The sequence below is a fragment of the Carassius gibelio genome, chromosome B5 (genome assembly GCF_023724105.1).
Source record: "Carassius gibelio isolate Cgi1373 ecotype wild population from Czech Republic chromosome B5, carGib1.2-hapl.c, whole genome shotgun sequence".
Taxonomy (NCBI): Eukaryota; Metazoa; Chordata; class Actinopteri; order Cypriniformes; family Cyprinidae; genus Carassius; species Carassius gibelio.
The window spans coordinates 34,363,637-34,503,502 of record NC_068400.1 but is presented as its reverse complement, the minus strand read 5'-3'; the positions used below and the strand labels follow the sequence as shown (position 1 = coordinate 34,503,502).

At 36.5% G+C, this 139,866-nt stretch overlaps 15 protein-coding genes across 27 annotated transcripts in view; 8 read left to right on the top strand and 7 right to left on the bottom strand.

Moving 5' to 3' along the window:
- The window catches only part of LOC127957374 (UDP-N-acetylhexosamine pyrophosphorylase-like protein 1), a 4,789-nt gene extending 1,839 nt beyond the window's left edge, over window positions 1-2,950 (top strand). The window contains exons 4-9 of the mRNA XM_052555880.1: window positions 125-297; window positions 411-604; window positions 1,600-1,740; window positions 1,811-1,996; window positions 2,333-2,399; window positions 2,740-2,950. Coding sequence (XP_052411840.1) covers window positions 125-297; window positions 411-604; window positions 1,600-1,740; window positions 1,811-1,996; window positions 2,333-2,399; window positions 2,740-2,829 — 851 coding nt within the window. The 3' untranslated portion in view covers window positions 2,830-2,950. The remainder of the gene's footprint in view (window positions 1-124; window positions 298-410; window positions 605-1,599; window positions 1,741-1,810; window positions 1,997-2,332; window positions 2,400-2,739) is intronic.
- A 727-nt stretch (window positions 2,951-3,677) lies between these two features.
- On the top strand, window positions 3,678-8,122 carry LOC127957386 (palmitoyltransferase ZDHHC12-B). The gene is made up of 5 exons (XM_052555910.1): window positions 3,678-4,112; window positions 5,193-5,332; window positions 5,475-5,567; window positions 5,824-5,990; window positions 6,544-8,122. Exons 1-5 carry the CDS (start codon window positions 4,016-4,018, stop codon window positions 6,857-6,859), a joined length of 813 nt encoding a protein of 270 aa, XP_052411870.1. The 5' UTR covers window positions 3,678-4,015; the 3' UTR covers window positions 6,860-8,122.
- Window positions 8,120-22,254, bottom strand: LOC127957368 (serine/threonine-protein kinase N2). 2 transcript variants are annotated; one of them, XM_052555868.1, is made up of 22 exons: window positions 21,924-22,254; window positions 20,385-20,661; window positions 19,722-19,876; window positions 17,313-17,442; window positions 16,823-16,974; window positions 15,792-16,008; window positions 14,695-14,877; window positions 14,333-14,442; window positions 12,779-12,922; window positions 12,524-12,599; window positions 12,194-12,362; window positions 11,987-12,089; window positions 11,814-11,887; window positions 11,569-11,638; window positions 11,390-11,481; window positions 10,910-11,086; window positions 10,650-10,712; window positions 10,468-10,544; window positions 10,217-10,359; window positions 9,676-9,783; window positions 9,514-9,594; window positions 8,120-9,425 (listed from the first exon to the last, which is right to left on the bottom strand). In XM_052555868.1, exons 1-22 carry the CDS (start codon window positions 21,942-21,944, stop codon window positions 9,225-9,227), a joined length of 2,823 nt encoding a protein of 940 aa, XP_052411828.1. In that variant the 5' UTR covers window positions 21,945-22,254; the 3' UTR covers window positions 8,120-9,224. The 2 variants fall into 2 exon arrangements, with proteins under 2 accessions (XP_052411828.1, XP_052411829.1); XM_052555869.1 differs by lacking the exons at window positions 19,722-19,876; window positions 20,385-20,661; window positions 21,924-22,254 and adding an exon at window positions 18,774-19,283.
- A 500-nt stretch (window positions 22,255-22,754) lies between these two features.
- LOC127957396 (iron-sulfur cluster assembly scaffold protein IscU) lies at window positions 22,755-27,290 on the top strand. The gene is made up of 5 exons (XM_052555919.1): window positions 22,755-22,906; window positions 25,227-25,340; window positions 26,044-26,154; window positions 26,291-26,369; window positions 26,528-27,290. Exons 1-5 carry the CDS (start codon window positions 22,811-22,813, stop codon window positions 26,620-26,622), a joined length of 495 nt encoding a protein of 164 aa, XP_052411879.1. The 5' UTR covers window positions 22,755-22,810; the 3' UTR covers window positions 26,623-27,290.
- A 725-nt stretch (window positions 27,291-28,015) lies between these two features.
- On the bottom strand, window positions 28,016-32,155 carry tmem119b (transmembrane protein 119b). The gene is made up of 2 exons (XM_052555909.1): window positions 31,889-32,155; window positions 28,016-29,140 (listed from the first exon to the last, which is right to left on the bottom strand). Exon 2 carries the CDS (start codon window positions 29,123-29,125, stop codon window positions 28,259-28,261), a length of 867 nt encoding a protein of 288 aa, XP_052411869.1. The 5' UTR covers window positions 29,126-29,140; window positions 31,889-32,155; the 3' UTR covers window positions 28,016-28,258.
- A 908-nt stretch (window positions 32,156-33,063) lies between these two features.
- LOC127957364 (coronin-1C-A-like) lies at window positions 33,064-43,678 on the bottom strand. 4 transcript variants are annotated; one of them, XM_052555860.1, is made up of 12 exons: window positions 42,583-43,677; window positions 40,831-42,492; window positions 37,456-37,655; window positions 37,236-37,358; window positions 37,029-37,158; window positions 36,738-36,919; window positions 36,536-36,655; window positions 36,347-36,451; window positions 35,969-36,114; window positions 35,121-35,178; window positions 34,619-34,861; window positions 33,064-34,526 (listed from the first exon to the last, which is right to left on the bottom strand). In XM_052555860.1, the coding sequence occupies exons 1-12, from the start codon at window positions 43,607-43,609 to the stop codon at window positions 34,407-34,409; spliced, it is 4,116 nt and encodes a 1,371-aa protein (XP_052411820.1). In that variant the 5' UTR covers window positions 43,610-43,677; the 3' UTR covers window positions 33,064-34,406. The 4 variants fall into 4 exon arrangements, with proteins under 4 accessions (XP_052411820.1, XP_052411821.1, XP_052411819.1 ...); XM_052555861.1 differs by having other exon boundaries at window positions 40,831-41,934; window positions 42,583-43,670; XM_052555859.1 differs by having other exon boundaries at window positions 40,831-43,678.
- Window positions 43,679-48,115: 4,437 nt separating this feature from the next.
- On the bottom strand, window positions 48,116-56,382 carry LOC127957365 (protein phosphatase Slingshot homolog 1). Of its 4 annotated transcripts, none has more exons than XM_052555863.1 (15): window positions 55,597-56,382; window positions 54,191-54,228; window positions 53,985-54,085; window positions 53,394-53,458; window positions 53,183-53,304; window positions 53,017-53,085; window positions 52,503-52,568; window positions 52,197-52,391; window positions 51,907-52,000; window positions 51,690-51,818; window positions 51,058-51,131; window positions 50,834-50,980; window positions 50,513-50,713; window positions 49,444-50,071; window positions 48,116-49,280 (listed from the first exon to the last, which is right to left on the bottom strand). In XM_052555863.1, the coding sequence occupies exons 1-15, from the start codon at window positions 55,885-55,887 to the stop codon at window positions 48,345-48,347; spliced, it is 3,156 nt and encodes a 1,051-aa protein (XP_052411823.1). In that variant the 5' UTR covers window positions 55,888-56,382; the 3' UTR covers window positions 48,116-48,344. The 4 variants fall into 4 exon arrangements, with proteins under 4 accessions (XP_052411823.1, XP_052411824.1, XP_052411826.1 ...); XM_052555864.1 differs by having other exon boundaries at window positions 51,085-51,131; window positions 55,597-56,334; XM_052555866.1 differs by having other exon boundaries at window positions 51,085-51,131; window positions 55,641-56,333.
- Window positions 56,383-56,659: 277 nt separating this feature from the next.
- On the bottom strand, window positions 56,660-70,658 carry LOC127957371 (synaptic vesicle 2-related protein-like). Its single transcript, XM_052555875.1, has 18 exons — window positions 70,504-70,658; window positions 68,272-68,366; window positions 64,231-64,457; window positions 61,763-61,908; window positions 61,031-61,116; window positions 60,833-60,931; window positions 60,584-60,655; window positions 60,357-60,481; window positions 59,339-59,402; window positions 59,076-59,201; window positions 58,820-58,948; window positions 58,632-58,705; window positions 58,454-58,530; window positions 57,751-57,855; window positions 57,506-57,617; window positions 57,281-57,362; window positions 57,101-57,190; window positions 56,660-57,006 (listed from the first exon to the last, which is right to left on the bottom strand). The coding sequence occupies exons 3-18, from the start codon at window positions 64,290-64,292 to the stop codon at window positions 56,803-56,805; spliced, it is 1,653 nt and encodes a 550-aa protein (XP_052411835.1). The 5' UTR covers window positions 64,293-64,457; window positions 68,272-68,366; window positions 70,504-70,658; the 3' UTR covers window positions 56,660-56,802.
- ungb (uracil DNA glycosylase b) lies at window positions 65,591-69,092 on the top strand. Its single transcript, XM_052555911.1, has 7 exons — window positions 65,591-65,708; window positions 65,916-66,085; window positions 66,173-66,268; window positions 66,348-66,445; window positions 66,550-66,638; window positions 68,223-68,401; window positions 68,726-69,092. The coding sequence occupies exons 2-7, from the start codon at window positions 65,936-65,938 to the stop codon at window positions 68,864-68,866; spliced, it is 753 nt and encodes a 250-aa protein (XP_052411871.1). The 5' UTR covers window positions 65,591-65,708; window positions 65,916-65,935; the 3' UTR covers window positions 68,867-69,092.
- A 6,346-nt stretch (window positions 70,659-77,004) lies between the features above and the next one.
- Window positions 77,005-88,591, top strand: myo1hb (myosin IHb). Of its 2 annotated transcripts, XM_052555867.1 has the most exons (32): window positions 77,005-77,063; window positions 77,944-78,105; window positions 78,524-78,639; window positions 78,971-79,169; window positions 79,297-79,377; window positions 79,454-79,633; window positions 79,717-79,815; window positions 79,933-80,046; window positions 80,199-80,270; window positions 80,492-80,611; window positions 80,730-80,797; window positions 81,194-81,299; window positions 81,432-81,512; window positions 81,596-81,687; window positions 82,451-82,545; window positions 82,635-82,681; window positions 82,776-82,856; window positions 83,094-83,199; window positions 83,297-83,414; window positions 83,566-83,679; window positions 83,802-83,878; window positions 83,997-84,065; window positions 84,149-84,233; window positions 84,838-85,000; window positions 85,109-85,192; window positions 85,273-85,366; window positions 85,481-85,536; window positions 85,757-85,892; window positions 86,212-86,282; window positions 86,497-86,594; window positions 86,716-86,815; window positions 87,007-88,591. In XM_052555867.1, the coding sequence occupies exons 2-32, from the start codon at window positions 77,980-77,982 to the stop codon at window positions 87,031-87,033; spliced, it is 3,075 nt and encodes a 1,024-aa protein (XP_052411827.1). In that variant the 5' UTR covers window positions 77,005-77,063; window positions 77,944-77,979; the 3' UTR covers window positions 87,034-88,591. The 2 variants fall into 2 exon arrangements, 1 of the variants encoding a protein (XP_052411827.1); XR_008153781.1 differs by lacking the exons at window positions 86,497-86,594; window positions 86,716-86,815; window positions 87,007-88,591 and having other exon boundaries at window positions 85,762-85,892.
- A 508-nt stretch (window positions 88,592-89,099) lies between these two features.
- On the top strand, window positions 89,100-95,025 carry LOC127957384 (serine/threonine-protein phosphatase 6 catalytic subunit-like). Of its 2 annotated transcripts, XM_052555908.1 has the most exons (8): window positions 89,100-89,265; window positions 89,903-89,998; window positions 90,095-90,160; window positions 90,297-90,438; window positions 90,533-90,612; window positions 91,575-91,784; window positions 94,137-94,425; window positions 94,746-95,025. In XM_052555908.1, the coding sequence occupies exons 1-7, from the start codon at window positions 89,191-89,193 to the stop codon at window positions 94,383-94,385; spliced, it is 918 nt and encodes a 305-aa protein (XP_052411868.1). In that variant the 5' UTR covers window positions 89,100-89,190; the 3' UTR covers window positions 94,386-94,425; window positions 94,746-95,025. The 2 variants fall into 2 exon arrangements, with proteins under 2 accessions (XP_052411868.1, XP_052411867.1); XM_052555907.1 differs by having other exon boundaries at window positions 94,137-95,025.
- Window positions 95,026-95,155: 130 nt separating this feature from the next.
- LOC127957369 (protein SCAI-like) lies at window positions 95,156-122,160 on the top strand. 4 transcript variants are annotated; one of them, XM_052555870.1, is made up of 19 exons: window positions 95,156-95,560; window positions 96,093-96,166; window positions 100,635-101,008; window positions 103,259-103,373; window positions 108,978-109,073; window positions 110,850-110,936; window positions 111,048-111,146; window positions 111,323-111,419; window positions 111,751-111,849; window positions 113,885-114,037; window positions 114,219-114,359; window positions 114,490-114,591; window positions 116,187-116,265; window positions 116,843-116,942; window positions 117,065-117,146; window positions 117,568-117,640; window positions 117,789-117,962; window positions 118,069-118,169; window positions 119,435-122,160. In XM_052555870.1, the coding sequence occupies exons 3-19, from the start codon at window positions 100,849-100,851 to the stop codon at window positions 119,579-119,581; spliced, it is 1,905 nt and encodes a 634-aa protein (XP_052411830.1). In that variant the 5' UTR covers window positions 95,156-95,560; window positions 96,093-96,166; window positions 100,635-100,848; the 3' UTR covers window positions 119,582-122,160. The 4 variants fall into 4 exon arrangements, with proteins under 4 accessions (XP_052411830.1, XP_052411831.1, XP_052411833.1 ...); XM_052555871.1 differs by having other exon boundaries at window positions 95,162-95,560; window positions 114,219-114,320; XM_052555873.1 differs by lacking the exon at window positions 100,635-101,008 and having other exon boundaries at window positions 95,162-95,560; window positions 103,262-103,373.
- Window positions 122,161-122,652: 492 nt separating this feature from the next.
- Window positions 122,653-127,257, bottom strand: LOC127957397 (actin-related protein 2/3 complex subunit 5-like protein). Its single transcript, XM_052555920.1, has 4 exons — window positions 126,886-127,257; window positions 123,679-123,751; window positions 123,423-123,599; window positions 122,653-123,322 (listed from the first exon to the last, which is right to left on the bottom strand). Exons 1-4 carry the CDS (start codon window positions 127,023-127,025, stop codon window positions 123,260-123,262), a joined length of 453 nt encoding a protein of 150 aa, XP_052411880.1. The 5' UTR covers window positions 127,026-127,257; the 3' UTR covers window positions 122,653-123,259.
- A 1,856-nt stretch (window positions 127,258-129,113) lies between these two features.
- zmat5 (zinc finger, matrin-type 5) lies at window positions 129,114-131,221 on the top strand. The gene is made up of 5 exons (XM_052555918.1): window positions 129,114-129,413; window positions 129,488-129,550; window positions 129,644-129,724; window positions 129,899-130,010; window positions 130,554-131,221. Exons 1-5 carry the CDS (start codon window positions 129,287-129,289, stop codon window positions 130,693-130,695), a joined length of 525 nt encoding a protein of 174 aa, XP_052411878.1. The 5' UTR covers window positions 129,114-129,286; the 3' UTR covers window positions 130,696-131,221.
- Window positions 131,222-131,765: 544 nt separating this feature from the next.
- On the bottom strand, window positions 131,766-139,095 carry LOC127957392 (calcium-binding protein 7-like). The gene is made up of 5 exons (XM_052555916.1): window positions 138,091-139,095; window positions 136,659-136,802; window positions 136,165-136,277; window positions 135,617-135,764; window positions 131,766-134,637 (listed from the first exon to the last, which is right to left on the bottom strand). Exons 1-5 carry the CDS (start codon window positions 138,197-138,199, stop codon window positions 134,510-134,512), a joined length of 642 nt encoding a protein of 213 aa, XP_052411876.1. The 5' UTR covers window positions 138,200-139,095; the 3' UTR covers window positions 131,766-134,509.
- Window positions 139,096-139,866: the final 771 nt, after the last annotated feature.

Below are 139,866 nucleotides of genomic sequence, written 5' to 3'. Positions count from 1 at the left end.
TTGTTTTATTATTATTTATATTTTCATCAGCTATAAGACAGCAGACAGACAATTATGAATTCCTTTTTTACTTCAACCACTAATACCAATTCATGTTTGCATCTCATTTCTATGTTCACTTCAGATGGAAATGGCGGCCTCTATCGTGCTTTAGTGGACAACAAGATTTTAGAGGACATGCAGAGAAGGGGTGTGGAGTATCTTCACGTGTACTGTGTGGACAACATCTTGGTGAAGATGGCAGACCCAGTCTTTATTGGCTTTTGTGTAAACAAAGGAGCAGACTGTGGTGCCAAGGTAAAAATAGACTGTGTAGGCCTGAATTAGATCCCATCCATTAGTTTTTACCATTTATTAATTTATTATTATTTATTGCTTTAATTAGTTGTGTTCACCTTTATTGTGCTCAGGTGGTGGATAAGGCGTATCCTGCAGAGCCGGTTGGAGTGGTGTGTCGCGTGGACGGCCTGTATCAGGTGATTGAGTACAGTGAGATCCAACCAGAGACCGCAGAGCTGCGAGGCCCAGGAGGAGAGCTCCTGTTCAGTGCTGGGAACATCTGCAACCACTTCTTTACCCGAGACTTCTTAAAGGACGTGGCTGAGTATGTGGTGGACATACAGTTTTAACATACAATCCAATTTTCTTTTGTGTTAACTTTTCATTGTCCATAAAGGGATTTTTTGCTACAATATATTCGAATCATGCTCCATTGTAATATAAGTAGGGCTGCAAAATGATTAATCGCGATTAATCACATTTTTAAAAAAAAGTTTGTTTACATATTATATGTGTATGTACTGTGTATATTTATGTATATATAAATACACACACACATCCATGTATATATTAAAGAAAAATGTTTTATATATATATATATATATATATATATATACATACAAATATTTAAAAATATATATTTGTGTGTATTTATTTATATATACATAATAAATATATACAGTACACACATATGTAGTATGTAAAAATAAACCTTTATTTTGCATGCAATTAACCGCGATTAATTGTTTTGCAGCCCTAAATACAATAGAATTATTACATTGCATTATAATAGCGAGGAATAGGAGCCCAGTAGGAGCCCTAATTAATAGTTGCACTGCGTCCGAATTGAATGCTTCTCTACTATATAGTATGCGGAAGACAGTATTTTGAAAGAGTAGTATGTAAATTCATAGTATATAATAATTGCTGTTAATAGTGTTCATCGTCTGGCTGACTACGTCTTGTATACATTTTTCTGAAAATTCTGTCATATGCACATAAACTGTCAGTCACCACTGATAAGCTACTACGGTACTAAATATTGTAAAAACTTAATTTTCTGTAAAGTTGCTTTGCAATGATTTATATCGTAAAAATAGCTATACAAATAAAACTTGAATTGAATGGAATAGTATAAAAAAAAAAACAGGTACCCAAACCAAGTGCAAATCCAGATGGACACTTTACTATCCCATGAGTTAGTGGGAGAGTATTTATGAATGCATTTGTTAAAGAATTAGCAAAATATTGACTCATGCTAATCTGTAAACACAGCCCGTTGTACAAACTAATTCCTATATCAATGCATTTTCCCTGCAGAAAGTTTGAGAGTCAGCTGAAGCAGCATGTGGCTATCAAGAAAGTGCCATTTGTGGATGGAGAAGGGAACCTGGTGAAACCAACCAAGCCCAATGGCATTAAAATGGAGAAATTTGTATTTGACGTCTTTCAGTTCTCAAAGTATGTTTTACTGCTACCGTTGGCTAAGTGGGGTATTGCCATCTTCCTCACCATCATCTGCTTTTTGCAGGAAATTTGTCGCCTTTGAGGTGTTGAGAGAGGAGGAATTCTCACCCCTAAAAAATGCTGATGGGGCGCCTTTGGACACACCGACTACAGCACGCCGTTCCTTGTTAGCACAACATTACCGCTGGGCTCTGGCAGCTGGTGGAATCTTCCTGGATGAGCAGGATAAACCAATCCCCCCAAAACATAGGTAGGTTAAATCAGTAGAAAAATATTAAGTCCTATCAAGTAAATAAGTATCATGTTTTACCAGAGATAGTTTGGTTAAAAGTATCTTCTTAATGTACAGTAAATGCTATATTGCAAGGTTCCTCAAGTATTATAGTTATACTACACCAGATGTAGAGCAGGATATGGTCTAGAAATGTATATTCTTGTGATGAATGCAATACCTTTTGACAGGCATGACCTGAAAGGAATATGCCTTAAAGGAATTTGTGCATTCATGCAGAAAATGAACAATTTTGAGGCACTTTCTAAGATGGTGTGTGGTTTATAATAACTTGGTCTACTCTTTCTTTTGCAGTATGTCACAGAATGAAGACCCCCCAGCAATCTGTGAAATCTCTCCACTTGTATCTTACTTTGGCGAGGTAAATATGTGACTACTTGTATGCAATTATTAAAGCTTTGCTGTAAACTGGAGTTGCTAATACTGATGAACAGTCTGGTTTTAGAGTTTTAAGTTAACATTTATCACAAAAGTTAAATATTTGAGTACAAAAAAAGGCTAGAGGCCTAGAGGGAAAAAAAGTATAACAAGCAAGTGTGACCATATGGAGCATGATGTGAAATGGAGCGAATGATGTCTGGGTAGTGTTCCTGTTCTCAGGAAAGAGTTCAAGTGACAGCTGTAACACTCCATCTCTTTATCTCCTTTTTTCATTTTCCCTCCATGACACATGGTCATATTTTAACCGCTGTGTTTTACAGGGGCTGGATAAGCTGCTGAAACTGAAGAACTTGAGGTCCCCTTTTCTACTTGATGAGAATGAAGCAGAGAATCTTATGAAAACTACATAGTGTTTTCAACTGAGGATACCATCATGTCCAGGGCCAGGCAAATATTAGAGGAATTGAAAGGGATGTATACAAAAAAAAAAAAATCCAAAATAAAGAAAGAAAGAAAAATTGGGGTCTGTAACATTTTTACTTCCCAATACTCACCAAGGCTGCATTTATCAAAAATAACAGGGAAAAAACTGTAATATTGTAAAATGATGCCTTAAAATAACTGTTTTCTATTTAAGTATATATTTTAAAATGTAACTTATTCCCATAACGGAAAATTGACTTTCCAGCAGCCTTTATTCCAGTCTTCAGTGTCACACGATTATTTAGAAATTTGGGGCTCAAAAAACAATGTTAAAAACAGTTGGCTTTTTTTTTAATGATGAATAGATTTTATGATCAATAGAAAGTCCAAATAGACAGCATTCATTTGAAATAAAAATCTTATTTGCTTTGTTATGTACTGTAATTATAAATGCCTTTACTGTCACTTAATCAGTTAAATGCATCAGTTTACTGAATAAAACTACCGGTATTCATTTCATTAAAAAAATCTTAGTGACCCCAATTATTGTTACATAATTATATATAATTCTTCAAAAGGTTAGAGCAGAATAAATTTTTTCTAAAAAATAGATGTTATATGATTGAAAAATACAATGTGATATTTGAATTAGTTTGTATTGCATAGCTTATCATTTGTATTTTACGTTACAATTGCAATAAAATCATATACCCACTTACAGCTCAGATACTGTGTTTTCCTTTCCCTCGGCTCTGCCTTTGCATCCCAGTTTGAAGCCGAGTCGTCACATGACCACAGCTGACCAATAGGAAACGTAACATCCACCAGTGGCAGTTTCACGTCTAAGCAACGGAACGACATCAACAAGCTTATTAAGAGCGAGAGAAACACAGTAACTAAATGAAATAACCCGCTTCGGTTGCGTTACGATGATATAGTTTGCTGCATTAGACGCGCAGCAGAAAAGTGTAATATTGTGGTTAAAATGGTTCTTGTTCTGGAATTTAGCGCGCGACGCGTAGGAGCTCACTTGACAGCTGGAATGTAACGTTAACTGGGTTTCTTATGAGCTGGCTAACACAGCTAGCTGATTATAGATGTCTGAGAATAACATGCATTTCTTTACGAGCACACAGCAGATGCATGCTTAGGCGTATATAGAAGTATGCTAGGATGTTCAAAAATGTGTTCGGATCGGGATTCCTGGTGAGGACCGCTCATGTCATCTTGACATGGGTTATAACGTTGATTCTCTTCCTCCACGACACCGGTAAGTGCTCCTGAGAGATGCTTATTCTACTGTCAGTATATTTGTCTCGCCTACAGACCTGTTATTATGTTATTGCTACAGTAGCTATATGATGTACATAACGCTGCTTCACACCTGTATCTGCAGACAATGTTCAGATGATCTATAACTATTCTACTCTAGCACACTCTGTTACATTCTATTCTCTTCTAGATGCTATTCTGTTCTATTGACACTTTCACTCTGCTGAAATTATGAGATAAAAGGTTAACCAAAAAATGTAATTATGGCAGAATTAAAAATATGAGTTACTAAGTTGACACTGACATCTTAAGTCATAATAAGATAAAATAAAAAATATGACAAAACATTTTTATTGCATAGTTATCTTATCTCATACTTTATCTCTCACTTAAGGCTGGAATGCACTACTGTATATGACTTTTGCCCAGGTTTGTGCCACAATTCACTGTCTGATCAAGACAGTCTGCAGAATTTGGTAAGCTGGAGTTGAATATATGATAACCTTTCTGAGGGTATCAAACATTGTAGAACACACAAGATTTTAGAACACGTTGTTTTTATTTGTCTTCCTAGCGAGTCGTGTTGTGAAAGTCTGGTAGTGTATGATGCCTATTTTGTGGGGAAGTCGTGGCCTAGTGGTTAGAGAGTTTGACTCCTAACCCTAAGGTTGTGGGTTTGAGTCTCGGGCTGGCAATACCATGACTGAGGTGGACCGAACCCCCCAGTTGCTCCCTGGGCGCCGCAGCATAAATGGCTGCCCACTGGTGTGTGTGTGTGCACTTTGGATGCAGAGCATGAATTCTGAATATGGGTAACCATACTTGGCTGTTGGCACATCACCCCCACCCCCACCCTACTGTTTACAAATATGATGCCTAATGTTTTAAAATCTGGCCAGACTTCATATAGTCTATTCCAGCCTTTATTGGGCATCCACAGTTCTGCACTATTCCACTCCACTATGTTTTATTTTTTTTACTCTAATATATTAGAGTTTCTAATATTGTTCTTCTCTTGTATACTCACATTTCTGCGCCACTGTATTCCACTCTACTACACTATTGTGCTTCCACGTAGACCTCCGCAGACAGGAGGAGAAGGGGGAGCTCACACTGCCAGTTCTCTTTGTGCTGCTGGTCCTGGTGTCCGTGTTGCTGTACTTTGCAGTTTCGCTCATGGATCCTGGTTTTGTCCTGTCTGATGACTGTGACTTGCAGGTAAATTCATAACGTGGATTCCCAAGTGTTTTTGTCAGCCAAACCCCTGTATGTATGTATGTATGGATATCACAAACCCCCCGCAGTTTGCATGTTTAACGCTGGTTTTACAGCAAACATGCATCATTTGACTGTATTTCAGTTCACCCTTGGTATCGCAGAGGAAACACAGGATATGATTCCAAAAACCACCAAGTCCATACGGCTCCGGCACTGTGGACACTGTTTGGTACAGGTGCGTTGTCACATATTAAAGATGGACCATATGCATAAATCTAGAGGTTTAAATCATTTACTTTTCTAAAATGAAATCTACAATAAATTTAATTTCAATAATGTTTTTAAAGTAAAAAAAAAATTGTTTAAATAAAACAATGGATTTATTTTTTGTCTTTTTTAATTTTAATTTACAATAACCTATATTTATGCAAAGGCAAGACCGCTTTCTAATAATGAATCCCTTCTAAAAATGAATCCATGCTTTGACGTAGCAACCCATGAGATCCAAACACTGCCAGACGTGTCAGCATTGTGTGCGGCGCTATGATCACCACTGCCCCTGGATAGAGAACTGCGTCGGGGAGAGAAACCACCGCTGGTTTGTGCTTTATCTGGCTGTCCAGCTTGTTGTCTTACTGTGGGGACTGTACATGGCCTGGTGAGTAGAACTTCTATATCATGACCTGGGATGGCCAGCAGTGCCATTGGACATAATAAGTCCTCCTAAATGTATTAGTTTCCACGCTTTTTAACTCTAAAAGGTGATCCCAAACCATCTCATCAAGATTAAAGGAACAGTTTACCCAAAAATGAAAAATCTGTCAATACTTACTCACCCTTATGTTGTTCCAAACCCGTAAGACCATTGTTCATCTTCAGAAGACAAAATAAGTAATTTTTGATGAAATAAACAAGCAACACAACTAACACATTCAAGGCCTAGAAATGAAATAAGGACATCGTTAAAGTAGTCAGGACATAAAATCATCCATGTGACTATTGCAACGATATCTTTACTACGTCTCTGGGCCTTGAACGTGTTCATCTCCGCTTGTGTTCTGAAGATGAACAAAGGTCTCACGGGTTTGAAATGACATGAGGGTGAGTAATTAATGACTGAATTATCATTTGTGGGTTGACTAGCCCTTTAAAGCATCCAGAAACAATCATCTTTAATCTGGACTGAAGAACATCCCACAAATCTCGTACAGGTCAGGCTTCAGTCACGCTCCCACCTGGCAGCTGTGGTTGAGGACCAACGGTGTGCTCCTGGGAGCAGCGGCGGTGGTGGCCGTCCTGTCCCTGACCGTGCTTCTCCTCCTGGGCTCTCACCTGTACCTGGTGTCGCTGAATACCACCACATGGGAGTTCATGTCTCGACACAGAATCTCTTACCTCAAGCACTGCGGTGTGGACGAAAACCCCTTTGACCGCGGAACCCTGCGAAATCTCTGGGGCTTCTTCTGTGTTTGGGAACCAGTGGTTTGGGAGCAGGTGTATTTCAAGGAAGGCAGCAATCCTATTTAATTCCCTTGGAGTCACGACTGCTGTGACAAATAACCCATTAGTCGAACGTTAATGTTTTGGTGGAAATCGCTCCAGACTGCATCTGCAGAACATCTAGTCTACTTTTTCCTTGTGAATGACCTATTCCGTTTTGAAAGTAATTCTTAAATGCATGAACTTTGTAGTTGAAATGATGTTTGATCAGGTCTTACCAAATAGGTTGGAATGAGCATTTTTAAAAAGGTGTTTTGTGAATATTTTGCCCAAGTAGAACTTTGACAATTCGTCTGTGCTGATTTTGCACATTTTAATAGCAAACGCAGAACAAAAAGCACAAAATCACTATAGCGTTTCGGATGTGAATTGTGGTTTCCCATTTATGCAATACATAGAGATATTAAAATGATATAAGCTAATTATTTATTATCTTTGCTCTGCTCAGATAATCTCTATTTCATTGTACTAAAAAGCTGTTGTTCAAAAGTAATTAAACTAGACAGTGTCATCTTATTTTAGAGCAGCAGCAGATGATGTACTGTTACAGTACATCAGAAATTATTTTGTGCAATAATTGAACTTGAGGAATATATTCAGTTGTATATACATATTTTCAAGAAAATTGACATCCCCTTTTAAGATCAATTTCAGACAGGGTAACAAAAAATTCTTGTTTATAATAGAAATAATTTCCTGTAGCACTTTATAAATCAGTGGTGAAACTTCAATATGCTTGTTATGTGACTTTATAATATTAAATGTACCTCAATTTATCTCAACATAACACAATCAATACATGAAACAAGATAAATTAACATGAAAAGACTGAGTTTAGAATACAAACATAATCAGTATTGTAATGTTTAACATTACAGACATTTGTTTTTAAGCAAAACTTTATATTTTTATATAAACAGGGCCTTTCCTATGACACATCAGCATCTTAAAGAGAGAAAGATGTAAGTGCATGTGACACTCCTTTGACTGTTAGATCTCTGTTCATTTTGTGCAATGCAGTACAATGAAGTCCACATAGTGTGACTTTAACAAACAGTAGTTAGAATATTCTTAATAATAGTCATGAAAAGCAATAATTGTTTTTGCTTTTACTTTATTTCAGTTTCTTTATATCGCTTCCTTAACTTTTGCACTTGAGTGTTTTTAAAGTATCGAATATTAATGCAGAGATTTTCTTGAATGATTTGCGCCATTTTGATCAAAGTTATGCAATTGTTTTCTCGGTGTAATATTTTGAAACCTCAGTATTCAATAAACTGAACAACATGGTCACATTGTATTTTATTTCTGAAAATACATTCATCCCGATCAGTTACATATACATCTATATTTAATTACCCTTCATGGGGCTCACAGAAATGGCAAGTTTCATTTAAATATTTTAGTGTCATTTTGTTCACAGTGTTACTTATCAGTAGTAAACCACATTTACAATGATGCAATGGTAGCCTAATGTAGTCAAAAGTAAAATACAAACAATGTAATGAGCAAAAACAGTTGGAACGGTTTAAATTTCAGATTAGTGGGTTAAAGTGCTAACCGTATCATGCTAAAATGTCTAGTAGAATATGCTCGGTCTAATTCAGCAGTCTTAGATTTGTCCAGAGGAGGACTATCAAGAGAAAGGCAGGACTGAGCAACCGAAAGTCACAAGACTTTTGCAAGTACAGTAGAGAGCTCGGTTTGGAAAGTTGAGAACTGGTCCAAAATCAACAAGCAACATTTATCTGGGGCACCAATCCTAAATCAAATCCAGATTAGGGACAACCAGAGATCAAAATGTGAAGGTTTAACATGTACATGCATCACATAGAGTAAACATAGAGGAATTTGCATGATCTAACACTGAGAACACACTCTGATAGTTACAGTCTGCACTGCATCAGAAATCCTTAAAAACAGCACAACATTTCATCCTTCCATCTCAATCTGACCAGCATTATCTGTTCAGCAACAGTGCAAGTATATTTTGGCATAGTATTTTAGTGTAACAGGAACACTTCTCTTTTTTTTTTTCTTTTTTTTTTACAGTATAACCCAACCCAAGAACTAATGTCCATTAATAAATGCATGTTTGAATATCAGGAATGGGCAGTTAAAAGCTGAGCAGATCTGAGCTTACTCTGGTCAGGGGTGATCGTATGGTTTTAAAGTCCATCAGGACTGTCTTTGGAGCTGAAGCACACATTTGCAGCCAGCTTCACGAAAAGCGTACAGCAGCTCTTAAAGGGTGACATGAGGCCGGCTTCACTCGATTCCACCTCATGACTCAAGGGAGGATGAGAGACAATAATTGGATGAAGAAGACAGTTAGAAAAGAAAGAAGGGATTTGATATGTCACAACTCCTTCTGAGGGTAATCGAGTGGAAGTCAGTGTAGGGCAGAGAAGTCAAAGTCTGCAAAGAACTCCTGCTGCTCGGCGGTGAGGAAGATCGGGGTCTGTGGAGGGGTCAGGACAGGCTTCAGGCGCGTGAACTCCTCGTCAAAGTTACTGACGTCTGCTGGGGCTTTAACTGACGGAAGGAAAGGAGGTTTGACTCTTTTGGCCAACAGGGCTTCCCAGTGTATGCCCTGCGCAAAAATAAATGGGGATTTTAAAAAGAGAATTAATTTTTTTTTTAAAAAGGTAGTCAAAAATTCTTCAGTTAGTGACGGTCACCTGGAAGAACCTGTGTCTCTTCACTTCATTGGCGTCTTGCTCTCCTGCTCCCAGTCGTTTTCCAGGGTTCTTCTGCAACAACTAACATTAAAGAGACGGAGTCAGAGACTGAGTGTCAACTGGATTTCAATTAGTTTTTCTCCAAGAGGGATAAGTTGTTACCTTTTGAATTATAGAGACTGACTCGGGGGACAAAAACCTGGGGTAGCGCACTTCATCGTTCACTATGCTGTCAAACACCTCCTCCTCATCATCACCGGGGAATGGAGACTGGCAGCCACAAGAGAACACATTACACTACTGTTCAAACCATATGCTCACCAAGACTGCATTTATTTGACCAGAAATATACATTGTGAAATGTTATTACAATTTATATTTATTGATTTCTATATTAAAATGTAATTTATTCCTGAGACATCAAAGCTGAATTTTCAGCAGTCATTACTCCAGTCTTAAAGGTATTCCTTTAGAATTCATTAATATGCTGATTTGGATGCAAGATGCATTTCTTATCTTTTTTTCATGATTCTTCAATGAATAAAAACATTTGTTTGAAATTCAAATCTTTTGTAACATTAGAAATGTCTTTCAATTGAATTCATCCTTGCTGAATTCTTTAAAAAAAAGTCTTAAATAGTATTAAAAAAAATATTACAGTATATGGCAACAATTTAGTGAAGCTGTATTGACCAGGACTGACCTCTCCCACTAGCATCTCATAGATGAGCACACCCAAACCCCACCAGTCCACTGCACGGGTGTAGGTGCTGTCTGTCAAAACCTCCGGGGCCAGGAACTCTGGGGTGCCACAAAAGGTTGACGTACGATCGCCATGTCCCATACCTGATTGGTGGCAAGACTTGGTTCATTCTCTGCTCAAATATTGACATTTGAGATGAAAAAAAGGAAAGAAAAAAATCTATGATAGACATGGTATTTTGAGAAATATACCTTCTTTGCAAAGTCCAAAATCTGCAATTCTCACAAAGCCATCTGAATCCATTAACAGATTGTCCAGCTTTAGGTCCCTACAAAGAGAAATCCCACATTAGATCACATGTATTATTTAATACATGTATGTAATATTGAATTCAGTAATAGTTAAGTAATATAATAAATTATAGTGTAATTACCTATATACGATCCGGTTTTGATGCAGAAACTCCAGGCCTAGTAATACACATGCAGAATAAAACCTGCCAGAAAAACCCTTGGTTAACAGTCACAGCCAGAGGAAAGTGTCAAAGCTAAAAATATTCAGCATTTGCGTCTGAGAACACGTGAGCCAGTGTAGCACTTATGTAAATGCTCTGTAATTAAACGGCCTGTTTGTGTGTGTGTGTATGTGTGTGTGTGTGTGTGTGTGTGTGTGTGTGTGTGTGTGTGTGTGTACCTAGCCTGTTGTTCAGAGAAGACGTTGTTGTGGATGTGGGTCATCAGGTCTCCTCCAGGTGAATATTCCATCACAAAGCACACATGGTCGGATGTCTGGAAGCACCCATACAGGTTCACCAAGAAAGGATGATGGGACACATTGACGGTCTCAAAAATTCTCTTTTCACACAGTAAACTATAAAAGAAACAAATTAATTCACAATAAAATACAATCCAAAAACAGTTGGAAGTTTTCACTAATGTCAGTTCCAGTTTCACAATTTCTCAATTCCAAGGACCCACAAACATTACAATACCCTTACAAGCAGACCCTTGCTAAAAATATAACATGCAGCTACGGTTTATATTTTTTGTTATTACATTTTTTCATACAGACCCATTTAGACTGTTTAGACTGCTATAACAGACAACAAATTATCCAGAACCCATTCATGGTTTCAATGCAAGACATTTCCGATAAAGAGATACAGAACATCACCTGTCCACTTCATCCCGGGTCACAACATCCCCTTTCTTCAGGGCTTTGATGGCATACAGTTTCCCAGTCCTCCTGAATTCAGCCAGCAGGACCTTTAATGAGAGTTGACAATGACATTGATCCAACGGCACCATCCAGAGTTATCTGACTACAGTACAGAAGGACAGCTGCAGTTTTACCTTTCCAAAGTGCCCTCTTCCTAAAACAGAAATGCAGTTGAAGTCCTCCATCTGCATCCCTGCTTTCCTCCTGTGAAACAGAATATATACACCACACAGTGAGACATTTACAAGGAAGAGAATCCCAGATTCATTACACTATCATAAGATGTGCAACATATTACAGGTTAAAATTTAAGACCTAAGGATTTAGATTTGAGCAATAATAATAATAATAATAGCACTAATAAATAACATTGACTTACTGAGAAGTAGGTTGGGACACAGGCCTGCCTTTGAGAACTTGGTTATCCTCAGAGGAATTCACTCTGGCAGGAGTCTGGGAAATGGGTCCCAAAACACATAATTACAACTCTAACTTGACCAGAGCAATACAGAACTACAATTTAAAAAGCAAGTGTTTGTCTATAAGCCGTACCCCAGAAAGTGATGCATCAGTTGTTGGGTTCTGTACCAACTGGGGGCGCGGGGGCCCGGCAGGACGCTCCTCACTGAAATTCAGTTTAACAACTGCTGAGTCTCTGTGAAAAACAGCCACAAAGCAGAAAGAGAATCACTTTTTTATAAAGATTTAATGAATATATTTTCCTCAACCCAACCCCAGGAACACCTGCGTATGTCTCACCCAGAGGGAGGAGGCGTGGACACAGTTGGAGGGGACATGGGCTCAGAGCCGTGCAGAGGGGGGCTCAAGGCAGTGACCGTGCTGTTGCAGGGGGGCAGCACGCTCATCATTAAACGCCCCCAAGTGGCAAAGTTCATATTCATCTGTGCTGCCCGCAGAAAATTTTTCCCTGAGAGTAACATATGCAAACAATGATGCATTAGTCAGAAACATCTTTTGAAAACATTGAACCTGACAGCACAGCATAATGTCACACTTGAGTTTTGAAAACAATCAAGAGAATATGAGGGAATCACTTATGAGTAACTGAAAATGTGAGGTCAAGCACACCTTTTTCTTTTGGGAAAATCCGTTTCTGTCGTTGTAGTTTAGGATGTCGCTCAATGACAGGATTGTTGAATCTCACCTGAAACAAACCACACAATGAATAGCTTATTATAATCATTGTGTGTATTAAAGCATCAACCTCTGCAGAACATATTAAATGAATGAAATGCACAGCAGTTTTAAACTGAAACCTCACTCGGCATCTGTGCTGTGGTCTGATTTGGGCACTAGGATGAAGGTAACGAGAGGTTCTCTCACCTCTGTGAACAGTGTGCCCTGTGGCTCTAGATAAAGACACATGCCATGCCGCTGGTTGTCCAAAAAATCTTCTAAACGCAGGAACTTCACGGCACACAGGGACCTCCAGTCTCGCCAGTACACTGCAATCTCCAGCTCCCGAGACTACAGGGGTCAAAGGTCATGTGAGGAGCAGAAAAAACAAACACACTCTCAGATATCAACTGTAGTTCTAGCTCTTGCCCCTTTACAACTCATAATGGTCCTTACATCACCATGTGAAATGTCTGGGGTTGGGAATATTTTTTTTATTGTTTTTTGAAAGAAATCTCTTATGATCACCAAAGCTTCCTTTATTTCATTGTGAAATATTATTACAACATTTTTTTTTAAATCATGTAAACAACATATATAAGTTTAATATAACTTAAAATAGTAATTTATTCAGGTAATATCAAAGCTGACTTTTCAGCATCATTATTTCAGTCTTCAGTTTTGCACGATCCTTCAGAAATCTTTTTAATATGCTGATTAAGTGCTCAAGTAACATTTCTTTTTATCAATGATGAAGAGAGCTGTGCTGCTTAATATTTTTGTAGAAACTGAAATACATTTTTTCAAGCTTCCTGAAAAAAAAAAAACATTCAAAAGAATAGCAATTATTTGTGAAAGAATTATGATTCCCAATAATCTATAATATTATAAATGTCACTTTTGAGCATTTCAATACATAAAAGTATTAAATGAAATTTTATTTTGTATCTTTTAAACAATACAGTAAATGTAATGTATCTAGTAGTGTACAGTAAAAACAGTAAATGAATAAAATATGGCTATTATAATTTGATTAAAACTGAAACGTGCCTTTTAAGGATTGTACTATTAAACAAAGCAGTTGAAGCGGTTATAATTCTTACTGTGTATAACACTTCCATAATGATTATATTCCAGATCATGAATCAGAATCCTGGATTCCTGAGGTATGATTTGCATAACTGATTATTACGGATAGACTTCCTGTTAAAACTATTTCTTGGTACATTTCTTGAGATACATCGTGTCCACTTAGTTGGAAGTCAGAAAACATAACTTGGTGTCAAAAACGATCAAAACCTCCAAGAAAAATACAGCCTAATGCTTCCCCGTTCATCAAACAAATGTGAAGCACAGCCTTTGAGGGAAAATTTGCTTCAGTAATCTAGAAATAATGAAATAAGAGAGCTGTGGGCTGACTTGGCCAGTATTCAAGCTGAGTGTCTATGTCCAAGGGGTGCGCAAAAGATTACAGTTATGTTGAGGGATTAGTTTGGATTACACTGGAGGCGGCTGATTGCACTCTGGGAGTAAAGCTGTGTTAATGAAGGTGAGGAAAAGCCTTTAGCCAATGGCCTCTACAGGCACTTTCCATAAAACAGATGCAGCAAGTGTTTCCTGAGATAACTGACAGTTATGCTGTAAAAGTAAACATCAAGGAGTCTGAGATTATGGTGTGCATTCACCTGATCTGAATTCAAAACTAGATATGTTATTTACGATATGTCTATGAAGTATGCAGTAGAATTTTTTGGCACTGACCCGCTCGAGATCGATGCTAAAGCTCTGATTCCAGGACTCCTTACTCAGCGGCCGCCAATGTGTGCGACCAACTATCTTGTTATCCACCTTCAAGACAGCACTGATCTCCACTGAGAGAAAACACATTAAAAGGACAAAGATTAAAGAAGCATTTTGTTTTATAATTACTGGCTCAAAAGAATTAAGCTGTTTGATTTCTAAGGATCTTCAATTAAAGTCAATCAAGTCTATTTCTTTTCTCTATTTTAAAATCCCTTGTTTGGACATGGTAGAAAAATACAGATACAGGTTTTCCTCTGTCACTGTCTGAAGTCTATTGTGAAATCCCTTGTATTTCATATTGCTTTCCCTGAGAAACTCACATGAGAGCTCGTCAGTCTTGGTGGTCTTGCCGTTCGTGCTGCGGGTGGAGAGGCCGGTTTTCATCCTAAGTGATTTGGACTCAGAGGGACTTCCAGGGGCAGAGGACATGTTGCTTACCCGACAGCGGCCTGGAACTGACTCCAGCAGGTCCTGACAACCCATCAGCCTGACATCCAGTCGCCCTGAAAACACACACACACACACACACACACACACAAGAGATTAACAAGACCAATTTACATTTTACAACCATAAAGCAGATTAGATTAAACTTTAATTTCCTCAATACTCGCACTTTGCATAATGATACTAATCATCAGTGCAAATATGAATAAAAATGTGAATAAAAACATTATAAGTTTAATATCAGACTGAGCAAAGTAACAAGTAAACTTCAACAACACAAGACAACACTTATACATTCTTGTTCAAAACTTTGGGGTCAGTATGATTTTGTATTTATTTTATTAAAATACAGTAGTAATATTTATTTTCTATTGTGATGTATTTTAAAATGTTATTTATACCTGTGATGGCAAACTTGAATTTTTCAGGGGTTTAGGTAGGGGTGTGCAATATTGACAAATATAATCTCTCTATATTTTCTGGGATTTTATAGCTAACGATAAGATTACATTTGTAATCATGGAAATTTTTTGGAGGAAAAAACTTCACTCTTTGTGTAATATTGATTAACTATATGAAATTATATAAATATATAAATATTCTGTCCCCACATCTTAAATAACGTTATCGTAAATGCATTTTCTTAGACTCATTCATGCAGTAAAAGAACACAATCTAAATGCGCACTCGCAATAGTCTAGACTTATGTAGTCTTAATGCATGCATGCACTCTGTAGGGGTGTTTTTTTTATGGTTTTTGCAGAATACTTGAAAATGTCAAATTGTTTTTTAATATGCTTTTGAAGTTTTTCAACAGCAATTTAACAGGGTCTTCAGTCTCTCCAGGAAGTTAAGACTAACACTAATGTACAAAATGTGGCATCAGAACTATATTTAACTGAGGTGACAAGGAGTCAAATTGACACCTTAACACCGAAACCTTCCAGCCAACTTTCAGCTGTGTCAATACCTGTCAGGCTAGCTGGTTTGAAAAGCGAAGAGGATGCGGATGATGAAGAGCGTAGCCGATCTCTCTGCCACCCAACAACAGGGGATGATCCCACTGTAAGCTCCTCCTTAATAGCAGCTCGTTTGGGATGGTCGTGTGGAAGCTCTCCAAGCCGCTGCTCCAGAGACAAACGTAACAGATCCAGTTTCTGAGAGGACTCCTGCAAACGGGCCTGAGCCTGGACACAGAAAAACATGGTAAAAAATACAAAAGAGGATCAACAAATACATATCTGAATCATACATATCTGAATGGCAGTATATATTACAGTAGATATATATGTGTTATATTTTATGTTTCTTATATATAAAATGTGAAACTCTAAAATTGGCATACTGATGTCATGACCGGTCGGAGAAGGATCTTCAAAAAACAATCAAAACGATCTAGAAGAGATACTGAGGCCCCTATTGCTTCTGGTCTTTTAAATGCCAAGTGTAAATCGAAAAAAGGTTATCTTTGAGCAGCATTAAGCAAAATTTTCTCATTTTATCACTCGCAGTGGACTCTGTTTCATCGGTCTTTGTCTGACAAAGCATGTGCTGGGTTTGCTGCTTCAAGGTCAAACAAGCATGGCTGAGCAACACTGCACGTACATGCTCACAATTCTCAGGAGTAAATCAAAACACTTCCAAAAACCACTTCAAGGCTTGTCACATTGTTACTCATATACATGCAAAGACATTATCAAATACATCTCATTTATTTAATGTACTTGCTTTTTTGTCCATACAATGAAAGCCAATGGACTCCAATGGTGTTTGGGTCCCAAATTTCTTCACAATTTCTATTTATGTTCCACAGAAGAAAAAGTCAGACATTTTTGGAACCACACAAGAGTGAGAAAATTACAATTTTCATTTTTGGGTGGACAACTCCTTTCACAGTAGCGCAGTCTGTTGTTTCCAGACAGTCAATCCATTCAGAATGCGTCATCCAAGGCTGTTTGTTTCTGAAAAGCCTTTACATCAAAGAGCAATACATGCATGTACCTCAGCTAGAGCACGTCGGTCCTGCACTTTGCGTACGCCAAGCTGCTTGACCACATTTTTGGCACCTTCTGCCACAGCTGCCTCAATCTTCAGATGATGCCTGAGCTCTTCCACCCGCAGCTCAAGTGGACTAATTGTTTCAGAGGGGCGACCTGCACAAAAACCTGCATTTAGACAAAAAAAAACACCAACCCATCTGTCTTTTACCTGGTGATTACAAAACTAGCGGCTTCCAGAACAAAAAGAAATAAATATCCAGGCAGCAATTTGTTTCATGAGTAAAAAGTAGATTCATAGTACGTACTTTTAAGAGTAATTTAATATATTTCACAAAATAAATGTTTATTGTTTATTAAATATTTAATCACTTGATTTGAAAGGAGATTAACAATTGTCCATGTAGGCTAAAAAAAAAATCAACAACAACAAAAATCTGTAATTGTTTTGCTGTAATGTTTTCTTTACTAATTAAAATAGTTTGTTTGTTTACCCTCTGGCTGGGTGGTCTCCCGCTCTCCCTCTCTGGCCTGGGTGACTTTGACAATCTGCATGCGGAGCAGCTCAATTTTCGTCTTGCTATCCTGCAGCATCTGCTGGGCTGAGGACAACATCTTCCGATCCTGGGGAGTGACAACAAGAGATGGAGAGATACTGAGATTGAACAATTTGCATATGCATTAGAACAAACAGTGAAGACACTGTCAGAGAAAAGAATAAAGAGTCAGGGACTACAAAGAAAAGTGGGAAATTTTTTTAAACAGTGATGGGATTTTTGTTTTTATGAAGTGATATATATTTTTTTTTTCTAAAGTGCTGCTTGATGATATTCACATATATTTTGACCAGTTAAAAATGATAGATTTCTGGGGCAAATTTCCTATTTCTGTCAAGAACTAATTCCAAGAATTAATAAATTGGTTACACTTTAGTATAGGGACCAATTCAAACTATTAACTAGTAGCTTATTAGCATACCAATTATTAACACATTGGCCAAATTCTACATTCCCAATTCCTAAACGTAATAACTACCTTACTAACTATTAATAAACAGCAAATTAGGAGTTTGAGGCAAAAGTTGTGGTTAATGGTTTATTAATAGTGAAAACTGAAACTTAAAATATAGGTAACCCATAATTTAAACTTTTAAATTAACAATATTATTGAAAAACATTAATATACTAATATTTCAAACACAGTATAGCCCAGGGTTCCTCAAATCTTGCCCTGGAGCTCCAACCCTGATCAAAGTCACCTGCCTGTGATTTTCTAATGATCCCAAAGACATTGATTAGCATGCTCAGGTGTGTTTGATTAGTGTTAGAGCTAAACTCTGCAGGAATTTCTAAGGAATGTGTTTTCTATGACCATTGAAACCCTGTAATATAGAGAGACAACTACAGTATAAGACATTCATTTCCTAAAGAAAAAGGCAAACACTGCGGTGCTATCAAAACCCTGTTCCTGTTAGTTCGAACATCCAAACCAGCCTGATTAAAAAACAAAAGGAGAGCGTTTTAAAAATTATTTTATGCCATTATTAGCCCAGAAAATCATACACTACAGCTTTAAGCTAAGCTGAGTCAAGATGAGAAATTCCCACATAGACCAACAGGTCAAAAGTGCAGCGGTCTTCATTAAACTCCTCTCTTCCTCTTTATGAGAAGCAGTCAGGTGTACACCACACCCAAACAAACTCAAACATCAAACACTGACTGTGCAATTTTCTCCCCAGAGCTTTATGAGCTGTGACGTTAGAGTCACAGTACAGCAAGAGAGCTATATATCCTGAAACACAGCAACTACATTTAACAAATGAAAGAGACCTACTAAAATGATTGCAATGTCCCGTGGAGCCCCAGTGTAAACAATGCTGCAACAAGAAACGTGACCTTTTCTGAAACCTGCATAAAAGACACATTCAGGAAGTAAAGGAAAAGGGGAAACTATACCGTCCATAGTGCTCTCCCCCTCTCAATGCAGCTCAAGAGGTCATCCGTCATGTTTAGTGAACTTTCAGATGGCTGAATGACACGCCTTTGCTCCTCCTTGACCCCCATCAGATGTTCCCTCTTGTATTTATCTCTCCGTCTTCAAAACTGTTCATGTCAGTTTATGTCGTACAGCAGACACAGAGACCAGCATCCAAGAAGCATCTCATTCTTTCTTCTTATTGTTCTACTGTCCTTGCGTCCCAATCGCTTGCTCGTTCACTACTCCCCTCCCCTTTCCACATTTGTTCTTTTTGCCTCTTTCTCTCTCACGCCATTTACAGATCTCCTTCCAAAGGAGTCAGCCACCTCTAACTGCTGCTGCTGCCGTGCCCTGCCTGGCTGGCCCAAACCCGAATGCTTCGGCATTGGTTGGAGCGAAGTCACATGGGCTGCTGCTGTCGCCAGGCCCAATACAGGAGAAACCGAATCAGTACCAGCAAACTCTTCCTCTTCAGACTCAAAGGGATGATGTTTTAGAGCACGTCTGTGAGTGTCTAAGTGTGTGTGTGTGTGTGTGTGTGAGATCAAGGCTCGGTACTCAAGCTGTCTGAATCCAGCACAGACATAAATCACAGAGCTGCCAGCGCACGTTGTTCTCAGGCAGACGCTGCAGCATTGCTGCAAGTTTGCAACCCTGTCTGATAGAAACACATGGGCTCAAATATACTCTCGGTTAGCTAGAGGTCATGGGATCATCACTCTAAAAGACAAGAGTTATAAAAGATGGAAGGGCAGAGGGGGAGGGATCTCGTTTGTGTGCGTGTTATCACATTTCATAGCCTTTTGGCTGCGACCCAAACCGATTTAAATAGAGTAGCGGAAGATGAGTTAATCATGTATTAATCATCAAGATGTACATAAAAAATAAAAATGAAATAATAATAAAAAGAGGAGGACTATCCTCACCTTGACAGAACTGTTGGCGTAAGTCTGAATGATGTTCTCGGCTCCTTGTTTCACTTTAAGCTCCATGGTAAGTTGTTTTTTTAGAGTATGGACTCGGCTGCCCAAGGGTGATGTGATCTCTTCCCAATGGCACGGATCTGGAGAGGTGGCATCGTCTGAGAAAACAATTATAAAGAATATGTATAAAGAAATGTGAAGCGGTTCTTTTAGCCTTTTCTGATATTTCAGAAATTTCTTCAAAGGGGTTTACAGACTTGAGACCTCAGTTTTAAGAAACTCTGTCTACACTACTATTCGGAAGTTTGGGGTCAGACGTTTTTGTTTTTGAAAGAAATCATTAAAATAAAATAATAATAATAATAATAATAATAATACTTTTGTTAAGTAAGAACACATTCGATCAAACACATTCTGTACAACTCCTGTACAAAATGTAAAACAAGATTAGATAAAGAAAATATGACTAAAACTTTAATAAGTGATTTCAGTCAGTATACAAATAAAAATGAAATTACTCTTTAATATAAATTATAAAAATGTATATATTATATCAATATCAATTATCAAAACTCATTAGATTAGGAGTGAAAGAGTGGGAGGGGACGCTCTCCCTCCTCAGACTGAATGATAGGTCCTTGAATGATCACACCCTCCTGCTCTCACCTGTAATAGTATCTTTCTGTGAGGCCATAGCATGTGCATTCAGCTCCTGGAGCTCCCAGTGGAGCTGCTCCAGCTTTCGGCTGGAGGCTCTAAGCTGATCGTCCACATCAGCAGCATTCTTGCGGTTGGTCACCGCCCGTCGCAGCCGCTCAGCCGCCTCTTTGATCTTCAGTTCCCGCTGGATCTCCTGCCGGAGAAGGGCGATCGCATCCTCTACACGCTGCTGGAACTCAGGGTCCATGAGGTCACCTTCAGCCAGACCCCGCAGACAGCTGCTCTGTTGTGTTCAAGTGACATCGAAAAACATGCTTCAAGTTTTTGTTCGTTAACTGCAGGCTTTTTGTTAAAACACTGACATCAGCAGTTCAAGTAAGGTAAGGAATCTGTATACATTTCTTTTTTCTGTTGAATGTCGTATTAAAATTTTTTTATACATTTTTGGAACAACTTCAGGGTGAGTAAATGATGACAATGTCCATTTTCTTGTAAGCTATTCTTTAAATAAAAAAAGATCATTTCATTATACTATCAAAAAATCCATTATGTGTGACAACTTATACTGAAAGTGGACTTTAAATGAGCAGGGTGAAAATAGGGTCACTTATATAAGCTAAAGGTGCATAGCAAGAAACTGGAGCAGTTACATCATAAACACATATGTACAATACATACCTCAGAAATGAGCTTTAAATACTTGCACAATGAAAGGAAGTAAAGCCCTATATAAAGCTATTTTCTGAATAAGCAATTCATAATTTGCTACATAGAGGGCAGTGTTTCACACATTCTGACTTCTTATGACACCATTAAGAAAAGATAAGAAACTAAAATCAATATAATCAATTTACATATACATAAATGTTGTAGTTCCCATCATTCAGATTAATATTATCAGTATTTAACGAGTGGCCAGCTAGTGTTGAAAGAATAAATTCATCATTGGGACGTAACAGCAGTAAAGCAGGAAAGATTTAATTCGAAAATAGACGATCATTAACCACGGTCATAACATGACTCGTCCGACTACTTTAAATCACAAAAGACTTTAGTTACTCTTTTTTTTTCATACACATAACTTCAGTTACATTTAAGCCTCAGGTGAGGGACAGATGAGAAACTCCTGTCAAACCCGTTCAACCTGAAAATGCTTGGGGATATTTAATTGTTTGAACAAAGCTCGAAAACTGAATATAAACAACATAAGGATGCAGGTGTAATGCGAAAAAAACACCTCATTTGTCTAATTGTTTTATATACATTACATTTTTATTTTAGAAAAGTTTCGCTATCACTAAAGAAAATTGCTTGAGGGTGTCTTGCGATTGATTCGTTTCAAACAGAATGAAAAACTGTGAGGTAGTTACACAGGACTCACCCAAAGTGAGACGTAACTTAAACATTAGCGTTTGAATGTTAACGATCTGAATGCTTTATTTTATGACTTCTTTAATCTCCAAACAGCACTTTTCCGCGTTTTCCATTACTCCATTACTAACTATTTCAGTAAGGCGGTGTTAAAATATCGTATTCATTTCTTACCTGAAGTGTCACACCCGACATTGTGAAATAATGTACGATACACACAGACAGTGATGCTCGGACTAACGTTAACCGAATCTTCTCTCGAGCTCACGGCTCTGGCTCACGCGGCGCCTGATTGAGAGACACTAGAAACCATTTCCAGACTTCCAACTGAATCTGAGAGTTCAGACAAAAAGACATTCAAAGGGAATAAATAGTTTTGTGTTGTTGGGTGCTGGAAGAAGATACAGGTGGCAGACTGTCAGCTGGGAGGCTAGACTACTCTCGAATAACCGGTAGTTTTTTTTTATGGAAGTTGCTTTGCCTTTCCCATTTCCTGAGGTTTGAAAAATCCTCGCCGCCTCCCTTATCAACGATTGGCTGACAGCGCTGTCAGTCACAGTCGCTGCCATGACGTCATTTTGCGTAGCACTATTAAAAATTATCGATAGACATTTAGCATTATATACATAATAAACCCACAAGGTAAGCTGCAAAGTGGATTTCGTTTCAACAGTCAGAAAAGGCATAGGATAAAAGTGAAACAAAACAACAATCATCTATTCTACAAAACAAGAATTTTTGAGTTAATCATTTTCTAATATAAAATCATTTAAATGGTCTATGTCATTTTTATTCATTAAACTTTGTAGCTTAATGCTTTTTTTAAATGAAAAAAGTATCAACTGTTCAACTTATAATTTTCAACAATATACGTAGGATATACAATAATAATAACAACAAATGTATATAAAGTATAGATAAATAATAAAGGTATAAAACTAATTTGTACATCAAATTTGCTCTTCACTTGTCTCACATCTCGCGATGGTCGATGAAATCTGCGAGACTAATCGGCGTATAAATCCGCTATTTGAGTTTTCAAGTGCGTCATTTCAGATATCATGGCGTCTTCGCTTGCGAAGAAATGCGCGTCACCGGCAATTCTCAAAACACTTTCAGCTCCTCAATTGAGGATGCAATGTGGGTATCACAAAAAGGTAAGCTAGAATGACTCGTGCAATTTGCTAGTAAAGGTTTTTGCTTTGACCTTATTAATTTGAGGTGGTTTCCTGCATGTTTTGCCATCTCGTGATGCATAATGACATTGCACTGTACTAATATGGAGCCAGAAGAGTCTCAATAAAGATAAATGCACACACTACATTCACATATGCACACACAGGATTCATAGATGCACACACATGATTCATAAATACACACACAAGATGCACAAATGCACACAAAATTCACAAATGCACACACAAAATTTAAAAAGCACAGAAGATTCACAAATGCATACAAAATTCAGAAATGCACACAAAAATCAGAAATAGACACACAATTCAGAAATGCAAACAACATTTACAAATGCACTCAAGATTCACAAATGCACAGGACAAGATTCACAAATGCACAGGACAAGATTCAGAAATGTATTTCTGATGCACACACACATATATCTTGATTCACAAACTGCTTGCGGTCTGTGAACTTCACTGCATTTGTGTGTGAATTTTGAGACTCCCCTGACTTGGCTCGACACACAAATGCTTTTTTTTAAACAGGGAATGATCAGCAACCAATCAGATATCTCCCTTGTTTGAGCCAATCACAAGAATGCACCCCATGTGGGGGGATTGTTTACTTATAAGCCAATCACATGAACGTGTTCACACAGCAATTGTATTAAATTGTATGAAAATACAGATGTTTAGATTACAATTCAGGTTTATTTTTTATTATTTTTTACTAAATATAAATTTAAAAATGTCTCAATACATATAGCCCAGTGACTGCAGAAAAAAAGTTAACCATGGATTCATAAATTTGCAATAGGCAATTATTTCATTTTATTGAAATATTTTAATGAAAGTAAAAAAAAAAAAAAAAATGTTTAAACCTTTTTGAATATTTAAATATATCTAAATATTCTTTTGGATGCAATATAGAAGTCACTTTAATTACAATATTCAGTCCCTACATGAAGAGAGAGTCAGTGGTCCGCTGCGAGGGGAAAGTGTCTCTCTGGCTGCGAAAAGTGGGTCTCCGGCTGTCGTTCGCTTAGGAAAGTGAGTTGATCGCTGCGTGAGGAAAGTGAATCGTTCGCTCAACTTCGCTGCTTGAGGAAAGTGAATCGTTCGCTGAGGGAAGTGAGTCGTTCGCTGCGTGACTCGTGAGGAAAGTGAATCGTTGGCTGAGGAAAGTGAGTCGCTCGCTGGGTGAGGAAAGTGAGTCGTTCGCTGCGTGACTCGTGAGGAAAGTGAATCGTTCGCTGCGTGACTCGTGAGGAAAGTGAGTCGCTCGCTGGGTGAGGAAAGTGAGTCGTTCGCTGCGCAAAGTGGGTCGCTGGCTGCGCAAAGTGAGTCGCCGGCTGTGTGAGGTAAGTGAGTCGTTCGCTGAGGAAAGTGAGTCGTTCGCTGCGTGAGGAAAGTGAGTCGTTCGCTGATTGGCTTATAAGTAAACAATCCCCCACGTGGGGTGCATTCTTGTGATTGGCTAAAACAAGGGAGATATCTGATTGGTTGCAGATCATTCCCTGTTTAAAAAAAGGCATTTGTGTGTCGAGCCGAGTCAAGGGAGTCTCAAAATTCACACACAAATGCAGTGAAGTTCACAGACCGCAAGCAGTTTGTAAATCAAGATATATGTGTGTGTGCATCAGAAATACATTTCTGAATCTTGTCCTGTGCATTTGTGAATCTTGAGTGCATTTGTAAATGTTGTTTGCATTTATAAATTGTGTGTGTATTTCTGAATTTTGTGTGCATTTCTGAATTTTGTATGCATTTGTGAATCTTCTGTGCTTTTTAAATTTTGTGTGTGCATTTGTGAATTTTGTGTGCATTTGTGTATCCTGTGTGTGTATTTATGAATTATGTGTGTGCATGTATGAATCCTATGTGTGCATATGTGACTGTAGTGTGTGCATTTATCTTTATTGAGACTCTTCTGGCTCCATATACTAATACTACTAACATGTGACACAGCATTTTTTTTAGTTCTCATTCATATTTAATTCAAGTTTATATCTTTTGAGATCACATTCAGGACAAGCTGAAGAATTAAGAATTAAATAAATTGTCTTTGTATGAGTCCATGTTTTATATATTAGACAACATTTTGAAATGTACATTTTTAGTCATTTGTATTATGGCAAGTTGAATACACATCTAACTAGGTCAAAATGAGGGCGATTGGAGCCCAGCATAGTCGTTCATTTGTCTTATATAACAATAAAATGAACTGACACATGATCCTTACTTTGTGAGCCAAATAACTCAACTGGCCCCTCCCTTCAACCTTGTTTTTATTTTAAAGGTTGTGGATCACTATGAGAACCCAAGAAATGTGGGGTCATTGGATAAAAATGCCAAGAATGTGGGCACAGGGTTGGTTGGTGCCCCTGCTTGTGGAGATGTGATGAAACTGCAGGTAATCCTCTCTTACATAACAATAGGTTTAATGACTGCTTGACTGTTCTTCCTAAGTAGTCATTTTTTTCCGAATGGGTGCAGTATGTTCACTACTGTAGTTTTTTTAACTGTCATTTTATAGCTCAGGTACTGTATCTGATGACAAGCATGTATCCTTTTGTGACAAGCAAAAAGACAAAATAGACCTTTATTGCGCCTTTCTATGATGACGGGTTGAGTGCTTACACAAGATTAGTCGGCATATTTTAGATTATTCTGTTTGTTTATTTGACAGGGACATTACAGAATATAATATTTGTAGCACTTGTCCCTGGTTAGTATTTTACTGTGGACCCCAAAATATAATAACCTACAAACAGTATGTAATTTATACCTTAGTAATTCAGTAAATTATAAAAACACCAATCGGTTAACCCCTAAAACAATAATGATCACCAGACTAATTCTGTTTAAATTTTGAAATTTCTTCATAGCTGTATTGTATTTTTTCATATAAACTCTTTATCTAAAAAAAATTGAACAATCATTTGATCTCTATACTGTATAGCAAATGATAAATGCAGAGTTTTTGTTTGTAGTATATTCATTCTAGCCACAATCTGTGTTTGAGTAACAGTGCTGAAGATGGAAGCTATCACCACTCTTGACGCAGTTCTCATATATTTGATGAACCGAAGTGTATGCTTGTTTTTTACACTTAGATCGAGGTGGATGAGGCTGGGAAGATTGTAGATGCCAAGTTTAAGACCTTTGGCTGTGGCTCTGCTATTGCTTCAAGTTCCTTAGCCACTGAGTGGGTGAAAGGCAAATCTGTAAGCAAAAATGGTCACTTTTGCTTGTTCTAAGGCTTTGGTGCAGATGTTTGTCCTCAGTTTTATTATTATTTTTTTTCTGCAATGTGACAAAGTTTGATTTTAACTATTCAACCTTAAAATTCTCAATGTACAGATTGATGAAGCCCTCAAGATAAAAAACACTGAGATTGCTAAGGAGCTTAGCCTTCCACCAGTCAAACTGCACTGCTCAAGTAAGTGTCTTTATAATTTGATTTATCTGTGTTTGTGTAATATTTACTTGCATTATATTTGCTGCTCCGGTTGATGAAAGTAACATTTATATGCATAATAAAAATGTAACTTATGATGTTCCTGTTCTGTAACTGACCTTGTTCTCTGTGCTTTGCAGTGCTGGCTGAGGATGCCATTAAAGCAGCTTTGGCAGACTACGGTCTGAAACAGGAAGTTGAACCGGATGAGAAGACCGCCATGGCCCTCAACTAGGAGGCGCACTTGATCCTCTAAATCAGTGGTTCTCAACTGGTGCTTCATGACCAAAGGGTTTTCAGGTCTTTTCTGATTAGGATGTGGGGAGCAGGGAAATGAAAAGTATTAAAATCCAGCTAACCATATAAGCATGCAAAGTTAGAATAAGGAAAAAAAACAGTCTTATTGTCTTGAAATAGAATGCAATTATTTTCTTCCACTGTGCAATGTTATTGATTTTGCAATTTGCATACTGTCGAGCCTGCACACTTCACGGTAATTGTAATGAATCTCAGCGTTAGAGGTTGGAAAACCATTTGATATCCAATATAAAATCGGGGTCTTGAAACAAAACTAGTTGAGAATCAATGCTCTTTATCCTCCCATTTAAAATGTTTAGACCAAAGCTCTCCAGCTCTTGCACTGTAGCCAGTCTTTTAAACGCACAATGTAAAAGTACTGACCATCGATGTTACAGTCTGTCATATTTGTTTAGATCTGTTGATGTAATGAAAAAGAGTGTTACTGGTTTCACTTGCTAGCTGAACACGCGCACAAATTATCTTATTCTATTATTTTAGCTTGAAAGAATGAAGATGTGATTATGATGGTGATTTATGCTGCTGGGCTTTCATTTGATGGCTTTTCAAACATGAATACTTCAAATAAAGCATGTGTAAACCTCAGTCATGTGGGAACTGGAATTAATATTGCATACCCGTGGAATCTATAAACATGATGCTACTTTACAGTGATGAACTGATTTTGCATTGTACCTGGTTTCAGCATGGCTAGTATATGATTTTCATTTGAAAATGTGATCATACATCTCAATTTGAGGTTTGTTTCAGTAACTGTGATGTTAAAGGTGACATACCAACAGATCTGAAGCAAACTATAAGTGGAGTTAACAAAATGGCCAGCCTTTTTTTTCTTTTTTTAGAAATTCTAGATGGCAGATTGTCTTGAACACAAATAATGAAGTATAAAATGTGGTCAAATCTTGTAGTTTAAGTTTATTAAGAATATTGTGTTCTTCATAAAGTAAGTGTTGCGACTTACTGATCTTCATCTAAACCGTTTGAAAGGTGGCATGGGACTTGTGGATGAATACCTCTCGACCTTGAAAGGAAATACTTTGAGCCAGAATGTGTAAACAATAAGCTGACTCACAGCAAAGCTTTTCTACACTTAGACTTGTCTCCTTAATTGGAGTAGTGAGTGTGTCTGTTTTATTTTGTGGATGCGTGTGTTTATAGTGCACGCAATCTACTTCCCCCGACCCTAACCTTTCCAGTCTTTATGGATGTCATCGCTAATAATAAAGAGTAAAGCAAACAAGAATAAAGATCATTTCTGATTTGGGGTTAAAGAGTCATGTCAAATGAAAAGAAATTCATGACAACCATCATTTAAAAAGCAGTTTTTATGTCTTGCCCAGTAGGCGTCCGTTCATATCATTTACTCTTAAGTAACAGATTATTACATATATATTTGGAAAATCGACACGTTACAAACAATATTAAAGCCATGTCTTTTATATCTCAATGAAACTTCATACAAATTTGTTTTAGTTTTACAACGTGTGCAAGAAATACACTTTGGTCTGTATTCACATCTAAGTTTTTCCTTTAAGGCTTTAAAAATGTCCAAGCTAAAATGCGGTTTTCTCTTCACTGATAAATGGTGAGCCTGAAGTAGCAACATCCTGTTTGTTCGTGTCCTCTTGGATCTCAGATTTCTCTGGCCCAGATGAATGTTTGCTCTCTTCAGGGGGCCCGGAGTCCAAGGGGTCAGTCTTTTCCATGTCACAAGTGGTGATACTGTCCTGGGACCTGCTGGGGCAGCTCTTTTCCACAGTATCCTTAACAGCTGACTGATTAGTGGTCTTGTCCTCTAGTGAGCCACGGCTCTCCTCTTGACTCTTATCGCACTCATCTTCGGCATGTTTTTGGTCTTCCACCACTTCATTCTTCTCTTTCCATGGGGTCTTGATTGGCGTTCGGAGGTTCTTGGTGGCCAGCATGATGTCCTCTTGGAGCTTCCTGGCTGAATTCACTGGCTCCTCACTGGAGCTGGTGTTGGCTTTCTCTGGGACTTCGCTGAAGAAGCGTGCTCCTCCGGTCTTGTCTTGCTCGTCCACGTACATCTTGGGAGGGAAAGCGCAAGGATAGTAGGTGCTGACTTTACGTCGGCGACTCAAGATGGCAGCTGAGCAGAGGATGGTGATGATAAGAAAAAGTAATGTGGTAATGACGATTATGGGAAGGTGGTTCTCTTGTAAGAATTCCACCAGCTGATCCAAGAATGATTTGCTATGCTTTTCTCCATCTATGGAGGTGGACTTCACTGATTCATTGAAGGAAATGGTGGGTATGGGGGTCAGGTCTGTGCTCCCAGAGTCCAATTGTCCACTGCCCTCCAAAGAGTCATTCAAAATGAATGGGGTGGCATAAGTGGGGAGCCTGGTTAGCAGAATAATGGAGAGGCCAATGAGGTGGTGGAGAGCTGAGTGGTCCATCCTGTGACTGAATACCTGAGGGGGGTAGAAAAATAGTACTATCAAACCATCCAAAATAAGTTTTCATTTACATAATATATGTGTACTATGTGTATATTTAAATACAAATGCATGCATGTATATCTTTAAGAAAAATATGTAATGTTTATGTATTAAATATATTTATATATAATATAAAATATAAGAATATAAATCTATATGAAAGCAAATATTTTCAAAATATATACTGTATGTGTATGTATACATAATAAATATACACAGAACACATATCGAGGGGTTAGAACCAGAAAGGCGTAAGTGACATTTCACTAACTTTACAGGAGGGCCAAAACATAAATTTATCTAGTTTGATCTGAAAATGTGTACACACATGGATGACAGGATACTTATTGAATACTATTTTAACATTTATTCAGAAAACAAAAACAAAAATTGTGTATAAAAACATGGGTCCATCTCCTGACAATATGAAAACAAAAAACATTTAATTAGTGAGTTAATAAAATAAGAATCCATTGTGATGAAAAAAAAAATCACATAAAAAGCCCTTAGATCAGAATTATGTGAGTAAGTAGACACAAAAAAAAGAACATGAACATGTTAATAAAAACATGTTAATAGATTTGAAGTAGTATGAATGTGTGTCATAAAGATGGAATTGTACATGAAGTAGTAGCTTACTCTGACTGGCTGACTTGTAAAGCTTGGTAGAAGTCCACATAAGACTGGAGGATACTGCCAAGTAAGTAATTCTTGGTGGACATCTGTATAACGTTTTACTCATAGCATTTCTTGCATTATTTCCTCTGTCATCTCCTTTGTCTATGTCTGTCTGTAACCTTCTCTCTTGTGGCTAAGCAGTAATTGAGTATGATAACACCCATAGTAAAAAAATAAATAATAATATTTAAAATACATTTATTTCCATAAGTATAATACAAATCTAATAAATGACATATTGCTCAAGACTTACTGATACAAAAATGATAATTACATTTTATTTGGACTACTACTTGTGCACATTTCTCAATATTAAGCCTAAAATGTGTTTGAATGTCACTATTAATGAGCACTGTATGATCTTTGAATAATATTGGTCTTCAATTGCAATATATTTAAAGTGTACCTGAAGCATACTAGCAATAGCTCCACTTCACACAATCAAATATACTTCAGTCAGTATATACCTTCAGTTGAACTTCAGCAATACTTTCTTACAATTAATGTGCATTAAGCCTAAAATTTAAAATTAGATAGTTCCAATTTAGCAGACTTTAAGTGTACCACTTTAGTATACTAAAAGTACAATTGCAAGGTATTTGAATTACTTGACTTTACATGTTTTTAACCAGTTTTTAACAGTTAAGCTAACTGGGAATTTTCTTAGAACTTTGGCTAATGTTCTGGCAAGTTTCTTGAGGTTATGTTCTTAACACTAATAGAATGTTTTTTCAAAGTTATCTCGAATAAAATAATAACATTAAGAATATTTTGAGTTTGTATAATGAAAAAAAAAAAAAAAAAAAAATATATATATATATAAACATTTAAAAATTGGTGAACATTTAGAAATAGCATACATTTTTATAACTTGTTATTGACTTGGACCCAGCAACTTAAACTTAGACTTTGCTATGTTCTTACTTCATGAAACTCACTGCAGTTGTCTTATGTCTTTCCGTGGTGCAATCAAAATTCAAAGCACCACATGGAAACCTCACTGGATTCTGAACCAGATGCATTATGTTCTGAGCAACTGCAGCTGAACATGTGCACTCATTCTTGAGGTTTCATGAGCATTAAAGTTTCAGTTTCTGTAGCATCAAAACAAGCTGAATATAAACATACTCAACTCAACAAGTTCCAGTTTACTGTAACATAAAATTACTTTTGATAAAGGAAAAAAATGGAAAAACTTTATAATGAGGTTCAGTTCATTACCATTAGTAAATTTTCCTATAATGAAATAAAAATAAAAAAACAATTTATTATTAATTATTAATGATTTATACTGATTATCAAAATGTGTTAATGCATATTACATAAAATGTTGTATAAGTAAATGTAGAAATTATTATAAAAATATTTAATGTTAAATTGTTTTAGATAAATGTATAAAACGTTATATAAACAGACAAACAAAGTGAATATTACTGTAAAGTGTGACAAAAGTGTAAAAAAAAAAAAGGGTTCAGATAAATATAGTATAGTTTTACAAAAGACAGCTGGTGAACCAGCATAAATTATGATGGTTTGTTTCTTTAAGCAAAGATATTTCATCTGGGGTCTCTCCACTCTGTGCCATCTGTGCTCAAGCTGACAACCATAATCATCACTGGGCATTTGGTGTACAATGGAAATAGTATCAAGCTCATGTGGCGCCTCACACACACACACACACACATGCAGCATTAAGTGTTTTTAGGCTGGCTTCAAAGAATTTCCAAACATCACAAAGTTCTGTCTTTGCACATGAACTCGCTTTTATGTAATTCTCTATTGCTTAAAAAAAAAAGAAAAAAAAAGAAGGGTCATCTGGCCAAAATCAACCGTGAGAGTCCATTCTAGATGTATTTTTGTTTCATCTTTTTAACTGTTAGAGAACAGTTTTAAACGTAGGTAGCCACATCTGGACATGAACCTTTTAAAGCTGTGCATTCCTGTAAGGTAAGTCATCTGTCTCTCATTACATGGACAGGAACAATATTACTAAAATAGAAAACAGACAAAAGTGATGTCGAAACGAAAGAGTTCTTTACTTACTTTCAAGTGCTGTTATTCTAGAACATGCCGAGTGAAGAGGATCTAACATGGAGAAGAAAGCGTCTGCTGTTTCCTTCTCTCGAGCTGGATGTCTGTTGTTACAGATAGCGCGTTGAGGAACAGTTGGATTGGTGAGGGGGGAAGAAACTCCTGTTCTCCCCTCCTCCTTCTTCTCCTCCAGCTTCTACTCCGTCCAGAAAGACAGACTGGGCCATTTCCAGACACACTGTTCTCGTTAAGGCTGTTTGGGGGAGAGCCCAGATTTCCCCCCTGCCTGTGCACTGGAGAACTTCAAGCCACCAGATGTAGCACAGTTTTTTTTAAACTCTAGATCCATTTCTTCAAACTAAAAACAAAAGTGCCTTTAACACTAAACATTAAATCTAAATACAGTACAGACAGTGATGGTCCCTTGTAAAACACTTTGGATTTGTTTCTGGCCTTCAAGCTATTAGTTCCCTGAGGAAGAGCTTTATGTTTCCTGTGTTCACATGGTCCACGGGGGAGAGAGAGAGGGCACACGTGCTTTGAGCCACTGCTGGAACAATGGACAGGGTGTTGAGACCTGAGATATATATGGCTGCAGCTACAAGTCTCAAACCCAAAATATAGCAATATAATGAACTGAATACATGAGACTGAAAGGTACCATCTCAATATTCAAAAAACATATTTTGAGGCTTGTCTGTAGGAGCCTTTCCCATAGGCTCCGCAGAATTAGTTTTCACCATGCCAGTCCTTTGAGGCATGTCTCTTGCACATACAAGATTGTTAAAACATCTGCTTTCTGATCACCCAAGCTATTTTTGAGAGAGTTGAGGCTGAAGGATGTTTTATGTCTTTTTTCATTTCATTCTTTCTTTACTGCAGTATAATAAACCTTGCTGTGAACAGGCATAGCAAATAAATGTCTTTAAATGCTTCTGAAATAACTGTAAATAAAGAGAAATGTCTTTTACTAGGGGTCTTGGGATGATGTGGGCGTAAAATACAGATTCGAGTTGGAGTGGCGATGATGATGGGGAATATTAGGAAATATCTGACCAATAAATTACATGATTAACTAATCATAATCAAGTTTTCAAGCCAACCATATAGTAACAACTTTTTATATTAGTACTCATGACCCCATTGTAAATCGTCCAACAAACCAGAAACTGACAGCAGACTTCATGAAGAATTATGAATGAAAAGGTTTATTGTAGAGGCAACCTTTTTTTATTTTAGGTGAAGTTTGGAATGCATGCACAAGACTGTTTGGGACACAGATAAGTGCTCGTTTTTATGGATGTTGTCCTCCAGCAGTGGTCAACTGAGGAGGTCTGTCTAAAACCAGAAACACAAATAGAGGCACCAATACATTTACAGTACATGTACATCAGAAGAGCTCGCAGGTAGCCACTGCCTCTTAAAGCCAAGTTCACTTATCAGAGCATGTGTCAGTCCAATATTCTGTAAGATGAGAATAATTCTAAAGTGGGGGCAAACTGGAGAACATGGATAATGAAAGCAAAAAAAAAAAAGGCAATTTCCTACTATTTCTGTGGGGAAAAAACTCATGCAACTGGCAAGTATTGAGCATCCAATGTTTCTGACTTCAGAGGGAATATTTCCTGAGGTGCAACAGTAATTTCATAATTACTATCGAGTTACAACAGTAGGTTTTTGATTCATGAAGAATATGCATGAGGAATTCATTTTCAACGATACTTGCCAAAGTCTAATAGGTTTAGGTTTACGTTCACATTCACTCTGCAACATGAAGTTATTGCTTTTGGATATACAGTAATTGACTGTGTTATATTTTTGAAAAACCCTGTTGTTGGATGCGTCATAATCAATGATGATGATCTCAAAGCAGCCAATGGAGGAAATGCTTTAATACTCCAGTCATCATGATCATCACAAGGGACATCATTTGGACTGAATTTCCAATTAAATCCTGATGATTCCTTAATGTTGAATTTGAATGGTTATGAACATTTCACTAAAAACACATCCTTATCATCTATGATAAGTTGCCTTTACAATCATATCCACACAGTTCTGCCTTTTCTGCTGATGTCTTGTTTTTCATTAAGCCACTACAACTGGGAAAAACATATAAAAGTAGAAATAAAAGGAGAGGTGACAGATCCACCTCAAATTTGGCAGCACAACAAAAAAGTACTGATGTGTATATATACATTTATCACTCTGTAACATACCGGTTAATACCAGAAAACTCATGGAAACAATGTTACAATAACAAAAGAAGTAAGAAAACTGTTAACAAAATGTAAAACATCAGTTAAAACCAGTGACCACTCAGTGCCACAACTTTGCTTCTGCTGTGCGAATGCTTGGGGGAGACTTGACAAAAAGTAAATGTCCATCTTGGAATGTTGCTTGAAGATGTCCTTGTGAGAAACATGGAGATTGAGTCAAATTGAGATATTTTGGCAGTGACTGCCCCCCCTCTCCCATTGAATCTCTCTTTCTCTATACTGACGCTATGGCTCAGACCACCACCAGTGTCTTAGATTCCCACATTAGCCACTCGCTCTTCCAGTTTGGTGATTCTCCTGTCCTGCAGTGTGACCAGATCTCTAATGGACTTAACTTCTCGCAGCAGCTCCTCTAACTTCACCTCATTCTTCTGCAAAACAGAATAAAGAAATAGGAAAATGTGTTTTAGTGACAATTATTAGTGGGCAAAATAAGAAAGAGTCAATGAAGCATCATCCTTACTCTGGTTAGCTGAGGAGAGGCAGGTTTCTGGGGAGTTGCTGTCTCTTCCACCTTCTTGGGTGCCTTGTTATCCAGCACATTCTTCTTGACTACTTTGAGGTCGCGGTTCTTGCCCGGAACATAACCGTGTTTGAGGGAGATCAGGATCGGTTCACCATTCTTGCCTTCAAACCACTCCTCAGCCTCTAGCGCCGGGTCTGGACCTGCTGTGTCCGGATAGAGGTCGTCCTGAAAGAGGTCCGACTGCCAAAAACCGAAGAGACAGGAAATACCGTAATGAGTATTTTGGATTCATGCTGTTTGTTTTCTCTGAAAACATCTGCTGCTTTAATGTTGAGTGAAACCAAATGCCTTCCCTTTTTTCTTCATCAATTAATGAGAATTAAATTGCACTTTGAGCTTTGCTCGTAAAGCTAAACACAAAACAAATAAAAACGTATCAACTAAACATTACTATTAACAATCATTGTTTTAATGTACAGTGAAATACAGTGAAAAGTACCTTTCTAGGAACGGTCATGATAATTGGCTCACACTTTCTCTCATGAAGTTTATAAAACCTGTGAGAAACAACAGACATGTTATTGGTGTTATGGTAATAAGCAAAATCTTAATCTAAAAAACATTTACGATGTTTTAACTTTTTCAATTTACTTTTATTTTTTCAAATAAATGCTGTACTTTTGAACTTTATAGTCATCAAAGGATCCCCAAAAAATTATGATAATAATAATAAGCAGCACAACATTTTTGTATACATTTATATGTAAATATATGCTCAAAATCAGCATATTAGAATGATTTCTAAAGGATCATGTGACATTGAAGACTGGAATAATTATACTGAAAATTCAGCTTTGGCATCACATGAATATAATATAAATAAAATGGACAACAATTATATATATATATATATATATATATATATATATATATATATATATATATATATATATATATATATATATAATAAAAATATTATAGATATATCAATTTCCAGCAAAGATTAAACACAGAAAGTACACCCTTATGACAAAATAAATCAGAAAATTAATGATCTTTACAGAGATCATTAGTAGTCAAATAATGTTTCATTGACCTTTAGGAGGCACAGCATGAAACCAAATCTACATTGCCATCACGTTAGATTTTATAGTCAATGACAGACTAATGACTCCCCCTACTGGAGAAATAAAATCAACCTTTCTGAGAGCCATAATCAGAACGATGCTAGCCCCTCAAATACTTCAAATAATCTGAATGAATCTAAGGCCACAAACACTTGCTGAAAAAGGTTTTCTCATTTCAAAAATAACACTTAAAAGAAATACCTGTGCAAATCTTGCATACCTGGCTATCTCACACTTGTTGACATCTAGGCCTCTTTTAGGCATGTAGCCCATGCCTCTTTGGGGCTCCTTGCTGGAAAACGTGTTGAGGTAGTGCACATACGGTGCCTCGTCTGTGATCTCGAAATAACGGATACTGCTGTCACCCTTAAACCAAAAACAAGATTACAGTTGTATTCAAATATACATACTATATATAGTATGACATCACACTATTGAGGCAAAGCCAGTGGTTCTCAATTTCTAGGGGGCCCCCAAATTATACAAATTTTGTTACATAAACATAACCTTAATTAAAATGCTAAAAAACACAAAAATGAAGATGTACAGCATTAATTATTAATATAAAATTGCTGAACTCTCATAAAAACGTGCTCACCTTTCCACAGAGGTAGACCACATTAGTGTCAGGGTCATAGAACGGAAGCAACACTCCATTGCTGGTGTCCATTTCATGCACTGATATCGGATCCTCCATGTTTTTCTTAAAGAGAGGAACATCATAATATTTAATGAAAGTGCGTAAAAAACTTTTCAAAAGCATGAAAATATATTTATTTTGCCTTACTGGATTCCATAAGGCTAGCTGCCGCTCACTCATACGACTGAAACCGGTGGTGAAGATGTTTCCGTCAGCCAGAAAGATGGCTCTCATGGGCCGTGCCCCCTCATGGGCCTTATCCTTCTCCTGTGATCATCAATGCCAATGAGACACAAAGAACTGTGGATATAAAAAGTCTTCAATGTAATTACGAGATGTTTGCACTTACCGCAATGATCTTTCCCTTGCGTGGATCGATAACGCGCACTTTCTTGTCCTTGCATGCCGTGCAAATGAGGCTCCCGTTACGACTCCAGCAGACGCTGAAGATCACATCAGGATGCATGTCCTCCAGGTTGATCAGAGCTTCTCCTGTGGCCACGTTCCAAATGATAACGAGATTATCGCATCCTGACAGAGGACGAAAGACAAAATTGGTTTTTGATCACGCAACAAAACATGTTTATGATGATAAAAGTTAGGGTTTTCATGTAGTGCATTTGCTTTTGAAATCTCTTACCTGCACTTAGCAGAACATTTCGGGCTGTTGGATGCCACGTCACGATGCCCACCCTCTTGGAGTGACCCTCTAACACCACGACTGGCTCAGAAAGAGGTTCGGCGAGGCCATTCTCAGGGATCTGCCACACCTGTGCAAAGAAATGCAAATGTTTTTATAATAATCAATCAAAGCAGAATCTTTATTAGAGGATGTAGCCGAACGTACCATTACTGTACAATCTTCAGAGCCGCTGGCGATGACGTGATCATTGTGTGGGCACCAGTCGATGTCCAGCACAGGGCCCGTGTGCCCACAAACAGTGGGGTAGGCCTTGTCAATACGACCCGTCTGCAAACAGGAAACAGATAGCATGGATTTATGTCTCATCTTGCATAATTCTGACCAGCTACGCTTATTCAAATTACTAACTGCATAAATGCCTTACCTTTTGCAGAGGCAGAACGAGGAAAGCTCCACCCCCACTAGCCTCCACAATAATAGCAACAAATTTGGGATTTACTGCACAAAAGGCACTGTCCCAGGTAACCCGCGAAACCCTAATATCATCATAGCACTGGTCATTCTTCACCGCCTGACCAAACACATGACGGAATTTACTCTGTCGTACCACTCGTCTGATCATTTCTGAAAACACAAGAGAAGCGAAATGTTGTGGTCTTGCTGGTTGTAATGATTTTGCACTTTCTTTATTTAATATTTAAATACCCAACAGTTATATTTTGCAGTATAATACATTCTTAATGACAGATGTTCAATGTTTTTCTTTTGCTTTCAGACTTAATATTGACAGTGTATCTTATTAGGGTAAGATGAGCGGTCAGCTAGAGAGCACTGGGAATCGGTTTTCCATTTCACCCTGTGTATGCATTTCTCCATAAAAGACAAGGGGTGGGTTCGAATGCAGTTTTTTAAATTTCATTAAGCCACTGTGCAGAAACATGAATCTTCATATGAGAAAACCATTCTCTAATGACTGAATATTTAAGTTACTAAATAAGTAATAAGTAATTAATTACAGTAATAAGTAATTAATGTGACTTATATTTGAAATCCTTTATTTGATTAAAAAACTATTTTGTTTTATTAGTTCATACTATAAAAAGTATTTTTGTTGAAGCACATACTGTATGTGACCCTGGACCACAAAACATAAGTCATAAGGGTCAATTTTTTGAGATTGAGATATATACATCATCTGAAAACTGAATTTTAAAAAAATTAAAATAAAAAATACTTAGAAAATCGCCTTTAAAGTTGTCCAAATGAAGTTCTTAGCAACGCATATATATATAGATATATTTATGGTAGAATTTAAAAAATATATATCTTGATGGAACCTGATCTTTACTTAATATCCTAATGATTTTTGACATACAAGAAAAATCAATAATTTTGACCCATACAATGTATTGTTGGCTAATATTTTGTGGTTTTGTGGTCCAGGGTCACATATTTTAGCACAAATTTCATGTATCACATGTAGCCTTAAAAGTAAACATTCTCTTTCTTGAACAGATTTACATTTTTATTGTTTATTTATTAACCTGGATAAAAGAAAGAAAGAATTCATATAGTAAATTCCTAAAAGATCAAAACGGAATGCTCTGCCAAAAAGACAGCAGAATTCTTAATAAGCAACAAACACCAAAGATGCCCCAAAAATTATGCAAACATCAACAATATAATGCCAAAAAAAAAAATGCTATCTAGATTTTGAGACACAGCCAGCGTACTTATTCCTAACCAGTGTTATAAAGGGTATAATACACTGAAAAACTAATTGATATCCATTATTATACATTAATAATCACAGGTTATATTTGAGCCGCCTTTATATTAAGTGCATTATCTAAAGCATTGGTTGAGATGTTGGACTGTTAGGGCCCTGATTCATGGCGGTGTCTTCATAAATAACAGCTACCACCATTAATAACACTAACATTAATAATAAACAAAAACGATTCCAAACAGCTGTGCTTGTGAGAATAAAACGTAGTCAGCACAATAAAATCATGGATGTGCTTTTGGAAATAGGTCAGATGTATGGCGGTGTGTGTGTGTAGTGTTTGCTTTCTAATGGCCGAGCTGCGTTATTGATGATGATGATGATGATCATCATCTTCCCGGCGAAGAAAAACCCACTTATCACTAATAATCTACTAAAAGATCAATTAAGATATAGAGTAAAGATGGAGAGAAAGATATTGGCACATAGTGCAAAAGTGAGAATGAAAATCCATGACTTGATAGATGGGCAGGCTTCTGCTGGTGTGAGAAAACGAGCTAACCGCTAACCGAACAAATGAATGAAAACAGCAGAAAAAGCATCTGTTATGCGGCTTGTTTTGAGCCGTGCGTGTTTTTCTTTGCATGCGCTAACGAAATGCAACGTGCCGCTTTGAAGTGGAGGTGTGCTATCTACCCGGCACAGGTCCTGATGGTCAACTATCAATTAATATCTAACTAGTTCTGCTTATCTCGCCTTATGCATGAAAATCAAAGGCTAGATTCCGTCTCACATGCCGCTAAATGATCCCTTAACGCCTGCAAGTCCACATGCACCAGCGCAAGTGGTTGTTTTTTTCCGGTTATGTCCTAGCTGTTTCCAGAGCTTGTTTTAAATCAGTGATGCTGGCTAAAATCGAGCTAGCATTCCAGTAGAGGCTATTGCACCACTGACCTGTCTTGCATCAATATGACCAAACGCAAAACGCTTACCTTTATCAGTACCACGTCTCTCACAGCGTCAAATTCAATGCATTAATTTATTTTCTCACAGATTCAGTTGTGCTGGTGACTGTCTCAGTGAATTGCGGCTAGCCACAATAGCTTCCCTCCTCTCCTTTATTCTGAATGAACGGGAGAAAACGCCCTTGTTCTCCTCTCCCCTCCCCTCCTCTTCATGTCCTCCTACATGGACATCAGTTGTGTGTGTGTGTGAATAAGAAGTAATGGTACAAATTGTACCGTACTGACTGACAGGTCACTGTGGTTTAACTGGTAAGGTCATTTTATAAATGGAAAGAAAGACCCCTGAGCATCTCTCCATTGCAAAAACTACTTTGATACCAAGCAGATTTTCCATCTTTTGCATATAAACAAGTTGTGCTTTTCCTTCAGTGGAGCTGATAATTTTACAGGACTCTGGGAGAGTAAAAAGGATGAAGTCATGGTCATGTTGGATTATGTTACAAAGTGCCATGTGCTCTTAAATCAATTATGGAGTCTTTATTTTTGTATTTTAGTGTGGTGTAGGGACTTTCAAACTTTGTGATATCAACAACCCCAGGTATTATGATCTGAGGCACCTCCTTTGTAAAATATAAGGACAGCTATAGGCTTGTATTTTATAGTGGTTTTCAATTTAAATATGCTAGCTATACTATTCCAAAGTAGCATCGGTGAATAAAAGTGAGCGAGCTAAAAGTAACAGTGTTAAATTGAATGTCCACATAAAGATGAAAATATTAACATTTATATTTCATAAAACAGTGTTGTTTTTAACATTTTATTTTAAATAATATGGCTGCCAATATCATAAAATAATTATGACTTATCTTATGATTTCTTACCCATATTTAAAAAAGATAATCAAACTGAATGAGGTCAATTGTTGCGGTAAGCATGTTTAAGTAATGTCATAACACTATTATTAACTCCATTAGTGTTCTGATATTAAGTAAAACCTTACTGTATATTAATATATTTGTGATTTTTACATACTGAACCCCACTGTGTCTCATTCTTCAAGATTCTTTAATTGTATACTGTAAGAAATCAGCTTGAAAACCTGTCTTACCGTACTTTGGCGAGGATCTTCTTTCCATTTTATGGGAAGATGTTTGTACTTCAATGGCTGTGTTCATCTGCGATACTTTTAGACTCTGGCTTCCCACAGTCACATCTGGCCTGGCTTTCTTTATGTTTGTCTTGCTGTGATGTATCACTTTCTCCTGGATTTTGTTGCTGTCTCTGATGAGTTCAGAGACAGGCCTGTATCTGGACAGTTGGTTTTCCTCTGAAGCAGAAGAATCACTGCTTGGAATTCGACAGGCGGTGTAAGGATATCTAGTTGGTACTGCGGTGGGTTTAGAGTCTTCTTCATCCTCCATGTCCATCATATAGCATTCAGAGTCATGTCTTCTACCATATTTCAAAGGCTGTTCTACATTTTCCAGAGCAGAGTCTTTGCTTGCTTGGTTCTTCTCAGTGTCTGTTTTAGCAAATGGATTTTGTGGCTTCTTCGGCACAGGTGGTGGTGGGCCCTTCATTTTTGCTCTTTTTTTTAACAACCGTCTCATCTGGGACATATCCATTTCTTTTAGCTCTTTATTGTCGACAGTTTCTATCAAGTTATCGCAGTCAGGTGCAACAGTTTCATCATACGGGACTAAACAATATCTTGAAATATCAGCAGCCTCAGGCTTTAAGGACATGTAAAATGGGGAGTCGATATAATAAGGTGACATATCAAGACATGATGCGTTTATTTTAATATCCTCAACGGACTGCAGTGCTTCTTGCCTTCTGCCCATTTTAATATTTCTGAGCAGTAGGTCTGAATATTTGCTTGGCTCCTCTGTGGAATGAGAAGCAGATTCCTTGTGGCCAACGGTTTTCTTAAAGGGATTCTTTGGTTTCTTTGGAACAGGTGGTGGTGCTCCTTTGATTTTGGGCTTTTTCTCTGTCAGAGCATCTGTGGGTAGGATGTCAGGGTTCATGCTCTGTTTTTCAGCATGAGGAACGTACAAATGAGAGATGTCAGATGACTTCTTCGCCTCCTGATCAGGAAACGTATGAATCTGAAGTGGTGACGTGATCACAGCTGTGAAATAGAGAGGCTCTTTTTCCTGTTGTAAAGAAGCTGTCTGTGCGACTCCTTTGGCATCACCTGCATCAAAATCTGAGTGAGAAAAGGAATGGAAATGGTTTAGGATCATTTGATCTAAAGATTTAGCACTGGAAGAATTCTCTTTGGCCTCTGTGTTTGTGTTCATGTCATCCAGCTTGTCGATCTTTGGATTACAGACTCTTTTGCCCTGAATTTGACCATTTCCCCCTGGTAATTCAAGTAAAGAAGAATTATGCCTTCCATTAAGATGACCATCACATTCTTCCCTGCTTTTTGTGGATCTCGACCGAACAGCTTTTTGATAAACAGATTCAGTGTCTCTTTTCACACATGGTGCCTCTGCTCCACACACTCCCTTTTTGGCTGGGTGAGGCGCATTGCTAACAGGGACGATTTTAGCACTGGATTCAGTTAAACTCTCAGATGACATGACTGTTGAGTGTTTTTCCATGAGAGTGAATGCCCCTTTGTCATCATTTTGCTTCTCACTGTGAAACAAAGTACTGCTTTGGCTTAAATCTGGACAAAATGTGCTTAATACCTTTTGTTCAAAGTCCTCCTCAATCCTTAATGGGACTAGATCTGTGTCTGGATATGGGGGTTCAGTAACTGTGTCACAGTCCAAAGAGTCAGATGTTGTCACTCTAGATTTTATTAAACAAGGTTTATCAAAGGGAGTATGCAAGATTTTGCCCTTACCTTCAGTTTCACCCCATTCGGTCTCTTCTTTTCCCAGCAATGGTGGACGGAAAGTTGGGTTTCTTTGGTTGTTTCTGAAGTTTGTTGCTTTGGGTGTCTGTGAGGCTTCATTGGATTCTTGTAAAACATTTCTTCTTGACAAACCTCTACTGATATTTTTGTCTCCCTGTAAACTATCCTGCTTATTGGCACTCTGAAGCCATGGACGACTTGAATTCGAGTGGAGCCCGGTGAATAATGGACGTGTAGTCCATAAAGAATCGGCTCTGTCCAAATACTCAAATCTGTCCTTATCAGGACTTTCTTTGTGTCGAACAGTTCCAGCACTTTCTTTGCAAACTTTGTCACAACATCTCCTAATTTTGTCACTACTTAGGGTTTGCATTTCATGTTTATCTTTGTCCAGGAATGACGGGCTTTCAAGTAAATCAACATTGTTTGCTTCCAAAGAAAATGTCCTCGTTATTTTGACATCACCACTCATTTTTGTCATCCCGTTGTGTCTGTCAGAGAGCGTCCGTGTCTCATTCTTTTCAATGCTCACACCATCATCTACTGAGTCCACTTGACAGGAACCTTCTAACATGTTTGGAGTATCCTTGAAGTGAGTTTTGTTAGTCATTCCTTCTGTTTTGTCAGGTCGTTGCTGGTCCACAGCAGTAAATACGTCTGTGGTGGTTGCGTCGCTTGTGACTGTTTTGAATTCTAAGGCACATGGACCTCCTGCCAGGCTCAGCTGAGGATTTGGTGTCCTGCCATTCTGCAAAACATCCGTGTCATAACCATGTCTGATCTTTTTTTCTCCCTGGTTGAAAGAGGACTCAGTGGTTTTGTCATTAGGTTTTGTTGGTTCTTGATCAGGACAAGGCTCTAGTATGGAGGTGTCCAAGTGAACAAAATTCTGGTCTATTTCTTCTGGCTTGTTGGAATATGCTTCCTCCTCGCTTTGGTTTAAGATCTCATAGTCACTAACGACACCGGTCGGGACGTCTACTTTTCCTAGCTCCTTGTCCTGTTTCTGTCCCATCACCCCTGTGAAGAACACATCTCCCCACCCATGAGTTTATGAACAGACCGTATATCTTTATCTATAATGAGCCACCTCCCATTTCAAGCTCTCTCTTGTTCCTCTCACATCACTTCGTACTGGAATGTTGCATGGCCTAAAATTAAATGACTCTCAATGTGGCTACTGAGTCACAGGACCCAAATGGGAACCGGACAACTGGCAGAGTAGCTCAGTTACCAGGTGCGAAGGTCACATTAGACATGAAAGGGGAAAACCCACAGACTCCAAACATATCCTCTTGACAACAGCACTCTAGATCTCTCGGCCTCTGGGGCTATGTTTCCATCCAAGCTGCAAATGTAGTTCATCATTTATTTTAGTACATTAAAATGAATAAAACTGAAAATGAATAAGTTAATATAAAAAAATATAAAAAAATTATTAATAATATATAAAAATACCTATATATATATATATATATATATATATATATATATATATATATATATATATATATATATATACTAAAAATAAATCAGAAGATTTAAACGCCTTAAAATAAGTCTTGTGCTGCTGGTGTGATGCCTTTATATATAAAGGCATCACACCAGCAGCACAAGACTTATTTTAAGGCGTTTAAATCTTCTGATTTATTTTTAGTAACAATTAATTCTTTATTAACGATTTTTAATCATTAATGACTCATTTATTTAATTCCTTAGTTATTTTGACTCGGATATGCTAAAAGCAAAACCTTTTTTTCTGAAAGTGACCAGTTGCCGTGAAATAGACACATCTACCGCTCCGTTTCCATCGCAGTGTCATATGAACTCGGTGACCTCTAGGGTCATGGCTTTATCAGTGACCTTCTAAATCTTCCATTGCGCAGTGGTTTGAAAGTAAGCAGCAAACCATACTGATCAGCTGACTTTAGTGTCACAATGTGTCTCGTGGGAAGAATAGTCTAAAATAGCCTCCCAAATATAAACATATGATAAGTGTGAGCATGTCCTCTGTCCTCTGCTGCTGTCTAAACTGAAAAAGCACAATGTTTTACGTAGACATAAAAAGTCAAATAATGAGGATGAATTCATGCCTTCAAGAAGGCCTATATGAAGTCGACTAGTCATTAGCGTATTTTAAGGTACACGACACAGCTTGTGAATGTGGGTCTGTCTGTGTTAACATGAATGAAAATGGCTCTACATTATCAGTAAATGTCATCTCATTTGTGCCTCTCAGCATGATGGGATATTTTAAGGGTCCAGTGCGCTGTGTTGACACTTTACTCTGTCTGAGAATGTCAGCTGTAGAGTTAAACCCAACTGGTTGGGCTGTTGGATGAATGGCGAGCTTATATTATGCTTATGTCATTGCACAGGCCCTGTGCAGTAAATCTAATAGGTTATTTTGAGGTCGATGGCCTCAGCTTGCAGCGGAGAAGGGCCATCCATAAAACCAGATTCTCTATGTTCAGCTCCTCCATTGCCCTACCCAAAAGAGTTTGTGAATGAATTTACAGGTTGAGCACAAAGTTGAATGCTCAAATTAACAATGCAAACCATTTCAATATTTGTTTCTCGTGACTTTTGAAAGCAGATGAAAAACTATGTTAAACTGAATGCAGTCTAACATGTTTTAAAGTTTAGTGATGAGTTTAACTAGCATTTCACAATTATTATTTTTTTCTCTGTAAAAATAAAAAAGGTGTAAATATGTTTTTCAAGATAACTTATAAAATAAATCTCCTCCGGGCAACTAATTCACCAATACATTTAGCAGATGCTTTCTACCCGGAAAGGTACAACATAAATCACATTATGGCAAATAACATTGGTGTTCATGTATTCCTACAGAATAAGAAAAATCCTCACCTGGGATGCTGAGTCGTTTTTAGATTGGACTAAAAACACTTCTTTTAGTCTCTTTAGCTGACTCCAGCTCCTGTGTCTGGTCTTGTGATGTCAGAATCACATTTACCTAATTCAGTAAGAGCTCCTTCTGTGTGGCACTTCTTCATTTACATATTACTTACTCTACTCTCATTTTGTAGAAAATGTATTCATACTAAGAAGTGAATTATTATGTGTGGTGCATTTATTTAATAATCATCACCAGTTCTCTCTCAATCTCCGTGCCCCTCATAGCTATACAAATTCAATACTGGTCCATTTCTGATGCATACAATAAACAATTTATTATTTTTTAAAATTAAATGTACATTACATTATAAAACAAAGTGCAGCGCAACTTAAAATGGTCAAAATGAAGTAGAGCGTATATATGATGTATGTTCCAAGTCACTTTTAAGAGCTGTTTAGTTAGGGCTGAAGGCAGTCTTCCAGTTTTATTGTTAGCTTAGTTTGTTCAAACATGCCAAAACATGACAATAAATAAATGACTTTGGTCTCCTCTATTCAAAAATGAAATGTAATATCAAAATAAAAAGACAAACAGACTTGAGTAAGCCTCAAAATATGCTTTTTTTTTTCCAAAATAAACTTTGCTCTATAAAGAACGCAAACAGTTGGAGACAAAAAAAAGAGCATTTCTTTTTTTCTTTTTACCAAAGAACCATTAGACAACTGATTGCAAATGGCAACAGGTAAGGCACTTGCATGTCCGAAGAAACAAAATGTCTAGTACTCAAATCAGCAGCAGCTGGGAGAAGGTATGCAAAACTACAAATGTGATCTCTTTGGGAGGCCATCTTCTTTTGGCAATCATTTGGCAAATCATTTTACCCCCCAAAACTATAAATGGGAACATTCTCATTATATGCATTTTTTTTTTAAATGGGAAAAATAAATGAATAAATAAAAAGCTGATTTTAAGTTCAGAAAGTGACAGGAAAAGCAATATGAAATACATATCACAACTTCAAAATGAAAATGAGAACATAATAGTTTCATACAGCAGTGACTGAACCCAAGTGGCTCATATGGAAAAAAACAACAATCTTTCATTCAAATCTCACTCAAGGTGCGTTTCTCTCAGATTTTCATTCTTCTTAATGAAAGAGAGTTACTTTTCACATTATTGTATAAATAAAGACGATTCTCTTCAAATTCTTGCTTACACTTATTGCACAGGCCACTTTGCATATTGTTAAAAAAAAATGAAAAAAATGAAAAAAGCTTAGTAGTCAACACAAAGACCAATAACATTAATTATTAAATTACACACATATATATGACAAAATAATTCAGGTCAAGTTTAACCAATACTTGCAAACTTGTTATCTAGTAGCACTGATCAAACTTTGTGTTCTTTCACAAATATCATACACCCTCATGGTATTAAATTGAGAAGCTCAAGCAAGTCCCTATTCCCACAACATTATAACAAACTGTGCATACCTGTTAAAACCTAACATACATGACTGTTGTTATCAGATGCCATGATGTCGTTTCAAATAGGAGACACTTTAAAAGGACCTTTTAAAGGACAATAGTGAACATCCTATGATCAACTTGAAGACTGTATTGTACTAATATGTTGCTGCTAAAGCCTTTTGCACATCACAGGCTACAATTTGTACAATAAACAGCTTAAGCTAAATTACATAACAGGAGCTACTCTAGTAGCACATTTCAGATGTAGTTGATCTGATAAACACCAGCTGAAAAGCAAATTAGTGTTGTAAGACAAATAGGCAACCACATTCATGTTGAATTTTTCTCTGGAAACAGACAATAATTATGCGGTTTTGTTGATGTCATTCAAGTAACTATCAGGTTGGAATAACACGGTGATTAAAAAAACAAAAGACATACCGTAATCGTACATTTCAGGCTAAACTTTAGTCTTAAAGTACTTTTGTGGTGCAACATTTTGATAAAAATGTCCACACAGGTTTGTGGAACTATATGGCTTTTGAAGGCAAGTCAACCAAAAAAGTTGCCAATTAAATATTCAGGACTACAGCATTTAATTTTAGTAGCCAATTAGTGATGGATTTCTGTTTTTTAAAGCTTATGGTTTGGGCTCAGATTTTGATCATGTTTTAATAAAGCCATAGCTCAAATGTTATCATGGAAATGTATTAATGTCTACATATAAATCTGATTCAGTTTTTAAATAACTAATAAATACTCGCCTACCACCTTATTTGGTCCAACCATTTCTATGGTTTGAAAATTTATATTATTAGTAGTACATAAGTGTTCTGATTAGTTATTCCATAGCACCCTTTTAGTTTTCACATTTATGTGCACCTTTAAGGTTTTCAATTATCTAAATCAGATAAAGTGTCTCTTTATGCTATCAAATCATCGCAACTGCATGATTGGTTCATTTGCAGCAGCACCTAAATTTGCTGGTGAACAAACCAGGAGGCAAAATATCATGGATGTTGTTAGGAGATCCACAAAATTTGGTTTCAATTATGGAGATTAAAAAAAAATATTTTGAGCAAAATCATTACTGATTTAAAAAGGTCTGATTATGCGACCTATCGATTTTAAAACCTTAACTGGTAGGGCTTCCTTTAGCAAGACAAGAAAAGCCGTATGAACAAAGCCGTTAATGAAGGTCCAAGCCAGAGCATGCTTTAATATATATCTTCGTTAAAGCACAGACAGACAAATGAAGAATGCAGTGCAGTTATGTAAAGGGCTGCTGGAAGGACGTCCAAGCCTGGCCTGATTGTTCTCACGAGATGTCTTGCAGCATCAGCCTCCATGGTCGCTCCCGATGGCTGTAGGACTGGATCGGTCCCATTCACTGAGAAAGCAGTTCTGACATCTTGGAGTCAGCTTTTCAAACTCTGCAACACGGTTGGAGTTAAAGAGAGCTTGGGGGAGCAAGAGGATTGCACGCAAAGAGCAGGCTCTTGGTCATCGTAGTCAATGGAGAGTGGGGTGGACAACATCAGGTCCTCTCTGGAGATGGCCAAGTCACCTAGCTTGGCAAGTGAATTAGACCTTTTGAGTTGGGAGGACATGGTCAGTCCGGCGTGCCGCACACGGGTCTCGATCTCTCGAGCTCGCTGACATACCAAGCCTGGCTGGCCTCTACAAATTCTCGGCAGACTGTCGCTGCTAGAGCTGCGTTTCAGGGCCGAGTCCGGTGTGAGTGTTTGCTGGAGTCCACTGGAGCCAGGGTGCGAGCTGGGGATGTTTCCCTCGTCCACTTCCATGTCCTCTATGGCAGAGTCCTCTATGCTCAAGTCCATCTGTTCCAACTGAGGATCGGACATTTGCACCAGCTGTGTTTCCAGTTGGGCCCCCTGACTGAGCTCCGCCGTAGGCCTCTCACCACCCAGACTGAGCTTCAGGAGAGTAAGCTCTGTCACGGGACTGCTGGAGCTTTCCTTGCTCCCCTCGTCCTCCCCTTCCATTCTGTCCTCAGTCTCCAAGGAATAACGCAAATCCTGAGGAAGGTCTTCGCAGCTCGGTTGCTTGTGGCAAGTGTCTGAGTTGTCTCGACCGAAGCAACGAAGGCTCTGGCAGTGCCCGCTGCTCATTTGATGCAGAGTGGCAGGAGGAGGCACCTTATTGGCGGAGACAGGACTGAATTTGTGTCCTCTGGGGGCCTGGATGGACATACTGGGCAGGCCAGTGTGACGTGACAGGTTAAGGCGATGGGTGCGACGTTCGCAGCGGCGGCCGCTGGGCAGGCGCAGGCAGTCTCGGCACGACTGATATGAGGGCTTCACTTTGTAGGGCTTTCCAATGCTAGCACTGTCCTAAACCGATGAATACACACAGGCAGGGAGAATGCATGGTTAGGTTTTTTAAAGGTGTAAGAGTACGGGATGCTTTAGAGAATGTAAAGTGTTTAGCTCTTTGAGCTATAAGCTTGCATACAAGCCAGGAGAGCTGCCGCTACAGCTAAGACGTCATACTCACGTCAAAGCCAGAAGGGCAGCTGCGTTTCCCGGCCAGCCTGTTGCTGTTGTTGGCGTTCTCGTTGTTAAAGCGGTTCGAGTTAGCCAGGCTCTCGTCTTCCCTCGGCGTCTCCTCTCCACGAGCTAAGGCGGCCATCTCTGCCTCCTCCTTTTGTGCTTCTTCCTCGTCCTCCTCCTCCACCGTGCTAAACTCCAGCCTCAAACGCATGTCCTCTATAGGCTCCAGTCGGCCACAGGTCTGGGCCGCTGTACCCTCCCCAGGAAGGGCCAAGTGAACCATGGGGAAGCCTTCATCATCCAACAACGCATCCCTCTCTACATCCTCAATCTCAATAAAGACTCGTTCCATGCCTAAAAGCGGAGGACCTCGAACTGGCGTGGAGGGTTCACTGTCCAGAGCGGTGTCTGAGAGTCGCCGGAAGTAGTAGTTGTAATTGAGATAGTCTGTTGGATCTTCTCCGCAGCAGGGGGAAGCACTTGCTCCACCGTGGCCCCAAGCGGTCTCCTCTTGATCGGGATGCAGTGACGAAAATTGAGGAGTCTGGTCACCACTGGCAGCTGAAGCCTGAAGGCCCTCCAGGGAATACTCATCACCGTCTGGTTGCCAGAGTTTATTGTGTCTCTGCTTGCTACAATGACAGGAAACAAAGGTAGCAGTCACCTCTTGATTGTGTAAAAAAAAAAAAAAGAAAGAAAATACAATACAAGAAAACTGACAAGTCAAAAAGAAGCTAGGTTTAGTCCCTTTAGTCCATGTTTTAAAAACTATGTGGTCACCAGTAACAGTCAACTTTTGGATGCTTGTGTCCCCAAAAGGCTGTCTAACTAATTCATATTTCACTTGAAAGAACTTGCTGTGACCTGTTTCACTAGCACCAAACCAGCATAAACCACCCTGGACCAAAACTGCTCTTTTCACATTATTCAAATCCACATTCACAACAATTAAAAAAATGTGCAAAATAACAAGTGCACATATTAAAATGGAATTAAATGGGTATGCATAAATTTAAATGTGTTTTATTTAAATTTAAATCTATATTAAAAAATATATATTGGCTTTTTCCCACCTGGCATCTAAAATCCCCTCGTACTCAGCAAGTTGTTTCATAAAAGCTGGATTGGGTTGTGCTATATTCCTCTTCTGTTTGACAAAAGTGTATGCCTTTTCATGTGACCATCCGTACTCCTTCATAGCATAAGCAATGACGGTGGATGCGGAGCGACTCACTCCCATCTTGCAATGTACAAGGCATTTAGAGTTGTTTTTCCTATATGAAAGACATACAGGGCACCCATGTCAAAAATGCTTTTTTTGGTACAATACTTTATTCACAGTATATTGACAATAGCACATTTCTGATATTTTTCTAATCATGACAATAACTCACTTGGCTTTAACTATGAAGTTGTAGGTTTCGTTCCAGTGTGCCAGCAGATCTGTAGTCTCATCATCGTAAACACGGATATTACAATAACAAAAGGTACCTGGGAAAAAGTTGTCGATCTCTCGTGTGACATTCAAGATATACCCAACCCTGCATAAAAAATAACCTGACGTTAGATTGTTTACTGCTGATTTGTGTTAAATACTCATTATTTTAACTCAACGCACTGTCGGTCGATGTGTATCAGCACTAACCCAGAGTCTTGAAGTTCCTCCAAGTTGGATGCATTCCATTCTGAGCCCTGAAATTAATGAGATGTACAACAACCATAGTTTTACTTGTTTCAGAGTCTTAAAGCTCCTGTCGATAACCCTGTAATTATGTTGTAAACTTAAAGGTGACTAAGATTGATCAAGTTTTGACCATGTATACTACAATTACGATTTAGGTGTAAATAAATTGCATTAAAATGTTTTCAATAAAATAATCAAATAAGTAGAATATTATAAAAACGTATTATCCAGCCATTTAAATCTTGACAGTTAATCATATCTGCAGTCTCCTGTGTATGCTTGTTTACATAGTGTAAATGCTGCAGACTGGCCCTTCTTACCATTTGTGAACTTATCTGTAATGTTTTGGTGTTTTCAATAACCAGTAGGATTTTTTTTTTCTGCGGATTAATCCAGAATTGTCTGAGAAAGCAGGGCAATGCATTAGTGCATGCATGCAGATTTGTTTTTTTCCTCCCAGCCCTATCAGTGAACTCGCACTATGTGCTTTGCTTTTTAGGGAAGCACACATCTTGGCAAACAAGAATCAAACATGGATGGCAGAGAAATCTTGGAGGAAGCTTTACCAGGTACAGATGGTCAAATATGAGTGTAGCCTTGTCCATCTGGCCCAGGATAAGCAGCATCTCATTGTCAATAAACTCTTTATACTCCCTCAGGTTGCAGCTCATATGTTGTTCCAGTTCATTTCGGATCTACAGAAGTGAAAGGATTCAGTTTAAATCTCCTTCCATGGCTGATGCATTCATGTAAACCATGGCACAAAAGCCTTATTACATATACCTCCTTAGAAGTAATATTTTCCAGGTCCTGAAACATCATTATGTTTCGGAGTTTGGTTTTGATCATGCACTCTGTTCTCTCTCTCTCGGTTGGCCTGTGCATGACATGAAAAACAATGTTAATAATAAGCTAAATCATTGAGGGTTTTAGTCCCATAATAAGCTCCCCCCAAAAAAAAAGTTTGTATCATATAAGAATATTCAAACTTATTTTACCACAATCAGTTTAGCAGTCTGCTGTAGCATGGAAGATTCATCCTACTTTTTACTCTCCACTGAAATATAACTCACTGATCAGAAAACTTGACTGGCGAATCAGGCCGTGTGGTCTCCAGATCTGTCATAGCATTCCACTCATTGATACAGCTCTGCTCTGAGGAGATGCAGCTCTCATAAAAGCCAACCCATGTAAGGGCCATCCCTCCTGGAAAATAGTTGTATCTGCGGGACACCTCACATGCTTTGTGCAGCACCTGGAGGGCAGACCTGCAATAATCACACATACAGAGAAACATAAACACTTTATCAAGTATGTGAGAACGCACTATAAAAAATAAAAAAAACACACTAAAAGAGGATACGTAATAGTAAACGTACCACATGGCCTGGACTGACACAGGCTTAAAAACATGTAGTCTTCCTGCTGTGCTCACACTGAAACCTCTGGGGGATGAGATGAGAGGAATTTAGGCATGTAAAATACAAGCTATGACATAATTTGTGATTATACAGAAATGCATATCCAGGCAGCAGGACCACGCTGCTTTTCGGGGTTGGTCAGTGGAACAATTTTACACCACAAACCAGTGGAAAATTCTCTCTACTGTACATAATGCGTCTGCCAATAACCTTTAGGTCACATGCACAGAGAATATAAACATGTTATTCCCTACTGAAACCAAACGAGTCATTTTCTGCACGCACATATAAAGTGATTTTAAATGTGACCAAAGATAGATGGTGCATTTTTATGTGTTTGTAAAGTACCTGAGATTAAAAAAACAAAAACATTTATTGAAACCAAATAAAAATGAGTTAATTAAGGATATTTTTTTTTAACCTAGAAGTAGGATTTAACCTTTGCCTAGAGGAATTGAATTAAGATATTTACCCATCTCCATCCAAGTGAATCTTGGTATCACTCCAAAGTGGAAGAGTCATCCCAATAGAGCAACTTTTACTACGACAAACAAACAACAATTTGTGTCTACCAATAAGTGTAGCATGCACTGAATAAGAATGCATTCGGATCATGACTGGAGTGAGCGGATACATACCTGTCCTTATCTGTAAAATCCATCCCAAGCAGTATGTTTTCTTCAGTATCCTGACGCCCGTTTGTGTAGACAACCACCATGTACCGCACATGGTCCGCCCAACCGCTTTCTAACCTAACAACCTGTTGATGGAGATGGTGCACGCTGGTGTATGCACATTTTGAGGAGTAGCCATTCCTACATTGTACTGGACACAAGGTACGTCACTTACTAATTTAATTCTGTCCTCGGCACGGAGGGTGTTTATCATTACTTGTAGATGCTGTGGTAGATCCCCTTTAACAACAACAGCAAGATGAGCAATTAAAAACAAAAATCTGAGTTTTATAGACAACAAACCACTATTTTCATCAACAATAACATAATATGGCAGAAGCTGATAGTTGTGGACCACCATACTCTCTCCCAATAATAAGAAATGGCCAAACTGCTCACACCAATATTTGATCATCTTGATGCTGTTCTGCTGCACTGCATTAGGCACTGATATATTTGTTATTATAATGATAAAAACTTTTCAAAGTTTTGCCTCATCAACATCTAAATGACTGAGATGGCCAATCAAATTAAAAAAAATAAGGCTTTACTTTTCACAGAAACCAAAAACTTCACTTTTAACTGTGACATAGCACGAGGTAAGACATTTGACAACTGTTTTATGATAGAAATGTTAAACAAATAACCGTAATATCCAGTGATGCAAAATACTTTCCATTTATTCCCATAAATCCTTAATTATTTACGTTTTCAAATTCTTCACACACATTAAATTGATCATGGTTATGACCTTGTTGTGGTTTACCTGCATTTTTATGATGGGTGGGTGTTCTGGGCCCTTGTGCACTGCTGCCTTGCTGCAAAAACAGAGCTGCCCCTTTTACCATGAAGAAACTTTCACTCAGGCTGAAATAGGCCACACATACAATTATGAAGACACTCCAGAATTAAGATTGTCATAGTTAAAGAAGGATGAATGGATTAAATAAGATGAATAAAAATATCACCGACCTTAGGTTTGCCTTTCGATCCTCATCACTGCCTAAATCCTGACAAATAAAACAGCAGAAGTTGAATTACGAAGGGCCCTATACTGTATGAAATTACTTTGCATATATCAATCAATTCTGAATGCCTCTATTTATGGTTCAGATATACAAGGACATTTGATAAGATGGGTACAGAAATGTCTTAAACGGAATTCTTTTAATAGTAGGCCTACGCAGAAACGTTTTATGTTTAGGCAAAACAAAACCGTTTGGATAGATTTAGGGCACATTATAAAAAAATTAAAGCCTCAGGGATGGACATAAATGTGGGCTCATGCTATAGTAGGCTAGCTCATTAGTGGGCTGTCTCTAAAAAGAAGCCTGAACAGCAAAATCATGACAATATTCTGGGTCCCATGATTGGTCAGTCACCAGGCAGAGCATCTATTCAATGACATCACTGCAGCGAGTGTGCTGAGAGTAGTGAGGGGAAGAATCGGTTCTTTCGAGCAGTTCGTCTCAAAGAACAGGTTAAAAAAATAAAAATGGTCATGGGATAATTTAGTCTGGTCTTATTTATCTTTAATCTGCCCGTTAAGTCAAGTGAAATAACTAAATATAACTTAAATTCATATTTAACTGTATCAAACATAAATTTACCTTTCTTCTCTGATTAAGTATATACATGAGCTTAACAATCTTAGTTTTTGCTATATAATTCATATTTAAAATACACTTAATATTACATAACCTTAAACTTATTATCAATAGCACATAGAATTATCGGTTAAACGAGGCGTTTAACTCAATTGAAAACTTAATTTCATAGAGGTTTTATGAATCCGTTCAACCGATTCTTTGAAAAGATTCGACTCAATGATCAAATCATAATGATGTTCGTTCATAGTGAGAACTGCCAAACGCTCAATTGGTCACAAGTATCATATTACTAAGAAACTGGTATAAATCGTATTTGTGGTACGGCTGAATTAAAACTGCGTTCAGTATAGAAGGCAGCCGATTTATTATCCCCAACACACCCAAATATGGTAATGTTATTGAATGTAGGGTAGGATAAACAGTGAAATAACAACTGCACAACGCATACAGTCACTAAAGGAAAATTATAATACATTTCAACCGCATACACAAATATATTTCACAATTTCAACAAGAGAAGCAAAATTCAGCACTGCCATGCTTTGCTTTGTTTTGTTTGGGCAAGTCAAGTGGATCCCCATCGTCATCCACACTGCCTAAAAACAACCTCCTCCTCCTCGCTAATGTGAAAACTTCAGCATGCGCTCGTCTACAGGGCAGGTTGAACTCGTTGACTTCTTGTAGTATCACATTTGCACAACATTAGAAACGAGAAATGACCCCCGAGCAACAGGCCCGGCTAATATTAGCAGTTTAGGCGCTATTTACACATGCATCCCCGGCATTTCCTCCGCCGGTCAGCCTCCACTCACCTCCCCCGCGTTGGTGCTGGCTGAGGATGCGGCGCTGGGTGTAGGGGAGCGCTGCAGAGTCACCAGAGCCATTGCTGTTCTGTAGAGCGTTCAGGGAAACCTCACAGGCGCCCCGGTCCGAGATAACCGGATCTGGACCCGCCGGTGACGGGGTTAATGCATTCAGAGGCGCATTAATTCTATTTAGCGGAACGATAAACCCATCATCGGCTTTGTCATCCAACTCGGAGATTCTGCTAATTCTCATTCACGCCAACGATGCCAATAAACACCTGTTTGTGCTATATCTTCCCGGCTGGAGCGTTGATTTAGTGGCCAGACATAATGGACCTTGTTTCGGAACCGCCGTCCGTGGTTGGTGTAGTTCTGTGATCGTCTCCGTTAGATATGGGCTTCCGGGCCAACCGCGTGAAGGTGACTTGCACTTCTCCCTGACAACAGTGCATCCTATGCAGACTCAACACCCAATCACCCACATACTATTCGAGCCCTTATGATGTCGACTCTCTCGAAACTAACGTAATGCTTGATGGCCAGATTTTTCCTCCCTATGACGACGAGAAATTTGTATGGCTCAGCAACCAAAAAAATGGAGCTGAGTGTGTTTTGTCATGAAAACCGAATACTCCAAAATACCTCATGAAAAAAAAAATTGTGTAACCCAAGTCCATCTGCATTAGTTAGCTCTCCACTGAAATGTTGACACTTTTTTAAATTTAGCAGACATATACATTTTAAATTATATAGTATGCAGATTTTTACTCTTCTTAGAAAAATCTAAATAAAAAATACTGAAAATATTGATGACTCATCTTGCACCACACAAATATTTGCCCAATCAAATTCTCTCTAGAACAAAAATGTCCCACCTCCTGCAGTCAATCAGCAAGTAGCAAAACATGGCTGCTGTATCACAACTAAAGTCTGTTGGTGTATGGAAATTGTGAGAAAATAAAGCACAGAATTAAATCTTAAGGAGTGCCACACAACAGATTTCAGATTTTTTTTAGCATAATATATACGTAGAAATGAATTAACATTTATTTAAAAATCTTGAATTTATAATGAATTTACATAACATTTAATCCATGGCAAAATTATACATTATGGTCTTTTCCACTATTAATCCTTAGGTTTCACATATTCAGTTTTCCATATGCTGTTAAGGACAAGTATTGCTGGAAGACTCGGTTGTTTCAGAGCCATGCGGCCTCTCTATGTTTTTTTGTTCCATGGTGCTTTGCGTTGATTCCTGAAGGCTCCGCCCTGTTGTTTCCATGGGCAAAAACCAGGATGCCACTGTGCCAAGCAAGCAACATATTAAATACACAGACAGAGTCAGGTAAACGGATGACTTCAAAAGGACCTGAAGGGGGACAGCCACAAACGCACATACAGGAAAGCATCAGAACATGTTCATTACACCTTCATCTTCTTATGAAACCAGAGGAATGCTTTACCTGAGCAAAAAATGGTGTGATGAGAGCTCCAACACGAGCCATCCCACTGCCTGTACCAATACCAATAGCTCTGGTTGCTGTGGGGAAAACCTGAGGAGGCCAAGACAAGAAATAAAGGAAATAGCATTCTAAATCAAAATTCTACTAAGCATAATTATGCACTTTACAATGAAGCCTCACCTCAGGTGTATAAACATATGCAACCTGCCAGCCCCCTGTTATACAGGCTCGAGCAATGAAAATAAAGACTATGAGAAGTGTCCTGGAAATAGTAAAGTAAAACATGTCATTTACAGTGGCTTAAAAATATTTAGGCCCTTCTTTTTATTACTTTTGCAATTACAAAGTTTATTTTTGCATCCTAATTAGAATCTATACAAATTTTTCATGACTTTATCAATGTACCTTTGTGTGCAGGCATACAGTGGCAAAATCGACACAGAGAACATTAAAAAACAAACTGCCATGCTTTTTCTCCTGCCAATTCGATCAATCATCCACACGGTCAACAGAATACCTATTCTGACATCAAGACACAGATTGCAAAGTTGACTATTATTAGTTTATTTGTAGATTATATAACAATGTTTGCATTTAAGTTGATTAACTAAAAACATGAGAGGAGAGAATGAGTTAAGGTGTCACGTGACCTGGAAATTCTGCGAAGGTGGTCCACAAAAGGTCCACATAATCTTGAAATGTCAGATAACTGCACTCCAAACTGCACAGAGGTTCCATATTTGATTTGTCGGTGGCTAGAATTATGGAAATGTACAACACATTGTGCTTAACGTGTTTAAATTGTATGAGACATTTATTAAAGAAATGACGGTCATTACTATTCAAAACCTGTTGCATGTGCTAGCTATACTAAAAAGATATAACTTTCTATGATGACCACAGAAAATGTTACACTAATCTTCAAAAGTTTGGGGTCATTAGTCCAAAGTGACAGTAAAGGATTTGTTTCATCAACAGAATCTTGAAAAAAAATTAAATTATATATATATATATATATATATATATATAAATTTGCTGGAAATAGCTTTGACATCACCGGAATAAATTACACTTTAAAGTATATTAAAATAGAAAAGTGTTATTTTAAATTAAATAATAAATTTCACAATATTACTGTTTTCACTATATTTTTTCAACAAATAAATTCAGCCTCGGTAAGTATAAGAGACTTCTTTCAAAAACATGCAAAATCTTACCGACCCCAAACTTTTGAACAGTTGTATAGTTACAATTTGTTGTTGTAGTATAAGTTAAATACAAAAGTGTGTCAAAATCTAGTTTGTGCACATTTTATGATGATCTTGGTCAAAAAAATACTTGCAAACCACTCACCACTACATGCAGATCCTGCTTGGAACAGCTCAGTGGTCAGCAGCACAAGACCATAATATGAAAAAGCATTACAAAACCTGTGTGTGTGTAAAACAAACAAAGTAGGTGAGTTTTTAGTTTTATGTTTTTTATTTTATTTTACATGGAAGGATTTGACCATTCTGAACAATCTGCATACCAGATAAACCAGACTAAGAGTGTTGTTTTTCGGTATTCTGGAATAAAAAGATCTCTAATCCTCCCACGTTCAGTCTAGAACACATAAACACAATCATTCACTTCTCTAGTTAATGAGAAATTCTTCAGTAATGTGTGAGGGGGAGATTTTGAGAAAAGGTTTAGTACTGGTAGCCCCACATACAGTACCTGTGTGTTGGCTATAAGTCTTCCAGTAGGCACAGAGCTCCCATTAGCTGCTGCTATACATTTCAAAGTGTCCAGGGCCTTGTCTTCTCTGCCTCTCAGTACATCAAATCTAGCACTCTCGGGTAACCACTGCAGACAAATGCCCACAATTCACAATCAGACAGTAGAATTAATATGGATTCTATCTGAATTTAAGGTGCCTAATCATGAGCCTTGTGTCTAGAAACAGTTTAAATATTGTTACAGCCATACATACACAGCAGGAGGCAGCAAAGACAACTAGAGGAAGGGTGGAGAAAGCTAGCAGCCATTTCCAGCCTAATGTGGGCATGACCACCATAGCCAGTAACACTTCAAATACAGCACCCAAGCCCCAAAACACCTATAAAGAACAGAATATTTCATTTTTTATTTTAAATTAATTATCATCAAGGCATGTTTATGTTATATTTAACATAATATACTTTGCTTCAGTCAATTACGAAATCAACTATCTCTGTAAAATTGCATCTGAATTACCCCTAAAAGGATTACGGATTTCCCTCTGGATTTCACTGGGAGGAATTCAGTATATAATGTCACTCTGTAAGGGAAGAAATTCAAATATATTAAAAATATATAAAATATAAAATAAATCATAAAATATTATATACAGTACAAATAGTATGAAAATAAGTATGGGGGTTGTTGCAATGTTTTCAAAGAGGTCTCTTTTGCTCCCCAAAGCTACATTTATTTGATCAAAATACATTAAATATATAAAATACATACAATTTAGAATAAACATTTTTCGATTTTAATATAATTTACTTTAATTCATTCTTGTGATGGCAAAGCAGAATTTTCAGCACCCATTACTCCAGTCTTCAGTGTCACTTGACCCTTCAGAAATCATTCATATATTCTTATTTGCCCATCAAGAAACATTTCGTATTATAATTAACGTTGAAAAAAGTTATACAGCTTTATATTTTTGTGGAAACCGGGATACGTGTGGCTTAAAAAACAGCAATTATTTGAAATATACATTTTGTAACATTAATTCATCTAAACTGTGACTTTTTCAAACATCTTACTGACCCCAAACTTTTGAACTCTAGTATATAGGCTACAGATACAAATAATTGTATGTTTGATAAATTAGATTATAGTTCCTAGCCATATCAGACTTTACTTTTTATTTTCCGTCAGTCTTGTGTAACTACAGAAGAGGAAAAATTTAGAAACTCTTTGGTCATTTTTGAGCGAGATGCTAACGGTCTAATCAGATTCAATGATCTATGCTAAGCTAAGCTAAGCTAAAAGTGCTACCGCCAGACCCGGAGATTGGCTGAATTGATTCGAAAATGATAAAACTCAACTGTTTAACTCTAGGGGAGTTGGAAAATTTGCTTTTTTTTTTTTAAAGTGGAGTGTTCCTTTAATATCTAGAACATGAAATAAGTACCACAAGAAAGTACTGAATGTCCCTCACTTAATGTGACCTTTGAGTTTGTTATAAAACCAAAAGTCACACTTCACTGATGGTAAAACTCACGACTGAGGGGCTCCTCCTAGGCCAAATCCCACAAGGCCTCGCAAGATTAAAATCCAGCTGTAAGTAGGTGCGAAAGCACTGAGAAACCCATAGTGCAATGACCACAGCATGCACAGTATTAAACACTAAAAGATGGAGGCAACAATGACTACTTTAAGTCCTTAGTTACATAAAAATGCTTTCATTGACATTATTCATTTGCTCGTTTCAGTTTAAACCAAACATACCACTTTCCGGCCGTACTTGTCTGAAATGTTCCCCCAAAGCGAGGAGCTGATCATCATTCCAATGAACACCATCTAACAAGGAACAAAATTACAATAATCCATTTAAGAGTCAAAAGATTAAATATTATGAAAGTCTTAACAACACAGAGTGTGAAAAATCAACATTCTACCATATTTCAGCAAGCTATGTCCAAATGTAACCCCAGGAGTTCTTTAACCATGTTAGTGTTTAACAGTGAATATACTGACCGTTGTTATGAATGCCACTTTCCAGCTGGAGAGCCTCCACTCACAGCGCAGTTGAGGGGTTGCAATACTAAGGAGCATCATTTCCATAGCATCGGCCATCTTTGCACGCAAATATGAAACATAAGAGTTTGAGTTTTCATGAAACAAGTTTTTAAGTAAAGTGAATGGACCAAACAAATTGAAGAATGAATTTCTTACCCATGCAACTCCTGTTAGCATAGACAGCTTCCACTGAAACTTTCCAAAACCAATAGCCTCAACTGCTTCTTCCACAGTGAAGGTTTCTGATGAAATGCATATATAACGAATGATGAGAAGATATTGTATACAGCCATGCACAAATCACCAAATAGACCTTAAAGTTATCTCCTCAAGACTGAGCCATGCAGGAAGGAATTGTGGTTTGAATTAAACTAAGCATGACGTCAAGCCTGTGAGGAATTTAATTCTGTTGACAAAGTGATAACCTGATATCTATTTTCTGAAAGCATATGACAAACAGATTTCAGTAATTTAAAAAAAAAAATGCAACAATGATACCATGTAAAAAAAAGTCCCACAATCTATTATTCTTCATGTCTTATGTCTTTATGTCATATTTGTGCCTTATTATATAGAAGGCTAATTTTTATGAGCATCAATACATACTTTTTGTAATGCTCTATAGACAAAAAAGGCAGATTTTTACTTTAATGATATCCAGTACATAATTTCATTTCTTGAACAATATTATTTTTTTATTTTTAAGCATCCTAAACTGACTTCACAACCAAAGAACATAAATAAATTGCACTGATGGCATACGTACAATACACCACAGACATTAATTACCCTTTTTTATACATAAAGATTCAACTCTATACTAGAACAAAGAGAAAATGTTTAAATTGCACATTCATACAAAAGTAGATGTTGGATATAGATGCCTACCTGAGGTTCCAGATCTTCTGTTCTTGCTCTCCCCCAAATCTTGCTCCAGAATAGTGCAAACTCCTTCATTGCTAGGCTCATTTTTCCCAGGCTGCTCTTCATGAACAGTAGTTATGCTTTTATCATCTGTCTGTGAAGTCACAAAACTAAACAAAAATTAAAATATTAGCTTTTGTGCAAATCTGACACTTATTAATATTTAAACTCAATTGAAAGTATTGTAGTCGGATTTTCATTTCACAAACTAAACAGAATTTAAAACGTTGTCCTTTGTCTAGACCAGTGGTTTTCAACCTGTGGTCCGTGGTATTGCAGGTGGGCCGCCAATTATTTTCTGTTCATTTCCAGTCCATTATTAGGGCTGTGCGATTAAAAGAAAACGTCCTAAAATCACGATTTGAGCGTGCGCGATTTCTAAATCGCTTTATACCACAATTTTCCGCGGCCCTGACCTCCCGTATCCGATCCCATCAGAATGCATTGCGCCTAGCGCGAGAACAGAGACTGGGCATATGCCTAACTCCAGGTTCACACACTGTCTGTGATGCACCTTTTTTCTGAGCCAATGTTGACGGATCAGAGCGTTCTCACTGCGGTAAAAGGCTAGAAATAAAAACGTGCGATAATTCATGTCTAACACATGAGCATAGAGTGAATTTGTTAGTGAACAGGATGCAGTTTAAGTGAGAGGAGACACGTTTTAAGTGTGCACACTCTCTCCTCGCAAAGCAGTGTGTATCTGAGCAAGCACGACTGGTTTTGTGACAGAGCAAAGGAAATCTGCTGCGAACAGATAGATTCGCACTCGTGCATTATTTTAATGTGCTTTCACGTTATATTTATGCGCTCTCACTGCTGACCGCATACACTGCAAACACCTGAGGCACCGCTACAATTAATGAGCTCTATGAACAATGCATGGCAAAAAAGAAAAAAAAGTCCCTGTATACAGGATTTTTTTTTTTTTTTTTGCCACAAGTCTATACATTTTTTTACATCTTCACTATAGTGATAATTTTGACTTATGTCTGTTCTAGAGATGACTTTTGGATAAAGCTCTGATTGGTTTTCTTTTGGAAATATGTTTCAAATTAATCCTGAATGCATTTATGACTGTAAAAGCATATCGATGTGTGTCACAATTGCAAAATTGATAAAAAAAATCGCGATAGTTTTTTTTTTTTTTTGTTTGTCCATATCGCACAGCCCTAGTTTATTCAATAAATACAGTTTAAAATCTAGCTTCGGAGTACTAAGTTATTAACCCAACAATAGCGGGGTCAGTTAATTTTTTTGAAGTGGGCCGCGCAAACACATGTGTTTGGTTGTGTGGGCCGCGAGTTGAAAAAGGTTGGGAACCACTGGTCTAGACTATGGTTTTCAGTTTTCACTTCATTAAAAGTTCTAAGACACCAGCACAGGTGTGCACTGCCATTCAAAATTGTGTTATCAGTTAAAATTTGTAATGTTTAATTTTTTTTTGTATGCAGTCTCTTATCAAGGCTGTATTTATTTGATCAAAAATACAGAAAAAAACAGTAATATTGTGAAACATTATTGTGATTTCTAATATTGGTATTTTATTTTAGTATACATTAACATATAATTTATTTCTGTGATGCAGGGCATACTTTTTAATTACTTCAGTCTTCAGAGTCACATGATCCTACAGAAATCATTCTAATTCTGATTTATAATCAGTGTTGAAACTGTTGTGCTGTTTAATATATATATATATATATATATATATATATATATATATATATATATATATATATATATATATATATATATATATATATATATATATATATATTTTTTTTTTTTTTTTTTTTTTTTTTTTTGGAACCTATGATACTGTTCTTTGATGAATGAAAAAGTTAAAAAGAACAGCATTTATTCAAAATGGAAATCTTTTCTAACAATATAAGTCTTTACTATCACTTTTTATCCATTCAACACATCCTTGCTGAATAAAAGTATTAATTTATTTTTTTAAAAAGAAACCCCAAACTTTTGAATAGTAGTGTTTATTGTAAAACATAATTTCTATTTTGAATAAACATTGTTCTTTTTAACTTTCTATTTATCAATGAATCCTGAAAAAATTATCACCGGCCCCAAATAATGTTTCCAGCAATGATTATAAATCAGCATATTACATTGATTTCTGAAGGATCATGTGACACTGAAGACTGGACTTTGCAGACTAAAACTTTGCTTCACAGGAATAAATTATATTTTAAAGTATATTAAAAAAGAAAATTGCAATAATATTTCAGTAAATTACATATTTTTATGTATTTTTTTAGCAAATAGATACAGCCTTGATGAGCATAAGAAACCTCTTTAAAAACATAAAAAATCTTACTGATCCCAAACTTTTGACCGGTAGTGGAAATGGTACCTACCAGCCACAACATTTTTAAACACATTTTAAAATGTAACACCAAACACACATATCTTACCTTATATTTGTGTCTTTCCAGCGTTTGTAAGGCACTTGCTTCGATCTTTTCAGTGCGCTCATTTCACTGGGCTATAATGGAACGCTAAACGACAACAGTGTACTGGGCTACAGAACGAGTTAGACCGGCGTTTGTCTCTGATTACATCAACATAACCTCAGGGGTGGTAAGAGTGGGTTGGCCTCACACAGTCCTCCAGAGTGCAATCCACACGCCATCTGTTGTCCCTAAACAAAAAAAAACAAAAAAAAAAAAAACACTAAAATCTAGGTCAAGGAAATGTGTGGGATTCATTCATAAAATCATATTTATCACCATTCGAAAATTTGTATTAGGGATGTTAAGAAAAGGGGAAACTATCAGATTTCATTAGCTAGACATTTATTTTCCCACTACATCCTCTTTTGAATTAATAAATAAATACTCTTTTTTTGTGTTCTGTTTCTCTTGGTGGCAGTATATATCAGATTTTTAAACATGTTTATTCATACAGAAATGTTATTCAGATGTATAAACACTTCACACTAGTTATTCTATGTCCAAACAGCAAAGATAACTGAAGTGATATGAAACAACTAGGGCTGTAATTCTCATCCAGGGAGCCGAGGAAGCCTTATAAGGAAACAGCAGGATGACTTAAAAGTATTAAAATTAATTTTTTCAAATAACTAAACAATAACGCAAATCTAGATTAGATATGGTAAAAAAAAAACAAATAAAATAAACCTTACCTTCAATAGCAATATAACTGAAAATATATATTTTTTGTAATTTCCCTCAACAACTATTCTTTTTTATCAATGAACACACTGTTCTGTAGGGGAGCTCTGAAGCGCAATATGAAAACAAACAGTTAAAGGTGTCTGAAAAAAATGATATCTTTGAATTCTATTCCTCTATGAATTCCATATATATATATATATATATATATATGGCCTTTTAACATTATCATGCAGTACCAACCTTGGCCACCAGGTGCCATGTTTATGGTTCATGTGTCATTCTTGGAAGGGGCCCTAAAGGAACATTGTCCTGGACAATGAGGGGCTTCAAGTCAAACAGGATAAACTAGGATCAGGTGAATTAAATGTATTTTTCTGTACCAAGCAATACCTTGCCCTTGTAATGTTAATGTAAGTTAGAAATGTTAATGCTTTTAAATAATGTTTTTTAAAACCCTTTTTACATAATAGCTGTATCTAAAAAGATTCACAAAGGAAATACTACCAGATTACAAATTTAGTCATATTTAATCAACATATAATCATGTTATGTATCTGGTTAACGGTTACAGTCATGGTTAAGGAAACATGGTTTAGAGTTGAAGTTTCGCTTTCAGTTTTGCAAATTATTGAGTGAAATAGTATTTGCATGACATGGCAGAGTAACGGTGATGCAGCAGTATTTGTGAAGGGGTCCGAGAAACAACAACACTGACTTACTTTACACAACTTGTATTACTTCGGACATCTCAAAAGGTAGGTTAAGAGTCTGAATAAATTCAACAATCTGACTATTTTAGCTAATTATTGTAAAAAATAATATATTCAAACTTTTCCTGCATTTCCTGTTCATTCATTGTGTGCCATACCTACTGTAATACAGTCATTTCATAAATACTCCTGTATCTAAGTGTATGCTATTCCTATAATTTATTTGCTTAAATGACAATGCATGCTGGAAAGAGCAAGTTAGTGTTGAGAGCATGCAGCTCAGTGAGGAGCAGCTGCATCAGATAGAGCGGAACAGACGCGCCGCACTGGAACGACTGGCCAGCAGAAATGTACCTGTACCCATTGGTGAAAGCTGGCGAAGACAAATCGGGACTGAATTTACAAAACCTTATTTTACAAAAGTAAGTGAGATTAGTATGAGACATCACCAAAATTACAATGTAAAGATGTAAAGAAGAAAAACCTGTTCCTGTATTGTTGTATTTCAGCTCATGTCTTTTGTTTCAATGGAGAGGAAAAACTTTACTGTTTATCCAAGCCCTGAGCAGGTGTTTTATTGCACAACTTTGTGTGCAATTGAAGATGTAAGTTCCTGAATAGAGAGTATAAAAAGGAAAAGGCCATAGCGTTTAAATAGACTACAGGTTGTATTTGTGTTGACAGGTAAAAGTGGTCATTCTTGGGCAAGACCCCTATCACCATCCAGGTCAGGCTCATGGTTTGGCCTTCAGTGTGCTGAGGCCTAAACCTCCTCCTCCTAGGTACCACAGTGTACTGAACTCTGAAAATAACTCTCTCCACAGTGATATCTTACAGTACATCTCTAATGACTACTCTGTATGTTGACCTGCTTCACTTATTTCAGTTTGGAAAACATATTCGCGGAGTTGAAGGAAGATATTGTTGGCTTCGGGCATCCAGGTCATGGAGACCTCACAGAATGGGCTAAACAGGGTAGTTTAAATGTATTTATTATTTATTTTGAAAGAAATGAATACATTTTTAAAGACATTTATAATTTTACAATAAATAACCTTTCAAATAAATGTTGTTCTTTTGAATTTTCAAGAATCTTGAAAAAGAGCTGTCAAACTATGGCTAAAGTGTTTTTAACATTGTTTTTAAATCAGCATATTTGAATGATTTGCGAAGGATTACACGGCACTGAAAACTGGAATAATGGCTGCTGAAAATGTTAACATTTGTAATTTTAAAATATATAAAAAATAATTATTTTAAACTTTAATAATATTGCACAGTATATCCATTTATTGTACTTTTGATTAAATAAATGCACACAGTGCGAAAACTACTGCATGCAACTATGAAAAAATATTTAGGAGCAACAGTGCTACTGTCCCGATTAGCATATTTGTGTTTGCACTGAATGATTCAGTAATAAAATCAGTAACTTGCCGCCACCTATTGGCAGTTTTAGTTTAATCATTTCAACAAATTAATAAATCATGTGCACAATTTTTTTTTTTTTCTTGAAAGTCATGTGTGGGGCTCCTTAGTTTGATGCCACTCAGTGGGTGTTGCACTGCCTCAGTCCAAGAGAAGTTTAATAAAAAGCACATCCATTAAAAAAAACAAAAACAAAAATGTCTCAAACGGCTCAGGGGGGTGAACAAAGACAGTCTGTTGTGAATCGATGCATTTTTGCAGAAAAATATCCATATTCAAAATGTATTTATCACTTTAATGTAGCTTGTGCAAACAGTTATACACAGAAGCAGTTCTAGGGTGGATGACGTATAAGATCAGCGCTGCGCATGCGCCTGTGAGTCTCGTGAAAACCAACGTTTTTTAACAGGACAAAAGGAAGCAAAGTCTCCTGCTTTCCTGCTCTCCTGGAACTGATTTGTTTACAAATGTGAGCGCAAGCTAGATTCAAGTGATTATTAAATTTTGAATATGGATATTTTTCTTACAAAAATTTAAAGATTCGCTACAGAAAGCTGTTGTTTGCCCCATGAAAATTTTTTTATGGATGCGTTATTTATTAAACTTATTTTTAAATAACTCTGACTGGTTTCGTCTGAAAGAAGAAAGTCATATACACCTAGGATGACTAAAGGGGAAGTAATTTATGGCCAAATTTTCATTTTGGGGTGAAATAACCCTTTAAATCTACTGCTGTATTGCAAATTAATTTTGTTAATATTGATTTTATTTGATCTGTAACGTATTCTTCTTATTCTATTGTTTTAATTCGAAATTTGAAAAACCTTATACATTTTTGAACTTGACAAAATAAAGATGACAAAATTCCCTTGCAAAAATGAATGGCGAAGTAAAATGCCCAAGTAAATCACTTTAAGGAGTCAAATATCACCTCATATTATTAATCAGAAGGTGATCCTGAATTTTTGACTGTGCTCCTAATAAAAAAAAAAAACAAGCATAGAGCACTGCTTTGAGTATAAAGGACTTCTTTTGACCCTAAACTTTTGACCTGTTGTGCATGTGCCTGTATATGAGTAACCCAACAAGGTGCTACAAGTTAAAATTTGTCAATGTTCTTTCCATTGTCAGGTGTTCTGCTGCTGAATTCTGTGTTGACAGTGAGGGCTCATCAACCCACCTCTCATGAGGGTCAAGGCTGGGAGATCTTCACAGATGCTGTGGTCCTGTGGCTCAGCAGGAATCTCAATGGCTTGGTCTTTCTGCTTTGGGGTTCTTACGCTCAGAGGAAAGGCAGAGTGATCGACAGAGTAAGTTAATGGAGACAGAATTATGAAATGTCAATAAATTTACCAGGAATAAAAGTGCACTTTTTTTAAACAACGTTTACACATAAAGAGATGAACGAAACTTTTTAAAAAGTTTGTAAAAAAATTATGTACACTCATGAGACATTAAAGTGGTTTTATTTTACATGGAGTAGTTGTCTCATGAAGGCCATTGAGTTTTTGGTCACCAGAATGTCACTGTTACCAGACACTTTTGCTAGTTTTATGACTAAATTGCACCTTTAAAACACATTATGATACAATATAACGAAATGTATGAATGGCTGTTTTTTCTTTCTTTTCCAGAAACGTCATCATGTCCTAGAGACTTCACATCCATCACCGTACTCAGCACATTTTGGCTTCTTTGGATGTAGGCACTTCTCTAAAACTAACGTTTTGCTTAAAGCATCAGGAAAGAAGCCAGTTGATTGGAAAGCTCTCTGAAGTAACATTATGCCATTTATTCCTGAATTTTTTTTTTCTAAAGCAGAGAGGAAAATTAAACATTATACTTTACAATTGAATATTTTTGCATTGTATAGTACATTTATATTGCAAATGGATCACAGCTGTCCTTTTATGAGGTTGACCTTGTAATAATCATCTACATTTTGTTATATTGCAAATAATTACATTATCTGGTCAATAAATGAATACAATTAATTCATTAATGTATTTCATCAATCATATTGGAAAAAAGATTGTGATTTTATAGACTTACCAAGGTTTAAAAACAAAAAAAGGGTTGTTTGATCATTTTATAGCTATAGGTTAAAAACTCACAACATTAATACCTTTAAAAAGGTTAATACTACTGTTAGATATTAAACACAGCAAAAATGAGAATTAATATATTATTAAGTACAACCATCAAGTATTGCCCAAAATGTACAGTTAGTAATTCTGATGTACATTAATATTATCTTGACATTAACAGGTTCTATAAATAGGTTTAAAATGACACCGCAATAATGATTTTGAGTTACTTCATTCGACTTTTACAAACATAAATAAATACGATTACATTTAAAAACAAATCACACTATATATTAAGATCACAATCCTGTGTAGTCTGCCTTGAGCATTTGGGAATGAGGCCAATCGCAAACTAAAAAAAAAGAAAGAAAAAAGAAAAGAAAAATAGGACACTACGACAACCCATGTAGAGCATGTTTCATATAGTGGGATGTCCATAAATCCAGGTGATGCAGCCATAATAAGCTGTGTCCCACTTCAACTCTTCTTGGACCTTTTATTTTCTAACGCTGGACACCATCGCACATACAGTGCGCTACACCTCTCTGCACCACTGGCACTGCCCCATTCTCTCTCGGGACTTTCAATTCAAACAAACCAAACAGGACGCAAATTTTGTCTTGCTCTCATCAAAATATGTACTGCCTGAACTCTAAGGTAAGATGCACCAACTGTGTATAGCAGCGCTTTTGCTCTGGAGAGAGTTTGATGCTTATTTCTTGACACTGGACTGTTGACCTTAACCTATATTAGATGAGTCATACATAATTATTTGTTAGGTAATGGATAATCAAAATTGTATTAGTCTATCTATCTATCTATCTATCTATCTATCTATCCTGACAAACTAATATACTTTTTTATAATTGCTGAACACAGCATGGCATACATGTTTACAATTTTCACTTGAAAATTACAAATGTAAAATACAAACGTACAGTTGGAGGCAATATCATTATTGGCAACTAAATAATTTCTTCCAATGTTTATATGATGGTCTAATAAAACATAACAACAACATGTTATCTTTGAGGGTCTACCCCATCACGGTCAGTTTAGTTCCTTTTTTATCTGAAGTGTGTTGTGTTTAGTTACAAGAGAGCATCTGTTTCACCACTGTATCGCCTTGCACCACTAACGTATAAATTAGGTCAAAGGTGTAGTCGGGGACACTAATTAGGGCTATGAATATTAACATGGCCATTTTGTGCTGCTGCGGAATTTCCGATCTCGAGCTGTGCGAATCATTTTACAGTTACACCATGTGCATTTCAGAATTTATTTTTATAGCCATGTGTAGGACACGATTGTGGGAGTTAGTTTACCTTTGGAATCCTGTCTCCGGCGAAGATTTTGGATTAGTCTTTCATAAAACGCCGAACAAAATAGTTTTAAAATAGCAAACTGTGGTACCACTTCTTCCAAATACAGCAACGTTTCACATACAACAAACTAAGTTCAACCAATGATGTGAGTTTTGAGGCGGGACTATCTGTTGGTCTACCCAATGTTTGATGACTAGAAAACATTTTTTGAAACAGCAGGTAATGTTAGGTGTGTTCGGAGGTGCTATATTGCCAAAAAAAAAAAAAAAAAACGAAATAAAATAATAATAATAATAATCATAATCATAATAATAATAATAATAATAAATAAAAAAATAACCCAAATAGGGCTCTATTTATTTATTTTACTTATTTCTATCTTTTTTTGCTAAACATAGCTACTGTAAACTATATTTTGAAAGAATATGAAAAACCAAACAGTATTTTCCCCTTACTATCAAATTCAGTGTGGACCAGCAACTGTTTGGTTATCTAGATTCTTCCAAATATCTTCTTTTGTGTGCAGCACAAGAAAGAAATTAATATAGTTTTGGGACAAAATGTAAGTGAATAAACAATGACAGAAATTTAATTTTAGGGTGAACTATCCCTTCAATTACAGTCAGAAGCATGTAGCGTACTATCCCTTTAAAGGGTTACTCCACCCCTAAATGAAAATTTTGTCATTAATCACTTACCCACATATCATTCCAAACCTGTAAAAGCTCAGTTAATCTCCTTTCATTCCTCCATTCGGAATTGTTGAATAAATTTGTTATTTTTGTTTTCTTCATGTACAAAAAGTATTCTAAGTAAAGGGTGGCCTTGAACTCAGGTCACTTGTGTCAAAATCTTTCATCACATCTTTTACACACTCCGCTACTGATATTAGAAATAAATGGACATCTTTTCCAGTGCTGTTTATCGCAGCCTGGCATTGGTGGGCGGAGTTAATGTAACTAGTCTCTTCCAACAAATTATGTTATTTATTTATATAATATTGTAATATTTTTATTATTCATTATCTTTGAAATAAACTGTACTGTATAAAGCACTATAGAGATAAAGGTGAATTAATTTGACTTGATCGGAAACGTTCTGTAGAGATTAAAGTACAATTTATGTCCTACTTGCGACATTGTTTTTAGATAGTGATAGTTTGCAGTTTACATGTATATGTATATAAATACAAATACAAGTCTTACATCTGAGATTACTATTCCCCGCCTCCAGTTCACTCACGCGTTTGACGATGAAACTTCACACGGAGCACGTTGCGTTTTGGAAAACAGTATCCCATGCAGTGTCTTCAGATACATACATCAATTCTCGGCCAGTGTATCAGGCAATCTGGGCATTCCATGCATACAGAACATTCACTTACTATTCACAGTATACACGCAGAGTACTGCAATGTAGTAGGAGTTGTATGGTACGTAGTATGCCATTCCAAACACAGCTTCTGTCTTGATTTCAGTGTACTTGAGTTATATTGAGCAGATTCTGGCAAATATAGTAGGTCATCCAGGTATTCCATGCATACAGAAAATAGACACACTATACACAGCATATACTGGAGACTGCAGAACTAGTAAGAGTAGTATAATAGTATGGTATTTTGAACACAACAATACTCTTGTAGCAGTGCACCCAGAAGGGTTGCCAGATTTTCACAGCAAAACTCATATAATTGATACTCTAAATCTATCCTCTAAAGTCACGGAAACAGTTTTAAAGTTGTACTTGGTACTTGGTTCGAACAGTTGAGTAAATTTTTTCAGGATTCTTTGATGAAAGATCCAATCAGCATTTATCTGAAATAAAAAGCTTCACAAGTTTATTATTATTATTATAGAAATTATTACTTTCATTTAACAAGGATGCTTTAAATAGACTTGACAACACTGGTACTTGGTTCAAGCTGTTTAAACGATTCAGTCCGATCCAGTTCGGGTTTCAGAGCCGGATTATGCATAAGGGCACTTGGGCCAGTGCCCAGGGGCACCAACCATTCACAACAACTAGGGGGGCACCACATGACACAAGCTTTAAAAATATTTTTTCTAAAATTGTTTTATTATTAACTTGAAATTCTTGAAAGACCATACATAACTCGTTTATGAACACTAACGTAACAATAATAATAATAAATTATAAATAAATAAAGATTACATGACCACTATCAGCCCCCCCTTCCATCCTCAATCTGTCAGAGTTGAGTTGGTCCACAACAAGTACGCGCAAATGTGTAATTTTTTTAACAGCTACAGAAAATGAATCAAAATGGACAGACTTCAATTGAGTGGTTTTGCAAAAAGAAAGTTAAAGACAGACAAGGACGCTAGACATTTAGCTAAAATTCAAAATGTTCCAGGGATCGAAAGTTTTTTTAAAAACGAGTGAAGAATGAGCTCAGGAGGACAATGACACAGAAGCGATCCCTGTTTACCATTTAAAACATGATCATCTCCAGCCGCGAGAGGGCGCTCTATGCTGCTCAGTGCTCCTGTAGTCTACCACTGAACACATAGAGCGCCCTCTCGCGGCTGTAGACGGTAATGTTTTCTCTTGGTTCTAAATAAATGCGACTTATAGTCCGAAAATACGGTAGTTGGAAAAGTTAATAAATTACATTTGAGAAATCACCTTAATTATGTCTGAATACCACACTGTCTTAATACGGCCCTGCATGTTGTTGATGTCGTGTGAAGACATCTCTACAATATTATGAAAAATGCCACTTTATTTGAAGGATATACTTGGAGAAAACGGTAAGATTTTCATGTTTTTAAAATAATTTGTAAATGACGCGCACTACAATAAACATAGGCCTATATTTTTCCACAAAATAGCTTAAAGATGTTCATCTTATCAGCAAAATGGCATTAACTTAATTTAATTCGAATTTTTTACAACAGTTGAAATATTATTGGGCCAGTGGAAATGAATGAGATCAACTCTAAATTATTATTCTGATGACTATTTTAAACATTTTTATGGTTATTTTAATATATTTATTATAAAACAAGTATACCAGATGATTTTTAGCAATAAAAATTAATGTGTATGGCACAAATGGCATTTATAGTCCATATATCATCTGTCCTTACTACCTTCGACAGTGTTAAACAAGGTGTCATGTAGATGGGAATATGCATAGAAATAATGTGCAGATGAGGTTATGCATAATAAAACTAGGTGTTGTAAGCTCCATATATGGTAATTTTGCACTATATCCTCTAAGTAATTTTTGTGCAGGTATGCATGGTTTTATAAATCTGAAAACTTTTGACAGTACTCAAAATCTAGCTTGTGTGCCTATGTACACTTTTAGGATGAAATCTAAGGAGAGTTTTATAAATGAGACCCCAGCTAATAGTGTTTACACAGTGACATTGACCATTACCTGATTTCATTTAGAGTCAGCTGATGAATGAAAATGTATTTTGAAATTTGAAACTAATTACATGAGTGATGAGTGGGGCATCTGAACCTAAACATAAGGAAGGCTAGTACTTACACACCTTTACAGTAATGAGGTTCCATCAGAGCCTCAACTGACCGTCCCAGCAGTCAGAGTGATTACACATCCATCAGTTTGTAAAAATGAAATAGAGGCAATTTTACACCAAATGGGCTATGAGCCATGGGCCTTGTGTTGGTGAGTGGGTAGTAATTAGCAGAAAACAGATCCATCTAATCAAAGATCAGTAACTAGACTCCAACAATGTAATTTTGTGCAGAAGAAGACAGGTAGGAGGGGAGGAAGCAGGGTTTTAGCTCAGGTTTCCACAGCCTTGTGTTACACATGGTGGGGCAGTGGCCTCTAAGGAGAGGCGCTGAATGAGATCCTCTCTTGCCGCCCCTCCATGAATCATTCAGCATCTTGGAGCAGACCGTGAGCTGAGTTTAGTAGGGGTGCTTAAACAGAAATAAATTCATGAGAACAAGAGATGGAAGGATGTGTGATAGAGAAGAAGGGTGAGAAAGAAAAAGCAAGTTGATCAGAACCGAATGTGAAGTGGATCAGTCTAGATGTGTCTTTTGCTGGCCTGAGTTTCCATCATGCTGTGGCAAACTGGGCACTAAAGGCCCTTTAAACTCCTGAGCTAAACTTCATCTCTTTTGGAAAAAGCAATGGATGCTGAGGTAATTCAGGAATATTTCATATACTTTTGTCTGTGGAGAAAGCTGCTGAAGTAATGTATTAAAATTTAAATACTCATGAGCTGTGTTCATTTTTTTGTTTTATTTAGCCTGGTGTGTGGATATATATATATATATATATATATATATATATATATATATATATATATATATATATAAAATTATATAATTTATTATTATTATTATTATGTAAGTTCCTCTTCTTAAAAAAATGTGATTTATTATATTTTATGAAATTAATATTGTAAATATATAAATTAATAATATATATATAAAAGTTACTACAAAATGACTGGGAGATTTTACTGTATTCTTTTATTATTTCCATTTTGGAAAAAAGTAAAAAACATTGTTTTAAGGAAAAATTGAGTTGTCATTAATAGCCTTCCAAAAAAGAAAAAAATGTTAAAATTCAGATTTAGACTTTAAGCAGCAAAATGTTTCATGTTTTTGTGTAGTGGTTGTTATAGAAGAATGTGGGCCAGTGACCAATGATGAGCTCTAGCTCTTTCCGAAGTCTCAAGCCATACTGTGAGCTGAGCACTGGGATCCAGTGACATACTGGAGTTTTGGGACAATAGAATGGCCTCTCAGATGATGGTCAGTTAGCCAGATAGGCTTTCCTTCTCCATTAAAATCAGCTTTAATGTCTCAGTGACTCACTTGGAAATACAGCATGATGTATCTAATAACAGTGACACCGAAGTGGAAATCTAAGTCATCCTGTAAATTAACTTTTCATTTTTTCCAATTCAGACCTGATCAGTTTTAAATATATATATATATATATATATATATATATATATATATATATATATATATATATATATATATAAATCTTATCATTCTTAACTACACACAATGGTAGCAAGAATAGTATATATAATATTTATGTGTATATATTATTATATTCATTATTTTATATATTATGTTATATTGTAATTTTATAGTTTTTGCAGTTTTATATAAATATTCAGATGCAGATTGCAATCAAGTAATGGTAAAGTTAAAAAAGCTAAGTTTAAAGTTAAGATCATGATTGTCTTTTAAAGGGATGCACTACATGACATGCTGTGTGTAATGAGAGAAGAACATTGACAGACTGCCAGAGGCATGGCTTCCCCTCTTGGTTCTGGTTTAAGTGATAGACAGGACTCAAGTGTGATGCCAGCTTTATCTTTCAGAGCATTTCCGCTTTTGTGGTACACAACTGACTGCAAGCTAACTTAGTGCCTTTTATTTTAGTAATGTTAACTGTTTAACCATCTGAAGCCTGACTTATGAAATAATCATAAAAATATATTTGTTATTTTTCTTACTAAAAAGTTTGGTGAACACTTACAAAATATTAAATAAATGAAAGTTGTGGTTTTATTTAAAATTATATTTGATTCATTTGTACATATATGATGCATGAATCATATATGATGTAGGATAACATCCTCTGTTTTAATCATAGACCCAGACTGAGCAAAAATGTGACATTTGGTACATTTGCTGATATCTATATGGCCAAAAAGTAAAATGAAATTTTGGTAACTAAATTGTAATATGATTGTAAATAAATGAGATCTTTAAAACAGTCTAGCAGACTACTTCAAGTGCATGTAAATAAGTTGTCACTCTATATCTCCCATTAATATGTCTCAAAGTGATATTTAAAGTTTTAAGTAGCCTGTTTTATGATCAAAGCTCTGTTTCTTATTGTGAAGGGAAAAACATATAATGCAAAACAGTACAATGGAGATTTAGAAATGTTTCTATAATATGAAACAGTATGGCTTTACAAGTAATCACAACTGGAAAATTCCGAAAAGGATGTCTTTTCTAATGAATTGTGAATTTACTGTACTCATGTGGTTTCAGATGGTGTGCCTTTTGAAATAAGATTTTATTAATCATGTTTGTGTGTGTGAGGAAGAAAGAGAGAAGGAGTGTGTGTTTCATCTGTTCTTGGAGGTAAATCAAACATCGGTAGCAGCAGACAGGAATAGTTCCTTTTTGTATGAGAGTTTTCGCATGACCTTGCCCCAAATACCATCCCATGACAGGAACGGAACCGTGTAATCTCGGATAGAAATAGATCTGCCCTCAGGTTTAAGGCAACCAAGATAGGACAAACCTACGCTGAGCTGAGCTTTTCAGGATGCTAGACAATAAATCCAGAATGATTTCTGTTTCAGACAGATGTTTCTTGACACACACATACACACAGACCCCCGCTTCCTTCGCAAACTTTTTATTAATGACTTCCCATGGTGGACGTGGTGAGTGTGATATGACAGCGTTTCCTGTTGTACTTGAAATAATCACAGATGCTCTTTACAAAACTGGATAAGATCACACACACAGTTCCCACATCAGTACTCAGAGAAACACTCACTGCGTCGAAGGTAAGGGCTCCCAAATTTTCATATGAATGTTTTAGATCAAATGTTAAAATATATAACTAATGGTGTAATACAGCTCACTGTGCTGTGTCTCTTAGCAAATCAACTGCGTAACTGTGCCTCAGCTTTTTATAAAAATGTTTAGTAGTACAATGACTCAGGAATAATATGTTAAACTGAGATTCACAGTGTTTCTGCAACTTAGCTTTTTTTTAACAAAACCTTCTCTTTGGTAAAAAAAAAGAGAAGAATAAGTAAACCAATTTAGCCTTAATATATTTGTGTACATATTTATGCAATGTAAAAGCATACTTATTTACTGTAAATCTTTCACCAAATGTGGTGGAAGGTACAGTAAGCTAACCACAATTATGTCTTCCTTTAAAAATTACAAACTTTTTTTTTTTACAGTGATATTTAGGGCCGTGTACTTCTTTCAAAACACAACTTCAGAGGACATATGATTTTATCAATGCATGAAAACAATATCCTTCCGGTTTGTCAGGAGCGGGGTGGATCCTGCCATTCTCAGTGTTGATTGATGAACGTCCCTTTGACAGATTGTGCAGAAAAACATTTTAGATTAGATAGAGGCTGTGCTCAGACGATTCATGACATGTTGTTGACAGGATTTGTTCAAGGCCACATCTGAAATGATATATTATTAGATGTAAGGTGATGTAAAAACACCAGAGTGAAAGAAAGTCGGTAATTTCTGTTCATTTGTAGCAATTAATGTTCAACATATACAATTGCAAGATTTTATGCAGTAATTATCCTGAAGAATATAAATAATCGAAGTAAAACAATTAGGTGTATATTTTCAAGCAACTTCTAATGCTGATCAACTTCTTTCTTTCTTTTGTGTGTCTGTGATTAACAGAGTTTAGAGGAGCGCTGCCAGCGGATCCTGCAGGGTATGGAGGGGTCTTTAACAGCTCGGGATCGGGTGGGCATTCAGGACTTTGTTCTCCTGGACGCCTACACCAGTGAGACAGCATTTATGGACAACCTCAGAAAACGTTTTAATGAGAACCTCATATATGTGAGTCCTGCATCCACTCATATGACCTCTTAGATTAGACTGCAGGCAATGCAATATCCAGTATCACAGTTACTTTCATTGTTGAGACGGGGAGAGAATAATGTGGACTCTCATGCTGAACACAGGTCAATGCACACAGCTAGTCTACTAAGTGAAAGTGTTCTCTATACATCTAATTTGCTTTATTGCAGCGACTGGAAACTCACTTAACTGATGATTCAGCACAGAGGTATTTTCTATTTAAGGTCATCAAGGGCAACGTACAAGGATAAACAACCTCCTAAATGAAACTGCTGAGACAGTTGTATTTTCTTATGATCCTTCTTTTAGACCAGATTGTTCATATTTGTAACTCAGTACTTTGTTGAGGCTAAATACTGGCTTTTAACTTTTTCTGAAATCTTTGTTATTCTATTAGACCTACATTGGGACCCTCTTGGTGTCAGTTAATCCATATAAGGAGTTGAGTATCTATACCAAGAAACAAATGGACATTTATATGGGGGTCAACTTTTTTGAGCTGCCTCCTCATATGTAAGTCTGCATACAATCTTCATGGTAAAAAGCGCTTTATAAATAATGGTGACTGTACATGGCTTGCCTATACACAGGTTCAAATGTCTGGGGTCAGTATTATAATATTTCAGAATATTACAGTTTTTTTTTTATTTTTCTAATAAATTCAGACTTTTTAAGCATTAAAAATATTTCAAAAACATTAAAAAATGGTACTGACCCAAAACCTTTGAAGATCACTGTATACATACTTTATACATATATTTATTTTTTAAAGAACATTGATGTTGATAAAACGTTTTTTTTTTTAAAAACATGTAGTTTAAGAGTTATTTTTCTGACCTCTCAGCTTTGCACTTGCTGACAATGTTTACCGGACAATGATTAGTGAAACCAACAACCACTTCATCCTCATTTCTGGTGAAAGTGGCGCAGGCAAGACGGAGGCCTCTAAGAAAGTCCTGCAGTTTTATGCAGTGTGCTGTCCCAGCACTAGACTCTTGGACAATGTGAGAGATCGGCTACTTCTTTCCAATCCGGTGCTGGAGGTCAGAATACAAGCTTTTTGTCTGAAATGATCCATTGAAAACGTTGCTATATTCTGAATGCATATGCTCAAACTGTTGCAAAGTATCATGTAAAATAATATTGATGCTGAGTGTTTTATATCTCCAGGCTTTTGGAAATGCCAAAACCCTGAAAAATGACAACTCGAGTCGATTTGGAAAGTACATGGACATACAGTTTGACCATCAGGTAAAGTCCAGTTTAAACAGAAGTAGAAGAATGGGCAACATTGATTACGAATGTAAACAAATGCTTTTTCTTCCAGGGCGCAGCAGTTGGTGGCCACATCTTAAGCTACTTACTGGAGAAGTCAAGGGTGGTCCACCAAAATCATGGAGAAAGGAACTTCCACATCTTCTATCAGTTAGTTGAGGGAGGGGAGGATGAGCTTCTCCGCTGGCTTGGCCTGGAGCGAAACTGTCAGAAATACCGCTATCTTATTCAGGTGAGAAGCGCAGATAGATGCATAGACATGTCAGAGCCATAAAGCATATTCATTTTATTGTTCAAAATTGATTTTCTGGACAGGGAGAATGTGCCAAAGTGAGCTCCATCAATGACAAGAGTGATTGGAAAACCGTACAGAAAGCTCTTACTATCATTGAGTTTAGTGAAAAGGATATAGAGGTAAGAGGTTATCAATCTCAGATTGATTGGAGTTAGGGCATGTTAATTGGAGTTTTTGTCCAGAATGCTGCTTTTTAGAAAGAGAAGTCACTGTTTAATATGTTTGGTCTTTTTTAGCATCTGTTTGCAATTATTGCCAGTGTCCTTCATCTCGGCAATGTTCATTTTGAGGCCAGTGCCCATGGTTATGCCACATTAAACAGCAGTGCAGAAGTACACTGGCTGTCAAAGGTACTTTCCACCAACACTTTTATCAGGTTTTCATTATGCATTAGAAGTTTTACGGTCTAAACTGTAGTGCCAATTTTGACCTCTTAGTTTTTTTTTTTTTTTTTGCAAACCATTTATCTCTCTTTCCTTTCTTTATGATTTATTTTTGTCAGTTATTGGGCATCCCCTCAAACATGTTACAGCAGGGTTTAACTCACAGAAAGATTGAAGCCAAAGGAGAAGAGGTGAGACTTTTAAGACACATGAATTGTTGCACAACAAAAAGCATGTTTTACATTCACGTTGCTATACAGAGTTATTATTAAATTATAAATGAATGTAAATGCAAAATGATTTTAAACTGTTGTTTTAGAGATGGAATATTAAGGAAGGTTTTTTTATTTATTTATTTGTACATTTCCTGTACTTAAGAAATCCATGATTATGTAGTATTGATCCTTTTCAGGTTCTAAGCCCTTTCACCGCGGATCATGCAAAGTATGCCAGAGATGCACTAGCCAAAGCCATCTATGGACGCACATTCTCATGGCTTGTTAATAAGATCAATGAATCGTTGGCAAATAAGGTATGCATGATTACATGCAATTGACAAATTCTGCTGGTTTTTATAATGGTTTATAAAATACAGGAATTAGTTGACGAATCATTAAGTTATCCGTCTATTTATAATATGTATGATGCAGGATTCAACCAGAAAGACGGTGATTGGACTGCTTGACATCTACGGATTTGAAGTGTTTGACGTGAACAGGTGACCAGTCATACACACTCACTGTATACATTTATTGTAATAGTTTCCTTCAAGAAAACTCTTAAAAGGGGTTAATGTGTTAACAAAACCAATTTGTAACCTTTTTATCAATATAGTGTCAGAACAAGCCCTCTAGTCACAAATAAATGGGCCATCTATCATTTAAAAGGGGTCAGTAAGGTTTAACAAGGATGCATTAATTTGATCGTAAATTAACAGTAAAGACATGATGTTCCAGAAAATGTCTGTTTGAAATACCACTTTCTATTCATCAATAAGTACATCACAGTTTCCACAAAAATATAAAGCAGCACAACTGTTATCAACATTGATAATAGATAGATATATTTTTGATGGATTGATATTTACCACGTGCGTGATTACTTTTCTCCTCAGTTTTGAACAGTTCTGCATAAACTTCTGCAATGAAAAGCTTCAGCAGCTTTTCATCCAGCTCACCCTCAAATCAGAGCAGGAGGAGTATGAGATGGAGGGAATCGAGGTGAATATTTTCAATACATACAGCATTTGTTACAATTACAGAAAGTAGTTTATGTAAATGCTTTGGGACACAGATTTGCCTCACCTTGTGTTTTAGCGTATTTGCATATTTTCCCATATTGACATTTTTCAGTGGGAGCCAGTGCCATACTTTAACAACAAGATCATCTGTGACCTGGTGGAAGAGAAACATAGGGGCATCATATCAATACTGGTACGTGGAACTGATTCAAGCTGACGTGCACATTAAGACGTGATTATGTCACAGTCTTTGTGTCTTGTGTGCCGCAATTAAAGGATGAGGAATGTTTGCGTCCTGGAGAAGCCACAGATTTTACATTCCTGGAGAAGCTAGAGAAGAAGATGTGCGGTCACCCTCATTTTGTCACGTGGGTAGCTTTTCACTTCAAACTGACTTAATTCTGGTATTTCAATGCTATCATATCACTAGATGATTTTATTCATTTTATGACTCTTTTATGGGCATTGTAGACTTTTGTGGACTGTCCAATCCTGTTCCTGAAGGACCACCTTCCAGCAGAGTTTATCTAAAGTACTAATTAAACTGTCTAATTCAAGGTTTTCAGAATCACTAAAAACTTCCAAGCTGGTGTGTTGGAGCCAAACTCTGCAGGAAGGCGACCCTCCCGGAGCAGGAAAATCCCTAAGAATATTAAGAGCTATTTTTTATAGATACTGAATGCATGTTGCTTCCATTAATACTGATATTAAAATCCTAGTCCTCAGCTAAAACCTGCAAGGTTTTAAATCCAGACATGACTAAGTTGTGAATATACTAGCTAGACAGACTCATGGGCATCTATTGAAATGAAAAGAACCACCAAAATGTCAATATCTGTGGCACTAATGTGTCTGTAAAACATGTTTTTGGTCTGCTCAATTTATAATGTCACGAGACAATGATTTTTATCAGGCTTTTTTAAGGCTTTTTTAAGCTTTTTTAAATTATTGAGTTATTTTATCCAATGTTTATATTTATTATATTGTTTGTTATTCTGCGTCTGCCATAAAATAGCCTGTAAAGATGTTATGGCAATGCATTTAATTACCCAACAACAGCTAAAACCTTCAAATGCAAACTAGACTTGAAGTGCTGCGAAGCATTGTATTCACTTATTTTCTAAATTTCAGGCACAAATTGGCTGACCAGAAAACACGCAAGACGCTTGAACGAGGGGATTTTCGACTTCTACACTATGCCGGAGAAGTTACATACTCAGTTGTTGGTAAATTTCATTTAATGCAAACAGTCTAAAGACAATTAAAATGTTTAAAACAGTTCCTTATCTTGATCTCTGTGGTTTCCTCATGCCAGGATTTCTTGACAAAAATAATGATCTTCTGTACAGAAACATTAAAGAGGTAAGACGTTTTGCCACAGCATGCATTCTCTCTTGGCCTGACATAACTGAAACAATAAAAGACATAAATGGAAAATTTTTTGTTTTCCTTAAAGGTCATGCGACAGTCTAAGAACAGTATTATACAGCATTGCTTCCATACCATTGAACCTGACGGCAAGAAAAGACCTGAGACGGTACAGTGAAAGATGTTTAAATAGACACTTCTCTCGCTCTCTTTCTCTCTATAATGTATTCCTAATGTAAATGTTCAGGCTATGAGAAAACTAATTTGCAGACTGTTTGAGTATAGTTTTAGTTAAGTGTCATTATAGATGATAACCTATGAGCAAAACCTATATTTAAGTTATGACAGCACTTTATTCATGTACAGGAATCAAAAATACATTTTTGACCAGGTCTTTTTTTAACAGGTAGCCACCCAGTTTAAGAGCAGCCTTGCAGGCCTCACTGAGATCCTCATGACAAAGGATCCATGGTATGTGCGGTGTCTGAAACCCAACCACAGTAAGCAGCCAGGTGAGCCTTTCACTTCACACCTCTGGTTAGTGGTTTTGTCTGCTGGATGTTTTACAAGTGACCTCCAGTGACCTCTCTCTCACTCGCCTAACCTCAGACCGCTTTGATGATGTCATGGTGAGACATCAAGTCAAGTACCTGGGGTTAATGGAGCACCTGAGAGTCAGGCGTGCTGGATTTGCTTATAGGAGAAGATACGAGGTCTTCCTGAAAAGGTGCATTTGCATTGTGTGTTTTCATTATGACTTTAAATGTCTTTCATGCCTTTGCATGTGCATTCAGTTAATGTTGCTTTGAACTTATCTTCTCACTACTTTACACCTGCAAACATGTGAGAAACCTCGATGCTTATCTTATATCTATCAGATATAAGGCTCTATGTCCTGACACATGGCCACACTGGAAGGGGACACCAGCAGAGGGAGTTCAGCGACTCATCAAACACCTTGGCTACAAACAAGACGAGTACAAGATGGGAAGGTACAAACTATACAGGCTACTGCTACTGTATGATACTGTGTTGTTCTTCTAGGAACAGAAAAATATATGTTTTCTGTTTCCTGAAATACTTTTTTTTTTCAACTTTTTCTAATTTTTCTAAGGACAAAAATCTTCATTCGCCATCCCAGGACTCTTTTTGCCACTGAAGATGCGTTTGAGATCTGCAAGCATGAATTAGGTAAGGCCCCAGTAACATCTGACAAGAGAAGACCGGCATTCCCTGAAGGCTTCGTGATGATCCTTGCAATGTCAGCTTTGACCTGATTGGTTGGTGCCACCAATCTCTTTTGTTACAGCCACAAGAATCCAGGCCAAATACAAAGGCTATAGGGTGAAAGCAGAATACCAAAGGCAGAGGGAAGCAGGTATTGCTCTTTTTTGGTTTAAAATTCTACAGATACTTATGAAAACCATACATAAAACATCACTCTTAATTCATTTTTAACAGCTACCAAGATTGAGACATGTTGGCGGGGCCTTCAGGCCAGAAAAGAAAGGGAAAGGAGAGCCTGGGCTGTCAAAGTCATCAAGAAGTGATCTATCTATCTATCTGTCTATCTATCTGTCTGTCTATATTAATGTATTCATGTGATTGAGTGACAGTAAAGATTTATAATGTTACAAATGGTTTCCATTTCAATTTTATTTATTTATTTACTTTCGCTTCATAAAATAATTTTAATGAAAAACAAAAAGTATTACAGTTTCCATTTAAAAATAAGGAATAGTTCACCCAAAAATAAAATTTGTTTTATTTTTTACTTACCCACAAAGTGGTTGCCCACATTCTTCAAAATATATTATTTTGTGTTCAACTGAAGAAAGATATTCAAACAGTTATGGAAAAACTTCAGGGTGAGTAAATGACAACAGAATTTTAGTTTTTTGGTGAGCTATTCCTGTAAGTTTTTTTTTTTTTTTGAGCATGTTCAAAATTCAGCTGAGATCACATGAATAAATAACATAAAATAGAAATTTATTAAAAAAGGAAAATTATTTTCAATTGTATATATATATATATATATATATATATATATATATATATATATATATTTTACAATATTACAAATTTTACTTTATTTTTTGTCGCATATAAATGCAAAATATTTTATGACATCTTTTTTCAACATCCTGCAGGTTTATTAAGGGCTTCATGAACAGGAATCAACCTGTCAGCATGGACAACTCTGAGTATCTGGCCTTTGTCAGACAGAGCTACCTCACTCGACTCAAAGACAATCTGCCAAAATCAGTATTGGACAAAACCAGCTGGCTAACTCCTCCACCCATAATGCAAGAGGTATTCCATATATTATATCCATGCAAAGTTTTCTTTTCCCTTTTCTTCTAGCTGAAAGTGATTTTTTCACTGTAATGAAAATATATATTGTAATAAATGCATTTATAGGCCTCAGTGCTCTTGCGTAAGTTGCACACACGTCTCCTCGTTCGGAAGTATGTTCGAGGGATCAATGCACAGAAGAAGGTGCAGGTAAAAAAAAAAAATGTCTGAATGTTTATTTTCACACTTTATTCACTGGCTGGAATTTACAGTTACAAATTTATTTTCAGCTGCAAATTAAAGCACTGACCAGTGACATCTTCAAAGGCAGAAAAGAGAACTACCCTCAGAGCGTATGCCAACCCTTCGCTGACACTAGGATAAGTATGTTTAATTAATGCCGCCGTTCCCATAAACATTTCAATGTGTAAATGCAAAGACCAGGTTATACCTTATGAATAAACATTATAGCAATTTGTTCATAATTTGTCTATTCAGGTGAAAAAGACATAAACTTCAAAGTCTTGCAGCTGATTTGTCCTGAGGGCATTAAGGTACATGAAACTAAAAGCGATTTACATAGGTATATACACATACATATGCATATACAGTGCCTTGTGAACATTTTCAATTTAAATTACTTTATTTCCCCCCACATTAGTCTACACTCCATAGACCATAATGCCAAAGCAAATAACTATAATAGTTTTATTTATCAGACAGATGTTTATATCATTGGCATGGGAAACTGATGTGATATCTCACTCTACACAGTACAGTGTTCCAGTGATTAAGTATGACAGGAATGGCTTTCAGCCACGTTTCAGACAACTGATCTTCACCCAGGCCGCTGCGTATCTGGTGGAAGAGGCCAAAATCAAACAGAGGGTGAATTACAGTTCATTAAAAGGTGACATCTCAATGCCCAATAAGTAAACATCTATGATTGTGTGAAATTTGTCATCAATTTAGATTTCCACAGGCATTTTACTTAAATATATCTACTAGAAATGATCCTATTTCATTAAAAACAGTTGGCAAAGGTGTAAACATGCCACTTCATATAGTACTCTGTTTAGTTTGGACTAGGTATTTTTTTAGTAGTCTTACATTTATGTTTTACCTTTTTTTAACCTCTTGTAACATATCATTACTAAAATAGTCAAGTTGACTCCAGTTCCATATAATACTATACAAATGTTTACATGAGCAATATTTATTTTGTACAGGGGTGTCTGTCAGCGATTTAAGTGACAACTTCCTGATTCTCCATGTCACCTGTGATGACACAAAGCAAAAAGTAGGTGGTGAACAAATCTTTGTCAGGGAGTATCTGTATGAAATTACTGTCACATGGTAAATTGGAAAAACTTTTGTTTACATGCCTCAGAACAAAAAACAAAAACAAAACATGTGTTCAACACGTATTATGTATATGTTTAAATATATTTGAACAACGACCTGTCATTGAAATATACAGTATACATACATGATTGTTAAATATTCTGTTTTAGGGGGACCTGGTCTTGCAGTGCAGCTATCTATTTGAGACATTGACAAAAATCTGCATAGTGACAAAAAACCACAAGCTCATCAAAATTGTTCAAGGGAGGTGAGACATGCACATTATTTCTATCTGAATTGCCTTGGATACTTAGTCCTGCTCAGAAAGGTAGTATTTATTGTATTTAACAAGAATGCATTACATACACTGAATTGTTGTCATTTTGTAGTGTGAGGTTTGACATCCAGCCTGGCAAAGAGGGCTTTGTTGATTTTAAGAGCAGCAGTGAATCAATGGTCTACAGAGCCAAAAATGGACACTTGATGGTGGTGAGTCCACATAATTTAATGCATACAACATAATCAATACACTAGAAGCATAAAATATATTTCAATTGTAAACTTTTTATGTGACCATTAGTAATATGCAAATAATTGTATAACACTGTTATATCTATTAAAATGATATTGATATAACTTGCATTTATTATTTTGAAGCCATTTACATTTTTATTTTGCAGGAATCTGCACGGACAAAATCTCGATGATGAAATTTTAACTCACAAACCTTCTCCACAATGGCCCGATTAATGCATTTCAGTTGAGTTTATTATATGCTTTAACTTGCCCTAAAAGAACCTATACAATGGTGTTTTCCAACGGCACCAAGACATGAAAGTAGTTTTTAAGATTACGGAGACAAAATTTTTATTTTCGGGGAACTCCAGGACCAGGGTTGGGAAATACTGCTCTATGTTATTAATGTGTGTATTCAAAGGACAAATCATGAAATATCACTGTCATTTATTTAGAAAGAGAAAAGGAAAACAAACAAAACTGGTGTATTAAAGTAGTTTGAATTTGATTTGTTTTGTTTATATAATATTACATTTAAATTCTCTTATTTTAGTCATTTAATATTTTCATTATAAATATCATGTCATGATCAGTGTCATGAAAATGAGTGTTGAATTGTGTACTATTTTTTTTGTTGTTGTTATATTTAACAAAAGAAGTACTTGTTAATCCATGAAAATCTTAAAATGTAACTGTTTAGCAAAAACTTATGCATATGCATCTGTTACTCTGTCAAACAAATGTAAATGTTGTTGGTGCATTTTATTATGTTTCCAATACTGCCAAAACCTTACAACATACTGCATGCCATCTTTTGCTTTGCACTGACAAACATAACTAAAATGGTGATATGCCGAGAACACATGAGCTGCTGGCCTAATCGGAGCCCTAAGCAGAAATGTATTGTTGTGCCCCTTCCTCAAAATATTACAGAATTCATTAAAAGAAGAAGAAGAAAAATACTATAGGGTCAAAATATAACTTTAGTTAAACATAAAGTTAATAAATTGTAATTAAATTGTATTATTTACAAATTACAATTGTAGCTCTACAGCACAAAAAAAAAATCTAAATAACTAAAATTACACGCATTAAACAAATATTTGAAAAGATTACATATTATCCAAACAAACAATAATAAATTGAATCAAAAATCAACAGCAGCAGCTATTTGCAAATATAAGTGTAAATAGTATATAGAGGCTATATATACACTAAGGGCAAATAGCAATGGATTACTATTTATACTATGATAAAAAGCAGGATTTTCTGCTATTTATACTACTTATTTCAAATCATGGCAAGTAACTGCACCTCAATATTGTAGTAAATTATAAAACAGTATGCAATAATAACATATTGAGTGTAAAATGTATAGCAACTGCGATGGCGTCCCCCTTGGAGTTGGTGCCCTACGCAAACTGCATACTCTGCATAGAGGGAGCAGAGGTACTGCACATGAGCAAAACAGTGTTTGAATGTAGACAGACACAACATTCGTGTGTACTTTCAAACGTAAAATACCATGTGATGTAAGACACAGAAATGGTCATACATTGAAAATCTGTATATGGCTTTAATCATCATCATCATCATTTCTCCACATTCAATTTTGGCCCTATATAAAATGTGTGTAGCTGCTGTGGTGTTACAATACAGCAAACATGGCATCTGTATAATGTTCAACTTCATGTTATCAAGATAATAATTATGTAGCTTGCATTAAAAAACAAAAAAAAAAAAAAAAAACCTAAATATATATATATATATATATATATATATATATATATATATATATATATATATATATATCCTGCAAATTCAGTTCAGCTATTGTATAAACTGTATCTTGACTGCAGTGGTAATAAGAAGGAAATAAAATTATTCATTGTAGTATTTTGTGGACATTTACTGTAATAGGATTACCAGCTTGTTATAAAAGCTTAAAAATAAAATAAACGAATATATGATGATTCATATGTATTTACAGTTTTTCGGAGCCTGTGTCATGAACTTAGTTTGAATTTGATTAAAAGTCCACTTTATGTTGCCACCTCGTAGTAAATGAATGGAGAATGCTTTTAATAAAGGACTTGGATTTTGACGCATTAATTCCCTAGTTTTATTTTATTTAGTTTTTTCTCCTCACCCGCAAGCCTCTATTTATTGCTCACGGTGTTTTTCAAGTTTATTTCGAGAGCGTGAGATGATGACCACCGAAACGACTGACCCTGCCCTGGCGCTCAGGATCAAAGTACTGATTGGCCGAACCCTGTGCCAATCATTAACGCCCATCATGACGTAGAAAGACTTCCTCTTTGCTTCTTCTATCGACTGTTGTTCCTAAAATGGCGCCGTTGGACCTAGATAAGTATGTTGAAATTGCAAGACAGTGCAAATACCTCCCAGAGAACGACTTAAAGGTGACTATTTTCAGCAATTCTATTTTTCTCTCAAATTATTAAACATAATAGCTGTTGATATAATTCTGAAGCCATATGGGTCGCGATAAAGGCTGGTAAAAATAGCAGTGTGTCAGTGCAGTGCAGTCGTTAGCGCTGCGTATGAACCCAGTCAGTGTGTTCCGGGATTTATTTTATAACGTTACATGGTATCTAAAAAGCGGTTACCCCTTATAAAGGTGTGTTACTGATTATTTCTTGTAAATACATTGGGTCGCTATCTTATGCTGTTGCTATCAAGCGCACTAATTTGAAACGCCCATCTTATATATTTTTCATCGTCAGGCTTTTAGGTTAGCTCATTTTATGATATTTGCTTATTAGCAGTTTGCGGTCTTGACTGAATCATCCTCCGTTTTCTTGTCTGTAAATAGAGCTCCTGTACGTAAACAACTAACGTATAATGCAGCAATGCAGTTCAATAAAGCATCATCCAAGCCACTAATTTGTGATATTGAAAAATGTGAATTAAATTAATTCTTTATGTATTAATATGACTTGAAATGCAGTGATCTGATCTGCTGCTGTCATATTTAATGATGTTATTTCCTTTGTAAACTTGATCAACCTGCTGTTTTCTCTTCTATTGCTTTGCCAGAGATTGTGTGACTATGTATGTGACCTGCTACTAGAAGAATCAAATGTACAGCCAGTATCCACTCCAGTCACTGTATGTGGGGATATTCACGGACAGGTGCGAGGAAGCCCTATGAACGCATCCCTGTTGTGATGATGTCCTTTTTTTATATAACAACATGTATATTGATCTAAACCTTTTCTTTATCTCTAGTTTTATGACTTATGTGAACTCTTCAGAACTGGGGGCCAAGTACCAGACACGAATTACATTTTTATGGTATTGTGTCCATAAGGATAATTATACATAATTTTGCTTTTGTTTTGAGTTCATATTTGGTGACTCAATGGCAACAATGTTCAAACCCCCCCCAAGTGTATACTGAATATACATTGGTGTGTTATCTTTACTCTAGGGTGACTTTGTTGACCGAGGATACTACAGCTTAGAAACGTTCACATATTTGCTAGCACTTAAAGCAAAGTGGCCTGACCGCATCACACTGTTGCGTGGCAATCACGAGAGCAGGCAGATCACACAAGTCTATGGCTTTTATGGTGAGATGGCAGAAATCTAATGCACACCTGTCGTAACATACTTGCATTGCAGTGTTTTTATATTTTCATTTACATTCTCTCCTTCCATTTACAGATGAATGCCAAACAAAATATGGAAATGCTAATGCCTGGCGATACTGCACTAAAGTATTTGACATGCTGACTGTTGCGGCTGTAAGTATTGTCTTTATAATACAATCTCTCTCTTTCTCTCTCTCTCTCTCTCTCTCTCTCCATGTATATGTGTATTTTATATATGCATATATTATATATATGTATATCATGTTTTTTTTATTGTTATTAATTTATATAAATTATACTATACTAAATATATTAATCCATTGTGTCTATAATATAATATTGTACTTTACTTCAGGGCCCATATAAATGAAGAATTTTCTTACCACTGAGAGTTCTCCTAAATAGCAGTAAAAGTTTTTTAAGATTTTAGATTTTAAAATCCAGGCTATGTGTCACTAATTAAACAAGAATATGTTCAGCTAATTGTCAGCATTTACACGTGTGCTTCTCATAATTAGTGAATATGCATTTATATTAAGCCTTTTAATTAAGAGAGTAGAATAATCATGGCTAATACATGCAAAAAAAACTGGAACAGCTGTTACTTTTTGCCCAGCTGGTTAATGAAAACAAGGATATAATCAAATTAAAATTTGGAGTTGGGATAACCTCTAAAACCAAAGGTGATACCTTTTTTAAAAGTTCAGTATCTTCAAATGTTTCTAAAATGTTTGTTCTGAGGCAGATTGCCGACATCAGCCATTTTAGTATTTGTGGCTCGGTCTTAGTGACTTAGGACTCCTCTTCACTACTCCTAATGCTTCACAGATTTAGGAGCTAGTTTTAGTGTTAAAATGCTTTGTGAAATACTCTTAGAGTAAAAATGTAGGTGTCCTAAATTTAGGATCGACACAATTTTTATTTTATTTATGTCGTATGATTTATGAGCTACATTTAGCCTTAAGATGTTATGTGAATCCGGGCCCAGATGTTTATTGTAACATTTTATATTAATAGGTCTACTTTCAACACCGTTTTATAACCGTCTGAAATACTGTTTCAGGTTACATTTTCCTCCTGCTGTACTTACCATGACGTTTTGATTTCTCCTGCAGTTGATAGATGAGCAGATCCTTTGTGTACATGGTGGCCTTTCACCTGACATCAAAACTCTGGACCAGATACGCACCATTGAACGCAATCAGGAAATACCTCACAAGGGAGCATTTTGTGATCTTGTCTGGTCCGATCCAGAGGATGTGGACACCTGGGCTATCAGCCCAAGGGGTGCTGGCTGGCTGTTTGGTGCTAAGGTTACCAATGAGGTAAGAGCATTCTTTCAATGTACAGCCAGTTCTGTGTTGGTAGTGAGTTTGAAAATCTGCATATTGTAAGTCGCTGCTTGAGTTGAAACTAGGGATGTCAACGATTAATCGATGATCGATTAATTGTCGATAAGAGATGCAATCGATTAAGGCTATCGATGGTCGGTTAACCGATTCAATGTTGGGCTGCGTGCGGCTCATGCGCACTCAACACGTGCGAGCGGCTGTGAGTGACGGTGACGATATATAAAAGCATCATCATTCATTCACAATGTACAAATTAAGCTTTTAATGTGATTTAATCTTTAAAGTACATTCAAATAGAAACAACATAAAAGTTCTTCAACATTAAATGCAATAGAAATGTAGTTACTAATCATTTCATCAGATAACTGTTTTATATCGTGCGCTTTGCAGGGCTGCGGGACACAGTGACAGGACAGGTAGTCTATTCATTCCTACAACTTGTTAATTCATTCCTACGAATTATTAATGTGGCAATTGTCCATGTTTCATTAATTTTGTTCCCTAAATAACCCATGATTTAAGTGAAATAAGGGAACAAATTAATAAATCGAACGAATTCTTAATTCATGAAATCTTTAATTTCCCTTCCCATGTTTACCACAGTAAGAGATGCGAAAACAGTTATTAAAAGCGAAAGATAATAAAATAAACATGGGAAATTAGAGGGTTAGACTATGAAGATTTAGGAAAAGAAACAATGCCTAAATATATACCAACCGGCAAACCAGAACAAAGCCGCGTAAATGAAGACTATGGGGTCCAAAAGCATGGTCGCGATCTAACATTTTCCAGTTAACCTATTATTCCTATAATAAACAAAGCTTTTATACCACACTTGTCATAATCAGATCTTATAATTTCTAAATAAATAATTGCTGGATTCAAAACAGCGATTAATAGGCGCTGTGACCGACACATTCCTGGAGCATTCACTGCTGTCACTAAACGGTGACGCCGAGCATCGTTCACAAGTTTCTGCATGGACCTGACTAGGGCACAGGTTCTAAGCCCTGGGACAAAATGGGATGCTTTAAGGAAAATTTATAGCCTACTAAGTAATAGGCCCAACATAAAAATAACAATTTTTTTTTTTTTTTTTTTAAATAGGCTATGCGAAATATATCCGACTTAAATAATTAAGATTAACGGATTTAAAACCGGTCCACTCTGCTGTTATGCCAAGGACGTTTTTGCTCATATGAAGAGGATCATCTTTTCCGTCTATATGCGAATGCGTGTTAAGTACAAGCCTAGTTTACATTATAAATAATAGTTTAACATTCAAATACATTGCGAATATGGAAACATTTCGATTTGTGCCGAATGAGACATGAGCAATAACCTCCAAATAAATCTAGCCAAAGCCGCGCTCGCTCATCCTCGTCTGCACGCATGCACTGTCACGATCTAATGCGCTGTATGCCGGATTTTTAAAAATCTGCATTTTCTAGGACAGAATCCAGCAGGATCAAATTAATGTGAGCAACAGTGTGTTTTGGTGCAGCAGTGCCGATGTAGTTCACTTAATGTGCAGCGCAGTCACACGCGCTCCACATTTCGGATAATTTTATTTTAAATACAATAATGTCAGTTGAAAACATTGCAATTGTGCTTTAAAATACAACAACGAGCACCACAAAACCATTTAAAGAGGCGCGTTCAGCGTTCTCCGTGCGGGATTGGAAACTGTCAACAAAGTAAAATGACCTCAAAAGTATGGCGCGCTCTCTTCATTTTATCAAATGATCATAATTGCATCTATTCATTTTATAATCCTGCTATTAGCATTTTATTCAGACTAAAACCTCTTTAATTCAAGTGAGAAAGCGTTTTGTGTGTGTGTGTGGCTTTTGCACATCCTGTCATACCGCTGACTGCGTGCCTGCAATAGACGCATTTTGCAGTATTATGGTTAACGATTAATCGATTAATTGATCGTTAATTTAAACGACGATCGATCATGGAAATAATCGAAATTTGACATCCCTAGTTGAAACGGAGGTGGTGTAGTTGTCATACTCGGGTACTTTACTAGCAAAAGTTTTTAACGAAAATATCTCCCAAGTAAATCGAGAACTAGAATGTAATTGTATTTAGCTTTGTGGTCTCTGGATTTTCTTGGATGAATTGAATTTTGATTAACAAGCTTTTTTTTTTGCTTTGAGCCAAATATTAGTCTGGCAATGAAATAAATATATTTGTAAATAATCAAAATGTTTAATTCAACTCATTGGCTGTTTGATAAAAGTGTGACATTAGTAAACAAAAACTTTTAGTAAATGCTTCAAAACCTGAATTGTTTCCCCCCTCTCTTTCCATTTAAAGTTTGTTCACATCAACAACTTGAAGTTGATTTGCCGTGCACATCAGTTGGTTCACGAGGGCTATAAATTCATGTTTGATGAGAAGCTGGTGACCGTCTGGTCTGCCCCCAACTACTGCTACCGCTGCGGTAACATTGCCTCCATCATGGTCTTCAAAGACGTGAGCACAAGGGAGCCCAAGTTATTCCGGGCCGTTCCTGATTCGGAAAGGGTCATACCACCTAGAACGACAACACCCTACTTCCTCTGAAGTCTTCATTGTCGCCTGCGTCCAGCCCTCACCTTTCATTGTTCGTTGTTATGGTCTTTAATTTCTCTGATTGATTTTTTTTTTTTTTAAACAATTATTTTTGTAAAGATCGAACTGCTCTCCAGAATAACAACAGTAAACTATGGGCAGGTTTAATGAACTCTTTTGACTGTTTAAGTTGGTCATTATTTGGTCAGTACAATCTTATTAATGTGAGCATGTGACCGTAAATAAGTGGACATCCTCATGCTCTTCTTACAGGGCTTTAAATGTAGATCTAACAGCCATTGACCATTTAATGATAAAAGTTCATGGTGTAACAACTCACCTGATCAGAGCAATGTGGTATTTGTTTTTCAGAGAACAGATCAGAGAGAAAAACCAAGTGCTGGTCAAGTCTTCTCCACATTTTTCCAAAACAGTGACACTGTTCTTTTTCGTGGCTCTTAAAGTGTAGAAAAAGGGTTGAGACAATGACCAAACAACAGGACAAAGGAGGCTGTGATTATTTTGTACATTAATATAATTGTATTGCTTGAATCTTCTTTTTTTTCAGATTTGTTGTATTTTATTATTGTAGAAAAACGGCAGCCCATTTAACAATTAAATATTGAAAATAAACTCCTTTATTATTAAGTTACTTTTCTGCTGTTGTATCCTAATCGATGGAAGCATGAAAATATCACTTATTCCTTGCACACATGGCCATATTAAAAGCACTACATTAAGACACCGCAGAGCGGCGCACGTCCCTTTTAATTCAAACAGACAGCATAGCCTGACAGTACTACGCTAGTCCCGCCTCTGTGAGTAAGTTGTAGCTTTGGTTGTAGCCTGACTGACAGCGCAGCCAACCAATGGAATGCATCGAATGTCAATCACAGCCCGGCGGAGATCTGACAAGCACGTTAGTTTGAGCGAGTTGCCACAACAGTCAATGAAAATTCGACTGGCCACACTGAACCTTCGACCGCAGTAGATGCCGAATGGCAGATACTCCCTGCTCTTCCCTGGGAGGGTGATTTGAATGAGCTGGATGTAAATGACGGTGCGCCGCCGCACTGGAAGTCTAGATTTGTGTCGAGATTCACAGGCGCGCTCTAACGTTAACTGGAAACGCTGTTCTTGGGGAGCAGAAACGGAAGATAGCTGCACTAAACTACACCAGTGCTCAGGTTGGGTTTTAAATCAGTGACTTTTTGACATATAATGCACGGCGATGTACGCGTTAGGCAAAAGAGAAACACGACTTAAAGTTAACACGTCTTGGTGGACTAAGATAGTCAATCATCAGTCAGACAAACCATCACTAAAATATGATTTTTATTTCGTAGCTTTCAGTCAACGCGCAATGTATAACTTATAAATATGCACGTTACACACATTAAATGATATACGTACACCTATACATATATATATATATATATGTGTGTGTGTGTGTGTGTGTGTGTGTGTGTGTATATGTGTATATGTGTATATGTATGTGTGTGTAACGTGCATGTTTATATATGTGTGTAAAATAAGCCTAACAGAACACATCAAATCCATTCAGCCTCAGCATCTGCTAAAGCCACAGTTTTGTCAACTCTGATGGTCATTTTGAGGTTTAAGAATGCTTCTGCTCTCTGAACGCACTAAAATCATATTAACAGTTCTGTCGTCTCTATTACCGTTACACGGTCCAACCTACAGTTTCATGTTTGACAGAGTCCCACAGAGTGGTCGTGTGTTACCGCATCCTGATCTGAGAAAGAGAAAGACAGCAGTCGTGTGAGAGCGAGGTAAGTCATTATAGATGAGACACAGGCTTGATGCTCTTGAATAAATGCATTTAGAAGTGCTGGATGTCTTCATGGTGTGATGTGTCACAGAAATGAGCGTTGTTGGTCTTCACACTGGTAACTGATGTAGAACAACAGCGATCAGTCAATCAGTCCGCGTTCCTGGTCAATGAACGGAACGAGCGCTATTACGCAGAGATGCTCGCTGCCAAACGCTTTACGTTTAGTTTTGATTCTCACCCTTTGTCTATTGTTTCTTTTAGTCCACCCAGATATTCGAGTCTGGTGTGATTATTGTGAATGGAACCTGAGCCAATAAGCATCTCTGTATTATTATTGAATGAAGACGGTTGAAAAATCATTGGCTGTAGCAAGAATTACTGTATGTTCAAACTGGGTTGATTCTGTCCTGCAACAGCACGGGATTGAATTTTGCAGAGCGCTCGCTGTCTGATCTTTTTATTGTTCTCGATCAGGCTGCATCGGCCGTCCGTGCACAATCTAACTGTTTGTGCGAGTTGTATAATATTGTATAAGGAGCTTCTAACGGCAGTGTTATGAACATGCATTCAACTTCAGATGAGGTCCCATGATAATTGTGCGGGAATAACTGACATCAGATGGCTGGAACCGAGAACAAAAAGAGAGATTTGTTGCAGACAAGCATGTTTTCTCAGCATCAGCTCTCACACACATCATCTGTGAAAAGAGCCACCAGGTTGCTTAGCTGAAATGACGTCATGTAGACTGGCTTGTTATGGAAGAATGAGCGTGGAAGAAAAATATTTTTTGTTTCTATTGATACAAGTAAATCAGTATTTTCTTATTTAGCTATTGACAATAATGGCTGTAATTCATCTCAAAATATTCATTTTATTTGAACTTCATTGTCAACCGATTTTAGTTGCCTGCACCCTATTTTACACTCAATATCAACACGGCTGTTATTCAAGTATCTTAGTTTGTGCTAACATTGAGTACAACATTGTTAGTCTAATATTTCTTGAAGTCCACATTAAATCAAAATTGACCCTATTTACTTTAAACAACATCCTCAACCACTCCCCACCAGCTATCATCTGATGCCAAGGAGGTGTGATAAAATCAAGCCCCTCCCTCTATTTTTCTGATCCAAAAATCTGTTTCACTTAGGAATACATAAATACTGAGGGCGTTTTGTTTCAACTGGTCTGGAACAGCATATGAGAGTGGAGCAGAGAGATGATGATTTTCCCTCCCGTGCTAAAAACTTTGTTAGTTTACCACTTCCCACTCGAACCCGACGCTCTGATTGAGCACCTTGTTAACCCCCCACCTCCCCCCCATTGTGGTACTACCTAGAGGGAGAAAAACAGTAATAGACGAGGAGATAGGGAGGTGGAGGTGTGCTGGAAGAATTGATGCTTGGATGATGCACTGAGAGCTGCTTATATATGCTCATAAGCTTTTTCTAAGCACTGTCCTTCAGGGAATCCAGTCGCCATAAAAACAAAAAACAAAAAAGAAAACACACATTCCACTATATCAGGTGAACGATGCAAGTTTATATACTGAACAAAATTATGAATGCAACACTTTGGTTTTTGCCCCATTTTTCATGAGCTGAACTCAAAGATCTAAGACTTTTTCTATGTACCCAAAAGGCCTATTTCTCTCAAATATTGTTCACAAATCACGGATTCTATTCCGTGTTAGTGCTGGTCCGAAAACCAGTCAGTATCTGGTGTGACCACTAGAAAGTGTCACTCAGTCTAGTAGTGAGAGAAACCCTGCTTAGAGCAGTCATATAAAGTGAGAGGAAATGCTAATGCTGTCAGCCAATCAAATATGTGTTGCATAAAGTACCATGAAAGTTTTTTTTCTTTTATTTTTTTTTTAGCTAGGGAAAAATTGCAAGCTAGTTTATAAGCATAGCAAAGGCTTTCCCTCCCTTTGTTTGTGTCCTGTGTTATATAGGACACCTGTCCTATTTTCCTCTGCATTTACTTCTTACCACATTCCTGTGTGGTTCTGAATACTGGTAACTGTAACCATGTTTTCATCCCTACCTCATTTTCCCTCTCTTTTGAGTGCTGATGTTTCACAGTGACGGTTTTCCATTACCATGAGCAGTCATGTAGGCCTTTGCGCTAAGGTTAGTTGCATTAGTCAGCATATGTGTTTGTGTAACCTCTTTCTGGATTGCGGCTTTAATAATTATTACTTTTATTAATAATTTTATGTAATGACTGATCTTTTGTAGCATTATTTGTTTTTATTTGGAGTCTGTATATCCAAGTAGACTGGTCTTAGATTGGTTCATAGTTACGGTCTACTCTTAACATATATTTGGTATATGCCTCGATGTCAGTGAAAGTCATTTACAGTACTATTAATAGAATGTGTTCAGTGATGCAATGACTGCAAAAAATGATGTATTATAGGATATTGATTTTGGCATAGGTTTTCATTTGCATGTGTAGGTTACATACAGGGGCGTACATACACATACTGCCTCATCCCGCAGTTATTTTGCTGCAGATGCATAGCTCATGCATTTTTATGGAAGGAAAAGATATGTGGGTCAAGAGCACATCTCTGTGCAGAAGCCTTTTACCACTGCTGGCTTTATACAAAGAGCATGCATGCGTTACCTTCATGAGACAAGCAGATCTTTCTTATACATGCTTCGTTTCCACATCCTCTTATCATTAATTCTCTAAAGCCCATCTTCCATTCATTCCTAGATTGCATAAATAGGGTCTTAGTGGACCGGTTGTTTGTTTCAGCATAAGATCTCACATCCTCTGGTCCATCTATTTCGTTCGTAGCTCTGTGTTTATGTTCATCCTGATCTTTTCTGTTACCACTTGCTACAACCAGAAAATAGAGCTCATTCAAGCATTGTGTCAATATTGATCTGTGTAGTGATCAACAATAGTTATTGTAATATACTTGCTTGTTCTCAATGGGTGCCAATTGTCGTTTGTGTGTTATATGAATGTTGTGTGGCTATTGAGCATCACCTGACCAAGCTGAAGGTATACAAAATTAAGCTTTTAGAATACCTTTGTTAAATGGATACTTGGATTTTCAAAATGAACACTAGATATCCATGTAATAGTACGGCTAATAAATAATCAATAGAATACTTACAGAATAAATTTTGCAATTGTTTTCTGTAATGTAATATATTTCTGTGATGGCAAAGCAGAATGTTCAGCACCCATTACAGTGTCATATGATCCTTCAGAAATCATTCTAATATGCTGATTTGTGCTCAAGAAACATTTTTTATAATTGTGAAAACATTTATTTTTCTTAAAGGAAAACATTACACTAATTTTAATCTACTCAAATCAAGTTAATTTAGACCTAACTAGGTTGTATTGATTTATAAAAACACATAAAGATCAACCTTATTGTTAAAAATATTTAATTTAGCCCAACTACAAATCAAGTTAAAAATGTAATACATTGTATCAATACAGTTTTCATATTTTCATAATTCTCATAACTTATAAGAACTTCCATAAGCTTATTAATTTTAATATTAAACCGGAATAAAACGGGATTGTCTTGTATTTTCTTGTTCTCCAGGCACATGGCAACTGTAGTATCTGTCTGATGCTGAAAAAAAGAGGATGCATTCAATTGAATCACTACAGACTTGAATGAATGGCAGCCTCTTGTTAAAAAAAAAAATGTGTACAACAGACAGCTTTTCCATTCAACAAATTTCTATTTGGTATGCAGAGACTGTGAAGCAGCAAACAACCACTGTGAAACACTGAATGTGCTTCCTTAATACAAGCATGTTCAGAAGACATGATGTTAGGTGAATAATACATTCTTGTAACATCTGTGTGCACAATGTGTTCTTTTATTGATCACATTCCTGTGATCGATTATGCGTGTATGTGACACTAAATGTTTTTCTTAGTTATTTTATTTTTTTGTATCAATTAATTGTTGATAATTTACTGTTACATTATTTGAACTGTGGTGGAGTCAAGTAGGATTATAATACCTTTAGAAAACTACGGAAAGCTTAGGAGCCCTGAAAGTATCCTAATAGATCTACAGAATTTAGTAAATAATAGATGGCATATAGTATGCATACAAAAGAAACATTATTTTGTCAAAGTACACTGCTGATTTTTAAAGGCCACTGTGTTTTTTTTAGAACCAGATTGTGTTGTTACCAGCATAAGGTAACGGGGCTTTGGTAACAAGCTAAACCTTGACCATTTGAGTAGAGTCACCCCCCCCCCCCATTTCAACATGGGTGCTTTAAAAATTTGAGCTACCTTCCATTGCAATGTTGTTGTTGTTTTTTGATAGAGTTTGTACTGTATTGTCCAACCTTAGATAAATAACGTGTTTTTACGGTGCTAATAAATTAATTATTAATGGTTTAATATGGGACATTATTCTTTTGGTGAAATATCCCCAGAAATTCTCTGAATCTGTTGACCGCATTTTTAAGGTGGGCTGAAATGGACCATACGTGGACCATGGTGAGCCATCTGGAGGCTGAGCAGGGGTGATGGACATGCTCAGGTCTTTTCCATTCAGGCCACCTTGGACTGACAGCTGAATGTTTGTCTTACTACCCACTGGGTCTGACCACATGTATGCACACACACACACACACGCACACACACGCACAAGCTGACATTGTACACTGTTTCAGGCAATAAATGATGTTTCTCCCTGCAGTGGCTTCCAATGTCAGTCCAATTCATCATGCATTACTTGCTCCTATTGGGGAGAATATGCCTTCAACATACACATTTTCAATTTACTCTCACAGATGTGGAGTTAGAGCTTTCATCCATGATGCTTCATTCAAAATCATTGGTAAAGTTGAATTCTTGACTACATTGAGTCAAGGCTATTTAAGTTTCTTAACAGTTTAGATTCTATTTTTTATTTTTTTCACAAAGCTTACTTAAATTCATGCCTTGCATATGTGTTATGGATATTTATTAACATTCATCCTCTTGTGTGGATTTCTCACCCATTACCCATTCAGTAAGCACTGCACATTCAGCCTTAGGTGTGTGTTTGTCACGCTCCTGCTTTCTTACTTTTCTCTGTGCCTTTGACGTCCCTTCTTCCCTTTTCCCCCAAACCATGGACACACACACACACACACACACACACACACACACACACACAGTGCCCAGTTCCTCTTGGTGTAGCCAGAAGAGGTGCACATGTCCTCCCTATGACACTTCTGCACCACACGATTTTATCTCCTGTCACCACAGAAGGGGACATGTGGGGTGTTTGCTTTGTATTGACACCATATAGTCTTAGACAAACACATAGGCTAAGCCATATTCACAAAATAATGTATGAGTAAATACACAAATGGAAAGAGAAGTTATTATTTTTCTTGTTGGTTAATGTGAAAACATGCTAATTAATTGGCCCCCTGTAAGAGCCAACCTTTTTCATTCTGCACAGAGCAGACTTTATACTGTCTTTATAGTCCATTTAAACTTTGAGCTTGCTTCTGAAAAGGAAAGGCCTTTGAGATTACCTATTCTTCAGCCAGAAAAGATCAGTGGGTGATGGCATATGTATCAGGCAGTTGGCAGGACCTGTACCTCCTCTGTCCTTTAGCGGTTTATTTATTTATAGTGGAAGGTAAACAATTTGAAGACTTAAAGTCAGCATGAAATCAAAATTGACTTTACTTTTTTATAAGTTTTTGGTTTTCTGATCATTTTAAATGCTATAAGGCAATTGATGTATTGTAAGAAAAATGGCTATTCATTTTAAGGTTTAAGATTACATTTAACTGTGCTATAAAATTATTATTAGCATTTAAAGATTAACTTAACACCATATTCTAGCCAGACACAGTGTGATAAGATTCCAGCAACCAAATTGCATCCTTTACACACCAGATGCATTTACAACTAAAAGAATCAATCACAAATCACAGCCAATCAGGAGAATGTGTGGACAGATTCTTTCTGCAATTTAAATCATTGAATTAAATGATTTTAACATTATTTAAAATACACACTCAGTGGCTGTTGCAGTGTTTCATATTTGGAATATCCCAGTTTAAAAGCTATTATATATATATATATTTTTTTTAAAGCTAAGGTTAATTATAAGTTGTTGCTTTCATTGTGACATTTAAAGTCATGCACAATGATATAGAAACTCAAATTAAATGATTTATTACATGATTTGAATATTATTCAAAATGCCATCAGTATCTGAGCTGTCAGCTGTGATGTTGCAGAAATAGAAATCATTGAAAAAATCCCTTGGAAGATAGTTTTTTTTTTTAATGGCATCTTGCAACATCACTGGTTTATGGGCACATTGTTAAGTGAGTGTAAGATAAAAGCAAATGTAATCTTAATAGAGAAAATGAGTGTGTACAATTACATATCCAGTATCAACCGATACATATAAATTGAAAAATATCTAATAGCGTTCAATAGTACTGATATATTGTGTATCCCCATTGTAAATTTGAAGATGTAAACCGTATTTCTTGTAGCTGAATGTTATGGTTGTGTGTTTTAGAATAATTATTTAGAATAATTCTCCAGTGATATCCAAGATAATCAACTAACACAGTGGTTCTTAATCCTGGTCTTGGGGAACCCCCAACACTGCAGTCTTATCTGACACGCATTAAAGGTTTTGGAGTCTACTGATGAGCTGTTGAGCATTGGGCAGTGTTAACATAAAAATGACTTCCAGCTTAATATATTTTGGTTTATTCATATCCATGAAGTCCATAGATTGATAAATGGATAATTTCAAAGGCTTAAGTGAAACTTTTGTTTTAACTCTGGTGCAAATTCGTCAGACCATGTCAGTTGGTTTGGAGGTGGAATTAGTCAGTTTTTGTCAAAGCTGATTCAAACATCTGCCCACGTCACTGATTCAGATTCTTATACCCACAATACTGTATGTCAGTTCAGACTTCTCTGGTGCTCTTTTAACTGTGATTCATAAAACTTGCACTGATGCCTGCTTCAACGGCGTGCTTGTGCTAAAGACTTGCTTTTGCTTAACTCTGCCGACAGTCTGTTGTAAATTGCTTTTTTAGTTGTTGTATTGTTTTGTTTGCAGCAGCTGCCATGACAGGGGTGGGGGCAGAGGATGACATCCCTCTCTGTGAGAGGAAAACTGTCACTGACTTCTGCTATCTCCTGGACAAGTCCAAACAGCTTTTCAATGGCTTGAGGTCAGTCTCTTCTCAGTGTCTGAGCATTTTGCTGTTTATTTGTGGTCTTGTTTGCCTTCCAGATTTCTGTCTGGGTCCAATCCTACAGTGACCTGATGTACACTTATTCTCAGCTCAATCTCTTTCTTGCTTGCTTGCTATCATTTTATTTTTTTATTCTTGCTTTTTGTTTTAATTTTCTTTGTAGGTTTTTTTTTGTTCATTCGTTGTTTTTGTTTTCATTCTTGCTTTTTCTTTAATTTTCTTTTTTTGTTTATTCTTTTGTTAATTTGTTTTTTGTGTGTTTGTTTAGATTTTTTTCTTTCTCTCACTTGTTTGTCCCATGTTTTATTGTATTTCTGTATTTTTCATTTTCATTCTTGCGTTTGTTTCCTTTTCTTTTTTTGCTTGTGCATTATTTGTTTAGTTTTTTCTCATTCTGTCTTGTTTTCGTTTGTCTTTTTCTTTGTTCATTTATTCATTTGTGTTTGCGTTTGACCCATGAGGAGTTCATTTGAATACCAAAGTCAAGTTTTCTATTCTTGCAATACCCATAAATCATGCCTTTAACCACATAGTGACAGTGACTAATGTTATTATCAAATATGGTGACTTGCGTAACTCTGAAATGTCTTATCACAGTTGAGGCAACATTATTTAATAAGCAAGTCTAGTCGAGGCGGCCAAATCTTAATTAACCGACAGCAGCTTCAAATGCTTTTTAAATTTATGACTGCACTGAGCACAACGCTTGGGCTGCTTTCAGACCACGAAGCTAATGGGAGTACCAGCGACAGAATCTAAAACCTTTGGCTGACATAAAGCTCATATTGCCATCACTGTGAGTTACTGGAATCTCATATGAACAAAAGTGAGTGATGCTCGATTTTAAGACATGAAAGAGGATGTCCCCAACCCAGTTCACACAGTACAGGTCTACAGAATTCAGTCTCAAAATGTAGGTGAGTCGAGAAAATATAAAGAGGTAATTTACCCAAAAAAGAAAATTTTGTCATTTAGTCACCCTCATGTTGTTCCAAACTTGCATTACTTATTACTTGCAATGTGAAGCTAATGTCTTTTTGTCCATGCACTGAAAGTCTTTGGGCTTCAGTGTTGTTTGGACCTTACTGACTTTGAACATGAGGGTGAGTGTGTATATATAGACAACATATTGATTTTGGGTGAACTGTTCCCTTTAAAAATACTTGATCTATAAATGAGCAGGTTCTAATGTCTCATCTGTGCTGTGCTTTATGTATGTGTTGATGTTTGCCTGTTCATCCGTAGGGAGCTGAGAGCCCTTTATATTTTCCAGTGTCTGGGTGAAGTGAGCTCAGTTTTACATCTGAATGAATCTTCCAGAGGAACGCTCCTCTTCCACCCCCTCATATCTGCCAGCATTTGTCTCTGCATTACACACACTCTTAAAAAATGAATCACGTCACTCCGTGTTTATCACCATTTCTCAGTGGCCAGTAGGCTGTGTTTCAGTTAATCAGTCATTTTTAGCTAAGACTATTTATAGGACAAGTATGTCAGTAGCTGTGGGCTTTTTAGCCTTCTCTCTTTCTTCTCCCATTCTTGTTTCTCTCTTTTCTTCTTGTCTTCACAATCTGTATTCCTTCCCTCCTCTCTTATCTTAACTGTTTCCATGTCCTGTCCTCATGTACAGGGTGTGTGTTTGTTACATTTGTATTGCATAAGCAACTGAGACTGCTACAGTCCAGGAAGTTGTTTCAAAGATGAACCCACATTCATACATTCATGCAGTAGGTTATTTGCGCATTAAGGACATTTGTTTCTTAACCTCATCAGTAGCAAAACAGGAACAAACAAAAATTGGCAAAAGATGAGGTAAATCAGGAAAACAAACAGCACTCTTGCTTCTATTATATTGTTAAACTATATAATCTGATATAAATCTAGGACAAATACCCATGCTCATCATATCTTGAATATAAGGGAAATAAAACTTCATTCATAAGCAGCTACATCACGTCAAGTCGTTGTTCTGCATCATGTATGTCAGCACCTGCATGCAGTGTAAGACGGTGGACAGTTCTAGGCAGGGCAGAGTGCACTGAAATTAGTTAATTTGGATACATTATTTTTTTCATAATTAATCACACCAAATTAACACAAATCAACAGCACAGAAAAAGATCACCATTTCTTTGCCTTAAGGCTTTTAAATTTTATCTGAATTCTCTCAGAAATTGCTAAGCAATATACACATCTCTCCAACATTTGGGTATCACATTGCTAAGCAGAATCAACTAATACTAAGATAAAGCCTTATGCTTCTACTAACATTTTTCAGAATTAGTATTGTAGCATTAGTCCAAGCATTATGATGCATTTAGACCTCATTATTAATGCATGAAGGATTTCATATGATGCTCTGTACATATATAAATATGCATGAATATGCATTTATATGTTTTATACCTTAATGATAGCTTGTTTCTACACAAATACAGGACTAGATGCTTGTTATGAGGCCACGCCCCAATGCCCTGTTTCTCCATGCTAATTAGGCTGTCTAACCAGTAGCAGCCTACTTCTGCTTAAGTTCAGTAATGAAACGGCTATTATTAATTGGTCCCATTTCCTTACCTAATAGTTCTACTCGATAGCGCTCACTGTCTTTTACCTCATTGATATCTCTTTAGTATTCAAGCTTGATTCAATAAAGACATTTATAGTGGCTTTTATTCTGACATTTTCATTTTCATCTTCACATTAATATTCTTTATTAGCATATAACAGAGTTTTTTTTAAAATGCAGACACATATACAAACACGTACACCACAGTTAAAATGTTTAGAGTCAATAAGAAATTCTTTAAAAAATATATATTTTATTCAGCAAGAACATCAGCAACATTTCATGTCAACTATATATTCATCTAAGAATCCTGACAAAATGTATCCATTTCCACAAAATATTAAGCAGCACAGTTGTCTTCAACACTGATAATAATAAAAATATTTCTTGAGGGTCAAATTATTATATAAGAATGATTTCTGAAGCATCGTGTGACAGTGAATACTGGAGGAACGGCTGCTGAAAAATTAGCTTTGTATCACAGGACTATACAGTATTAAATTTTTCAAAATATATTACAATACAATTTATTTTAAACTGTAATAATATTTCACAATATTGCTGTTTTTACTCATGAACCTGGACTTTATAGTTATGCTCAATATTTTTTTTTTAATAGAAAGTCAATGTATATTTATACATACAAAGAATAAGTATATAAGAAAATGTATAAAAAATATATTAAAATATTTTAAAAAACGAATAAATTGTTTTTTTTTTAAAAATATCAATAGAATTACTTACTGACAATTTAGTGTTAGTAGACTTTTCTAAACTAACTTTTTTGTAATGTCAGTTCTAGAGTAGTGCAATTAGCAAAACATTGGAGTATAAACTGCCTCAGCAATACAGCATGCAGGTATAATATTGCCATGTTACTCGACTACATCACATCTGACCCCATCTGCACACACCCCATCCTGGCTCCCTCCTTTCCTGCCTTCACTAATTTACAGGTCTGTCCCTGGCTGTGCTCTGCCAGTGAATCTGTCTTGTGAGCATTAATACTGTCAGAGAGGATGGAAAATTAATGGTGCATGTAGTGAAATTAAAGCCCTGCCTAATGACTGCACCTATCTCCTTCCTGACCTTGTCTATCACAGTCCACAAGGGCACCGGGGTGAACCGTAAATCTCACAAAACAAAACATCTCTATAACCTTACAATTTGTGTGTGAATGCATATTATCAATGAAAGCAGCGGAAATAAAATGTGCATGTTCACGCTACAGCTGATTCTTCATGAATGAAAGGAGGTGTGTCTGTACGTGGGTGTGTGTGTGTGTGCATGCATTTTGTGTGTTGGCTAACTCAAGGTTATGCCTGGACATGATTTTTTTTTTTGACGTTAATTTATGCCCCCACTCTTTTCCCTGAATGGCCTGTTACAGGTTCATAAAAGATGCATCATCTACTGTAATGTGTGTGAGCGTGTGTAAATAAGGGCTTTTGCATTTTACCTCCTGTATTCCTTCCCCAGTCCCTGCTTCTGTTGTCATAGCAACCCTCTGATAACAATAGGGCCTAGAGGTGTTTTGGGAGGGTTCAGGGGGAAACGGATGGGAATGAAATAAAGAGTGAGTAGAGGCGGAGGAGGCAAAGGAGCTACTTCTCCAGCTGATTGCCATAGCTCATCAAATTCCTTCATATCATCGGCACTATGACTCACCACAGCCCTGCCCAAACACTCTCACCCACTCGCATTTTTCTGACTCTCTGTGATTGCTCTGTTTTTGCTCTCTTCCACCACCAATGTCTTCAAACCATCGCTATGACGATGCTAATTAAGTGCATGACAGCCACGACCACTTGTATATTTGAAAGGATCATCTGCCGTTGTCCACATGACGTCCTGCGGTAGGAGAGTCAAGACAGAAGGGCAGAAATGGCTTATGTAATGATATGCGGGTATCAAGGTATCAAGGGACTGGTTTGAACAAACCTAATATTGTAGCTAATAAAACAAACCGGTGATTAAAGCAGTGAGTCACAGGACCTTGATCATATTCACAAGGGAAATTCATTTGCATAGAAGTCTGGTAATATAGGGAAAATAACATTTACCTCATATAGGCTCATTTGCAATGCAGTTATAAATGAATAAAAATTAATGATAACCTTTCAATGGATAGTTTATCCAAAAATGAAAAATGTGTCGTCATTTATGCACCCTCATGTTCTTCCAAACCTGTATGACTTTCTTTTTTCTGTGGAACATAAAATGAGGCATTTTGAGAAATGTAAGTATCAGTGATTGTTTATTTATTTTTATTTTATGTCTATATAGTGGAAGTTATAGGTCAACAAAACTGTTTGGTTACCAGAATTCTTCAAAATATCTTTATTGTTTCTATTGTAGAAGTCTCTATTTGATTGTTTACTACATACATTTATATTGGATTAATAGTGTTAAGATTTAGTTTAGTTTACCCAAAAATGGAAAATCTGTCATTAATTACTCCTCCTCATGTTGTTCCAAACCCGTAAGACCTTCGATCATCTTCAGAACACAAATTAAGGTATTTTTGATGACATTGTATAGACAACAAGGGAACAACCACTTTCAAGGCCCAGAAGTAAGGACATCATTAAAATAGTTTGGGGTCTTGTTTTCAGTTATTCATTCAAATTGTCCTTGTTTGAGACACTCCTTTAAAGTCCGCTTGAAATTACATTTCACCACATCTATTTTTTAAATGCATGTTATTATTAATCTCCAATCAGTAAGTCAGTAAGTATGCTTAAACCTCAACCCTTTCTTACAATCAGCTCATAATTCGGGACATAATTCCTCAAATCCATTGTGACTTTTTGTCATATGAACAGGATATTTCCGGAGTCACACCTATTTGTAAATCCATTTTCAACCCCATATACTGATTGTACGAAAACATAATTTAATGGCTTTGATTCCTAAACTGATAAATTGATGCTTCGGTTCCAATGAATTTGGAGAATGCATTATTGAACTGAATTTGGCTGTGTGTCTGTTGTTTGTTCTCTCGCACTCCTGCAGGGATCTGCCTCAATATGGACACAAGCAGTGGCAGTCCTATTTTGGCCGAACATTTGATGTATACACCAAGCTGTGGAAGTTTCAGCAGCAGCACAGGTCAGCCCTCTAGATGGATCTATTTTTGAAACAGAAAGGTCTGTTTTTACCAAAAGCAGAAAAATAAAGCAGGTTGTTTGGCTTAGAACTACATAAGACTGAAGTTTTAACATGCTTGATCCAGTGGCGAGGCCAGTGAGTGGACCTTGGTGAAATAGGGTGGACCTCAGTGCCTTTGGCCTTTTGGATGAAAAAGAAAAAGGCCACACATGAGCTGAAAATATATGCCTAAATGGAAAATAAAACTATGACTAGAAAATGTGATGTTAAGCATATTATATAACAGATAGACTGGAGATATATTTGGTTGAAAAGGTCTTAACTAGCAGAATACAAGCATAATTGTTTCAGGACATCAAACAATACCAAGTACATGTGAACAGTATAGGTTATGAATGTGAAATTTGGGTTGTGTTTTGGTTTGCAGCTTCACCAAATATTAGCAAACAATAGAAGATTGACAGCTCTTGCATTTACCATTTGTCATAGAATAGCCTAGAAGCACACAACTGGAAGATCGACACTCATGCACCGGGATCTTATTAATTCTTTACTAGGGTTGTGCAGTATTGACTATGATATCTCAGTATTTTCTGGGATGTTATCCGTAACGCAAATTAAACAGTTATTTTGCTGAGTGCGTTATTGTGCGGGTATCCAAAGAACTACCGTGGACAGCTGACTCCTACATTTTTGTTATTCTTCATAATCTGTGTGGGGATCAGTTAACAGCAGTGATAGAAATGAATCTTTTCCAATAAGTTGAAATTCATTTTTACCTTTTGTGGGCATTTTTTACCTTTTATACAGCCATTTTTTTTCTTCTAAAAGTGTGCATCACTTTTTGAGTCAAACTTTTACATTTAATCAGTCATTTAGAATAGTAAGACATTTTGGCTGTTAGCAAGCAAATTAAATCAGTATTGACAAACTTTATCTTTGCAATGCAGAGAAAACAGAAGCTGCATTAGAAGTGGCATTTAGGTGTATTTACACACTGTTTTATGCATGCAGCTCAGAGGGATATGGAATACCTGCAGTTACAAAAGCATAAATAATGTTTTGATATTTTAAACATAAAACATAAAAAAAAAATATTCTTGAAATTATTTTAAAAATGAAAAGATATATTAATACCACCAGTAGGTGGCAGTAAGTCACTAAGTGAGTCATTGCGATTGAACCGAATCATTTAAACGGTTGATTCATTCAGGAACGAAACACCGTCATGTTGCTCAGAGACGCAAAACAGTGCTGTAGCTGTGTTTGCAATTATTTTTGTTGTCGAAATAGAGCATTAATTAACTTCTTGTTTATTTGAACTGTTGTAAAAATCTATATCGTATTTGCAATCATGCTGATTTTTGGAGAAAAAACTGCACTCTTTTGATTTATTTATGAAATTATACATTTTCCGCCCCCATATATTGAATTCTGTGGTCATTCTAAATGCATTTTAATAGACTGAATCATGCAGTGAAAGAACATACTCGAAATTCATACACTCATTTGTGTTTTGTTAGTTTTTTTGCAATATACTCGATAATGTCAAATCACACAAAGTTAAAACAATAATTAAGATATACATCACACATCCCTTTTCTTTACAAAAAATATAGCTGTCAATCTGAGTGGCCCAGAGCCACCTTGGCCCTTATGTAGCCTCGCCACTGGCTTAATCAAACTTCCCTCTGATGGCTCCTTTGGGCCAATGATGTCAACATTAATGCCAGATGATTTCTTATTTGGTTTTTCATTTCATTTACTGGAAAACAGACAAGTCCTGGACAACCGGTATGGTCTCAAGAGGTGGCAGATAGGTGAAGTGGCTTCAAAAATTGGCCAGCTGTACTACCATTACTAGTAAGGACCTTTTTTAACACAACTCTTTATTCAACTTGTTTGAAACCATGTATTTTAGATATATATTTATATTTTTTACACATTTTTTTTTTATATATATATCTTCTTTAGCCTCCGCACTTCAGAAACAAGCTACCTTAATGAAGCCTTTTCCTTTTATTCGGCCATTCGCCAACGATCATATTACCACCAAGTCAACAAAGAAGACAGGTGAAAAGAAGATGCAGTGCAATGAACTGTGATGGGCAAAGTTTATACTTTTTTATTGTCATTTAATATGTTCTTGAAAGTTCTTTGAATATACTTATGAGCAAAAATTAAGATCTCACAATTTATGTATGATGTGGTCTTCAGTTCATTAATTTTGCCTTTTGTCCTTTGCACAGGCCAGAGCTGGTTGTAAAAAAGCTGAGGTATTATGCTCGCTATATCGTTGTTTGTCTGTTGCTCAACAAGATGGACCTGGTTAAAGTGTTGGTCAAGGTAAGTCACGGACAGCAGACCAAACAGACCAGTTACACATTTTTAATTCATGGCTCACTATAGATATTCAGCTGAACAGAGTTTCTTGCCAGAAGATCAGTCAGCAGAGACAGTCTGTTGGACACTTTTGCAGTTGGAATTAATACAAGATTCATGCCTCATCATTTTTGGCACCATTTAAGAAAATTACCCTTATACATTTTGTATTTTTTTAACGTTATGTTTAGTTTTACAAATGACTTATCCCTATATGCACTGTTTATGAGAATAAAAACACAGTAGGGTAATATATGGGTGTGTCTGAGACCATCTGTGGTGTCTTTTTCTGCAGGAGCTGTCTGAAGAGATTGAGGACTACACCACACGCTTCAACACAGAGGACCAGTTAGAGTGGAACCTGGTGCTGCAGGAAGTAGCTGCTTTTGTGGAGGTGAGATTGTAATTTTTTAAAGGCTCTTGCAGTGCATAAAAATGCTTAGTATTGTACAATTAAACTCACAGTGAAACACCATTGACAGCTCATATTACTTCCATAAATTGATCACTTGCCAACTGAAAAAAATAAAAATAGGATGTTGTATAATTGTATAAAGAGTATTGTTAAACCTAATAATATATAAAGTATATAATATATAAAACATTTTAGCGGATACAGACCTTGGTTAAAAACACTGTTCTTCATGACAGGTGGTTGGGGGGAGGGGCTGAAGCACATGAGGTGAAAATTAGATTTTTTCCCCATTGTAATAATATACACCAATAAATTACACTACTTTTCAAAAGCTTGAGGTCTGTGTGTTTTTTATTATGTTTTTGAAAGAAGTCTCTTATGCTCACAGCGGCTGCATTTATTTGTTCAAAAATATAGCTACAACAGTAAGTTACATATTACTAATATTTAAAATTGTGATCAATATTGACAGCATTGTGCTGCTTTTCAGGATTCTTTGATGAAAAGAAAGTTCAAAAGAACATAATTTACGTGAAATAGGAAATTTATGTGACAAATGTCTTTACTGTTACACTTTAGTATAGGGACCAATTCTAACTATTAAAGGGATACTCCATCCCAAAATGAAAATTTTGTCATTATTCACTTACCCCCATGTCGTCCCAAACTCGTAAAAACTTCGTTCGTCTTCAGAATACAATTTAAGATAAATAAGTGAGCGGAATATTAACGGAGCGCTTGCTTGGGCGGTTGAGCGACTGAGTGGAGCGCACGTCCATAGAGCGGAAAATCAGCGTCACACCACTCCGCTTCACTCACATGCTCTGTCCCATTGACTGCCAAATAAATAACAGTGTCAAGGTCCAGGAAAGTATGAAAAGCATCATCAGAATAGTCCATCTGCCATCAGTGATTCAACCGTAACATTATGAAGTGACGAGAATACTTTTTGTACACAAAGAAAACAAAAATAAAGAATTTATTCAACAATTCCTCTCCTCTGTGTCTCTCCAAATCAGCATAGCGCCATTTTGGCAAATCTGAGCTGTACGCAGATGGCATAGGCTCCGTGCTCCACGCTGTGCCGATGCGTTGTTTGCTTTCAGACCAAAGCGTAAATACACGTAAAAAACTCATCCTTGTGGTGTGACTGATACAGAAGAGCATACGCCATCTGCGTACAGCTCAGATTTGCCAAAATGGTGCTGCGCTGATTTGGAGGGACACAACAGAGGAGGGGAATTGTTGAATAAAGTCATTATTTTTGTTTGCTTTGTGTACAAAAGAAGAAAGTCCTGGCAGATGGACTATTCTGACGAACCTTTTCATATTTTCCTGGGGCATGACACTGTTATTTATTTGGCAGTCTATGGGACAGTCTCAAGCCTACCGGTTTTCATTCAAAATATCTTAAATTGTGTTCCGAAGATGAAAAAAGCTTTTATGGGTTTGGAACGACATGGGGGTAAGTGAATAAAGACAACATTTAAATTTTTGGGTGGAGTAACTCATTAACTAGTTCCTTATTAGCATGCCTATTATTAGCATATTGGCTGTTTATTAGTACTTAATCACATATTGTGCATGACCGTATTGTACAGGTATATTCCTAATCCTAACTGATACCTAAACTAGCTTACTAACTATTAATAAGCAGCAAATTAGGAGTTTATTGGGACAAAAGTTTTACTTACTGGTTTCTTAATGGCAAGAATTGGACCTTAAAATAAAGTGTTACCCTTCTGATCAATCCTTGCTGAATAAAAGTTAAATTACTGAATGATAGTGTATTGTAAATCAGGTTCATCTTATTGCTACCGGAGAAGTGAGTCAAATGTGCACACTCAAAAGCACAATATCTCAGATGTTATATATTGGTCTTTCTACACAACCTTTATAGTTACGTAAAGTACAGATTTAGTACGCTCTAAGATTTCTGACACTGTTAATGACAGATATTCATATTTTCTTGACATTTGTGTCTTTCTTTTGTACTGTTTCTCTATCTACACAGGCGGATCCTCTTATGATCCTAAATGATGACAATGTCGTGGTGGTCATATCCAATCGCTTGCAGGAGGGAGGCGTGCCCCCTCTTGAACAGGGCATGGTGGTTGGCCAGCTCACCTTGGCAGATGCGCTCATCGTTGGCAACTGTAACAATCAGGTGGGAGTACAGTACAGCAAAACACCTAGCAGGCTGAACAAGTTACATAATATGTCAGATTCAAGTGGTGCTTTCTTATGTAAATGATCAGGCACTTCAAACTTGCCATGTAGGTTATAATAACAAAAGAGTTTTATTGTAGTCCAGGTTTTGTAATGGCTGAATTTGATCTGTTTTATAGGTGAAGTTTAGCGAGCTGACCATCGATATGTTTCGTATGCTGCAAGCGCTTGAGAGGGAACCGGTGAACCTTGCTACACAAAGCTCCAAGCCAGGGACACTTGTAAGAGAAGACTCTTACACTCTCCCTGTCACTCTCTATGTTGAGTGTTTCTGAGTATTTCCACCCCTACTCCCTCGCTATTTCAGTACTCTCTCACTGTTGTTTCTTACTCTGCCTGCTCTCAGTGTATCTCTATTCCTCTCTCACTCATTTATCTCTCACATTATAGGAGCCCAATGAAAAGCCGGCCAAGAGAGAGAACCCTCATAAATATCTCCTCTACAAACCAACCTTCAGCCAGCTCTACACTTTCCTGTCTGCCTCCTTCAAGGTTTGGCTGATGTCATAGCAGTTTTTAGCCCCTCTCAATTTATTGTCAACCCATCCTGATTTGACTGATCTGATTTGGTGATTAAGCTTAAAACAAATGTGCCATATATTCTGAGCTAATGTACTCCTAAATGACAAATTTTACTTTAAGCAAATATTGACTACAGTTCAAAAATGTTTTTTTTTTTTTAAGAACATTCATATTCCATCGGGTGTGGCAAAATGGCTCAATAGCGCCACCTATATGCATTCAACGGAGTGCGCCTCGAGCCACGTATATATTCATCATAAATGCATTCAATTGATCAGCAAATACTGTTTGTTTATTTATTTATTGACTGTTCTTTTGAACTTGTCTCAAATTTGTTTCCACAAAAAGCAGCATTATTGTTTTTAACATTGATGATAAGAAATCTTTCTTCAGTTCCAAATTAGCATATTTGATATCTAAAAGATCATGTGACACTGAAGACTTGAGTAGCAACTGCTGAAAGCATCACAGGAATAAATTACATTTGAAAATGTATAGAAATAGAAGATCGTTATTTCACATGCTAATCATATTTTATAATATTGTTTTTTTTTTGTGTGTATATTTTTGATCAAATAATGCTTTGGTAAGCCTAACAGGATTCTTTCAGAATTATTTTAAAATCTTTCCGACCTGAACTTTTGAACAACAATGTACCTAATTAAAATGTATGGTCTTTCTCTTGAGCAAAAACACACCAAAGATAGCTTGTACTACACAGATTTATCTCAAAGTAAATGATCACAAGAATGAGAATGTTCGTACCTCTTAAATGTAAAACTTACAGCTAGACTAAATCCTTTTGGCTATTTAAAAAAGGGAGGAGCCTTTCCATATTAATTTCCCAAACAGTAGGAAAACACAGTTTTCTTAGCACAGCTCATCAAATGATTTTATGGGGCTCTTAAAGCCTGAGGATCTTATTATAATTCAAGAGTGAAGGGCAAAGATAAATAAAACCACTGTTTTTCCCTCCAGTTATTGCATTCTGGTTGTCTATCCTGTGTGCTAGTTTGGGTTCTGTTGTGTCGAGTGACATCTTATGTGTGAGGGTGCGTGTAGCAGCATGGCAAGCTAACAGGGTGTTAGCGTGTTACTATTTGCACCTCAAGAGTGCGAGGAAAAACCCACACGCACACATGACTCAAGATACTTGTGTTCTTTTGCTTTGTAGCAGTTCATTTTTAACTCTGACACCCCTATTATTAGGCTGTTTTCCATCTTGCTTCATGTTTTGTTTAGATAAATAATGACAAGTAATTGCCACAGGCAATTGCATGTGCTTTTTTTTTTTTTTATACCATTTCCTGTCAGTAGCTGGTCTGTGTGCTTCTCTGTTTGCAAAGGTGAATACTTCCTCTAGTTGCCGTGTAGCATTTGGCGTGCCACTGAACTTAATAATTAGCTTTCTGTGACACTGCTTTCTTTACCATTTATGTCATTGTGAATGTTCTGATTAAATTAGCTAATTTAATGGATTCATTTGTCTGTTTTAGTCATTTTAAAACCGAAAACGGTTTCATTTAGAAACTTTTCTTTTCTTTCACTGATTCTTTTATTGCTAGGAACTGCCAGCCAATAGTGTCCTGCTGGTGTATCTCTCTGCCACTGGAGTGTTTCCTGCTGGACGCTCAGAGTGTGAAGGTACGCTGAGGTGTTTCAGAACAGTTGATCTGAAACCAGATGATCTTGAATATTGTTCTCTTCATATTTACATAAATATCTACTAATTACCAGCACTATTGAAAGCTGCTCAGCTAATCAAATTAGGGGATTCAAAAATGTGTGTAATATCATTTATTATGTTTCCAAAAAACCTGCATGTTCAAAATCTAATGCTGTCAAATTGATCGATCGCGATTAATACACACACACACACACACATATATATATATAAATATATTATGAAAACACAAACCTTTATGTTGGATGTGAGTAATCGCGATTAATCGATTTGACAGCACTAGATTGTGAACACAAGTATTTTTTGATGAATAGAAGAACATTTTTGTTTAATGCATAAAGTATATATAAATCTCCTTAAAAATCTTTCTGACCCCAAATTTTTTTAAACGTAGTGTTGTAAACGAGTAAACAGAAGTTGATTCATCTAGAAAGTTTTAGGCTTCCATGATGCTTCATTTTGATGAGTGATCCAAACAGGAAGGAGTCAAAACTGTCCCATCGATATTATTTAACATCAGCACTTCTTTATGTACAGGACCTTATGATTTTGGAGGTGTCCTGACCAATACTAACCGAGATGTGGTAAACGGTGAGATGGTGCAGAAGAGAAACCAGGCACAAAAAGAGATGCACTGGTGAGCCTTCATTGATATATATTCTGTGCTAGTCTGCTAGAAACTAAAACCTGCTTACTACATGCTTGAGACACCGAGGTGTTATTTTAACACGCATGTACGTGCAAATGTGTGTTTTTCAGTCTCCACCCAGGAGACCTTTTCCCCTTCACCAGGAAACCTCTGTTTATCATTGTTGACTCATCCAACAGCACAGCTTATAAGGTGAGACATCAGCTCCTGTCTCCCTTTCCTTGTCACTCTCACATTTCTTCCATCATTGCAGCATTCTTTGACATCATGAGGCCATTTATTATTCATGAGCAGCCATGTGGTTGTTCTATAAATAAGACTATCTGACTTATTAACTAGAATAAACATGATAATATTTAGCAGAAATAGACCTTGTAGTAAGGATACAGTTGTAGGTTTTTTTTTTTTTTTTTTTTACTCATAGATGGATCACCCTTTGTTTTTGTCCCTCCTCAGCTGTTTTTCTATATTTGGCTGCATAGTTAAGTAATGGAGCGCCCCCTTGTGTTCATTTTGTAAATCATTCACATTTTGTACTAGTAGAGCAAATTTACTGTCAAAAAAGATTTCTCATGTGACTCTAGTTTGCTGACTTCTTCCTGTCTTTCTACAGAATTTCTCCAATCTGTTTGGCCAGCCACTTGTTTGCCTGCTTTCTCCAACAGTGTATCCGAAGAGCATGCAAGGTCTGCTTTTTTGTTTTTAGGAGACAGGAAACATTTTTTATATTTGCTTGACATTTTTTTGTTCTTCTCTTTGAAGTAGAAAAGTCTGTTATTTCTATACTGAGCATCTATTGTATTTTTAAACTGTTGTTTTCTTCATTACTCACAGACCAGTGTCAGCGTGGGAGTCTGTTTACTCTTTTCCTTTACAACCCCCTCATGGGCTTCCTGTCTGTGTGTGGACTGAGCAGCATGCGCTATGGATTGTGGGAAAAGGCCCAAGAACTCCTACGGAAGTTTTTCCATGACATTGGCCACATGATCACGAGTTCCCGAGTTATAGGTAATGGCAATATTTGCCCTTTTTTAACACTTCCATAATTTTTTTTACATATCAAAGACAATGTTGGACTAAATAACAGACAGACATTTCATAATTTTCCTTCCAGATCAGGCCTATCTGCAATTTTACGGTGATGAATTTCTGCGTCTGCTCATGATCCGTTTTGTGTTCTGCTGCACCACACTCCGATTACACAAGCATTTCCAGGTGAGACTGAACTAAATAAATAAATATTATGTTAATATAATAAACAGATTAGTGTGATTTAGTAATGATCTGTAAAAATAATAGTCATATTTATCTCATGAACCAGAATAAATGACTATTAAATAATGAATAAAAATGAAATATATTTTTTTGAATATGAGGTAATGCAGCTGTTAAATGTTCTGGGAAACAGACTGATTCCATTTCTTTGTTGGCTGCTCTTCTCAAAATTGAGCTCTAAATCCATTCTTTTTCGCCAGCAGGAAATCGACTTTTATTTAGATCCAATTGACTAATATCTTTTAGCTTTTTATATCAATCATCCCTTTTTTCTTGCTGCCTTATTTTTTCTATGGAAAAAAAATGGTGGTGCACTTACACTGATCAACAGCCATTTGTACCCAGTGTTTTTAGTGTTATCTAAATCTACAACCATTTCTACGATGTTTTGATTAATGAAGCTTCAATTAAATATAAATATTAGATGAGAAACTTAAAACAACTTAATTTAAAATTGACTTTAAAGAGATAATTCAACCAAACAACAGTTCAAACCTGTAAGACCTTCGTTCATCTTCAGAACACAAATTAAGATTATTTTTTTATGAATTCCAAAAGCTCTCTGACCCTCTGTAGACATCAAGGATCCTAACACGATTAAGATCCATAAACATAGTAAGGACATCATTAAAATAATCCATGTGACATCTGTGTTTCAGCTGTAATTTTATGAAGCTATGAGAATACTTTTTGTGCGCAGATAAAAAAAAATAAACTATGTAACAGTTCGTCTCCTCTGCGTCAACCTGGTGCCATTTTGGAGAGTATCACAAACGTAAACAGTATATGAAACATATGTACACAGAGACGTTATTTACATTCAGATCAAAGTGAGGGGTGTGGAATGATATGAGGGTGAGTAATTAATGACAGAATTTTATTTTTTGGTTGAACTATCCCTATAAGGTATTAATAAAAACTGTAATAGTATACAGATAATACTTAACCAGATGCCTGACTGCGGGATACAATAAATGTTAAGTATTAGACATAAGCTCTATCTATTTCTTAACTTTATTAAACTTAGAAGTAGATATAATGCACTGAAAAAGTATTGTGACTTTTCCAGAGTCACATTGTACAGTATACCTCCTGGTGGCACTATACTTCACAGTTGGAGGACCACTGGCTGACAGCTGCAAGCACATTTACAAGATATTGTCACAGAGCAGCTGCATGAGAATATTTCTGTGTGCTTGTTACAGGAAGCGGGGAGTTTTCCAGAATCGTACCCGCCCCTGCCCAAACAGGAGATGGTGGAGAGCAGCCTTCTACAGAAACATGTGCTGGAGCTGGCGGCCATGTTGGATGTGCAAAACCTCTTCTCTGATGGCATGTTGGATAACTATTGACCACATAATGGCACCATGCCAACATGCAGACACGCGCACACACACGCTCATGCCCATACACACACAAACACAAGTTGTATGTAGGATCCTCTGAATAAGCTAGTTGTTTTACCTAATCTCATTAGATCTAGATACAGTAGTTTAATAACTATTCAAGACAAAATATCTCATCTTTGTGGCAAGATATTTCAAATTTGTCAAGTTAACATGTATTTTTAGATTTTAAGGAGCTACACACACCCAGAATGCGAAAGAGTTGCTCCCAACATACAGAAAAGTTTACTACATGCATGTATTGTATGAGTGTATGAGCGCAGGCACATGGGCAGCTATCGCCGTTTCTGAAGGTGATAAGATAGCACAAGAAGAAAGGAGACTTGGAAACATTTTTTATGTGAATCGGTGTAATTCCAGGGAGATTCTTCCAAAAAGATGAGCCTACGGCTTTGGCAAAACACATTTTGGAGAAGGATGTTTTCCTTCTCAAAACTTTGCCTCTGCAACGTTTACACAACATTTTTCCATAGGGAGCGTGTTGCATGTTTGCATTTTTTTGCTCCATCTTGGCATTTCTTGTTTGTTTTTCTATCTTATTGTTCGTTTTTCTATCTTCAGACTTTTGCCTGGTCTTTTGAAGGAGGCCGTCCACGCTGTGCCTCTTTTTTGGTTATTTCAGTCATCAGCTAATTAATTAATGCTATGTGGACACCCGAATCTCCATTTTTATTGAGCATTGATTTTTAGCATGCCTTGGTAGTGTGGTAAGCCCATACTTGCATAGCTGATGTAATAACCTAAAGTTTTATTCCATGTGTGCAGTGGACACCAATAGCCAACAGAGTTCTCTTTTATAGTGTCACAGAGACATACAGGCGTACTCCTGTATAGAAGTACAAATTTGTGTATATATCTATATATAAATATATGTATAGTTCTATAAGAAGTCAATGTGATGCAGAGAAGTGTGTCTGTCTGGGTTGTTCGTCGTGGCAGATCTGTGAAAAGATGACCCTCTGCATGTGACAGGGGCAGTGTTATTTTGTCTAATCTGTGAATGGACCATGCCACTGTCTCAACTGCGCACCCTCCCGCTGCTTCACACGAGTGCAGTCAGCTGACATTCCAAGGATCATGGCATAAGAGCGTCTTTCACAACCCCATCTGTCTCAAGGACAAGTGCACTGCGTCGGTCTGTTAAGAAGTGATGTGTTCGGTGTTTCATTACGTCATGATGATAATTACGATGAAAACGGTTATAATAATAGCCTTGCACTTTACTTGCACTATTTAAGTTTGATTCCGATGTTATTTATTGTGCTGTAAGCAAGAGGCATGTCTGATTGTTCCGTTATGTCACGCTTGGCAAATAGCTTATAATTTTCTCCGTCTGTGATCTATTTTAGAAAACGCCACACATGGTGACTGATTTTTCAATATTTACGACTTTTCCCCCCTTACTGCAGGGTTGATTGTGGCCATTGGAATTGGACCAAAAGATTCTTGCATGTGGAGAGCACAATGTCCTATACGATTCTAGTACCCTGTCATCTCTCTGTCTATATTTGATATTTTTGCACGTTGCTGCTTCCACTTGCATCTTTGTTTTTTGAATAATCCTCTTGTACGAAAAAAGAGAGAAGTTTGCAAACGAACAAATCACTGCCAAACACAATTAACCTTCCCATGGAATATCCACTGCCCAAATTAAACAGAAAACAGTTGTCTGTGCTCTCGCAGGCACAGATTTATTTTACGGCCTAGATTTTTTTTTACAATTTTGCTGTTTTAGTTATGCCAAAAGGAAAAGGGCTGGATGGAGATGAAGAGGGAAACAGATGGTGGATGTCACCGTTTCCTCTCTGTCTTCTTGTCTGACCTTGACTGGTGGACTGTCAAATGTTTTTGCCTTATTTAATTTGTATTAGTATGGGTGTATAACTTTCCAGGAATTTGTAAATTAACCCAGCATGCTCTTGCTGCGACTGTCCCAGTATAGTGCTGTATTCACACAGCATCATTTAGATTGAAAACGTGAAATGTACCACAACAGAAACCATCCAACCTAAAATTTAGGGGAAAATCCAATACCCCTTTTAAAATCATTTTAACAAAGCATTTCTTAACAGTTAAATGTTGATGCCCCCTGCTCCATATTAATGCAATCTGTTAATCCATTAGCGGCCATGATTGGAAGGAACAGAAAGAAAATCAACTGGATTTGTTTTCTATTGTAAACACAGGGCCAGATCTAAGGTGTAGTATGGGTGATTTCTACAAGTTCCTACTGTTGTGGGAGGGAACATTTTCAAAAACGATGTAATGGCCAGAATACTCTTTCTTTATAAGTTAAAGGGGTTCTAGAGTTGCTAGTTGAACATACTTGCGTTGTCCAATTGTCATGTGTTTTTAATCGCTAAACTGTTTTGTCTTATCTGTTGCCAAATTATATTTGATGTTTTTTTTTGTTAAATGCAGAAAAAAAGAATACAGAAAAAATGTGATGATACCAAACATGCAAGCTTTTTGTTTTTAAGAATGCTATTTAAGAACATTAAAAGGTTTATGAATGTTTTGTTTAATTTGTGGTGTTCCCTCATTCTTCAAATTTCAGAATTCTTTTTTAAATCCAACATTCATTAGTGCTGCAATGCTTATAGCATTTTAATTATTTTCGTTTTTAGTATTTTATTAAGATGAATACTGTATAGTATGGAAGCCTGATTCTGCCACTGAATAAAAGCATTAAAAAGTTAATTGCGACTTCTCACAATTCTGACTTTTTTTTCTCACAATTGCGAGTTTACATATTGCAGTTCCGATTTTTTTTCTCCGAATTGTAAAACATAAACTCGCAATTCTGAGAAATTAAGCCTGTCCCAGATCTGACTTTATTTCTTGCAGTTGTAAGTCTATATTCCGCAGTTCTGACTTTATAACTTGGACAAAAAAGTCAGAATTGTGAAATAAAAAGTCACAATTACCTTTCTAATGTTTAAGTTCAGTTGTGACAACTGAAGTTCATACTTTACATAAATACTGCACTAAAAGTAAATCAAACACAGATGACGACATAAAGGAGATCCATTTACTTTAATGTAGCAGGCACTTTAAAATGATCCCCAGTCTACCCCTTTGGTGTTCCATTCTGTACCCCATCACTGGTTCCATTTTTAAATCTCAGCACAAAAACAAAACAAAAGAGTATGGGACCAAAGATGTAAAATAAAAAATAAAACATTGATTAAAATCTAACTTTTTCTTTTGTTTGTAGCACAGAAAACACTTCAAATCCAATAACAACCTCATATGTACGAGCTGATTCACCTGATCTTACATATGCTGTATTCACCATATTATTCATAGCACATACACCATGTTTGTTTTGTCTTCCACGGTAGATTTCTTCCCACTCAAAACCATGTCGGATTGAAATCTTTTTGATGCCAGTATATCATACAACAATTTATGCTATATTGGCAAATGAACATTACTTCACTTTTACACAAGCAAAAATTTTTCAGATTGAAACAAGTGCTTCGGTGTTTCTCTACAGTTTTTTTTCCCCTCCAAGACAGAAGCATTCGAAATGGTCTTTTCTTCTTTCCTTTTAAGCAACAGGCAAACCTGCCTCGTGTCCTCGGTGTGACAGCGTCACTGTCTCCAGGTTCGGTCAGGTAGTCATACAGTCTTCCTGGCTGTCATAACTCGAACAATAGAGCCTAGTCCTCCAACAGCAAATGCCTGTTACAAAAGACAGAAGAAAAATGTTTTTATGTTATTCAAAGCCCTCCGAAAGGTGTATTGTTGGTGTAAAACACCTTGATAGCTTGTGTTTATTTACCTTTTCATGCCACTGCAGCAATATGGCACTGCTATTGTCTGTGGGCTTCTCAAAGCCTTTGTAGATGTACTTCATGAGAAGATCAACTTCATTCTTATTGAGAGATTTAACAGCGGGCTCTATATCGATGCTCTTAAATGATGTCAGAACCCTCAATACAACAGCCTGAGCTCTTTCCTGAGAGAATGAAAGACGGGAAAGATGCAATCGTCCAGTCTGTACCTCATATGTTTTACTCTGAAGTGTAATTCTGTACCTTTATTGCTGGGTTCCTGCTGTTGATTGGAGGGTTCCTAAGAGCAATATGAAGGGCTGCCATCATGTCCCCTGTGCATTAAAGCTTGTTAAGGAAGACTTCAATAGCTCAAGGCAAGCTCTTACCATACTAACAGTACAGAAAAGGAAGCATTAAATTTTGCATAAACTGACACTAGGAGGAATTAAGTTTTTCGGATGAAGTTGTCTCAAACACACACACACACACTAAAGCCCAAGAAGGAATTTCTCAAAACAAATGAATCTTTCAGACGGGACTAAACTCTTAGGAACGTGGATGATTGATGGTTTGGTGCGCGGCTGCTGCCTGCCACTGCATTCTCCAACAACTGTCACATGTACTGAATCACACCGTATTAATATGGAGATAGACGTGGCTATCCCAACTAGATTAATTTCAGATGAGACATTAATATCAACTTTTAATCCAAGTATTAAAATTTTAGGCGCTGTGACCTCAATATTAAAAATAGAAGACCTCAACATAGAAGCAAAGCAGAGTGTTCAGCGTCCTAGTGTTCCAGAAAAGATCTGACTTCTTTTCCCTAGATGTCCTTTTATCATGCTGTGCTAAGGACATTCCACTTCCACTTCTTGGGATAACATATCCATTGTAATATAGAACTTATGGATTTGAGCTCAGTATGAAGAATGAAAGATTGTATAAGTTGAACATCTACTGTACATGTATTGAACAAGGTTCAAAAGAGAGCACTCCTTACATTTACATTACCACATGATGACAGACACTTCTCAAAATAACCAATCTCAAAGGAGCATCAATGACAATTGAAAAAAATCCAATGAAATATACACATGCATACACTCATATACATATGTACAGTTCTTATTTTAAAGAAATGGTTACCTTTATTGAATAAGGATGCTAGTTTCTATTTCATTCAAATTCAAATTGTTCTTTTGAACTTTCTATTCATTAAGGAATCCTAACAAAAATATATCATGGTTTCCGCAAAAATATTAAACAGCATAGCTAGTATTAAGCAACTTTAATACTTTTTCAACACCAATAATAATAAGAATATTTTTTTTCAACATGAAATCAACATAGGCCTATTGAAAATCATTTCTGAAGGATCACGTGACACTTCAGTGACTGGAATACTGCTTACTAAAAATCTTCCTTTTTCATCACAAAAAAAATTACATTTTTAAAATATATTAAAATAGAAAAAATATTTTTTAATTTTAATATTTTACAATATTGTTACTGTTTTTTGATCAAATATATAAAGTAACTTCTTTCAAAAAGTAATCCCAAAATTTAGTGCATAATTAAAAAACTATAATTATTATATAAAATTCTAAATATTCATTTGTTAATATTATTATTAAAAAGTTAAAATGTTCCCTATATCATAAATGTGATAAAAGCATGTAAAGCCAGAAGTTCATTCAAAATGTCAACAAACTCTACAGGGACCAAGACAGGCTCCTGTGGGACCTCTTGTTTTTCAAAGTGAGCTCTGTGTTCTATAATAACACATTGCGGTTCAGCAAGATCAAGCTATTTGCATTCTGCCCCACTGCACAGAAGTGCTGCTGCTAAACAAGTCAAATGCTGATGCCTCCTATGTGAGAGGCAACTCTGCAAAAAAGATGTTGTCTCACTAGCTAGTGGCTACAGCTACTCCAACACATACCATCTGCAGGAACTTACTGAACCGGGTACCATGGTAGAGCAGAGAGGAAGAGGAAGCCCGATGCAAATCAGAGGTTTCTGGGCACAATTGGGGTAGAAAGCCCTGAGGTGACTGGCCTCATATTTTAATTCACATCCTGCCAGGCCCAAATCCCAACACTTTACACAGCAGAATGATCACATCATTGGCAACAACTCTTCATCCAAAACTACAGGAGTGCACGTTCAGGCATATTTCACCTGTGAGCATAACCTGCACCATGGAGATCATAAACAAATAGAAAGATCACAGAGACAAATCACACCATCGTCCACCTCAGACTCTACAGTACACAAGGAAACGAGAATTGCAACGTGACAACAGCGTTTGGATTCACAGCTCCCTTAACAGGTTTATTATTGTGAGAGAATTTAGACGACTGTTTGCTTCAAAAGTCTATTACGCAGTCTAACCTAATTAAAAAACTGTGACAGAATGATGTATCTGGAATGTCACTCACAGCGCTCTCGTTCTCAACAAGACAGCAAAACACTCTTGAGGAAAGACTACAATATACTATATAAAATAAAAGAAATCCTGAAATGGAAATCCTGTCAAAGGTTAATAACATTTTTAAATGTCACTTCATTCAAATACGAAATACGTTTCTGGATCAACAAGCGTTTAAAGATCTGAAATTTCTTTTGTTCCCCCCATCAGGTTTTGAATGCAAATTAGCCCTTTTAATCCCAGCGGCTACATCTGTGATGAAAATGTATTTTGAATTTGAATAGTCTAAAAACTATTTCTGATGTATTTCATGCAGAGTTGTCACCTGTAAATGAAAGCACGGGCTTCATGATTACATTTTTACATGACCCAAGCTGTTTAATTCCTGTTTACCTCTCTAAAATATAAGCACCATAAAAAAAAGCATTTAAAATGTCATAATTCAAACTATGTTATATCACTGTCCCATAAAAAGCATGATCAAAGGAATCATAAACATCACATTTGTGACCACAAGGAAAAGTTCCACCTGTGCAAATGTTGATGAAATGTTAGATTTCAAACTCTTACATTAAATTATCCCCCCTCACAGAGTTTTGATTACAAAGTTATCTTGGGTCTTACTGAGCAATTTTAACATTTACAGTTGTGACTGTAAATAAAATACAGTTTCAATAGACTGTGCACCATTTAGGATATGTATGTTATTTCACACCCACTAGAAACAGTTAATTTTGCTCTAGGGAAAGCAAACTATAATCATGAACTAATATTTTGAGCTGGTGCTCAAGACTGGTCAGACAATACTTCTTACTATTATCAATGCTGAAAACAAGTAAAACTGTATAATATATTTATAGCAACCTTATAAACTACACCAAAGTATCGCTGCAACTTGAAGAAATAAATCAACGCGTTGTTAAAATGTTGTAAACAAAGCCACACAATCATCACGTCATCGTGCCCTAGTACTGTACAGAGGCGCGCTCTCATGTCACAATCCCTAATATCGTTACGCTCACATTAAAGGATATTGCCTGATAAGGCTGTCGACTTCCACCGCATCAGGTCCTTGCTGCTCGGCAGGCTCGTCGTGATCGTCCACGAATTTATTCTCGTCGAATTCATCAATGTCCACCTTTCTGAAGCGCGAAGACAGCGTGTTCTTGGCCATCGGGGCCAGTGTCCCTCTCCAGCGTCCCGTGTGCTGTAACAGTACTGTGCTCCGATGGGAGATTTCAGTCTCTGCTGATAGTCGGCGTCAGGGACTCCACAATGAAGCACATCCAAAGATGGATGAGTTGCTTAGTCAAAGTGGGCTGCGTTCAGTGTGTTATACCGCCACACACCAGCACGAGCACATGAGCCGTTTCAGTGTACCGATGCGGAGCCGCATATTTAATATGAAAGGTATGATAGCAAAAGCTGGAGTACTACTGCCACCTGCTGAGTGGGAGTGTATTAAATTATTTTACAGTTAAAGGGATAGTTCACAGGGAATTCTGTCAATATTTAGGAATATAGCTCAAATGTATGAATATATAGGGCCTAATAACAGTCAGTATTCCCTTATCAAAATTTTCACAACCAAAGTCAGCGTTTATTTTCTTTGCATCTTTTCAACCGGCAGTGAATTCTGTCAGTTTGTCCCATCTAAATAACGTTAGCTGTATTTCAGCCATATTTTTAGGACTGAAGTTTATTTTTAGTTAGTGAATGTATTTGTTTTATTATTACTATTTGTCACAATTGTAACAGGTGTAAAATTGCACAGGCGAAATTGTTCAATTGTGCAGTAAGACCCAAAAGAAAACTGAAGAAATAAGAAAAATAAATAAAATAAAATAAATCAAAATATAATAATAATAATTTAGCACAACATTAATTAAAATTCTGAAATTGTATAACTACTTAAAGGGATAATAAGTATAAAAATTAAATAAAAAACATTCACAAACTAAACCAAATTAAACCCTGTGGTTCGTGACGATACATTGATGTGTAAAGGCACATGAAACTGACACAAGAAACGGAACAGTATTTATATAATTGTTTACTTCTGATGCGCTGCAATGCCCGAACTGTCTGAACTGTATGCACGCCTCCTCAAAACAATGTATTGTCAGAAGCTGCAGGGTTTAATTTGGTTCTGTTTGTGTATTTGTATTATTATTCTTTTATTCTTTTATTTTTTTATTGTTATTGTAAAAACGTTTGTTTAAAAAAATCTCCCTTTGCATTCTACTGAAGAAGCAAAGTCACCTACATGGATGGATGCCCCGGGGGTAAGCAGATAAACATAAATGATCTACCCCTTTAACCTCCCCACTGACTGTATTATGTATTACAAGATATGCAATCATTATTTGTTTATGACACAGACCTAGTAATGGTTTGAATGTATTAAATAGACCTTTTAAATATTATATTTGTGACCCTGAACCACAAAACAAGTCATAAGTATCATGGGTACATTTGTAACAATAGCCAACAATACATTGTATGGGTCAAAATGTTATTTTTATTTTTTTTACTTTTATGCCAAAAATCATTAGGATATTAAGTAAAGATCATGTTCCCTGAAGATACTTTGTAAATTTATTTCTGTAAATATATCAAAACTTAATTTTAGATTAGTAATATACATTGCTAATCTCAATATTTAGATTTTTTTTTTTTTGCACCATTAGAATATTTCCCTATAACAGTCATTTTCAAAAAACATCTAAAGACACATATTTTACACCAGCACTTGGCCAACTAATACTAGCACTTACATTCTCTATTCTATTCTATTCTATTCTATTCTATTCTATTCTTAAAAAACAAACAAACAAACAAAAAACATAGCTAAGCCTATGTTTACTGCCCAAGACTAACTGAGACTTGTCATGGCACTTGTATATTGTTGTTTTTCTCTCGTTGGTCTGATTGCTTCAATGTTTCTCATCTGTAAGTCGCTTTGAATAAAAGCATCTGCTAAATGATTAAATGTAATGTAAATGTAAATAACAAACCTTAAGTTGAAAGCTTATTTATTATACTTATGACTGTTTTTGTTATGTGTATTATGATCTTTTTTAAATGCTTCTTTTTATCGAGTTTATTTGACAGAAAAACAAACATAAATCAATCTGTATATGTATAATTGATAACTAAAATAACACCAACAGTTGTTGAGAGCACAAAATGAATTCGTCTCAAATGGAAACGTGTTGTGAAGGCGGCGTTTGTCCGCTAGAGGGTGCTATACGTCATTTAATTCTGAGTCTGCGCAGGCGCAGGCAGTTTGTTGTGTCCGCCATATTGAACTGCTCTCAGAAGGAACGTATCTTTCGTCGAGGACCCGTTTTAAAACTCAATTTAAACAATTTTCTAAATTAATTAGTGTTTTTAAATTATGTCTGATTTGTAGTGTTTCCTGCATAGTGAGCAATGGGGAAGAGATATTACTGCGACTACTGTGACCGCAGTTTTCAAGACACCCTACACAACAGAAAGAAGCACCTAAACGGCGTCCAGCACCACCGGGCAAAAAAAGCCTGGTTTGACAACTTCAGAGGTACTCACAGAAAGCTTCACAAAGCAGTAGGAGGCCACAAAACAATAAATCACGTTTTTAATTTGTATTTTCAGACGCTGCCACAGTTTTAAATGAAGAGCGGACAAAGGAGCCCTGCAGAAAGTTTCTCCAGACAGGTACAAAATGTGACAAAAGAAGCCACACCGCTGTGTAATAAGTTTTCTATTATGAAACTGATAAGTTAGCTTTTTCCTCTTACTGTCTTTCAGGACAATGTGTATTTGGTACAAGCTGTCGTTTTTCACACATGTCTGAGAGACATATGAAGATGCTGGAGCAAAAGATTGATGGTGAGGTGCTACAGCAGCCAGCAGCAGCTTTCTTGGACCTTCATCTTATGATGTCTTTTAGATATGTCATTGATCTTTAAGTCATGGTTTAATGAGAAGGCAAGCTGTTGTGTTACACATAGACATTTTCGCAGTCTGTTAAACTGAGTAGCAATTGTTGCAATTTCCTGTCAGATGAAAAGCGGCAGAAGGAAAACCCTGACCAAGATGGATCATCTACCGTGCGCAGCATTGATGAATGGCTTTCCAGAAGAGAGAAGAAACTGGCTGCTTTGACATCAGGAAGGTACTTAATGTTTGATACTACACAGAAAGACAGAATGATGATTTGAAAAGGCTGGAATGTTCCCAGCAAGTATTTCATTCACTAAGATGGGTTTAGTTCTTAATTACTTTGACTTTGATGTTGACAAATGATCACTTTTCTTACTTGCATGGAACTCAGAATTCACACTGGAACATCAAGGATGATGCTCATTTTACCCATTGTTTGGGTTTTAGTATTATACCAATTGCAGAGACTATTATTATTCTTATTCTTATTATTATTATGTCTAAAACAACCAATTTAATGTTATGATTGAGCATGTTGCTGAACTTATTGGATGAAGAATTCCAGCTGCTTAGGTGCAATTAGGTGTTTTAGAGCATTCAAAATGCATGAAAAAGCTTGTTTTAGAGGTCACCCTGACACACATTAAAATGAGATGCCTGCAGCCTACAGCTGTGTCATTTGCATAATTATCTGCATATAGGTTTCAGTGGTAGAGAAAGCACACATATTATGCTCTTGAGCTCAGCAGTCACCTGTAACTCCTTTTATTTGCAGAGTTTTAAAGATGGAAGAGGAAGAATGTGCGGAAAACATTGAGATACCTCCATATTTACTGTCTATTCCAGATCTTCCTCCATCTCTTCATCCTCCACCAACTGGTGGTTGGAGAGTGACGCAACACAACGAATGGGGTTGAAATATAATTTATAAAAGTTATTTTTTAATTATTCCTTTTTTTCCCTTCAATTACATACTGATAACTATTATCATTACAAAGCCCTTGTATGTAATTCCTTAAAGGTATAGTTCACACAAAAATAAAAACAAAATTGCTGAAAATGTCCTCACCCTCAGGCTGTCCAAGATCATTTTGTTTGTTTTTTCCTTGTGATGCTAAATTTCTCCAAATATGTTCTATCACTTGCTTTGCAATAGGTCCTCTGCAGTGAATAAGTATTGATCCATTAGTAAACAGCAAGTGATGTAATGCTAAATTTCTCCAAATCTGTTAAAAAAAAAAAAAAAAAAAAAAAAGCTCTTGGAAGGCCCGAGGGTAAAGACGTTTTCATCTAATTTTCCTTTCAGGGTGAACTGTTTCTTGTAGGGAGAACAGTGTGTATGTTCGTATCAAATTGTATGGCTTAAACAACAATCATGTTTTGCAAGAATAAAGAAGTTTACATTGTGGATAGATTTATTTTGAATAAAAACAGTGAATTGAATTTTCTAATGTTGAGCTGTAATTTGTGTAACCTGAAAAGAACACAATGTTCTTTTCCCTTTATAAGTTAGGTGTTAACATTATTGATTGCTTTTATTTGCTGTGTATCATGAAGCGTTTTCAATTTAGTCCTGATTGCTTGTTGCAGGGACGTTTTGTACTGCTAGCTTGCATGGCCTTGGTGAATTCCTCTTGTCAGCCCTGATGAATGTTACACTTGATTGGGATGCATTACTTTTAAAAGCCTGGTGATAAAAGGTCTTTTTGGATAGGCATTAGAGAAAAGATAGTATTAGTTGTCTAAAACAGTTTCGCTGCTAGATACTATTTGTTGATCTAGTTGATATTATTTACTTAATGCTAGCAACAGTATATAAAGCTCATGGAAAAAATAAAAAAAGTTAGCAGACCCATTCCACTGAAGCATATATGCATATTCATGTGGAAATATGACCAAATAACCAGCTTCCTTTTTTTAAAAGTGTTGCATACTAGTGTTGCATACAAGTGTGATGCAAACAAAATGACAGTGAGAAAGACCAAAGAAGAAGCACCACTGTTTTAATTCATTTCTTCACATGGTACAATTAAATGTAACATCAGCACATGTTGGCACATCATAGATTCAAGGTTGTTTTCTAGGGCTACATTGATGCAATATGACATTACGTACATCAGTTGGATATATTACTGTTACATCACTACATTAATATAATCAAGTGAGCTAATTTGTAACTGCCAACGTGTATCAGCCATTATGTAGTTGGGTGTAATAGATTTAATTTAAGTAAACGTGCCATAGTATTTCCATGTGGAATAAGATGAATTCATATAAAGAAATTTGAAAAAATACAAAAATAATACTATTTTTCATATAATCTTAGGACTTTTAACCATTTATTACTCTGACCGAAACCAAAAAAATATTGCAGTATTAAATAATAATACCCCTATTAGTGTGTAAAAACAATTTGCACAGCAGATCACATGTTTGAGCTTTGGAAATTGAGAGCGTGATATGTTTCTAATGTCCTGAAATCAGTATATCTCAATTTTTATAAGTGTAGATATATATAAATCGTAACTTTAAATCACAGTAAAATGTCATCAAATAAGCATAGATTGCATATTTTAACAACAGAGGCTGACACCACAGAATACAACATGTCAGAAAATTACAAATACATGCAACTGCAAAGAAACAGGGTTTCATCATTGCTTATATATTTTGCGCAAAGGTTGTCTTGTCATGTCAGCATTACCTTCATAAACTCTGAAGTCAGAATGTATGGGTTTGCTGAATTTGATTTCAGATTTTGTGTAATGTATAATAGTTATAATATTACTCTGAAAAAAGTTTTAAAGTTGTATATTGATATGTTGCACTCTAGTCTCACAAAACCAATGCAACACTATCATTACAATCATATGCGGCTGCAGATTCATTTAAATAATCAGTCATAACAGACTTAACTTACATTATTGTTTTTCCAAATTACGTCAAAGAAATTTTAATTAACAACTTGTATGTATCAGTTAAGTGTCATCTGTGATATAGCACAAAGGCGAATTAAATACTGAGAAAGTGCACAAAAATATACACTTTGGACTTCAAACCTAAGACACACAGAACAACACCATCCAATTTACTGTTTAGGCACTGAGATTACTGACAAATGCATAAATTACAGATAGATACTAGATGCATACATTTATTTTAGAGTATGCATAAGCCAAATATTGCTTGTTACCATTAATTCGCACCAAACTTAAAGCTATTAAGTTAACTTAAAAATAATACTTTTCAATAACTTGCATTGGTTCATTCTCTTTGAGTTAAGCTATGAATGCATAAACTTAAAGCAACTGTATGTAGTTTTGTGCATTTTTGCAATTTTGGATCCTCCTGCACTTAAGTGAGTGGAATTGACTGCTGTAATTACCCTGGGAAGCAGTACACGTGCATACTGCTGAAAAGCAATCCGCCCTTTTCGCAGAAATTCGTAGCCGCACACCCTCCCACAACAAAACAGATATTTGAGAGGAGAGTTTGAACCAAACAGGCCATTCGGTCAAATTATTTTGTAACTTATATTTCAAGGTGTTAAAAAAACATACAGTTGCTTTAAAAGCAAAATTAAACTTAACCTGTAATTTTCACGTTGCCCAAGATAATGTGGACACAAATTCAGTTACATTGAGAGAACGTTAATGTCCTGATGACTTAAAACTTTTAAATGGACCATTATACAGATCACAACACCCCAGAACAATGAAATCCACAAGTTCTCGAAGAAGAAAAAAAAATTGATACAGACTGATTATTCACTGACAACATTGATGTTATCAAAATGCTAGGAAACACGTCATGCAAATATGTATTAACACTCAGAACAGTTATATTGCAAGATATCGACAAAAACATTTAGTCTCACGTGGCACACTATACGAATAGCCTTTAATATTCAGTCTTTTTTTCACAACATTTTTTCTCACACAGCCAGCTGACAATTTAATAAAAGACCTGTCGACAAACAATCCTGAGAGTCAAGACTGGAAGAAATACTGTTTTTGCAAGTTAACAAAAGACAATTGCACAGGTTAGATTCAGTAACACTTTGGATTGTCACCAATTTTAAACTCTATTTTCCATCACAGTTTATTACTGGTAGATTTCTAGTACATTCATTTTCTTTTTAAATTGCTCTAAGCTTAACTACTCATAGATAGTTTGGAGGAATTAATTTCCTCTTTATATTCTGTATCCATTGTATCCCCACAGATCAATCCGGTGATGTTTGACATCATGTTGGTAAAATAAATCTAGGTTCTACTAGATCTAAAATTGTGTAGGGTACATGACCCGGTCACATGTTGGCGTAGTTTTGTCAATGTCATTGTGTAATGTTATATAAGACCCTGACACTATATCAATATAAAATGAATTACAACTATACAATACAATACTTTTAAGTATGATGTGCTACATTATAATAGATGTCTACTATGAAACATAAGCCAAAGAAAAAATTTAATATTTTATAGGACAATGATTATTAATATATCATAATGATAATAACACTTTTAAACTGTTGTTTTGGGCTAAATATTTATTTTGTCTGTCTAACAACAGTCTGTCTTTACCTTGAGTTTATATTTGAATGAAAATGCAGCCTTTGGTGTTTCTGTAAAACTGTGGTCGTTACAAACTAGTGAAATTAGTAGACTTTTTTGCATGTTTACCTTGTTTCCTTTTGTCAGTCAGTTATTGTCTTAGAAACAGAACTGTTCATTTCATTCCTCTTCGAAGCATCTGATTGGCTGCGATGAGCATGACGCTGATGATGAATGCAATGGCGAAGGCACAAATCAAGCTCTTGCGCACACAGGTGTGCTTGACTTGTTGCATGGGACTTGCTTTGAGGACAAGTTGGTGAAAATGGAAGAGAAAAGTTATTATACATAATACTGGATTTTTCCAACAGACATATTTATACAACATCATTCCTCAGATTTCATTGGTCAGGCAGTGTTAAAGGAGTCCAACAACTCTAGTACTCTTCACTCTTTACATCATTTAATTTGTCAGTATTTATGCGTTTCAGTTTGTTCTTCAGTAGCATAGACTTTTCAGTGACTCTGAAGGTTACATAGTTTCACCAGTAGGTGGCAATAAGTGAGTGAGTCATTGAATCACTCATTCAAACAAGGTGCAGATTAGTTGTGCTTTAGTTTAATATAATAAGCATTGCAAAACAGATAACTGCCAATATTGTCAAAAATGTAAATGACGCATACAATTTTTTTAATATTAGGGTTTCTGCAGCAGATAAAACAACACTTGTGATTGTGTGATATTGCAAACAATTTTTTTTTTTTTTTGGAAAGACAAATTTGATTTCATCAAACGTTTCATCTCTAGTTTCCCTTCAAGTGTGTGTGTGTGTGTTTTGCTTCATTTAGATACAATATGTGTATAAGCTTCTTACGCAAGGAAATAAAAAATTACCAGTGGTTGGTATTCAGTAAAAATATATTTCAACCAAAGAGTACAAAGTGCTCATCAGTATTACAGATACATTCCACACTGTCCTGCTTCAAACAGATTCATGAGCTCCTTTATTTCCCCTGGACTATCAACAGAATATGTTTCAGCTAAAAATACACTGCAGCTATAACCTCTGTGTCTTGGGTTTTTAATGGAGTTGACAGACAATTTTGATTGACACGATAATGCCCAGACACTTCATAATGAAACGGATGCTTGGGCACACACAGGGAGTGAATATGCTAGAGACAAACAGTCAAGGTCAATGTATCATGTTTGCCGCAATTTTCTTATCATTTTTTTTTTTTTTGCTTCGCTTTTGAGAATTGTTAGCATATGAAGACTTACTGTCAATATCTACTTGGCACTCGGGGCTGTTCAAGTGACTCTCCTCAGTCATGATGATGTTCTCGATGTCTTTCATAGTCAAATGGTCACAGAAGGTGTCATACAGGAGTCTTTTCAGCTCATCGACAGTCAGCTTTTGCATGTCACACTAATGACACAAGGAGAAAGGAGAGTAAAACGGCCCTTTTCATTAAAGAAGCAATGTTCAAAATGCCAAATATCCCTGTAAATGATGTAACAACTGCTAGAAATGATCAGCGGCCAATGCACAGATGAGTTATACTAAATAGCACATTTAAGAGAATATTGCCTTCTAATGGATTTAAATGACGCTTTCAACATTAATTTTAATTCAGTGTTATTACTATCAAATAAATGCCAGCAAGTTAATTGCAGAGTGTGAATAATGTATGAATAATCTTCTTTTCCACCAGTAATCACAGGGAGTCACAGAACAAAGGGACAAAGTAAAGCTGAAGCCAGACAGAACTAATCATTGAGTCTATGGGGGGAAATAATTGCGATTATTTCAAAGAAAACCTCCACACCTTCCAGAATATGGAGTCAAACTCGGCTCCACGGAATCTGTCAGGCATACCAGCTGAAGACAATTTTGGTCCGAGAAGTGCTACAAACTCTTCAAAGTCAACTTGACCGTCACCTGCGAAATAAAAGATACACAAACACAGGCCAGCTTCACTGTAACCTTTTCTTGAGGGAGATTGCAATCTTATGCTGATCCAGCAGAACACCCAGACTCGAATCTTTTGATTCGTTATCAGATACATCAGTACTTTGTTCAATGATTCACAATAACCATTACTATATTGAATTATTTTGCTCTTGCAGGTATTTTGTATTGAATTTGCAATTCCACCATGCCTCTCTGATAAATGCTCCCTTAACAGGGTTTACATCATGTAATCAAAACAAGACAAATTAATAGTGCTATCGATATATAATACAATTACCAGCATACGTTAACTACACAGAGCATGTGTGTCCAAAGATGTTTCTGTAGTTTTTTCAAGGGCTGCTATACCATTCATGTCCAGTCTCTGAATGATCACCTCCAGCTCCACTTCATTTGGCATGTAACCAAGAGAACGCATGGCCACTCCTAGCTCCTGTTTTGAGATGAACCCATTCCCATCACGGTCAAACACCTTAAAGGCTTCACGGATTTCTGCAGATGTGCCAAATACATTGCCATGTAACAACAAACAATGACACAAACCTTTTTAATGTTAAACTTAACAACATTCTCTATATCAGTATGCTTGACAGGAAAGTTGGACCACTTTGAGACTTCCTCCCAATTAATCAGAGTGAGTGAAATGAAATTAGGACAGATAAGTGCTATGATTGATTGCCCTTTAAATATCAGGAGACAATCAAATAAAACATTAATAATTACTGTCATTAAAAGTAGTTAATATGTGTCACAAGGAAATGTTATGTTATTCTGAAAACATTTTAATTTGCCAAGCCATATTTTCATTAGCCATGAAACATATATATACATACATACATATATATATATATATATATATATATATATATATATATATATATATATATATATATATATATATATATATATATATATATATGCAAAACTTTAACATATTATATTATATTAAGTGTATGAGCTAACATGGCATAAACCGTGCCAATGGTCTGTGGACAGTAACCTAATTGTAGCTAAAGCACAGACATAAAATTACTGTACATATGGTATCCGATTTTTTTAAAAATTCAAATTTGCTTCTTTTTCATATAAGAATATGATGATGAAATTCCCAACATCACTATGCAATTAAGAGGAAGGCCTCTATATCTTGTTCGGTGTGTGTATCATGCATGGAAAAGTCTTTATTAAAAAAAAAAATATATATATATAAACTAAATTATGGCATTTAATCTATTTAGTTCCACAAAATTTGTTTTCTTCAAGACACTTGAATGTAAAGAATGGAATTTTATTTTTATATGGTCCAACCATTAAAATGATTATCAGTTCATGCAATTGTGTTATTTAAATGTTTCTTTGGCAAAATATTTCTTATTATTTATAATTTTTGAATGTAATACAAATATTAAAATAATAGATACATTTGTATTAGTCTGTGATGTATTTGTATACATCTGTATTAGTGTGTGATCAGAACGCCCACCTTCACCCTTCATATTGTAATCTCGAACTCCACGATAGATTTAATCTGATGGCGTTTTATCTTAAATTTATCTCCAAACCAACACAATCGAAATGGAAATATTTACTTTTTTTTAACTATTTGCAACATTTTGTAATAGTAGTTTATAGGGAAAAAAACAAGCAGTTTCTTCATATTGGACAGTAGAGGCTGCCGCAGGGCGCTCTCCATGGTGCTGAAATCCACATTCACAAAGTACTAGCAGCAGTATCGCCAAAGATAACGTCTCCCTGCAACTCACAATGAAATATCACTTACCCTCCACTTCATCCTCGGGGAGGCTGACGGTACTCCTGTAGGAGAGGATATCTGGAATTGAGCAAAGTCCCCTGTACATGAACCTGGAAGTCACAGCACGAACTGGCATTTCTGCGAGGGGAAACTAACGATTGTGTCCTGATCTTCATAAAGCACCTGTAGTTCGACCACTGCAACTTTACTACAGAGCGCTTTCTGGTAGCTCAAAGCCAACAGTCAAAACGCGTGTCTGATTCGTCTCCATCCTGTCTTATTGTGGTCCAGGTGCGATTAGTCACTCTGCACACTCATGCAGGAATGATTATTCATTCGATCGATTGCGGATTGCTTTGCATCAGGTGAGAAAACTATTGCCATATGATTTCACGACTTCAAGCATTCAAGTATTGCCATTCAGATGGAGCTTGTATGGTAACTGTACGCGTATATTGCTGGAAATGTCCCCATGCTCTATACATCTTCAACGGGCTTTTGACGAATAAACGTAGAGCATCCCAACGCCTGCTCAAAAACAACGTGCCGTACGCTCTCCTTAAGATTACGGTGGTTCCATTAGCTTATATTCACGGGTACAGATGAGCAAGATGTGCGCAGAAACCTCCGTTCAAATGCAAAACAACAAAAAACACGAATTGTGTCACATACTAATGCGCATTACCTCCTGGGCATCCGCTTCCCTCAAGCGCTTGATGAAATCCTACAGGTAGTCGAACGGTCTCGAGTTGTACAAATCAGAATGTTTTGAATCATTACAATCACCGAGATTTCTAATATTTCAATTATTTTTGTCCATTAGGTACATCAGAGAAAATGTGGCATGCTCTATAAGTAAACGACAAATCACACGACAAATACAGAGCCCCCATTACAGAACGACAAATAACGTGTGCATTTACTAGAAATGACTGATGGTAATTGATTTGCGTAAACTCGAGATGCTAATAAGAAATCCAAGAAAGCTGTGCTCCGCTGCATCCTCGGTGAGATCTGATCCGCGAATGCGCGATCGCCTAATGCGTGTCCCTTCAGCCAAAGTCACTCGCCTACACTATACGCGCGCGCGCTCAAACGCGAGTACCATACCAAAGGCCACTTTCAATCTCTTTTCATTTTTCCAAAGGCTTTTTTCTTCAGTATTGTTGTTTGTCGGTAAATCAGCAAGTGTGAACAGAGCTGAATAAGGACACCGCTGAAAAATAATAAAAATAAAAATAACAAGACACCATCACAACATTTTTAATGCTTTTATTGATTATGGGACTTGTATTGGTTTTAATGGAAACTGTAATGGACCCTGTGGGTCTCCACTGGAAATTGGTCACCTTCTATTTGTGTCTTGTTAAATCCTAATGGAATATGTCTCAAAACACACTACAGAAAACCATTTTTTAAACGATTTTAATGGTTAAAAGTTGATGGGTTGTAATGTTTGTAATGGTATTTGTTGTGGAAACCATTAGAATTGTCTGTGATGTTCTAATGTTTTTTTTTTTTTTCAGCATGCAGGGTAGTTCTAAGATTAGTATAAATTAAGGATTTCCATTTCTCTATGGAAGCGCATAGGGCCATATAGTTTAATGAAGTATTCTAGTCTAATATAATACACTTTATAATGAATTTTAAAATATTACATGTGAGAGGTGTAATTTATATGATGAGAACCATGTAATATTATGTCTACAGTAAAAACTTTACTGTGTTAAACTATTGAACGGTTCTGATCATTTTAATCTCAATTGTGTATTTGTAACGTCTAGGTAAAATTTGTTCTTTTCA

Excerpts from the sequence above, each read along its gene's own strand:
- LOC127957386 (XM_052555910.1), top strand. The coding sequence starts at position 4,016 with ATGTTCAAAAATGTGTTCGGATCGGGATTCCTGGTGAGGACCGCTCAT. Across the intron at positions 4,113-5,192 it reads TCTCTTCCTCCACGACACCG|ACCTCCGCAGACAGGAGGAG; the intron begins GTAAGTGCTCCT and ends GCTTCCACGTAG. Across the intron at positions 5,333-5,474 it reads CTGATGACTGTGACTTGCAG|TTCACCCTTGGTATCGCAGA; the intron begins GTAAATTCATAA and ends ACTGTATTTCAG.
- LOC127957368 (XM_052555868.1), bottom strand. The coding sequence starts at position 21,944 with ATGTCGGGTGTGACACTTCAG. Across the intron at positions 16,009-16,822 it reads ACCGACGTGCTCTAGCTGAG|GCTCAGGCCCGTTTGCAGGA; the intron begins GTACATGCATGT and ends TTCTGTGTCCAG. Across the intron at positions 10,360-10,467 it reads TTTTGGACTTTGCAAAGAAG|GTATGGGACATGGCGATCGT; the intron begins GTATATTTCTCA and ends GCCACCAATCAG.
- LOC127957396 (XM_052555919.1), top strand. The coding sequence starts at position 22,811 with ATGGCGTCTTCGCTTGCGAAGAAATGCGCGTCACCGGCAATTCTCAAA. Across the intron at positions 26,155-26,290 it reads AGTGGGTGAAAGGCAAATCT|ATTGATGAAGCCCTCAAGAT; the intron begins GTAAGCAAAAAT and ends CTCAATGTACAG. Across the intron at positions 26,370-26,527 it reads AGTCAAACTGCACTGCTCAA|TGCTGGCTGAGGATGCCATT; the intron begins GTAAGTGTCTTT and ends TGTGCTTTGCAG.
- tmem119b (XM_052555909.1), bottom strand. The coding sequence starts at position 29,125 with ATGGACCACTCAGCTCTCCACCACCTCATTGGCCTCTCCATTATTCTG.
- LOC127957364 (XM_052555859.1), bottom strand. The coding sequence starts at position 43,609 with ATGGGACAGAAACAGGACAAGGAGCTAGGAAAAGTAGACGTCCCGACC. Across the intron at positions 37,159-37,235 it reads CTGAAGATTGTACAGTAATG|GTGTGGCAGATCCCTGAGAA; the intron begins GTACGTTCGGCT and ends TTCTTTGCACAG. Across the intron at positions 35,179-35,968 it reads AACAAGTGTGAGATAGCCAG|GTTTTATAAACTTCATGAGA; the intron begins GTATGCAAGATT and ends TGTTTCTCACAG.
- LOC127957365 (XM_052555863.1), bottom strand. The coding sequence starts at position 55,887 with ATGAGAATTAGCAGAATCTCCGAGTTGGATGACAAAGCCGATGATGGG. Across the intron at positions 51,819-51,906 it reads AAAATATTACTTCTAAGGAG|ATCCGAAATGAACTGGAACA; the intron begins GTATATGTAATA and ends TCACTTCTGTAG. Across the intron at positions 49,281-49,443 it reads GCTGCCCTTCTGGCTTTGAC|GACAGTGCTAGCATTGGAAA; the intron begins GTGAGTATGACG and ends TCATCGGTTTAG.
- LOC127957371 (XM_052555875.1), bottom strand. The coding sequence starts at position 64,292 with ATGAGCGCACTGAAAAGATCGAAGCAAGTGCCTTACAAACGCTGGAAA. Across the intron at positions 60,656-60,832 it reads AAGTGGCATTCATAACAACG|ATGGTGTTCATTGGAATGAT; the intron begins GTCAGTATATTC and ends GTTCCTTGTTAG. Across the intron at positions 59,403-60,356 it reads CTAGGAGGAGCCCCTCAGTC|AGTGACATTATATACTGAAT; the intron begins GTGAGTTTTACC and ends CTTCCCTTACAG.
- ungb (XM_052555911.1), top strand. The coding sequence starts at position 65,936 with ATGCAGCTCAGTGAGGAGCAGCTGCATCAGATAGAGCGGAACAGACGC. Across the intron at positions 66,269-66,347 it reads CTTTGTGTGCAATTGAAGAT|GTAAAAGTGGTCATTCTTGG; the intron begins GTAAGTTCCTGA and ends TTGTGTTGACAG. Across the intron at positions 66,639-68,222 it reads CACAGAATGGGCTAAACAGG|GTGTTCTGCTGCTGAATTCT; the intron begins GTAGTTTAAATG and ends TTCCATTGTCAG.
- myo1hb (XM_052555867.1), top strand. The coding sequence starts at position 77,980 with ATGGAGGGGTCTTTAACAGCTCGGGATCGGGTGGGCATTCAGGACTTT. Across the intron at positions 79,170-79,296 it reads TTTCCAATCCGGTGCTGGAG|GCTTTTGGAAATGCCAAAAC; the intron begins GTCAGAATACAA and ends TTATATCTCCAG. Across the intron at positions 86,283-86,496 it reads GTGATGACACAAAGCAAAAA|GGGGACCTGGTCTTGCAGTG; the intron begins GTAGGTGGTGAA and ends ATTCTGTTTTAG.
- LOC127957384 (XM_052555908.1), top strand. The coding sequence starts at position 89,191 with ATGGCGCCGTTGGACCTAGATAAGTATGTTGAAATTGCAAGACAGTGC. Across the intron at positions 90,439-90,532 it reads ACAAGTCTATGGCTTTTATG|ATGAATGCCAAACAAAATAT; the intron begins GTGAGATGGCAG and ends TTCCATTTACAG. Across the intron at positions 91,785-94,136 it reads GTGCTAAGGTTACCAATGAG|TTTGTTCACATCAACAACTT; the intron begins GTAAGAGCATTC and ends TTCCATTTAAAG.
- LOC127957369 (XM_052555870.1), top strand. The coding sequence starts at position 100,849 with ATGATGTTTCTCCCTGCAGTGGCTTCCAATGTCAGTCCAATTCATCAT. Across the intron at positions 101,009-103,258 it reads TGCTTCATTCAAAATCATTG|CAGCTGCCATGACAGGGGTG; the intron begins GTAAAGTTGAAT and ends TTTTGTTTGCAG. Across the intron at positions 111,850-113,884 it reads AAGTAGCTGCTTTTGTGGAG|GCGGATCCTCTTATGATCCT; the intron begins GTGAGATTGTAA and ends CTATCTACACAG.
- LOC127957397 (XM_052555920.1), bottom strand. The coding sequence starts at position 127,025 with ATGGCCAAGAACACGCTGTCTTCGCGCTTCAGAAAGGTGGACATTGAT. Across the intron at positions 123,600-123,678 it reads GCAGGAACCCAGCAATAAAG|GAAAGAGCTCAGGCTGTTGT; the intron begins GTACAGAATTAC and ends TCATTCTCTCAG. Across the intron at positions 123,323-123,422 it reads TGCTGCAGTGGCATGAAAAG|GCATTTGCTGTTGGAGGACT; the intron begins GTAAATAAACAC and ends CTTTTGTAACAG.
- zmat5 (XM_052555918.1), top strand. The coding sequence starts at position 129,287 with ATGGGGAAGAGATATTACTGCGACTACTGTGACCGCAGTTTTCAAGAC. Across the intron at positions 129,725-129,898 it reads GCTGGAGCAAAAGATTGATG|ATGAAAAGCGGCAGAAGGAA; the intron begins GTGAGGTGCTAC and ends ATTTCCTGTCAG. Across the intron at positions 130,011-130,553 it reads GCTGCTTTGACATCAGGAAG|AGTTTTAAAGATGGAAGAGG; the intron begins GTACTTAATGTT and ends TTTTATTTGCAG.
- LOC127957392 (XM_052555916.1), bottom strand. The coding sequence starts at position 138,199 with ATGCCAGTTCGTGCTGTGACTTCCAGGTTCATGTACAGGGGACTTTGC. Across the intron at positions 136,803-138,090 it reads CCCCGAGGATGAAGTGGAGG|AAATCCGTGAAGCCTTTAAG; the intron begins GTAAGTGATATT and ends GCACATCTGCAG. Across the intron at positions 135,765-136,164 it reads TTGACTCCATATTCTGGAAG|TGTGACATGCAAAAGCTGAC; the intron begins GTGTGGAGGTTT and ends TTGTGTCATTAG.